The sequence below is a fragment of the Bos taurus genome, chromosome 17, assembly GCF_002263795.3.
Source record: "Bos taurus isolate L1 Dominette 01449 registration number 42190680 breed Hereford chromosome 17, ARS-UCD2.0, whole genome shotgun sequence".
Taxonomy (NCBI): domain Eukaryota; kingdom Metazoa; phylum Chordata; class Mammalia; order Artiodactyla; family Bovidae; genus Bos; species Bos taurus.
This window is the reverse complement of record NC_037344.1, coordinates 69,385,387-69,487,032: the sequence shown is the minus strand read 5'-3', so window position 1 is coordinate 69,487,032 and position 101,646 is coordinate 69,385,387. Positions and strand designations below refer to the sequence as shown.

The 101,646-nt window shown below is 53.9% G+C and overlaps 5 protein-coding genes across 19 annotated transcripts; 3 read left to right on the top strand and 2 right to left on the bottom strand.

Moving 5' to 3' along the window:
* Positions 1-10: 10 nt before the first annotated feature.
* On the top strand, positions 11-10,249 carry LOC112441539 (putative SEC14-like protein 6). 3 transcript variants are annotated; one of them, XM_024977829.2, is made up of 12 exons: positions 11-428; positions 2,647-2,722; positions 3,455-3,498; positions 4,474-4,533; positions 4,626-4,814; positions 5,130-5,225; positions 6,611-6,671; positions 6,789-6,871; positions 8,570-8,698; positions 8,773-8,912; positions 9,005-9,174; positions 9,369-10,249. In XM_024977829.2, the coding sequence occupies exons 1-12, from the start codon at positions 375-377 to the stop codon at positions 9,530-9,532; spliced, it is 1,266 nt and encodes a 421-aa protein (XP_024833597.1). In that variant the 5' UTR covers positions 11-374; the 3' UTR covers positions 9,533-10,249. The 3 variants fall into 3 exon arrangements, with proteins under 3 accessions (XP_024833597.1, XP_024833596.1, XP_024833595.1); XM_024977828.2 differs by lacking the exon at positions 6,789-6,871 and having other exon boundaries at positions 12-386; positions 8,592-8,698; XM_024977827.2 differs by lacking the exon at positions 6,789-6,871 and having other exon boundaries at positions 13-428; positions 8,592-8,698.
* A 9,208-nt stretch (positions 10,250-19,457) lies between these two features.
* SEC14L4 (SEC14 like lipid binding 4) lies at positions 19,458-35,453 on the top strand. 2 transcript variants are annotated; one of them, XM_024977257.2, is made up of 12 exons: positions 19,458-19,634; positions 22,541-22,616; positions 27,197-27,240; positions 27,528-27,587; positions 27,714-27,902; positions 29,459-29,554; positions 29,867-29,927; positions 30,763-30,846; positions 31,170-31,276; positions 31,351-31,490; positions 31,583-31,752; positions 33,496-35,453. In XM_024977257.2, the coding sequence occupies exons 1-12, from the start codon at positions 19,581-19,583 to the stop codon at positions 33,633-33,635; spliced, it is 1,221 nt and encodes a 406-aa protein (XP_024833025.1). In that variant the 5' UTR covers positions 19,458-19,580; the 3' UTR covers positions 33,636-35,453.
* A 5,415-nt stretch (positions 35,454-40,868) lies between these two features.
* Positions 40,869-55,659, top strand: SEC14L3 (SEC14 like lipid binding 3). Of its 5 annotated transcripts, none has more exons than XM_059876022.1 (13): positions 40,869-41,077; positions 45,690-45,936; positions 46,783-46,858; positions 47,125-47,168; positions 47,261-47,320; positions 48,553-48,741; positions 49,609-49,704; positions 50,595-50,655; positions 52,074-52,157; positions 52,983-53,089; positions 53,483-53,622; positions 53,725-53,894; positions 54,754-55,659. In XM_059876022.1, exons 2-13 carry the CDS (start codon positions 45,883-45,885, stop codon positions 54,873-54,875), a joined length of 1,203 nt encoding a protein of 400 aa, XP_059732005.1. In that variant the 5' UTR covers positions 40,869-41,077; positions 45,690-45,882; the 3' UTR covers positions 54,876-55,659. The 5 variants fall into 5 exon arrangements, with proteins under 5 accessions (XP_059732005.1, XP_059732007.1, XP_024833036.1 ...); XM_059876023.1 differs by lacking the exon at positions 40,869-41,077 and adding an exon at positions 42,788-42,935; XM_059876024.1 differs by lacking the exon at positions 48,553-48,741.
* On the bottom strand, positions 50,332-63,891 carry MTFP1 (mitochondrial fission process 1). Of its 4 annotated transcripts, none has more exons than XM_005218068.5 (4): positions 63,723-63,891; positions 62,560-62,687; positions 61,954-62,186; positions 50,332-50,789 (listed from the first exon to the last, which is right to left on the bottom strand). In XM_005218068.5, exons 1-4 carry the CDS (start codon positions 63,787-63,789, stop codon positions 50,777-50,779), a joined length of 441 nt encoding a protein of 146 aa, XP_005218125.1. In that variant the 5' UTR covers positions 63,790-63,891; the 3' UTR covers positions 50,332-50,776. The 4 variants fall into 4 exon arrangements, with proteins under 4 accessions (XP_005218125.1, XP_059732024.1, NP_001069331.1 ...); XM_059876041.1 differs by lacking the exon at positions 50,332-50,789 and adding an exon at positions 57,608-57,935; NM_001075863.2 differs by lacking the exon at positions 50,332-50,789 and adding an exon at positions 60,289-60,901.
* Positions 63,892-65,676: 1,785 nt separating this feature from the next.
* On the bottom strand, positions 65,677-88,465 carry SEC14L2 (SEC14 like lipid binding 2). 5 transcript variants are annotated; one of them, XM_024977031.2, is made up of 12 exons: positions 87,670-87,897; positions 86,084-86,159; positions 81,248-81,291; positions 80,853-80,912; positions 80,127-80,315; positions 78,205-78,300; positions 78,009-78,069; positions 77,517-77,600; positions 73,512-73,618; positions 73,285-73,424; positions 72,968-73,137; positions 65,677-67,288 (listed from the first exon to the last, which is right to left on the bottom strand). In XM_024977031.2, the coding sequence occupies exons 3-12, from the start codon at positions 81,257-81,259 to the stop codon at positions 67,158-67,160; spliced, it is 1,050 nt and encodes a 349-aa protein (XP_024832799.1). In that variant the 5' UTR covers positions 81,260-81,291; positions 86,084-86,159; positions 87,670-87,897; the 3' UTR covers positions 65,677-67,157. The 5 variants fall into 5 exon arrangements, with proteins under 5 accessions (XP_024832799.1, XP_024832798.1, XP_024832800.1 ...); XM_024977030.2 differs by lacking the exon at positions 87,670-87,897 and adding an exon at positions 87,542-87,647; NM_177943.2 differs by lacking the exon at positions 87,670-87,897 and adding an exon at positions 88,313-88,447 and having other exon boundaries at positions 66,981-67,288.
* Positions 88,466-101,646: the final 13,181 nt, after the last annotated feature.

The window sequence follows — 101,646 nt, the reverse complement described above, 5'->3', positions numbered from 1 at the left end:
CTGTCGGGGGTGAGTGGTGCCCTTCCTGGCTCAAGGAGGCTCCTGCTGGGAACACAGGAGCCGGGGGTGGGGGCCCGGAGGCAGGGTGGAGAGCAGCCCCTGGGTGTGTAACGACAGGCGGTGTCACCTTTCAACATGCTGTGGGGCAAGTTTCGCTGCTCTTGTTTCACAGAGGAGGATGTGAATCCAGGCCAGTCAAGGGTCAGTGCCCTAGGCACCTGGTAAGGAATGACCTCGGCCAGGAAGAGAGGACAGGCCTGGCAGGAAGGGGTGGGGCCAGCAGCTCAGTAGAAGACAGGAGAGCCTGCAGGGAGACACACAGTGGGGCCTGCACTCAGGACCAGGGAGCCGGACCCCACACCGCCGTGGGCAGCATGAGTGGGCAGGTGGGTGACCTGAGCCCCTCGCAGGAGAGGGCGCTGGCCCAGGTGAGTGTGGCAGGGGGTCGGGGAAGGGAGAGTCCTACACGGGCCTCAGTTTCTCCTAATGCCCCAGGGGCCCCTGATTCCCTCTGAGCTCTGTATCCCCAGGTCTCTTCCCAACTCTGAGGGTCTTGGAGGCCAGTGTCAGCATCAGCGCTATCCGATAGAAACATAACGTGAACCACAACTGCAGGCCATCTTTGTCACTTCAAAGTGTCTAACAGCCACATTACAAAAGGGAAAAGAAACAAGTGAAATCAATTTTGATAATATATTTTGCTCATTTACTTTTGGCCGGATCGTAGGGTCTTAGTTGCCGGACCAGGAACTGGGCCTCGGCGGTGAAAGCCATGTCCCAACCACTGCACTGCAGGGGAATTCCCTGTAATATATTTAACCCGATAGAGCCAAGTTGTTATCGTTGCAACAACGATATGTAATCAATATGTAATCAATTGCCACAACCTGTAATCAGTATAGAAAGGGTCGCGGGGATGTTTCTGGTACTGTCTTCAGAATCCTGCGTGTGTCTCAGACTCACGGCAGATCTCGATTTAGACTGGCCACGTCTCAGACTTAGTGGCCACTCCATTGGGCCCCACAGGGGAGCGCTGCTGGGGTGGCAGGTCCCAGCCTTAGCTCTGATCTGGGGGACGCAGGAGCGGGCACGCGTCCTTTCTAGCTCGTTGGGGTCTTTCCCTCGGGCTTGAACACGGCAAGTGAGGGCTCCAGGCACAGTCGCTCACCTCAGTAGCATGGAGGGAGGCCCTGAATCCTGCCGTTGAAGAATTCTACATCTGAAAGAGGGCAGATTCCAGCTAGGCTGGGAGAATAAGTCCTCTTACAAGACAACTGGGGTCAAGGATTAGGTCCAGGGGCCTCTCTGGCCGTCCTGTGGTTGGGACTCGGCGCTTTCACTGCCAAGGGCCCGGGTTAGATCCCTGGTCCAGGAACGAGGGTCCCACAAGCCCCGTGGCTCACCAAAACAAACAAACAGAATTAGGTGCAGATCTTGGCAGAGCAGGTCACGTGAGCCTCAGATTCCTCCCTTGGGCGGGGGATGGGTGTACTAGCGGTATGATTAGCTCAGGGCCAAAGACTCTCTTGTGCTTCTTTCCTTCTTTAAACATATGTTAAACAAAATTCTTTCTTTGTCTGCGCGGGTTCTTAGTTGTGGCATGCTCGGTCTTTGCTGCAGCCTGTGAGATCTCCTTCTCTGACCAGGGATCAAACCCAGGTCCCCTGCGCTGGGAGCTTGGAGTCTTATCCACTGGACCACGAGGGAAACCCCTTCCTTGTGTTTCTGAGGACAGAGGTTATCAGCTCATTTGGGCCTGGGGGGCCCAGAGCTAGTTCTTTGACCCTCCTATTTGGAGTCGAAGGAGACTGAAATGCAGGAAGAGGAGAATGACTCGGGCCAGATGGCACTGGGACTGCTGAGTCCTGGTCCAGGTCCATGAGCCCCCAGAGCTGGCTCTGTCTCAGAGTCGTGACATTCACACAGAAGTGGCACCCTCAGCCCCTGGAGAGGGCTGGGGCCCAGCTAAACTGCCCCATCGTCTCCGGGAGCCTGTCTGCAGAGGGTCTTCTCAGGTTGGGTGGAGTCACCCCTCATTCAGGCCTGGATGATGCGGTGTGGATCAAACACACCATTTGCCTCTTGCTGTGTGACGCTGGGCAAATTGCTCCACCTCTCTGAGCCTAGATTCCATGTCACCTACCCTCCCACCTGAATTGACCTGGGGGCTCCCTGAGGGTGGAGAGCTGGGCCCTTAGGAGGACCCACCCTGCCCCCATGGGTGTCAGGGAAGAGTCAGCCCTCTAAATCTCATTTATTCCACATTTCAGGGACTTCCCTGGCAGGTGCAGAGGTTGGGACTCTGCAATCTCACTACTGAGGGCCTGGGCTCAATCCCTGGTTGGGAACTACGATCTCACGAGCCTCATGGTGCAGCCAAAATAAAAAAGGAAAAGAAAACAAAAATCTGCATCTCATCCTCTCTTTGGGCAACTGGTTCATCATCACTGTCCCATTTCGCAAAGGGAGGAAGGGAACTGTCGTGACTTGGCCCAGGCCTCGGCTCCCCCAGCACAGGTGGGCCCCCTTTACTCAGACACCCCGTTGCCCGCGGGCTCTGCAGGCCTGTGGCACCGGCCTGTCCCCTGCGGCCGTGGGGTACCGTGCGGCCCTGCCCACCCGGGTCTCTCCCCGCTCTGCCCTCAGTTCCGGGAGAACGTGCAGGATATCCTGGCCGTCCTGCCCAGCACCGACGACTACTTCCTGCTCCGCTGGCTCCGAGGTGAGCACGGACCGTAACATGAGATGAAGGTCAAGGGCATACGAGGCCTCTCTTGTTGTGTCACAAGTTGCTGCAAATCACAGGCACTGGAAGCAACCGCAAATATGTATTATCTGTGTACACAGTTTCTGTGTACAATTTTAGTTTCTAACTGAGTAAGTATCAACAGATATAACCTAAAAGACAAAACTTCATTGGCATCCTCAATGATGTGTGAGTGGAAGAGGCTCTTGATTTACATAATTCCTGGCTCTGTGATTCCACCAGATACAGAGGGTCTGATCTCTTCAGGGTTTTAGAGCATTAGGAAAAGAACCCTGGGCACAGCATGGTCCCCAGGGCCCTGACGGTGGCCATGGATGTGGCAGGGACTCCACATGCTATTTCTCTGGACACCTTCTCTTCCTAGCTTCCTCTTGGGTAGTGCCTTCTTTCTCTACTGCCACCACCATGGCCCACCCAGGGGCACACCCACTGCTATCAGCCCAGGGAATCAGGGAGGCAGGAGATAAGGGGGCCGGGGGCCCCTCCCAGCCCCCGGGTAGCCACAGCCTGACCCTTCCAAGGCAGCCCCCAGCACTGGGCACCCAGAGCCTTCTTCCCTGAGCTCTTTGACGCTTCCAAGCACCTCTGAGTGGACAGTACCCCAGAGGCCAATAACCCACCGAGGGGCACAAGCTAGGATCACTGCCCCCAGGAGTCCACAACCACCACCCTATCTCCTCCTTGCAGCTCGGAGCTTTGACCTGAAGAAATCAGAGGCCATGCTGCAGAAGGTGAGGGCAACACCTGCCCGGCCCCGTTTCCTGCCCTTTGTGGCAGCTTAGCTCCCGGGCCAGGGATTGAACGCGGGCCTTCAGCCATGAAAGCCCGGACTCCTAACCACTGGACTGCCAGGAATTCCGTCTTTTCTTCTTTCCATCCTTCTTCCTTCCTTCTTTCTTTCCCTCTTCCCTTCCTTCCTTACTTTCTTGCAACGACCATTTATTGCACCTCAAAGTGGAGCCTCGCTGCTTCTCGCACTGGGGAGAGTGCAGTGGTGGAAAGAGAGAGAAAAGAAACCAGATCAATAAATAGACAAGGCAATTTCTGAGAGTGGAAATTGCAGCCAAGACAGTAAGGCAGAAAGAAGTGAGGGAGGGCAGGAAGGCCTTCCTTGCCGAAGGGCGATGTGTTGGCCCCAGCACGAATGCCCAAAAGGAGGCAGCCGTGTGATGACTGGAGACAGGGCAGAGCCGTGCAAAGGCCCTGAGGTGCGGGCGAGCTGGAGTAACCCAGGCGCACAGGAGGTTGTGCCCTAGAGAGAAAGGGGAGAGATACAGCTGAGTGGGTGGCCCAGGCCCATCCCCGGGGACCCAGCAGGCCACCTAGGGAGTCTAGGCTTTTGACTAAGGGTGACCGGCAGCTGGGGTTAGGGTTAGGGTTAGTCTGACCCTGCTTGTGGGGCTCCCTGGAAAGCCACGTGGGGACAGGAGCCTGGGGACCAGGAGGGATGACTCAGGGAGAGGCAGCTACGGATGCGGGCTTCACGTGGTCCCTTCTGAGTGTTTCTGTCCTCATCCGTGTCAGACCCCATCTCCTCCGTCCCCCTTGCATCCCCACCCTCAGTTCTGGGTCCATGGAGCCCGGGATGCCCTGGCGGGCCCTCAGTGGTTGCCGGCAGCGGGGCCTGGCCTGGCATCCCTGGGTCCCCGCAGACCCTTTGGCTCAGGAGGGGTCTTCAGCTGCGCCCCACCCTCCCTTGTCTCTAGCACATGAAGTTCCGGAAGCAACAAGATCTGGACAACATCCTCGCGTGGCAGCCCTCAGAGGTGAGCCCCCAGCGCCCTGCCCGCCCCAGACCCCGGCTCTCCATCAAACCCGCCCCCACCGCCCAGCCCTGCTCTCTTGTGCATCCATCCAGGTGGTCAGGCTGTACGAGCCCAGTGGCTTCTGCGGCCACGACAGGGAGGGTAGCCCCGTCTGGTACCACATCATCAGGGGCCTGGATCTCAAGGGCCTCCTCCTCTCCGTCTCCAAACAAGAGCTGCTCAGATTCAACTTCTGGAGCCTGGAGCTGCTCCTGCGAGACTGTGAGCAGCAGAGCCAGAAGGTGGGGGTCCCAGGGCCCCCCATCCCCCTGGGCCGCCGAAATCTGGCCCCCTCCAAGACAGCCCCCAGCACTGGGCACCTGCCTCCCTGAGCTCCTCGGCTCCTCCCAGCACCTCCGAGTAGACACGGTTCGGGTGACCTGCCTTCCCAGGGGCAGACGATGGGAGGGTGCCCCTCGGGACGGCCCTGTCTCCCTGCACTTGGCTTCCCGGCATGAAACCTCCACGCCAGGATGAGCCAGGCCCAGCCCTACTTCCTGTGGGCTGTGGGGGGCACAGACCCTCCTGGGGTCTCACCTCTCAGCATTCCTTTGCAGTTGGGGAAGAAAGTGGAGAAAATCTCGACTGTTTTTGATTTCGAGGGGCTGAGCCTGAGACATCTGTGGAAGCCAGGAGTGGAGCTTGTCCAGGAGGTGAGGGAGCCCTACCCAGGGGGCTGGGTGTCCCCTCGCCTGGGTCTCTGCCCCTCGCTTGCTGGTGTGGGCTGTGTGTGGGGAGGTTCTCTGACTCCACCCACAGTTTTGCGGCTCTTTTTTTTTCTTTTTTAAATATTTATGTATTTATTTATTTTGGCTGTCAGATCTTTGTGGAGCACAGACTTCTCTCTGGTTGAGGCTTGTGGGATCTTAGTTCCTTGACCAGGGATCCAACCCACGCTCCCTCCAGTGGAGGGTGGATTCCTGACCCACTGGACCATCACGGAAGACCCTGCAGGGATCCTTTCAAACCCGAAGTCTCTTAGGGCTGTGCCAAGCCACAGCCATCACCTCAGCATCACCACCGCACGTCCGGGAGGTCACAACAGCAGGGCTTGGTCCCCAGGCTGGTCAGGGTCCCTGTGGGTATCCCTTCCGCTCTTATACTCCCTCCCCGCTCACCCTCTCTTACCTGGGAGGGGGCTGGGAGCAAGTCATCTTCAGGGGTCCTGAGGAAGGAAGGGAGACCCTGATAAGGTCTGCCTCCGCCGGGGCAGCTAGCCTGCCTTTTCTTTCTGCTCAATCCAGGATAGCAGAGAACCTAAAAATTTTAACATTTCAAGAACCACCACGAGCGACTTCCCGGGCGGTCCAGTGGTTAAGGTTCCACGCTTCTAGTGCAAGGAGCACAGGTTCAATCCCTGGTTGGGAAACTAATCCCATAAACTGTGCGCCGAGGTCCAAAAAAAAAAGAAGCACCATGAAAACATAATAAATTGAGAGCACCAGACTCCAAAGGCCACGTATATTCCCTTGATGTGAAATACCCAGATTAGGTAAATCCATAAGAGACAGAAAGCACGCTGGTAGTCAACCAGGGCTGCAGGGAGTGGGGAAGGGTGACTGCTAGGGTTCGGGGTTCCTTCCGGCGTGGTGAGAATATTCTGCAACTAGACGGTGCTGATGGTTACACAGCCTGGTGAGTACACTGAGCCACTGAACTCTACACTGTGAAAGGGTGACATTTATGGGATGTAAATTACATTCCAATTACAAAAAAAAAGCCATGCCTTGCCACTTTGAATGTTTCTTATCCTGGAAGCATTTTGTTCCCAAAGCCACATAGAGGGGAACCTTCCAGGGACCTGACTGAGGGGGATTTTTTTGGTCTGCAGGAGGTGGGGTCATCCCCTGGAAATCTGTCAAGAATTTGCACTCATGGCTTCGGGGGGCGTGTCTGAGACGGGGACCCAACAAACCGGACAGGGGGAGTTCCTCTTGTCTGGGAGGCTTTTGGGGTGTCTGGAGAGGCCTCAGGGGCCTTAAGGGGGCGGCATTTAGGCACCTGCATCTTGTGCATTGACCTGAGTTTGACCCTACAGTTTTTCTCAGCACTTGAGGCAAACTACCCTGAGATTTTGAAGAATTTAATTGTTGTGAAAGGTGAGTGAAGCAGTTCCGCATATGCATAAGTGGGGCTGGGGGGCGGTGCACGGGACAGGGAGGCAACGAGGCAGGGAAAGGAGACCCCAGGAAACCCTGAAACGGTGCCTGTCTCAGCCCCCAAGCTCTTCCCGGTGGCCTTCAACCTGATCAAGCCGTACATCACTGAGGAGACGCGCAGGAAGGTGCTGATCCTTGGAGTTGAGTGGGCAGCTCCTTTGCAGCTCCAGAACCTGGTCTGAGGGTGGCTCCTCCGCAGACCTGAGGGTTCCCGAACGCAAGGGCACCAGGCTCGGGAACACAGCTGCTCTGGGGGACCCACTCCCTTAGGCAGCAACTGTTGAGGCCAATGTGTCCACCTGCCAGAGGGCTGAGGGGCCAGGAGGGCTCTGAGAGACCCCAGAGGCAGCCTATGTGAGGGCCCCCAATTCTGGATTGAGAGATGTGAATTTGAGGGATGACTTTGTCTGTTATGAGCTGCAGGTGGGCTGAGTCACCAGCTCTGTCTGGGTCTCAGGTTCCTCAGGCTTCCCTGTAAAATGGGGAGCATAAGAGGCAGGTTTTTCAAATCACACATGTGCTCAGCTGCTCAGTCGTGTCCAACTCTTTGCGACTCCCTGCGCTATAACCTGTCAGGCTCCTCTGTCCATGGGATTCCCCAGGCAAGAATACTGGAGTGGGGTGCCATTTCCTTCTCCAGGAGATGTTCTGGACCGAGGGATTGAACCCCCGTCTCCTGCATTGGCAGGCGGATTCTTTACAACTCACCTGTGAGTTGTTCTTTACAACACCACCTGTGAGCTGCAAGTGGGCTGAGTCACCGGCTCTGAGTCTCAGATTCCTCAGTTTCCCCCCATAAAATGGGGAGAAAAAGATGCAGGTTTTCCAAATTACATACCTGATAACATTTGGAAATTTAGAAAAATATAGAAATATATCAAGAAGAAAGAGTAAATCCTGTCTCTCAAGGAACTATTATTAACATGTACTATCTTTTCAAAGAAATTCATTTTTAAAAAAATGGGTTCATACCACGTTATACTCTTTTAGAACCTACCTTTTTCACATACCATGTGATAAACTTTATTTCATTTTGGTAAAGTCCAAAATTTAGGTTTTTTTGTTTTTTTTTTTTACCATTAGGAAGAGTGAGGTGTGAAGATGCTTATAGATGAATCTTTGTACACATCTTAATTTTTTTCCATAAAATAATAGCCTAGAAATGAAGAGTTCTTTTCCCTTAAAGAGAATGCACGGGAAGTCTGTTTCATTTCTGTGTCCACACTGCCCCAGGGCATGCTGGGAGTTCGCCTCTGCCTCCTCCCACTTTGCTCCCATAATGCTCTCACTCCTTTGTGGACCAACCTTGGCTTGTCAGAGCACTGTTGGGGGAGGAGGGCTGATACACCCTCCCCCCAGTTCTGAGAGTGCTGGAGCTGCAGGAGCTGAGGGCAGGGACTGACTGGAAGGCTGAGTTCAGTCTCCGAGGGAAAGGGAAGCCCAGGGTAGACAAGCCCCTGCTCAGCCTCACGCTCCAGGAGACACTGATCTGAGTCCCTGCAAAGATGGTGGTCCAGTGGTTAGACTCAGCGCTTTTATTGCCGAGGTCCCGGGTTCGATCCCTGGTCAGGGAACTAAGATCCCACAAACTACGTGGCATGGTCAAAAAAAAAAAAAAAAAAAGATGCCTCATGGTCCAACACCTGGACGGATAGGGGTGGGTACCAGGGCTGAAGGGGCAGGAACTGGTCACACAGACACTGTGGACCTAGATCTTCTTGGCTTCTGTCCTGGAGGCGCTGAGAGTATGTGGGAGGTAGGGGGAGGCTGTCATATGGACAGGACGGCCCTGGACTTGGCCCCACTTCCCTCTGTTGAACCCCCGACCCCCCCCACAGAGCCCCACTTTTGTCCCCACAGGCAACTGGAAGCAAGAGTTGCTGAAATTCATCAGCCCCGACCAGCTGCCCGTGGAGTTCGGGGGGACCATGACCGACCCCGATGGCAACCCCAAGTGCCTGACCAAGGTCCGGTGCCCAGAGGACGGGGAGGGAGGGGAGATGGCCGTGGTGCGGTGCCCGCTCACCACCCTCGCCTGCAGATCAACTACGGGGGTGACGTGCCCCAGCATTACTTCCTGCGCAACCACGTGAGGGTGCAGTACGACCACCAGGCGACCGTGGGCCGGGGCTCCTCCCTGCAGGTGGACAACGAGATCCTGTTCCCGGGCTGCGTGCTCAGGTGGGCACGGCGCCCCCCACACACACCTGGTGTGGTCGGGAGGGGCCCGGAGCCCAGGCAGGTGGCGGTCAGTGGGGCCCTGTCCCCTGCAGGTGGCAGTTTGGGTCGGACGGAGGGGACATAGGCTTCGGGGTTTTCCTGAAGACCAAGATGGGGGAGCGGCAGCGGGCCGCGGAGATGACGGAGGTGCTGGCCAGCCAGCGCTACAACGCCCACATGGTGCCCGAGGACGGGAGCCTCACCTGCACGGAAGCCGGCATCTGTGAGTGTTGGCAGGGATGGCTCCTCCTGGACCTGGGCGTGGGGGGCAGGTGCACTGCGTGCATCAGGTCCCACCAGGTAGGGGCCCTGGCTCCGGGCTCTCGGGTGTGGCAGTGGCACCCAGGTCTAGTACCTGCACAGGAGGGCGAGGTCCCAGGTGGGCGTCCTCTCTGAATGTCCGTCCCGCCGACGCAGACGTCCTGAGGTTTGACAACACCTACAGCCTGATCCACCCCAAGCACATCAGCTACACCGTGGAGGTGCTGCTCCCGGACCAAACCTCCCTGGAGAAGATAGAGAATTCTAGACAAGCCTCGCGGCTCCCACACCCTCCTCTGTGGCCTCTAGGTCCGCAGTGAGCTCACAGCCTTCCCTAGCCAGACTGCCCTCCAAGCTCCCCAGGAACGGGGATCCTACCGAGCTGGTCCCAGCCCATCTGTCACAGTGGGTCTGCATCTTTGGAACTGCGGGACTGTGGCAGCCAGCAGAGCAACAGAAACTCTCCAGCCCCTGTGATTCAAGCTCAGAGAAAACTCGAGGCCCCTTTTCTACCAACCGATACTGAGTTGGGAGTTCCCGTTCTGAAATACATCGTGTTAAAACAAAAAAATGTGCAGGGCTTCCCTGATGGCTCAGTGGTAAAGAATCTGCTTGCCAAAGAGGGAGACATAGGTTTGATCCCAGACCCGGGAAGCTCCCACATGCCGCAGAGCAGCTGAATCCGTGCACCGCAGCTACTGAGCCTGCGCTCTGGAGTTCAGGGGCCGCAACTACTGAAGCGTGAGCCCCCGAGAGCCCGTGCTCCGCAAGAGAGCCCACCACAACCGGAGGCTAAGCACCGCAACCAGGGAGTGGCCTTCCGCTCGCTGCGACTGGAGGATAGCCCACGCACAGCAGTGAAGACCCAGCACAGCCAAAAGTAAATAAATAAATACTTTAAAAAAGAAAGAAAATGTGAAATATAATATGACCGACAGAACTGGAAACAATTGCCATTTAAAAGATAATGCATTACTCATAGTTCCCAAGAGGAGAGGGCATGGATGCCACAGGGGATCACCCGGAGAAACGGTGGGTGGGCGTGGGTGGGAGGGGGGTGGTCATGAGGTGGAAGGAGGGGGAGGACCTGCAGGCAAAAGCCTTTGTTATGGTTTCCCCGGAAGGAATGGGTGAGGCGGGGTCAGCAGGCCTAGAATGGGCTATTTTGGGTGATTTCCTCAGGCTCTGGGGTCAAGGGGTTGTCCCATTTGTCTGGAACCTGGTTCTGGGTACCAGTTGCCCTGAGTTTGAGCCTGATGCAGGAGGAGGCTGGAGTGTGGGCTCCGTATTTGAAAAGCACACTCGTGGGCAAGACTCTCTCTTGTTGTTCAGTCGCTCAGTCGTGGCCAACTCTTTGCGACCCCACGGACTGCAGCTCGTCAGGCTTCCCTGTCCTTCACTATCCCTCGGAGCTTGCTCAGACTCACGTTCAACAAGTCAATGATGCCATCCAACTGTCTCATCCTCTATCGCCCCCTTCCCTTCCTGCCCTCAGTCTTTCCCAGCATCAAGGTCTTTGACTCTCTCTCTAGGAACTGGCTATCCCTGGGAGGGGTGGTCCCTCCAGGGTCAACAAAGCCCCAGGTGTCAAAGCATCAGAACACAGAAAATAGGAGACGTGATTAATACACTTGCCTAGCAAGCAGCTGTGCCGCTGCCCCTCTGAATGCACATTCCTTCCCCATGGAGAAAGAAGTCTTGGCTCACACGCTCCCCTTCCTACTGTGAGGGTATCTAAGAATTGGTTCACCTGCTCAGCCTCCATCCTCTCAGGGACTCCCCTGCTGGTCCAGTGGCTAAGACTCCAGCTCCGAATGCAGGGTGCCTGGGTTCGATCCCTGGTCAGGGAACTAGATCCCTCATGCTGCAGCTGACGTCCCTGCGTCACAACCAAGACCGGACGCAGTTAAAAATAAATAAATAAAAAGAAAGAAATTGCATTTTGTTTCAGCAGAGTTGAGTTCAGTTTATGCCAGTCTCTCTTCCCTATTTCGATAGCTAATGCTTAATAAAATCCATCTTTACGTCTTTAACTAGCGTTTGACTTTGTTCATCTTTGACACTACCCAGCCAGACACGGTTGGTACAGGAAGTGTCCACCCTTGTGGAAAGCTCTACTGAGCAGTGTGTACATCGTGGGGTGTACGAGGTGGCCTTCTGAGGAGAGGAACACCAGAGACAAACTGAGCCTTCATCTCAGAAGTCATCCTCCAGAGAGCCCCACCAGTGAGGCAGGGTAGAGAGAAATGGGACCAATGATCAATAAAAATGGGAAAGCATAGAAAGATATTTGAGAAGAAGGAAAGGGCCATTCTAAGTTGTAAACGAACAAACCATGAATAAAAAGTGTAAACTTTCAAAGTCTGATCGAGGTAACAAGTGAACTTGAGCTATTGATAGTAAATTCAGCCTGATACTATCAGTTCAGGCTTTAATCACCTTGGGAGAAACCCCCAGATATATGCCACCCAATCCAGAGTTAATTGGCCAATAACTCAAAGCTTTGATACCAAGAAATATCTAAAACATTTTACTTTTCCATTTGGATCTATGGAGATTTAAAGTTCCAACACAACAGTGGAAAACGAATATTGAAATTTAAAGATGTCAAAGAATACAGTTGTAACCCAAGGACTACACCAAAGGAAGGTACGGAGACAAATACATGGTTGCTGTTGCATCCTAAGTCGTGTCCAAGCCTTTTGCGACCCCATGAACTGTAGCCCGTCGGGCTCCCCTGTCCATGGGATTTCCCAGGCATGAATACTGGAGTGGATCGCCATTTCGTTTTCCAGGCGCTCGTCCCGACTCAGGGCCTGAACCTGCATCTGCTATATTGGCAGGTCTAATACCTGCCAAAGGTATTCTCTGGACACCAGAGAAGCCCAGGAAACAAGTATAAGAAAGAATCAATAAAGTAGTTTCAATGGGATGTCTCTAGAACAAGCTTAAATAAAACTGTAGTAACAATTTTTGGATTCACTGGGTTTCTGTATTTGCTCTTTGGGTATTTGAAGTGCTCAAAACCATCAGCTGTAATGAATTTGTAGTTTACAGGTAGGGTATAATTCCCATAGATCAGACACGGAGTAGCTCTTTGATGATTCCCCAAGTGAGGTTGTGACAGAGCTCTGGTTTGGTACAGAGTCCAGGCTCTGACCTGCCCCAGCTCACTGTTCGCTCCCCCACGCTCCCCGCCCACCTCCACCGTAAATTTGTGCAATAGCGTCCTGACCAGTGTTTCTTCTCTGAACATTTGCCCTGGCCAGGCCACCCTTCACACCAGGCCACCCTTCAACCCACGCCCAAGGTTATCTTCCTGCCGCAGGAGGAATCACATCCATGTTTTCTTTGAAAAGCTTCAAAGGCCACCGCCCACTCTGACAGCTCATAGGCATAGTCCCGAGCGTGGCCTGACCTCAGTCTTTTGAGCCCCCTGCCCTTGGAGTATCCCTCTTCCCTTTTGCCTCTGGAGGCTTCTTTATGCAAACCCCTCTATCCAGAACATCTTCCTCCTATTCCTGTCTTAGAGGCCCAACTCAAATACCACCTCCTCTGGGGGACATTCCAAGACCTCCAGAGCAGTGGTCTTGCTCAGACTTCTATTAGAACCCTCTATCTTCAGGCAGCCAGGACAGATATTGGTTAAGGATACAGGACTTGAGTGCAAATAAGGGTTCAAACCCTGGTTCTGGCTCTTACCAGCCTGTGAGGCTCAGTCTGGCACATGTGAAATGGGCACGTGGATCCAAAGATGAGCAGCAAATATGACCCATGCCTTCATGGGGCTGACAGTTAAGGGGCTGAATCAGATGTCAAACCAAGCCATGTCTACTGAGAGCAAGTCTCTGCAACAGAGGAGCAGGGGTCTGCCTGAGCATTTAGGAGATGGGAAGGAGACGGGGAGGCACGAATAGGCAGTATGGGAGGAGGAGGGAAGGGAAGTGAGCTCAAGTCAGAAGGAATGGCGTGTGCAAAGGCCCTGTAGCAGGAGGTAGCAGCAGGGGGAGACAGGTAGCTCCACACACACCCTATTTGGTCATTTGTGGTTTGGAAAGGCCAGGTCCCTCTTGTCTTTTGTAGGAGAAGAAAGACAGGCATCCAATTATGGCCCCTGATCCGCCTCTTTCCCTGGTCCCAGGTCTTTGGGGGTCGTGGGTCAGAATCCCCTTGGCCACCTCTCTCTCTCCCAGGCTCTTGTGGCCATCTCCGTGTCTAGGGTATAGATGATCCTGGGGGTATGGTCATGTAAGGTCCTGTCTTTCCTGGGGTCACCCTGAATTGGTTGGAGGAGTCAAGGAGACACTCCCCCAGCTGCCCTAGAGCCTAGTCTCCATTTCCCAGGCAGGCCCAGGTGTGAGGCTGCCCTAACCTGGGCATCTGAGTCAGGTGGACCTTCTCTCTCAATCCCTCCACCTAGGGTGACCCAAGCCAAGCCCTACATCCCTGGAGGAACATCCAGCGGCATTTGCCCAGCCTAGACATCCACAGAATGGGGTCAGTTTAGCCGTGATGGGGGAAGACTGGGCAGGAGCTCCTGGCAGAGCTGATCTCATGCCAACAAATGGAGATGGCCTTCACCGCACGGGCTTCCCTTCAGTTAGCAGGTTACAGGTGTGAATGAGGACTGCGAGCAGGGCCCCTGAGAGATGCCAGGAATTTTAGGAGCAGCTGGGAGGTGGGAGGGAGAGATTCCGCCGTGAGTGGGCAGGGAGGTCAGGGATCGGGGTCACATACCGTGACACTGCCGTCATCACAGCCCGGCTTCTGGGCCCATGGGTCAGGAGCACCAAGGAAATGAGCCAAGTTTCAGAAAGTGGGAGGAGACAGCACATTACATAAGAGGGGATCCGGCTGCCTGGTGCCCAGATGGGTAGAATGGAAGTCCTCTATGCCCAGTGATGGCTCAGGCTCAGGACAGGACACCTGTACTGCGTGGGAAAAACAGGGACTCAACGTTGACCTGGAACCATCCTCGGCAGACAGAGGCTTAGCAGCTGGCCCTGCACCAACTGTCTAGATTCCAATCCTGGCTTTGCTGCTTGCCGAGTGTGAGACCTGGCGGGGAGGGGTTTGGTTTCAGTTTTCTCACCCATAAGTGGGAACAGTCGTAGGACCAACCTTAGAATGTGTCTGGAGAATCAGATGAGACGATGCTGGACTGTCCATACGGCAACCACTGTCCACCTGTGTTAATTGGCTCGACTACCTCCACAGAGCACCCAAACCGAGAGGCTCCAGCAGGAGGTTTATTGTCTCATAGATCTGGAGGCTAGAAGGCCGGGATCAAGGGGCCGGGAGGCTTGGTTCCCTTTGAGGATGGGGGGGAAGAATCTATTCTCTGCTTCTCCCCTAGCTTCTGGCGGTTTGCTGGCTGTCTTTGGTGTTGTGCGGCTCATATATAGAAGCATTGCCCCAACCCCCCCCTTCATCTTCACGTGGCCTCCTCCCTGTCGGCATGGATGTACCCAAATTCCCCCTTTTCATAAGGACATTAGTCATGGTGGATTAGGGGCCCACCCCACTCCACTCTGACCTCATTTTAACTAATTACATCTGTAAGGACCCTGTTTCTTAGATGCTGGGAATTAGGATTTCAATGTATGAACTGGGGGGCGGACACAATGCAGTCCGTAACGCCACAAGTGGGGAGTTCCCTGGCAGTGCAGTGGTTAGGACTTCTCGCTTTCACTGCCATGGGCCCGGGTTCAATCTCTCACTAGGGGACTAAGACCCTGCAAGCTGTGAGACGTGACCAAGAAAACCAAACCAAAACAGGGGCTTCTCTGGTAGCTCAGTGGTAAAGATTCTGCCTGCCAATGCAGGAGACATGGGTTTGATCCCCCATCAGGGAAGATCCCTTATGCCTCGGAGCAACTGGGCCTGTGTTCTAGAGCCTGGGGGCAGCAATGACTGAGCCCACACGCCTGCCCCCTAGAGTCTGAGCTCAGCGTCAAGAGAAGCCCCCGCACTGCAATGAAGAGTAGCCCCGCTCGCCGCAACTAGAGCAAAGCCCACGCAGCAAGGAAGACCTAGCACAGCCAAAAAGAAATAAATACATGAATGAAAATGTAAAAACAAGCAAACAGAACACCGTATGTGGCGGGTCCAGCATTTGAAATGAGGCTGGTTGGAGCTGAAATGTGCCACCCAAAACGAAGGCTGGACTTCAAAGACTTGATCCAAAGAAAAAAAAAGAATGCACGATCAGCTCAGTTCAGGCACTCAGTAATGTATGACTCTTTGCAACCCCATGGTCTGCAGCACACCAGGCTTCCCTGTCCATCACCAACTCCCAGAGCTTGCTCAAACTCATGCCCATCATGCTGGTGATGCCATCCAACCACCTCATCCTCTGTCGTCCCCTTCTCCTCCCGCCTTCAATCTTTCCCAGCATCAGGGTCTTTTCCAATGAGTCAGTTCTGCACATCAGGTGGCCAAAGTATTGGAGTTTCAGCATCAGTCCTTCCAATGAATATTCAGGACTGATTTCCTTTAGGATGGACTGGCTGGATCTCCTTGCAGTCCAAGGGACTCTCAAGAGTCTTCTCCAACACGGCAGTTCAAAACATCAATTCTTCAGTGCTCAGCTTTCTTTATAGTCCAACTCTCACATCCGTACATGACTACTGGGAAAACCATAACTTTGACTAGATGGACCTTTGTTGGTAGAGTAATGTCTCTGCCTTTTAAAAGCTGTCTAGATTGGTCATAGTTTTTCTTCCAAGGAGCAAGCGTCTTTTAATTTCATGGCTGCAGTCACTATCCGCAGTGATTTTGGAGCCCCCCAAAATAAAGTCTGTCACTGTTTCCATTGTTTCCCCATCTATTTGCCATGAAGTACAGTGATGGGACCCAATGTCATGATCTTAGTTTTCTGAATGTTGAGCGTTAAGCCAACTTTTTCACTCTCGTCTTTCACTTTCATCAAGAAGCTCTTTAGTTCTTTGATTTCTCTCACTATTAACTTATTGATTAAATAATGATTTCATTTATTAAGCATATCGATTATACACCAAAATGATAATACTTCGGAGGCATTATCTTAAATAAACTGTATTATTACAATTAAAATTTTCATGTGTCTAAATTATAATTTAATGTGTTTAAACTTTAAGTCTTTACATTTTAAAGAACTTAAAATTACCAATGTGGCTCCCGTTACCTATTAAACAGCCTGAACTAATATTTACAAAGCCCTTAGGACAGGGCCTGGCCCATAGAAAACACTGGCAAAGTGTTAGTTAAATAAAGACTTCTCTTTAGAGGTGGCTTGTTACCTGTGGTATTTAAAAACTATGACTTCCCAAGGAGTGAGAAAAGTTGGGGACACGTCTCTTCTCTTGTCTGCCTTTTCTTTTATTTAGTGGAGTTTGTTTTACATTCTGGAAGCATAGGGCTCCCCACGTGGCGCAGTGGTAAAGAATCCGTTGCAATGGAGGAGATGCGGGGTTCGATTCCTGGGCTGGGAAGATCCCCTGGAGGAGGAGGTAGCAACCCACTGCAGTATTCTTGCCTGGAAAATCCCCTGGACCAGGAGTCTTGTGGGCTGCAGTCCATGGGGTGGCACAGAGTTGGTGACGACTGCGCACTGAGCTCACACACCACACGGCGTATGTCACGTGGTCCTGCCTTCTCCAACTTGTTTCACGGTATTTTTTCCATGTTGCTATAACGTCTTCATCATCATATTAAGCACAGTGGTTTTCTGAAAAATTGTTTCCAATATTCCTATTAACCACAAACAACTTTAAGCTGGAAATCTTTTGTTAGTTAGGATTATTATTGGGTAACGTGGTAAACGATTGAAGGATTCTAATAATAGGTATTGTCCGTAGTTTCTAGAAAAGCTGAAATGGATTTGCAGTCCTGCCAGCAACATATGAATGTCTCCGTTTCACCAACTTATAACGAAATTTATTTTCGTTTTTAAAGCGATTTTGTGTCTGTGTGTTTGTGTGTGTTTATTTTCTTTTGTTGCTGATTTGTTGGAGGAAAAAGCATGTCATTGCTTGTATACATACTCCTTTGGTGACCTGGAGGTTAAGCATTAACCACGTGATTATTGCCACTGTGCATGTTCTCTTCTGGTAATTGGTGCCTTGCGTCCTTTGGCCATTTTTATCAGTTTGCCTGCCTTCTTTATAATGGCGTTTCCCAACCTTTTTTGGAACCAGGGACCAGTTTCGTGGAAGCCGATTTTCCCACAGACCCCAAGGGGGTGGGGGTGGTTTCAGGGTGACTCAAGCACATGACAGTCACTGTGCACTTGATTTCTGCTCTCGTTACATCAGCTCCACTCAGAGCATCAGACGTCAGATCCCGGAGGCTGCGGACCCCACCTCAGAGCATCAGGCGTCAGATCCCGGAGGCTGCGGACCCCTGCTTTATGAGGATGTCAATTTCTGTCCCATTTTATTTTTTCCCAAATTCACATTAGCCAATAGTGACTAAATGCCTGAATTCCATTTCTTGTTTCACAGATTTTTGTATGTTTATGTAGGCAAACCAATTGATCGCCCTTTGTGATTTCTGTCATTGTTTTTAAGTGCAGACCATCCCCTTCTAGAAACGTGGTAAGCGTCGCTTCTACTTTCTTTTAGCCTTTGGTAATTTCTTTTTCTTTTTTCCTTAAGATTTAAAATCCTTCCAGGACAGTACTGCCCAAATGAAGTATAATGCAAGCCACAAATGTGAGCCACACATGTAATTTTAACTTTTCTGGTCCTCACATTCTTACAAAGTGAAAACAGAGAAGGCAGAGAGCACAGAGGATTTGTAGGGCAGTGAGCTTGTGAATTTACTCTCTATGGTACCACGACGGTGAATATGTCATTATACATTGACCAACCCATAGCATGTACAACACCAAGTCACTGATTGTAATCAATGTCCCTGCTGGTGGGGGGCGTCCACGGTGGGGGAGGCTGTGGGGTGAAGGGACGGGGGTATATGCGAGCTCTCTATACTTCTTTCTGCCCAGTTTTGCTGTGAATCCAAAACTGCCCTTAAAAATAAGTTTATTAATTAAAAAATTATAGATTATTAAAAAGTGAAAAAATGGTGCAATTAATGTTAACAATATATTAACCCAATGTATCAAAAAATATTACTTCAAGATGTAATCTGTATAACAATTAATGAGCTATTTCATTTCATTTCGGGGAGTGCTGTCTTCAAGGTCTGGTGTGCATTTCACAGTTACAGCTCATCTCCATTTGCACTAATGACAAGCCACGTTCCCAATGCCCAGCCACACGTGGCTGGCGACCACCAGCTTGGCCAGCGAAGTGCAGAACGTGGTTTGACTGCAAGTGACGACAGAGGGTAAAGGTTCCAGTGACCAGATTAACCACCCTCTTCCCCTTCACCTCCCGCCTGCTCCTCTCCCTCGAAAATTCCTGCCCAGGCAACCTGGGTTTTCTCACCGTCCCTGGTGACCTCTGCCTGGCTCTCGGATGCCGCCCTGGACACCTGTGGCAGCTGCCCAGCACCTTGGGCTTCCCAACCCTCCACCACCCGCCCGGGGCTGCCATCTGCTCACTGACACCTTCCAGTCCCAGCCTTTGGGCTGAGGAGCTCACCCTGGGGAGGGAGGGTGCATTTTTAGCTCTCTATCCCTGCAGGGTGAGTCTCGACAGTAATAACTATGATTAGGAGCCCATCCTGGGTTGCCTTATGCAATCCTCCGGATCTTTTTTTTTTGGCCAAACCTCAGGGCATGTGGGATCCTAGTTCCCCAACCAGGGATGGAACCAGCACCCCCTGCACTGGCAGAGCGGAGTCTTAACCACTGGACCACCAGGGAAGGCCCTCCTCCAGGCTGTCTTGAAGGCTGAAACCATTCTGCATTTACCGGAGCTCCTACCGGCTAGGGAGCACTGGCAAGCACCCAGCCTGTGGTCAAGACCAGGGGCAGGTTGGCAGAAAGGTACGCTACCACCCGGAGGGCTGAACCAAATTTATTAAGTTTGTTGGGAAGGAGATCTGCTGTGATCCCTGAAAGTTGCCCACGTGTCTCTGATGCCCCCCTGTCTTGCCTGTCCCTTGGGACCCTGTGGAAGCCCCTGGGATGAGGTCGCCGGGAGGTGGGAGGAGCCTGGTGGCCCTCCCCACCCCCCGACCCCCGCCTAGAGTCTGTGCTCTGGGATCCCTCTGGAGCAGGTCACCTCCCTGCCCCGGGTAGGGTGTGCCTTAGCGACTGCGGGAAAAGTCCCTGAGCGGAGGCGCAAAGCTGGCGGGAAGGGTCGGGGAAGGAGGGGTGCTCTCCAGGCCGTGGGGGCGGGACCAACATCCGACCCGCCCAGCAAAAACAGCCCAGGCAGCAGGGCGGGCAGACTCGTCCTGGACACCGGCGCTCAGGGCACCATGAGCGGCCGAGTTGGGGACCTGAGCCCCGAGCAGCAGGAGGCGCTGACCCGGGTGAGGAACTTGGGAGCGGGGAGGCTTGGGCAGGGGGCGAGCAGCCCCCGGGGCACAGCCGCGAAAGGAGACCCTGGAGAGTGGGCGTCCAGACCTTCGGCTCCAGCGCACAGGTTGTCCAGGGAGCTGGGCACCCACCTGGCCCAGGAGCCCCCCTCTCTGGGCCTCTCTGCGACTCAGTCCCGCTCTCCACCTCTGCCGGCGCCTGTCCCTTGAGGAAGGTGGACGAGGCGGCCCTGCCTTTTGCACTGAGGCAGCCTTGGGTAGACAGCCGCCCAGGTCTCCTGCCCAGATTGCAACCTTTATTTGTTTGGTTTCTCTCTGTGGCTTTCTGAATCCCCAGGCGGCAAGCCTTCTCCCTATTGTTAATGTTTTCATTAAAGGGAAATGGGCGGGGGGATTGGTGCTATCAAGACAGCCTTATGGGACTCACCTAAAGTGAAAGTAAAATCACTCAGTCGTGGCCAACTCTTCGGGACCCCACGGACTGTAGTTTACCAGGCTCCTCTGTCCATGGATTTTCCAGGCAAGAATACTGGAGTGGGTTGCCATTTCCTTCTCCAAGAGATCTTCCCAACCCAGGGATTGAACCCCGGTCTCCCGCATTGTAGGCAGACGCTTTACTGTCTGAGCCACCAGGGAAGTCTGAGCCTCACCTGGTAGTGTCATAACCATGAGGAGGTCTTAGGTGCTACAGCATTAATTCTGTTTGCCAGGAATTCCTTGGCAATCCAGCGATTAGGACTCACTGCTGTGGCCTGGGTTCAGTCCTTGGTCAGGGAACTAAGATCCCACAACCCTGTGGCATGGCTCCGTCCCCCCCGCCGTGGTCCAGCCCCGGCTGATCCAGGGTATTCGAAGGAGAGACTGCCTAGGCGACTATTTATATGCTAATTAGAGATACAAAGAGTAATAGAATGAGGATAGCTCAGTAGGAAAATTCAGTGGAGAAAAGAGGCTGAGTAGCTTGGTTTACTCGGGAGACCAATAAAACTTCAAGACAAGAAGTTTGCACCACTTATGTAGGCCGCATGCGCCCTCTCGAATAGCGGAAGGTGCCTCACCCTAGACACCTTCTCGAGTGGGTCTTAGAAGCCCAGGCATAATTAGTAAGCATGGTGGGTTCTGCGCTCCAGATGGAGACTTCAGCCAGAATGTGAAAAGAATGACATGGGGAGACCAAGCGTTGGTGAACAAGGCCCGTAGCTTTATTTTCAACAGGGGCTTATATACCCTAAGTTACACATAGAGGATAATAGGGGATGCAAAGTCAGCAGTCTTTGATTCTTATCAAAAACCAGGGTTTCTTTCCTGCAAATTTATCATATACAAATGGTTTAGGTGATTTACATCATCTTCTGGCCAGAAGGCCTATTAACATTTTATGACTCTTGACAAGAACTTATCAACAAAGACTTATTTTCTCTAAGAGTAATTATTTTAAGGTTTGGCGCCATCTTCCCAAGATAAAATTGCATTCCTATAGGGTGGATGTGTAATGGGTTTACAACAAAGGAAAGAATTTATTACCTTAAGGGTCTAAAGTTACTAACACCAAGGCCACTACTTATTTTTTCTACATACCAACTATTAATTAATACATATTCAAGGATACAATTCAGGGGATGTGAAAACTTGGCAACAAGCATTGGCTCATCAATGAAATCTTTTACTAGTTTATTCCGACAGTTTGTAACTCTCTGAGAGGCTCTAAGCTATTTGAATATCTTAAGCTTCCCGTGCCTCTGTAAACAATCGTATGCATAGCTGTAGGAGTCCGGGTAAACTTGTCAGGCGAGTTAGAGAGCCATCTGAGGGGTTTGGATTTAAACACTCCTAATTGCCCAGGAACTTTATTAATTGGAGCTCTAAGTTAACTCTTTGACAGAGAGAGCGAGATGGTGGTAGGGGACAGCCCCCAGTAAAATCAGAGGTGAGAGCACAAAGCAATAAAGTAGGCAGACTCTGGTTTTTTGGGGGCACATGCTCGAGAATATCCGGGGGGACTCCTGAGGCTCGATCCCGCCTTTGCGTATGCCGAGCCTCCTTCCTCATGACCTTTGTCACGAGTGGAATGCCTCACCGGCTCCCGGCAACACCCCCCCCCCGCAAAAAAAAATCAGTTTGCAGGTGGCCAGAGACTGGAAGCTGTGAATTCAGGGTGGCAACGTTGGGGACAGGAGGGTATCACAACTGTTGCTGTTCAGTCGATCAGTCACGCCTGACTCTCTGCGATGCTATGGACTGTAACCCACCAGGCTCCTCTGTCCATGGGATTCTCCAGGCAAGAATACTGGGGTGGGTTGCCATTTCCTTCTCCAATCACAACTGTGGCTCACACCTTAAGCCTGTGAAAGGGCAGTTTCAGACGCTGGAGAAGGGTTTCTTTTGAGGCTCCTGGTTTGTGAGCCTCACATCTGTCACCTGCTGCAAGCCAGGCCTGAATCTAAAGCCTTTACCTTCACAAACTCCTTTGACTGGCACAAATGTATCATTATCCCCACTTCACAGACAAGGACACTGAGGCTCAGAAAGGTTAAGCTACTTGCTTCCAAGTCCAGACCCTCATGACTCAATATCCAGGCAACGTCTCCAGAATGTTCTGGTGGGCCTGCATCAGATTCACCAGGGATGTTTATAAAAACAGAAACGGCACAACCCTCCCTCGAACCTACAGAACAAGGGTCTTGTGGGGCAAAGAACCCCTCAGGTTTGAGAAGGATCCAACTCTTCCTGCCATGGTGGGCTGAGGGCTGGCCCATTCCCAGGTCGCAACCTGGTCCGGGCATGTGCTGCTAACTCTGCAGGGTCCCTGGGCAGGACTGACCAGTGGACTGAGACTGGGAAGGTCTGGGACAGTGTTGGGATTGTGGGAGCACCTCTGACCATTGTATCCCCTCCCTCAGTTCCGGGACAACCTTCAGGACCTGCTCCCCATACTGCCCAAGGCTGATGACCACTTCCTCCTGCGCTGGCTCCGAGGTGAGGCCAGCTGGGGTTGGTGGAGGCTGACAGGGTGGCAGGGAATGGGGGTGGTGCTTCAGGAAAGCAGGTGGGAGACTTTGGGGGACAGCCCTGAAGAGTGGGCTGGAATCTCAGTTCCTGCCCAAATCAGCACAGCACAGAAATCTTAATGGCGCCTCAGTTTCTTCATCCATAAAGTGGGCATAAGGCCACCTCCCCAAGGGTTGTTATGAATTAAATGAGAGGGTGTAGTGCCTGGCATGGTGGGCAACAGGGTGAGGTGAGGTTAGAGGTAACGCCTAGGAAGTTCTCAGGATGACAGGCCTGGGCAGGTCTTGAGTAAATACCACTGAACCGTCTTCAGGACTTGCCCTTGGGTCTGTCTCCAGCTCCTTGAAGACAGGGCTTCAGGTGTCATTCTCTCAGGGATCTGACACCAGTGCCCAGTGAACGTTCAGAGACTGGGTGTATTTAAAGGCAGAGGAGGAATTTCCTCTAGGAACTGCCGCAGTAGTGCAGAATAGAGTGACAGAAACCACCCTAGAACTTAGGGAAAAAATTCATGTCATCTCAGCATATCCCATGGAATGGCTTTTGAGCTTGAGCCAGGAGAGAAGTCAGAAGCCAGGCTGGAATCAGACAGAACAGTGATTGCTAGCAGGGTGCCCATACAAGCTGCCTCGCTCTCCTGGCCTGTGTAATACTGGTCTCTACCTTCAAGATGCTGGGAGTCAGACCTGAGGTCATGGGCACACACAGAGCCTACACAGAGGAAGGCCTCCCTTCTGTTCTGTTTCATTTGATTGTTGGTTGTTTTTTTTTTTTTAATTATTGTTTTTTTACAAACTTTATTTTTTAGAACCATTCTAAAAAGATTTACAGAAAAGTTGTGAAGATAGTACAGAAAGTTCCCATAGATGCTTCACATTAACACTTGACTTTCATATGTATGTCTGTGACCTTTAATGAGCCATTATTGCTATGTGATTAGTAATTAAGATCTGTGTTTTATTTAGATTTGCTTAGTTTTTTTCCATTTCGGGATCCTATCCAGGACACCACATTCCATTTTCTTGTCCTGTCTCTTTAGGCGCTCTTGGCTGAGGCAGTTTCTATTTCATTTTTAATGTCATTTTAATGTCTTTTTCCCCACCCAAGCTAAAAAAGGAGTTGGAACAGTAGATTTCTTTTCTTTTTTTTTTTAATGTGGAGTATAATTGCTTTACAATGCGGTTAGTATCTGCTGTACAACAAAGTGATTTGGTTCTATGTGTATATATATATATATGCCCTGCTCTTGCACTTCCCTCCCGCCCCTCGAGGTGATCACAGGGCCCAGAGCACCCACCCCCATCCCGCCCCTCTGGGTGATCACAGGGCCCCAAGCACCCACCCCCATCCCACCCCTCTAGGTCATCACAGGGCCCTGAGCACCCACCCCCATCCCGCCCCTCTGGGTGATCACAGGGCCCCAAGCACCCACCCCCATCCCACCCCTCTAGGTCATCACAGGGCCCCAAGCACCCACCCCCATCCCGCCCCTCTGGGTGATCACAGGGCCCCAAGCACCCACCCCCATCCCACCCCTCTAGGTCATCACAGGGCCCCAAGCACCCACCCCCATCTCGCCCCTCTGGGTGGTCACAGGGCCCCAAGCACCCACCCCCATCCCGCCCCTCTAGGTCATCACAGGGCCCCGAGCACCCACCCGCATCCCGCCCCTCTAGGTCATCACAGGACCCCAAGCACCCACCCCCATCCCGCCCCTCTGGGTGATCACGGGCCCCGAGCACCCACCCCAGTCCCGCCCCTCTGGGTGGTCACGGCCCCGAGCTCCTGTCTGCTTTGCACAGCGTGTACATGTGTCAGGGCTGCTGTCTTGGTTTACCCCAGCCTCCCCTTCGTCCCCTGAGTCCACACATCCATTCTCCACATCTGCACCTTTATTCCTGCTCTGCCAATATGTTCATCTGGACCATTTTGGGGATGGCAGATTTCTTGAAGCCACTTGATACAGCCTCAGACCTCTCTCCTCCTCCTTTGAATCTTTTTGGGTTTAAAAATCAGCTTTTCAGGTACCGCATGGGTCTTAGATAAAAGAGTGAAATTGTATGCACTGTAGGTGGCTGGGTCGGGGGAAGGAAAAGGACCTAAGATAGGAAGAGGGTGCAGGCCTCAGAGCCCTCCCCTTCGCAATGCAGCTGCTCTGCTGATGCGGCCCCGCCCCCTTCAGCTCAGCTGTCCTCCCAGCATCGCAGGGTCAAAGGCCAGGGCTGAGCTCAGCTGGAAGCGGAGGAGCCTTCCCGACCCTCTGAGGCTGATTCCTTTGTTTTCCTTTGCCCGTATCCCTCGTCTGGGTCCATCGCTCCCTCTTGGATGCCAGTTCCAAGAGGACTGTGCCTGCCCGGTACTCCCAGTCTGACACATAGTAAAAAAGTTTAGAGGACCCGGGAGCAGTGTCCAAACCACTGTCTATAGGACCAGAAACCACACTCTGGTTCTCAATAGAAAAATCTCCTAGAGACATCTCACAGATTTTTTTAAAGTCAATAAAAGAATAGCAGGTATGATTATGCACTAACAAATTTGAAAATCTAAATGAAATGGATACATTCCTGGAAGAAGAAAAAGAAAACCCTCAATAGATCAGTAAATATGAAAGACATTTAAATGGTAATAAAAACATCCTCTCCCCTCCAAACTCAGACCACAAATGGCTTTGCAGGTGAATTTCTCCAGTTTTAAGACCAGCTAATTTCTTAGGTATACAAATTGTTTGAGTTGTTTTCAAATATATGAAAGAGTGAGATTTATTTTATGAGGCTTGGGTAGATTTGATTCCCAAGCTAGCCAAGGACGATAAAAGGAAATTATAGGCTCATTTCACTTACTAATGTAGATGTTCAGTTCAGTTCAGTTCAGTCACTCAGTCGTGTCCGACTCTTTGCAACCCCATGAATCGCAGCACGCCAGGCCTCCCTGTCCATCACCAACTCCCGGAGTTCACTCAGACTCACGTCCATCGAGTCAGTGATGCCATCCAGCCATCTCATCCTCTGTTGTCCCCTTCTCCTCCTGCCCCCAATCCCTCCGGCTTCAGACTCTTTTCCAATGAGTCAACTCTTCGCATGAGGTGGCCAAAGTACTGGAGTTTCAGCTTTAGCATCATTCCTTCCAAAGAAATCCCAGGACTGATCTCTTTCAGAATGGACTGGTTGGATCTCCTTGCAGTCCAAGGGACTCTCAAGAGTCTTCTCCAACACCGCAGTTCAAAAGCATCAATTCTTCGGCGCTCAGCCTTCTTCACAGTCCAACTCTCACATCCATACATGACCACAGGAAAAACCATAGCCTTGACTAGATGGACCTTTGTTGGCAAAGTAATGTCTCTGCTTTTCAAGAAGTCTAAGTAAAATATTATATAACAGAATCCAAGAAGGTATTAAAATCATGCAACAGTATCAAGGAGAGTTTATCTTGGGTATGCAAGAAGAGTTCAACATCAGAAAACCTAGGGAATTCCCTGGTGGTCCAGTGGTTAGACTTAGAGCTTCTACTTCAGGGGTCACTGGTTCGCTCCCTAATCGGGACGATCCCACAAGTCACGCAGCCAAAAAAAAGAAAAGAAAGGAGAACCTATCATTGTCATCAAACACATTAATGGAGTTAAAGATAAGAAATTATATGGCTATCTCAATGCAGAAAAGGGCATCAGAAAAGGTTCAAATTTTATTTATAAGACAAAAGTCCTTCATGACATCCTTTGAATAACTCTTAAAATGATAGTCCCAGATAAACTAAGGCTCAGAGAATGTAAGTGACTTACTCATGGTTGCGCAGCAAATAAAAGGACAAAACTAGAGTTTAAGCTCAAATCTGACCCCAAAGCCCATGCTCTTACCCCTCCTAACACCAGGGGCATCTCTGCTCCCTGGGGGATGTTAAATATTGCAGGCTAGCTCAGCTCTAGAGTGAACAAGTTTAAAAGGCCTGGAGGAATTTCTCTGGTGGTCCAGTGACTAAGTCTCTGAGCTCCTTCTTAATGCAGGGGGCCCTGGTTTGATCCCTGATCAGGGAACTAGATGCTAGATGCCGCAACTAAGAGTTCGCACACCACAACTAAATATCCCACGTGCTGCAATAAAGACTCAAAAGCCCGTGTGCTGCTACTAAGACCTGGCACAGCCAAATACATAAATATCTAAAAAATAAAGGCCTGGATACTGTAGAGCACAGGGAACTATATTCAGTATCCTATAGTAAACCATTATGAAAAAGAACATATATGTATGTATAACTGGATCACTTTGCTGTAAAGCAGAAATTAATACGACATTATAAATCAACTATACTTCAATAAAGTTTTTTTTTTTTTTTAAGGCCTGGAAAATGAAATCAGGGGCCTTCCACAGTCTTCGAGAGGATTAAAGATCCTTGCTTCTTTTTTTTAAAAAAATTCCAGACCCCCAGTGTATTCCTGGAGCATCAGGAAGGTGTACCCTCCTTGCCCCCGGAGCTTATCTCTTTATGAGCTGTTAGAGAATGGCTTAGGCTGCATTCTACCTCCAGCGTCCTCTTACCATGCCTTCTTCTTGCAGCCCGGAACTTTGACCTGCAGAAATCAGAGGACATGCTCCGTAAGGTGAGACCCTGTGCTCACAAGCATCCTGTCTCCTACACGTTGCACCCCAGGAATTATCCCCAGGGATTATCGACAGAGGCCAGGGACTCTTGCCCAGTCCTTCCCCCTCCATCCCTTTCTGCCTCAGACCCGGGTCCCCCACAGCCCTCATCCTGGCATTCCCACCCCCAGTCCTATGTTGGTGGCACCTGGGGTGGCTCTGGTAGGATCCTGGTGTCCGTGGGCAGAGGGGCATGGCCTGTGACCTCTGGGGCAGGCAGTCTGCAAGCCCAGCTGTGTCTCCGCAGCACGTGGAGTTCCGCAAGCAACAGGACCTGGACAACATCCTCGAGTGGAAGCCCTCAGAGGTGAGCCCACGTGGGGTCCCCCAGGCCACTGCCGCCCCCTCAACTCGCCCATCGCGTCCAGCCGCCCGAGGGAGCGGGGACCTGGCCTGGAGGCTGCTTCGAATTGAGACCGCACCCCGTGTCCAGGTGGTCCAGCGGTACGATGCCGGCGGCCTGTGCGGCTACGACTACGAGGGCTGCCCCGTGTGGTTCGACATCATCGGGACCATGGACCCCAGGGGCCTCCTCCTGTCAGCCTCCAAGCAGGAGCTGATCCGGAAGCGCATCAGGGTCTGCGAGTTGCTTTTGCACGAGTGTGAGCAGCAGAGTCAGAAGGTATGCGAGCGTGTAGACGGCACGTGGTGGGTCCCGTCTGTCTAAAGGTGGGTACCAGGACTGGCGAGGGAGGCACCCGCTCCTCCCTAGCCTTCAGCACACTGGGCTCTGCTTCACTTGCAGTCACCCTTGCACGAGCGTCTAACACGTGCATGCCATTCTCTGCTGGTGCACACCAAGTGTGGCCAAAGCCCTTCCCCTCTGACCTTGGGTGAGATGCTGGCCTTGGTGCTACGAATCCTCTAGCTGTAATCCCCTGGATCCCTGGGAACAGTGGGTGGTCAGCTTTGCTTACAGAAAAGATGTCCCTTGATTGTGTAACTATGAACCTTGATGGAGGAGCCATTGCTTTGGGCATCCCCAGAAGCTGGTGACCCTTCAATCTGGGCACATCCCTGGTGCCTCTAGGGAGTTACTACCAAAATATGTGGGGCACGGGGCTTCTAAGCCAAGAAGGACCACACCCTCCTTTGCAGGGCTTCTCCTGGCCCCTGACTCTGTGTTTCCTGGTCACTAGCCTTCAGAGGGAATCTAATGCCAAGTGTGGCCGGGTTGGTTTTGTGAGTCTAAGTGTCTAAAGCTGTTATGGCACTGTGGGATATTATGGTTAATATATATGTGTCCTCATGGGATTCCACACAAGGGCAAGGCCTGCATCCCCAGCGTCTGGCACAGAGCGGGGCACAAAATAGACCCTCCACCGAGATTTGTGGCCGGGCAGGAGAGAATTACCTAATGTTGTGTGTCGTGCCTGTGTGTTGTCATGTAAGATGGCTCACTTATAGGCTCAAAGCAGTGTCTCCAACTTCACAGACGTTCCCAATCGGAGCCAGCAGTTAAAGTGGCGGTGGCGCTAGTTAGTATCTGTTAAGATTTAATAGGCACTGGCCAAGCGCCGGACCCTGGGTTCGTTGAATCCTCACAGACCTCTCAGGGCCTGGAATTATCCCCATCTTACAGAGGGAAAAAGTAAGGGTCAAAGGGATTAAAAATCCAACCCAAGGCCTGGTGGTTCAGATGGTAAAGAATCTGCCTGCAATGCAGGGAGATCCAGGTTCGACCCCTAGGTTGGGAAGATCCCCTGGAGGAGAGAATGGCAACCCATTCCAGTATTCCTGCCTGGAGAAGTCCATGGCAGAGGAGCGTGGCGGGCTGCAGTCCCTGGGCTCAGAGTCAGACATGACTGAGCGACTAATACTTTCAAAGCCACACAGCCCCCCAGCAGCAGTTCTGGCTTGGATTCACCTGTGGGGCTGCATCGCTGGCTGACAAGTATACTACTGTACGTGAAGATGCCCAGTGAACAAATGATGTCTTTAATCACAGTTAACTCATTCCAGGCTACAGTATTGAGCAGAGTGTGAGGGCCACCACGCTAAGGCTCAGAGGTGGCACCTCCTTAGACCCTGGATGGGCTCTGTCTGTTTGGAAAATGCTGTGGGCAGCTGGCGGAGGGGGCAGGACGGTGGAGGGAGGGATCCTCAGGGGCGCTCTCTGGCCAGGATCTCCTGGCTGGAGCCATCATCTGACCCGAGTGCCTGCTCTGTCCTGTGCAGCTGGGCAGGAGGGTCGACACGGCCGTGATGGTCTTTGACATGGAAGGGCTGAGCCTGAGACACCTGTGGAAGCCAGCAGTGGAGGTTTACCAGCAGGTGAGGTTGGCCGTTGGCTCAAAGCCAACAGGGAGCCACACTGCCCACGCCAGCCTCCGGTCCATGGAGGAGGGGTCACTGCCCAGGGGCCCCAGACAGCAGCCAGTGAAGCTGACCTGGGGATCCACCCTCCAGGGAGAAAGAGTCTGAACAAGAGCTCCACTGAGGATGACAGCCATGCTCCCGGGGAGGACGGGATGGGCTCCTGGGGTGGGGGGGTGCTCTTGGGATCCAGCAGCATCAGGGCCGCAGAAATCTGGGGGCTGGAGGTGTTGGCAGCTGGCTTCGCTCAGACTCTTCTTGACCCCACAGTTTTTTGCCATTCTGGAAGCAAATTATCCAGAGACGATGAAGAATTTAATTGTTATTCGAGGTGAGCCCACTATGGGGATGACCTCCTGGGGTGGGAAGGGTGAGGAATAGGGGAGGGGGACAGCGGGGAAGCCACCCAGACCAGGGACTGTTAAACCCTCCTGGGTGGAGAATGGGTCTGTCTTTGTTCAGCTGATTCTCTTGGAATATACAAAATCACGCTCTCGTGTGCTGCAACAATGTCAAATACGCCATGTCTCTAAATGTTTACTGTAATTTTCTTTACTGATCTGGTTGGGGACTGGCATCAGAGAGTCCACGGACTGAGAATCCATGGAGTGCAGTCTGTGCCTGCAACAGCTATATGACAAAGGGCTCGCTGCATGTGTTCTAGGGTCAGATGATCTGGCTTCCCATTCTGTAAAATGGGGATACAGTGGCACCTTCCCTATAAGATAGCTGTGAGGTTACATGAGATAGTCTGTGGGGAAAGTGTAGCACAGAGCCTGGCCCATAGAAAGCACCCAGTAAGCTTGAGTCGTCCTGGTGGAACATGAGGTCGAATGCAGATGCCCCCTACTTGCACCCAAGAGGGTGCCAAGGCAACGTGGACACACCGTGAGTGTGGAAAGGAAGAGGCGCCCCTGGGGAATCACCATTGCTGATGCCCTACCACAGGGGAAGAGGAGGCAACCATTTATTGTTTCATTTGATCTCCACTTTTCAGTTAGGAGTGCTAAGCCTCAGAGAGGGTGAGTGAGTCCCTGAAGGTCTCACAGAAGGAAATGGCAGCATCTAGGCCTGTCCAACCTCTGTCCCACCCATGCCCTTGGCTGTGACCCTGTGTATTCAGGTCCTCTCCGTTCCAGCTTCTCAAGGGAGTTTGTGTGTTCCAGCCCCCAAGCTGTTCCCCGTGGCCTTCAACTTGGTCAAGTCGTTCATGGGTGAGGAGACCCGAAAGAAGATAGTGATTATGGGAGGTGAGTGACCCGGCCTCCCAGCTGTGACACCTCTGCATCCGCCTGGAAGCAGAGGCTGATGCCAGAGGTTCCATTTCCCTGTAGCTCCTCCTCTTTACTCAGGCCCTGACCTTGGCCCGACCCTCAGTGACCTTTGCACTCTCATTCGAGGCTTTGGGCCCTAGACAATGGCCTGGGTGGCCATGCGGAGCTCCTGGGTGTTCTCAGGAGTTGGTGCCCAGGAGCCAGTGTAGGACACATCAGGCCTCTCCCTGGACTTGGCCCCACTGCCCTCTGTTGAACCCCCGACCCCCCTCAAAAGAGCCCCACTTTTGTTCCCACAGGCAACTGGAAGCAAGAGCTGCCTAAGTTCATCAGCCCCGACCAGCTGCCCGTGGAGTTTGGGGGGACCATGACCGACCCCGATGGCAACCCCAAGTGCCTGACCAAGGTCCGGTGCCCAGAGGACGGGGAGGGAGGGGAGATGGCCGTGGTGCGGTGCCCGCTCACCACCCTCGCCTGCAGATCAACTACGGGGGCGACGTGCCCCAGCATTACTTCCTGCGCAACCACGTGAGGGTGCAGTACGACCACCAGGCGACCGTGGGCCGGGGCTCCTCCCTGCAGGTGGACAACGAGATCCTGTTCCCGGGCTGCGTGCTCAGGTGGGCACGGCGCCCCCCACACACACCTGGTGTGGTCGGGAGGGGCCCGGAGCCCAGGCAGGTGGCGGTCAGTGGGGCCCTGTCCCCTGCAGGTGGCAGTTTGCGTCGGACGGAGGGGACATAGGCTTCGGGGTTTTCCTGAAGACCAAGATGGGGGAGCGGCAGCGCGCCGCGGAGATGACGGAGGTGCTGGCCAGCCAGCGCTACAACACCCACGTGGTGCCCGAGGACGGGAGCCTCACCTGCACAGAAGCCGGCGTCTGTAAGAGCTACAGGGTTCACTGGGGTCGCTTTCCTCCTCATGGTGGAGAAATGATCTGACATCTCTTGCCGGTCTGGCCCCTCTGTTTGCTCCAATTTCCAGCTCTCAGGGTGGGTGTGGGGGGCTCTGTGCAAGCCCCTAGATACCCTGGACGCCGGGGCATCAGCTTCGGGTGTTGGATCTGAGGAGAGGCTCCCAGGTGTGGGTACAGGAGTGGAGAGGTGTGGTGGAGAGCAGGGCTCGCAGCCCCGTGGACTCAGCTCCTGGGAAGACCCTTCACCGCACTCAACAGGCTAAATGAGAGACAGCTGGAAGACAGCCGTGGGCTCAGCGTCAGGGCTCCCAGGCTGCCCACCTGCGTGGAGCACCCGAGGAGATGACCCTTCCAGGTGTCTGTCCCCCACTCCCAGGCCTCTCGGGCGGGTCGGTTTTGGCAGAAGCGGTGTTGCCCAGGGCCATCGCTGACCTCCTGCCTCTGCAGGGAATAGCACTAGAGGAGAGACCCAAGGTCGCTGTTCCCGGGAGAAGGAGAACGGGTTCAACCAGGGCTTCCCAGGTGGTGCTAGTGGTAAAGAATCCACCTGCCAACGTAGGAGGCATGAGATGGGTTTGATCCCTGGGTTGGGAAGATCCCATGGAGGAGGAAATGGCAACCCACTCCAGTATTCTTGCCTGGGAGATCCCATGGACAGAGGAGCCTGGTGGTCTACGGTCCGTGGGGTGACAAAGAGTCAGACACGACTGAGCATATGAGCCAGTCACGCACAGTTCACTTTTCTGTGCAAAGCAGGGATTAGAAGGGTGCAGACAGAAACCTGTATGGCTCATCAGATCCAGATCATGTTGGACCTTGGCAGCGAACAAAATTCCTCTAAAAGAGACATAAGAGGGGCTTCCTGGTGGTCCAGTGGTTAGGACTCTGCACTTCCGATGCAGGGGTCACAGCCCACCACCTGCCTGGGCTCTGGGCCCCTCCCAACGATGCCCAGGTATGGGAGGGCCGCCATGCCTATCTGAGCACACAGCCCGGAAATAGGATCTTGTTGTCCACCGGTTTGACAAACTAGGATCCCACACGCTGCACAAAACGACCCAGAAGTGTTTTTTTTTTTCTTAATAAACATTTTAGGGACCCCCTAGGTGGTCCAGTGGCTGAGACTCTGCGTTCCCAGTGCAGGAGACCTGGGTTCGATCTCTGATCGGGGAATTAGATCCTGCATGCCACAGAAAAGGCTTCCCATGCCACTGCTAAGACCTGGTGCGGCCAAATAAGTAAAATAAAAATATTTTTTAAAAATAATAAATTTTTTTAAAGACACGAGAAAGTGACTGGTGGGGAAAGTAGGGATCCCCTCTGGATTGGAACATCAGGATAAGGGAATCCCAGTCCCTCCCCTCACTTGCTCTGGAATCATCAGAAGGTCTCATCAACCTCCGTAAGCCCATTTCCTTGTCCATAACATGGCTATGATCGTACTTTGCGTGGGGCCACTTTGAGGATTCAGGGAGCTGTGAGCCCTGACGTGATGCCCATAGACGGGCTGATGCATGCTGGAGGTTACTGTGACGCCTGTGGTTAGCACAAGCATCAGCCAAGGAGAGAGTCGGGAGGGATGGGCTGGGAGCCAGGCCATGGCTGACCCGCCCGCCCCACCCACGGTCCTGGGCAGCCCCTTCCCAAGAGCACCCAGTTGTGCAGGTATGCTGGGCTTGCTTTGCCTGCTTCCTCCTCTGTCTCTGCAGACGTCCTGCGCTTCGACAACACCTACAGCCTGATACACGCCAAGAAGATCAGCTACACCGTAGAGGTGCTGCTCCCCGACAAGGCCTCCGAGGAGAAGATTCAGGGTCTCGAGGACTCGAGACAGTCCCCACTGCAGTGAAGACCCCGCCGCCCCTGTGCCCGAGCTCTCCGACCCCTCAGCACCCTGCCCTGTCCTTGCCCTTCCAGGCAGAGCGGTGCTGGAGGGGACCACGGAGAGCCTCCCACCTCACCTCACCTCGCTGTCTCAGCTCCTTGTGGGCCCACCTGGCTCGGTGGCCCAGCAGGAAGGGTACCCCCAGTGTGTGGATCACGGGAAGATCCTGGCAGACACCCCATCCCCTGTTCACAGAGAGCCAGTGTCCAGGAGGAAAGATCCTGCCTGCAGAACCTGCCCTTGTGTCCTTCCCGACAAGGTCCCCACATCCTAGGGCGCACCCACGCCTGGCCCTGGTTTGGTGGGGGTGTGCCTGAGCCCTGGCTGCAGGGAGCACTGCTCAGGCCTGAAGAGCAGAGAAGCCCCATTCTCCACATGTAGGGGCTCAGCAGGGATGCGCTGCAGGGCTGGCTGGAGGCGGCCAGGGAGAGGGATGGGCAAGCCTGCCGGGGGGCGGGCAGCGGGGGGGTGGGGGGGTGGCGGGTCTCTGTTCTGGCAGAGCGTCAGCTCTCCAGGTTGGCTCTACCGCCTTTGGAGGGAAGATCAGAAATAGAGAGTGAGCCATCAGTGAAGAGCCACACTCAGCCTTCCGCAAAGCCGAGTCTCCCGGGAATTCCCAGTTTGTCTCCCACCCCGTCCCCACCTGCTGTGATCCAGCCGACCTCCAGCCTGGTTTCTTTCTGGCTCTGAGTGGGGCCAGGACCCAAGCAGAGCTGGAGGGAGATGCAATGGGCGTGCTGGGGTGCAGAGTGGAGCTGCCATCCCAGGGCACCCAGCCTGGACTCAGACTTGCTCCTTAGGAGAACCATCAGGCTTTTCCTCCATCTTTGCGTCTCACCAGGGGGACAGCTGAAGGTCGGCTGCCAACCCTTCTCCTCCCGCGCCCCAAATGCGACTCAGCAGCAGGCCAGTGAAGGCTTTATTCCTCAATGGCTGGCTCTCCTGGGGCCCACAGCCCACAGTCAGGACCACTGCCGGCTCTGCTGGAAGGACCGCACCCAGCAGGAAGCTGCCAAGCTGACTGTGGCTCTGAGGTTGACTCTAGTTGTCAATGAAGCCATCCACCAGGGCCTGAGAGTGCTGCCCCACGACCCTGCCCCCTGCCCCCTGCCCTCTGGCTGGGCCAGGCCAGCGGCCCCCAGTACCTCTGAAGATCCGGCCCCCGGCTCTGGATTCCTGCTCCCGTACTGCTATCCCACAGGGTGGAATGCTGGCCACTCGGGTGACGTCCCCAGGAGTGAGTGGCCAGACATCCCTGTGAAAGGGTCCTTGCTGCCAAGCATTAGCATCCTGGCCACCCAGGCCCTTCCCAGGGACTGCAAGCCTCCTTGAGCCCCACTCTCCAGGTGCTTCGCCAGCAAGAAGCCTGCCTCTGGTCCCTTCCCCACTCTCAAACTCTGTGCTCTCATCTTCCCTGGTTAATAAGAGGTTTCTCGATTTCCCAGAGCCTGTTTTAGGCAAGGAAATAATGAGGCTTGGGAAGGTGGGGGTCTTCCGGTGAGCCAGGTGGGGCCCCAGCACTCCTTCTGTGGACCCAGCCCTCCATCCACCAAGAACGATGAAGCACAGAGTCTGAGCAGGGTCTCTGCCGCTATGCAAAGCAAACTAACTGAATGCCAGTACTTCCCTGGTGGTCCAGTGGTTAAGATTTCACCCTCCAGTGCAGGGGGTGTGAGTTTAATCCCTGATTGGGGAGTTAAGTCCCCACATGCCTCAGGGCTAGAAAACCAAAACATAAAGCAGAAGCAATGTTGTAACAAATTCAATAAACGCTAAAACATAGTCCACCTCAAAAAATCTTTAAAGAAGGAAAGAAAGAAACTGAATATCATAAGCCAATGCTGCAAGGCACTCTGGTCCAAAGGAGTGTTTAAATCATTTGGCAAGGAAAAAAAAAAAAAAAACTGCCCCACCATCACCAAGGGGACAGCCTGGGTCCATCAGGAAAAAAGTCACACAGCATCTCATGTCCAAGAGCATTCCCACATCCCGGATGTGGTAGGCTTTCCCATCACCCCACTTGCACAGGTCACCCTCTGTGCAGCCTCCCAGTTGAAGGGACATCTAGAGCCCTCAAGGTCCTGGCTTACCAAGGCCATCTTCCCACCGCCCGTGGCAGGGAAGGGAGGAGGGGGAGGGGGACCCTGTGCCAGGTTTCACTGGGCCCAACTGTCATGACGGCGACTCCCAGTGCCTTCCTGCCACCTTCACATCCCTCGCCTAAAAACAAGAGGTTTGTGGATATGAACGCTGACCCTGGCCTTTCTAACCACCACTTTAAAAGGAAGTAGCCCAGAAAGGGGCTGGTTTACCCGGAGCTTGTTTTCTTGTTTGTTCAACTCATTCATCAATGTTTACTGAGTGCCCGGTGCCAGGCACTGCAGGCCGTCGGTATCCTGGGGACACTGGACTGATCTGACTCCGCTAATGGGAAGGCTGCCTGCAGTGAGGGAGGCAGAAGTGACTCCTGTGATTATCAAGTGGGAGGGTGCCATCACGTGGGCTTAGAGGGGCAGGAGCCAAATTCTAGGGGCCCTTGAAGGCATAATTGAGAGACGTGGCAGGGGTGGGGGTGGGGGGTGAGCAGGTGCGACAGGCCTTCCAGACGGAGGAGTGGGGTGAGGGCGCCTATCGGGTGTTTGAAGCCGGAGGGAAGCCAGAAGGGCTCTTGAGCGGCGCTGCTAACGGCTCTCTGATGTTTGTCATTTCTGTGTGTACACATCTGGTGGTTATTAACAAAACAAAACCATTTTTTAAGGCAGGTTGCAAAACGGCCCTGTTGTTTGTCAGGAAAGAATGGCACAATCTCCCAGGCCTCACCTGCCCAGGGGAATGGAGGCAGGGCCTGCCGTCCTGCCCTCCTCCTGGCTGCAAAGCCACATGACCTTCCGGGAGGTCCAGGGGGAGGGACAGAGGCAAGGGGCCTACAGGGGTTTTTGAATGTAGTTGGAAAGGCTCTCGTGCCCCTCAGATCTCCACTGCTGTCCAGCTCACCTTCCAAAAGCCCAGGCTGAAGGGGACATCACCGTGAGACAGTCACAGCTTCACCAGCGCTCCGTGGCATGGCACTCCAGTTTGCACAGACCCTTTATATGCAACCCTGAAGCACCCAGGAGTTATAGCCCATTTTACAGGTCCAGGAACCAAGACTCGGTGAGGGGGAGAGCCTTGGTCAATAGCTCCATGTCCAGTGGCAGAGGTGGAGCCAGAAGTCCGGTCAGCTCCCAGCAGTGGCCCTGCCCTGCCTCTCAGGGGAAGGGAGGGCCCATGTGGGACGGTGGGCCCCTGCCAGTGAGCGCCAGCCTGGGGCAGGGGGCACATAGCGGGACTGGGCGAATGGCTGGGTTCCTGGGGGTGGGGTGGAGATGCCCAGGGTCTGGACAAAGCTGCCCGGGGATGTGTGCCTCGGTGGGACGTGACTCTACTCCAGCTCCGCCCCCACGACTGGGCACCAGGCCTGGGCCGAAGCTTCGCCTCCAGAAGCTGGGGACAGTGAGGATCAGGGCGGGAAGAGACTTTTCAGGTTGATGAACAACATGAAGAGGAGGAGGGGACTTCCCCTGGTGGCCCAGAGATTAAGAACCCTGCCTGCCGGTGCAGGGGACACGGGCTTGATTCCTGGCCCAGGACGATCCCACGTGCCGCGGAGCAAACCAAGCCTCTGCGCCACAACTACTGAGCCTGAGCTCCAGAGTCTGCAAGCTGCAGCTTCCGAAGCCCCGCGCCCTAGAGCCCTTGCTCTACAAGAGAAGCCGCCACTTGCTGCAACTAGAGAGAAAGCCTGCACGCAGCAATGCAGACCTGGGGCAGCCAAAAATAATTTTTTTTAATTTTTACATAAAATTTTTTTTTAAAGGGAGGAGATGAGATGTGAACCCAGGGCCATCTGTGCAGACAGCACGGAGCTTGCTGAGCACGCTCGGTGGGTGGGCTTTGCATCAGGAGGCTTCAGAGAGGAGGCGGCGGCAGGCCTGGGCTGCAGGAGTGCTGCGGCGACTGTGGCAACGTCGCCTTCGGCCATCAGAGGGCGGTGTTGGGCCAGCAGGGCCTCTGTCCCCGAGGAAGCAGGAACTGGGTCTCTCGGCACTCTGCTCAGGAATGCAGTGCCTTTGAGACCCAACAAGCCAAGCTCAGCAGGCCCTGGGCTGTTTGGGGCCATCTGCAGAGGCAGAAAGAGGGGGTCCGACCGGGGTTTGCGTCCTGGTTCTCAGCTTGCTGGCTTGCTCACTAAATACGTCTGGACTCCACCCCCAGCACCACGGCCACTGCCCTGGTCTGGGCTTCCGTCATCTCTTGCTTGGATGTTTAGAAAGGAGCCCATGAGTTTCTCTCTGCCGCTTCCTGCCCTCTTCTGTCCACACTCCACAGGGCAGCCAGAAAAAATCTCTGAAATGAAAATCTGATCACATGGTTCCCTGCATAAGCCCTCCACTGGCTACCCGTTTCCCCCCAAGAGGGGTCATTCTCAGTGGTGGCTGACCAGGTCCTCTGGGACTTGACCACACTGGGCCTTAACTGCATCTCCCCCGACCCCAACAACCTGAACTCACCAATCCGTCAAGCTCTGTCCTTCCTCCCTGCCTTTGCCCAGCCTGGACTTCCTCCCCAGTCTTTTTTTTTAATTTTTGGCCACACCATGCAGCGCACAGGGTCTTAGTTCTCTGACCAGGGGTCAAACCCACGCCGCCTACAGGGGCAGCGCAGTCCTAACCACCAGGGAAGTCCATCCCTCCCTGATATTGCTGCGTGCACCCTCAAGGCTCCCAGAGCCCTCATTCGGGAGGCCTTCCCTAGGCCCCTTCCCGCCCCCCAGCAGGGTTCAGGTGCCTTCTCCATGTTCTCGGAGCAATAGGACCAGCGCTCATCACACAGCGGAGTTGTCACCTGCCTCGTGCTGACTGCTGTTGACCCCCACCTACACTATCTTGTGTTGATTCTGAGAAATAAACATCGTCTTCCCTGCTTTTCAGGGAAGGAAAGTAAGGCTGAGAGACACGTTCATTTGCTCAGTGATGGTGCCAGGCCTGGAATTTGGGATGTCAGGCTCCAGAGCCCTGCGTCCTCCTCACCCATCTACCCCCAGAGGTTGGGTCATACCAGGAGTACGGCTGGAGGAGGGCAGAACCTGGCAGCGTGACTCAGCACTCTGGAGAGACCCAAGGAGAGGGTTGGGTGGGGCAGCCGCAGAGAGAGAAGGACCCAGAAAGGATGGGCTCGCCTAGCTATGTCGGTGTCCTGGAGTTGAGGGCAGGCGGGGTGAGCGGCCCAAACATAACCATAAAAACCAGGTCTACTGATCACTTGTCATGTGCCGGGAGGTGGTGAAATAACTTACTGGCCTCTTCTAACCATCCCAGTAAACTTATAAGAAGGGAGTATTATTAGCGCCAATTTACAGATGAGAAATCTGACACTCGAGCTCACCTAGCACATTAGAGGGGACGCCAAGGTTCAAACTCAGCTGTTTCAGCACCATATATTTTTGAACCATTTGAGGATGACTTGCTCAGTGTTGGGAGAGGAACTACAGCTGTTGGGTAGTTTGTTTGCAATCACCACCAGACTCGGCCTCCCCCACAGCAGTCTTGGGCACTCCAGGTTCCCAAGAATGGCCATAAAAGCAGAGACCAGTTTGGCATAATCTTGGAACACTCCATGCCCTTAGGGTGGCCCCTGGTATCACGAGCAGAGGTGTGCCAGCTCTGGCCCTGGACAGCGTACAAGCTCCTCTACTTTGCAGCCTCCTTAACAGCCCTACTCCATGCTCCTATCACCATAGCAACCCATTCCTATGGTAAGCAGCAAGGGCATGTTGGCCAAAAACACGGGGGACGGCTTCATGACACTGGATTTGGCAGCAATGACTTCTTGAAAATGACACTAAACACACAAGTAACAAAAGAAACAACAGATGAACTGGACTTCATTAAAATTTAAAACTTGTGTGCTTTAAAGGACCTATCAACAGAGTGAAAAGGCAACCCATGAAATGATAAAATATTTGCAAATCATGTAGCTGATGAGATTAAAACTCAGAATGTGTAAAGAACTCCTACAAGTCAATGACAACAACAACAAACTTCATTTAAAAGTGAACTAAAAAGTAGATGTTTCTCCAAAGAAGATGTACAAAGGGGCAACAGCTCATGAAAAGACGCTGAACATTACTGATTATTAGGGAAAGCAAAGCAAAACCACAGTGAAACATCACCTCGCACCCCTGAGGATGGCTATTATCAAACAACAGAGAGTGCGAAGTATTGGTGAGGACGTGGAGAAACTGGAACGCTTGTGCATGGCTGTGAATGTAAAATGGTGCAGCTCCTGTGCAGAACAGTATGACAGCTCCTCAAAAAATTAAACATAGAATTACGTTATGATCCAGAAATTCTACTTCTGGGTAGAACTGAAACCTGGGGCCTCGAACAGGTATTTATACACCAATGTTCATAACAGTTTTATTCATAATAACCAAAAGGTGGAGTCAACCCATGTGTCCATTAAGAAATGGATGGATAAACAAAATGTATTCCGTTCATACCATGGAATATTATTTAACCTTTAAAAAGGAATGAAATTCTGACACATGCTACAACATGAATGAACCTTCAATGACATTAAACTTAAAGCAAAAGAAGCCAGACGCAAAAGACAAATACTATATGATCCTACTCCCAAGAAGCACCTGGAGTAGTCAGATTTGTATAGACAGAAAGTACGATGGTGGTTGCCAGGGTTACTGACCTTTCCAGTCAGGCCCCAACACGGGTCCCCCTACCTGTTGTCATTCAAGTCAAAAGAATGCGACAGAGTTTAGTTTTGAAAGAAGTTTGCATGCATGCTCAGTCGAGTCCAGCTCTTTGCACATGAACTAAACCCCGCCAGGCTCCTCTTTCCATGAAATTTTCCAGGCAAGATTACTGGAGTGGGTTGTCATGTCCTACTCCAGGGTATTTTCCCGACCTAGGGATCAAACGCACGTCTTCTGCATCTCCTGCACTGGCAGGTGGATTATGTACCACTGCGCCACCTGGGAAAGCTTTATTTCTTTCATCAAAGAATGGAGAAGTGCAAGCTCAGGCTCTGGAGTCCAGGGTCTCCTGACAGGCCGCGGGCAGGGCTGCTTTATAGGGTCAGGGGGGAGTGGGCGGAGTTCTGCAGAGCGGCGCTGCTCCCGGCTTCAGATCGCAGTGCCGGGTGCAGCATCTCTGCACACGGCTCGCTGCCGCCATCTTGAATTGAGTGTCGTGTGCAGTACTTCTGCACACGGCCCACTGAGCTGAGGGCTTGGCGCAGCCATTTTGCACTAGGAACTCCGGTCTGAAGAGCCTATGCAAGGTCTCTGCATGCAGCCCCCCTGAGAGCAATTGGAACTAGACTAAGCACAGAGGAAAAAGGAAAAAAAGGTTAGCCTTTATTTCATTACCCACATTCTATTTTAATTTCCCGAGAATTGTTCATGAGCTTTGCCAATGACACCAGGGGCTTTAAGGAGAGGAAGCAATGGAAAGTTAATGTTTAATGGGTACAGAGTTTCAGTTCAGCTTTTTCAGATGAAAAAGCTCTGGAGATGAATGGTGGTGATGGCTGCCCAACGGTGTGAATGTACTTAATGCCACTCAACTGCATTCTTAAAAATGGAAAATTTTATGTTAGGCATATTTTACCACAATAGAAAAAAAAATTTTTTTAAACAGAGAGACTTAAATATAAGAGCTAAAACTAAATCTTGGGACTTCCCTGGGTGTCCAGTGGTTGGGAATTTGTCTTCCAATGTCAGCAATATGGGTGTGGTCAGGTAGCTGAGATTCCCACATGCTTTGCAGCCAAAAACCAAAACATAAAACAGAAGCAATATTGTTACAAGTTCAATAAAGACTTTAAAAAGGGTCCATATCAAAAAAAGAAAAGGTTGAACATAGAATTACTACCTGCAATTCCACTCCTAAAGATACACCCAAGAGAAGTGAAAACATGTTTTCACAAAAATTTGTACAAAAAATGTTCATAGCACCATTAATTCATAATACCCCAAAAGTGGAAATAACCCAGATGTCCATCAACTGATGAGTGGGTAAGCAAAATGTGGTGTATTCATGCAAAAAATGATTATTCAGCTATGAAAAGAAGTGACGTAGTGATGCCAGCTACAGTAAGGATGAGCCTTGTCTACATTATGCTACGTTAATGAAGCCAGTCAAAAGATCACATACTCTATGATTGGATTAATATAAAATTTCCAGAACAGGAAAGTCTATCACGATAGGAAGTAGATTAGTAGTTGCCAGAGGCAGGAGCAGGAGTACAGGAAATGGGGAATGACTAATAGAGGGTACAGTGGTTTTTGAGGTGGGGATAATGAAAATATTCTGCAATTAGGAACTTCCCTGATAGTCTAGTGGTTGAGAATCCAGCCTTCCGATGCAGGAGATGTGGGCCCCATCCCTGGTGTGAGAACTAAGATTCCATATGCCTCGGGGCGACTAAGCCCATGCGTCAAAAACTACAGAGCCCACATGCTATGGAAGCCATGTGCCACAACTAGAGAAAAGTCTGCCAGCTACAAGAAGATCCTGCCTGTGCCAAAGCTGAGAACCCGACCCAACCAAATATAAAATAAATATTTGTAAACAATATTCTGCAATTAGACAGTGATTGTATAAGATTATACAACCTTGTGAATATACTAATTTTACACTTTAAGAATGGTAAACTTGTATGTGAATTCACACTTTAATAAGAAGAAGGTGAAACTGCCCAGAGGGGAAACAGGGAAAGCAGACCGCCCCAGGGTTCTACCCAGACCACCACTGGGACTGGGGCAAGGCGCCCCCCCACCACCTCCCGCTCCCACAGTTCCCCTTTCACCTCTCCTTTTCAGGCCACCCCACCTCACCCCACTGTGTTCTGAACCCCACCCTGGCCTCTTCCCCAGCAACGTTCACCCCATGGTGAGGCTCCCTCACCCCCTGGGCCCCCTCTGTACTCACCCAACTGGTTCTGATACTATGGCATTTCGCATGTCATAGTAACTAGCGTCTGGAAGGAGGGGTCCAGGGTGTGGAGCGGGTGGCCCTGTCTACCCCCTGCGATTGTTTGCTTGTGGCCTGGTTGTTGCCATGGGCCCCTGAGAGCTTGGCAAACTAGGACTTGGAGAAGATGGGTACTGTGGGTGGGGGTTCGGGGTGGTTCTTTTTCACCGAGGTCTTTGTTTCAAGGTAGGGAAATCTATTCTACTGGGCTCGGAATACGCTGCAGCCCGAGGTGCGTGGATCCAGGTTTCCTAACACGCGATGATTATTCACTTTTATTGAGCGACCTCCTACATGCCGGGTACAACGTTGAGCCCTTTGGGGGAAGGTACACCTGGGTGGTAGCTCCATTATAGGTTTCAGAGTCAGACGGGCTTGAGTTCAAATCCTGGCTTCCCATTTCTGGGCTGTGAGTCTTCAGAAAAGTTTCTTAATCTCTCTGGCCTTTCATATCCTTAACTGTAAAATGACGATACGCCTACCTGTTTCCAAGCGGTTTGATAAGGACGTAACGTTCTCAGCACAGAAATGCAGACTGAGCTCCTTGCGGGCAGGGACCCGATCCATCATGTTACGTCCCCAGCTCTGCCCTCCCAAGACAGCCCAGGTGTGCTTTTCACCCGCCCCGCTCCACACCATGGCTCACGCCGTGCCCTCCGCGGGGTGTCGGGGGTTGCCCTTTCCTCTACCCCAGTCTCCACTGATTGACATCCTCCCTTTCTTCAAGGTCCGGCTCAATGCCACCTGCATCCCTGTGGGGTGATTTCCGTGCCTGGATCTTCTCCCTGTTTGGGGTGGAGCCTCCAGAGCTGAGGCTGAGGGGCGGCTTCCAGCATGACCGCAGAGTGATGAACTGCATGTGCTTCTCTCTGGATAGGCCACTGAGCTCTTCTCTACCTCAGTTTGCTTGTCTGCAAACTGGACTTAATGATAGTAGCTACCCAGAAGGGGGCTCTGACGTTTAAATGAGGCGATGCACTTAGTTTGGGGCCTGACATGTACAAAGCCTTCAATAAACCCTGTAGATCTGTGTTAATATGGTAGCCATGTGGGACAATCTACAATAAAATTAATCGAAATATAAGTTAATTAAAACTAACCACATGCCAGGAAAGATTGAGGGCAGGAGGAGGAGGAGGCGACAGAGGATGACATGGTTGGATGGCATCACCAACTCAATGGACATGAGTCTGGGCAAACTCCAGGAGATAGTGAAGGACAGGGAAGCCTGGCGTGCTGCAGTCCACGGGGTTGCGAAGAGTGGAACACGACTTAGTGATTGAACAATAACAACAACCACATTTCACATGTGACAACTGGCTACCAGTGATGTCCACTAGAAACCCCCCCAAATACAGAACATGTCCATTGCTAAAGAAAGTTCCAGTGCATAGTGCTGTCAGTCATGATGACGATAATGTGAATTTGTGGTCTGGGTCAGGAAAAGCTCTTAAGGATATGTCTCATACCCCTCAGCTCCTCATAGCTCCTGGGGGGACCCCCAACTCCTCCTCCTGGCCCTGCCTGCCCAGTCTCTGACGTCCCCAGGGGTAACCCGAGACCCTCCCATCAGGAGCATTAGGGCGAGAAAGGAGACTGGTGAGAACCAAGCAGGATTAGGGGCTAATGAGAGTGCAGTGGAGGAACCCAATCCCTGCCTGCTGCCCGCCTGGTGGGAAGTGGGTGTGGGTGGCGGCAGAAAGAGGCTGGAATGTGAAGAGGGGAGGGACCAGAGGGTGGAGAATTACCTAACTGCTTCAGAGTGTATGCAGCAGGCGCCCTGGACGGAGGGAGATGGCTCCCCTTCTCCCGCACCTGATTCTATCAGGGCCCAGAGCAGGGAGGTTTCAGCACTCACCTGCCTCAGCTAAATCGGTCCCAAGATAGCCCAGGCATGGGGACCTGTGGTGTTCTGAGGGTAGGAGAGACCTGGGAACAGGGCCTTGGGCTAGCCCAGCTGTTGGGTCCGAGGCTAGGCCAGGGGAGAGTTTCAGCCCACTTGGACCCGCCTCCCAAGGCCTGGAAGAGGTAGCCACGTATCTATACTGTGGTCTCCGGCAGATGCACTCCTGGTTTCCTTACAGACAGTCATGGACAATGTGGCCTCCGCCCTCGGAGCTTCCGATAGCTGGAGGATAAATCTCTTAGAGGTGCACAACCCTTGATAGTCTCCATGTCTCAGTCAAAGGACAGGGGAACCTTCTGGGTTTCCCTCATCACCTGGCAGAGTGGTGGGGCACCCATCACTGATCAGATGTTTAAAATCCTGAGGAACACCGATACCACCTCCCGGGCATCAGTATGCCCCTCCTCCCCCTCAGGACGCAGGGGATGGGGGATCTTGGACAAGGCCTCCTGTGTCCTCGTGACCTCTGCCATGACAAGGGAGGTCGGCAGGGCTGGGGGCCCTCAGCCCTTCCCTGTATTGAAGGCGCAGGACGGGCACCGCAGGAGAGAATTTGAAAGACAGGAAGAGCAGTAACCCGCCCCATAGAAAAACAAGCCTTTATCGAGGACACCTTTTGAGTTCCATTTTTTCTGCCCAGCCTGCCTCCTCTTGAATATGGACACTTGTTGCAAAAAGCCACGAGCCTCCCACCCCGAAAAAGTGACCAACATATTTACGAGACTAAGTCCCTGACTGCCGGCCAGCAGAGCTGGGTAAGGGTGATCTTAGCAGGACTGTAGGTGCAGGGTTTCATCAGTCAGAGAGGAAGACCGAGGGTCAGAGAGGATGGTGTCTGCAGGGAGCACACCCATTGTTTTGCTAGTATTTGCCGCCTGCGAAGCAGCACTCAGATTAGTACTCTTTCCCCCTGAAGTTCCCCTGCCCCTGGAGGCCTGGGAGCACTGAGGGGTTCGACAGGCACCCAGGCTGCACACTCACACCTTGGGAGGCCAGCCTCATTCCCTCCCAGCCTCCTCGCCCTGGCAGGGGACCTCTGACACACCCTGTTTTCCCCACCTGCTCCCCACCCACCCCCAGAATCGTCCAGAGCCAAGCATGGGACCTCAGTTAATCCCAATTATGTAACGTGCAATCCAACGGTTGGCCAAGGAGGAGGCGCCCTGGAGCCACGCCCAGGAGTGGGGCCAAAAGACCTGGCTTGGTCAGGGCCACAGAGCGGGCTCAGCCTCTGACTGGAGTGGCCCCCGCCCCTGCAGCCTCCCCCAGCGCCATGAGCGGCCGAGTGGGAGACCTGAGTCCCAAGCAGGCAGAGAGCCTGGCCAAGGTGAGCTGAGGCAAGGGGCAAGGGCTGAGGGGCTGCAGGAGCATGGGGGCCGGAACCCTCCCCCTCTGCTGGGCTCAGCACGTCCTCGACACTGTCTCTTGGCCGTCACCTCACCCGGGGTCAGAGCCTACGGTACCTGGTGATGTCTGCCCTGTCCAGGGCAGCGGCCGGGGGGACAGCACTGCTTGCAGACAGAAGGGCAGGTGCCAGACCTGGGAACTTTATCTGACCTGCCTCCTCCCCACCTCCCCGTAGGTAGGAGCCGAAGATGCTGAGGCTCTGCCCTCGGACTCTGTTCCGTTTCACTGCCCGGGACCCTGAAAGCTCTTACCTGTCTGTAAGAGCTAAGAGTCAGGGTAGAGTGTGTATGTCATCCCCACGGTCAATGGGGAAGAGGATGCATAATTACCAGCCATGTTTTCATGGAAAATGGGATGGAAAAAAAGAAGCTTTGGGGGGCTAACGAATGAAAAGAACAAAGAATATTCACCCCTCAACCCAGCTACCCACCAACCCGCCCATCTATCCTTTCCTTCATTCCTCCTCCCTCCCACCCCACCCAATGATCTCTCCTCCTCTGTCCACTCACGCCCCATCTCTCCTATCCATTCACTGGTTTCCTCTTCATTTTGTCCCATCCATCCACCCACCCATCCATTCTTCTATTTACTCACCCACCTCACCTTCCATTCACCTCCCCATCCCTCCACCCACCCATCTTCCATCACCGCAGGCCAGACTACACTGGAAGAGAAGGAAAGAAACTGGAAAAGAAAAAAAAATATCACTGAGTCTGAGCTCAAGGCTCAGTGTGAACACCTCTTCAACCAGCATCTCTCTTCCCAGTTCCGAGAAAATGTCCAGGATGTGTTGCCCGCCCTGCCCAACCCGGATGACTATTTCCTTCTGCGCTGGCTCCGAGGTGAGGGCGGACGTGGGGGAGGTCAGGGCAAGGGGCAGCAAGAGGGACCTGGTACCAACTGCTCCAGGAGGACCCATGGCTCGCAGGATCCGACCACATCATCTTGCTTCACCTTCAGGTCCTGAAGAGGGGAGGGGACAGGAAAGGAAGGTCCCCTCTAAGGCCCCCGGTGCCCTCCATAGTCCCGCCTCCTGCCCAGGACCAGGACAAGATGACTGCAAGGCAGCCTCTTTCACACCTCACCCCTTCCTTCCATCTTCCCACAGCTCGGAATTTCGACCTGCAGAAATCAGAGGCCATGCTCCGCAAGGTGAGACCTATCCCCCCCAGAAAATTTGGTAAGGGTGTTTGTTGGGGGCAATTCCCACCTCCAGCCTCTATCTCCACTCATTTCCCTTTCAGTACATGGAGTTCCGGAAGACCATGGACATTGACCACATCCTTGAATGGCAGCCCCCCGAGGTGAGACAGCAGCGCCCCCCACACCCCAAGTTTTTGATAGACATACCACCCAACAGCCTCGGCATCACTGGGGACCATGAGTAGAGGGCAGCAAACCTGAGAGGCCTGTGGAACCCCCGGGAAACTGCAGCCAACTCTCGTGTAATAATTATTAATATTTCCTATTAAGATCCAAGCTTGAGTTAAGACTTTACCTGCATGAACTCATTTAATCCTCACAAACGCCTGAGATGGATACAGCTGTACCCATTGTACGCATGAGGACACTGAGGCCCAGCAGTGGTTAAGCAGCCACCCAAAGTCCCAGAGCCTCTAGGTGGAGCTGGGATTTGACCTCAAGCCTCCAAATGCAGGCTCTTCAGCAGCACAGTTAGCTCGTGGCTCTGAGCCCTTACCCCCTGGTGCCTTGCTCAAAGCATCCTGTCTAGGTGGGAAAGAAACTTTGCCCACTGAGGAGTCGGGAAGAACAGACCCCACCGTGGTGCCTTAGCTAAATAACAGTCCTGGTTTCATTTGCAGAGCACAAGCTCTGAGCCAGGCAGGCTGCTAAGCCAGTGTGATCTTGGGGACTTTCCCCAGCAGAGGAGGGGGAATGGGGCTCAGAGGGGTGGTGTCACTTGTTCAAGGGTGCACAGCAGGGAAGCAGGCGCATCTGTTTTTTGAAGCAGGTCTGCTCACCTTCAGTATCCGTGTTTTTCATCACTAAGCCCAACCCCTCTCCATGGAAAAGGGGCACGGGAGACTCTGCGGGCAGGACTCAGGGAGGCCTCCGGCAGGCCTGGCTGAGTCCTGCCTTTGCCATGCATCTGCCATTAGCGAGCACCTCCCCTGCAAGCCCCTCAGCTTTCTCACCTGGACGTAGGGCCACCCTCCAGGGAAGGGAAGGTGCTTGTACCACGGTGTGTATAGGTTCAGACCACCCAGGGCAGCCTGGTTTGGCGAGGGGGCGGGGTGGGGCGGCAATCTCTGGGCTTGGTCGCTTAATCGGGTCCAACTCTTTGCGACCTCATGGACTGCAGCCCACCAGTCTCCTCCATCCATGGGATTCTCCGGGCAAGAATACTGGAGTGGTTTAGCCATGCCCTCCTCCAGGGGATCTTCCCAGTCCAGGGATCAAACCCGGGTCTCCTGCACTGCAGGCGGATTCTTTTCCATCTTTTCCACAAGGGAAGCCCACGGCGGTCTCTGGGAGGTTGCACACCGCCCAGTTCCATGTGTCTGGCCTCACGCAGGTGATCCAGAAGTACATGCCTGGAGGCCTGTGTGGCTATGACCGAGACGGCTGCCCCGTGTGGTACGACATCATCGGGCCGCTGGACCCCAAGGGCCTGCTCTTCTCGGTCACCAAGCAGGACCTGCTCAAGACCAAGATGAGGGACTGTGAGCGCATCCTGCACGAGTGTGACCTGCAGACCGAGCGGGTGAGGCCGCCCGGGCCCACAGTCCCAGGAACACACCTACGCCCTCAACATCCCGGTCAGAGGGCTCTGGGCTCACACACCAGCTCCAACATGTCCCAGCTGTGCCACGTTGGAAAGTCACCTCACCCCTCTCTGAGCCTGTCTCCTCACCTCCAAAACTGACAAATAATAATGGTTGCAGAGATGAAGTTATATAACAGAGCATGTGGCCGGCACCTGGGGCCTCTCAGCAATGCTAGCTCCTATGATTCCCTCTGAGTCTTTGCCCTTGCTGCTCCTTCTTTGGGATAATCCGACCCCCAGCACACACACGTTCCCCCCACACCTCCACTGGCTCTGCCCTATCCATCTTTCAAGGCTCAGACCGTCCCCTTCGCTGAGGCCCCCATCTGGGTTAACGTGCACCCTACACCTCTGTGCATCCAGTCGCGGCTCTCAGCTCAGGACCGTGGTGACCCAGTTGCTGGTCAGTCTCCCCAGCCAGACTGAACTCTAAGGATAAGAACTCTGGATTATTGAGCTATATGCCATACTCAACAGTGCCTGGCTCAACATAGGTTTTTAATAAATATTAGCTGGACAAATGGAGGGATGAGTGGATAAATGAACAGCCGTATGAAGGGAAGGATGGGTGAATTGATGAATAGGTGGGTCAATTAATGGATGGGTTGATAGGCAGGTGGAGGGTGGATGGATGATGAATGGGTGATGGACAGTGGATGGGCGGATGGTAAATGCAGTCACCGTTCTGTCTGCTCATTCCTCTGAGGACAGAGCAGGGAGCCGGGAGAAGCCCTGGGGTCACGTGCTGAGGCACCATCTCCCAGTTCTGAGCCTGCACCCCGATCCTTGCTCTTGTCCTTGCAGCTGGGGAGGAAGATTGAGACCATCGTGATGATATTCGACTGCGAGGGGCTGGGGCTGAAGCACTTCTGGAAACCCCTGGTGGAAGTGTACCAGGAGGTGAGCAAAGGCCCCGGGTGGCCCTGCTTGCTTTAACCACCAGCTTGCCCAGCAGTGACTGGCTGCTCACTCAGAGCCAGGATCTAGTGACAGGTGGTGGCCTTTCCACCACTGCAGCCCAGGCCCCATCACTGTGTTTCCCGAAGACTGCACAGAACAGGCCTTGGGAACAGCACGTACTGACGCCACAGGGGCAGCTTCCAACAAACCGTCCCCTGCCCTGTCACCTCTGCTCTGTGACATGGGCAAGTCACTCTGTCCCGCCATGCTCCATTGTCCTCACCTACACAGTGGGGGTACTGATTGTCTGCACTCCAAAGGGACATAGCCACACTTCTGTGAGTTGATACATAAACTGCACACACCGCGCTTGGCAAACAAGTGTGCTTTCTCACTCGCTCCATCGTGACCGACTCTCTGTGACCCCATGGACTGTAGCCCACTAGGCTCCTCAGTCCTTGGGATTCTCCAGATGAGAATACTGGAATGGGTTGTCATTTCCTACTCCAGGGGACCTCCCCGACCCAGGGACCGAGGCTGTGTCTCCTGCATCTGCTGCGTTGGCAGGTGGATTCTTTACCACTACCCGTGAAGCCCCAGTGGTGAACAAGCAATGAACAGTAGCCATTATTATCACTGTACTACTGTTGAATAGTAGTACAGAATAGAATAAATACAAGATTTATTCTAAAGATGGTTAATATTATGTAATTATTATGAGAGTGTGGTCACAATAGTCTGTGGAGAGGTTTCCTCCAGGGACCATGGAAGTGATGGAAAGAAGGGAATCCCTCCGCAGCCTTCTGAAACCTCCAAGGGGAGGTTGCAAAGGGACGGGGGTAGGCGAAGAGGAGGTATGGGCTCTGATGGGGTCTTTCTTGATTCCACAGTTCTTTGGCCTCCTTGAAGAGAATTACCCAGAGACCCTGAAGTTCATGCTCATTGTGAAAGGTGTGTGGCAGGTGACTGCACTCCTCTGTGCCTCCAGTCCCTTATCTGAACTCTGGGGACAGTAATAGTGCCTTCTTTCCCGGAAGCAGAGAGGCAGGTTGGTTGCTTGGCTGCATGCAAATCACTCAGAGTGCCTAGAACAGAGTAAGTTCTCCATAAACAGTAAATTCTATGGTTGGTTTTCCTGCAAGAAAAGGCAGCCCCAACCCTAGCTTGTCCAGGAATCCCCGCTCACCTCTCCTACCCACGTCTATCTCTCCCTCCTCAAACTGCCTCTCCCATTGGCAGCTGGCACAGCCCAGTCTGGCCTTTCCTGCCTACTGCCTTCTGAGCCTCCAGTTAGCTTTATGTATTCATCCTGCTTTCCTTGAGTTGTCTACTCCTTGAAGGCAAAGCCTTTGATTCTTCACTTCTATTGTATCCCTCACAGGCTTGGGGCCAGGTGGGAACTCAATAGTATTTGGGTAGTTGTTATCTGGGTGGGTGGATTGATGGAAAGATGGTTGTATGTTGGTGGTTGACTGGACTGGTTGACTCATTGCTTCATCTGTTGTCTGTTTAACTGGCCAGTTGGTTAGCTGACTAGTTGACTGCCTGGTGGTTGATTGCATATCTGATTGGCTAGTTGGATAGTTGTTAGTTTGGTAGACTGATTGAGTGACTAGTTAGCATTTTGGTTGGCTATGAGGGTGAGTGTCTAGTTGGCAGACTGGTTAGTTGGTTTGGTGGGATTGTGGAAGGTTGACTGCTGGTTGGTTGGCTGGTTGGATGGTTGGTTATTTGAATGATTGACTGACTGGAAAAGGCAGTTGGTTGGGCAGTTAGCTGGTTGTTTAACTGATTGGTTTTCTGATTGACTGACGTGTCAATTGGTTTGGTAGGGTTTGATTATTTGGTCGGGTGGCTAGTTGATTGGTAGGCTGGTTGATGGGTTGATGAGAATTGATTGGCTGCTTGTTGGCTGGTCTGCTGGCTGTGTGATATGTTGGATGGTTGGATGGTGGGTTGTTGGCTGCTTGTTGGCTGGTCTGCTGGCTGTTTGATATGTTGGATGGTTGGATGGTGGGTTGTTGGCTGCTTGTTGGCTGGTCTGCTGTGTGATACGTTGGATGGTTGGATGGTGGGTTGTTGGCTGCTTGTTGGCTGGTCTGCTGGCTGTTTGATACGTTGGATGGTTGGATGGTGGGTTGTTGGCTGCTTGTTGGCTGGTCTGCTGGCTGTGTGATACATTGGATGGTTGGATGGTGGGTTGTTGGCTGCTTGTTGGCTTAGTTGGTTGGATGGTTTGTCAGGTGCAGGGCATTGAAACTTGCCAACCTAATTCATGGTTCCTCCATGCTGTTGGCTCTGACTGTTATGGAGAGAATGGCCTGATGGAATCATTTTTTTCCCCATTATACTTGCTTATATCTCTCCAGCCACCAAACTGTTCCCTGTGGGATACAACCTCATGAAGCCCTTCTTGAGTGAGGACACTCGCAGGAAAATTGTAGTGTTGGGAAGTAAGTTGTTCCAGCTCCATCCCCTGAACTCTATTCATGAGCTTTGGAGTAAGGTGGCCCATCACCCCCATCCAGAGGTCCATGCATCACCTGGAGTCAGAGGCTCCTCCTTCTCAAAGGTGTAGTGGGTCTTACACTATGGAGTCTATCCAGTTACCTCTGTCTTACTCTCTGCCATACCTCTTTGGCAACTAAGGCGTCCACATCTTCCTCCTTACCAGTTTCAGTTTGGTTGCTGGTCAACCTCTGGGCTATGGGCTCAGTTTCTTTATATTAACCTTCTATGGCCATGTAGGGGGGATAACTTGGATTGGTTATAAGGGTGGGGCCGTGTGACACCCGAGAATCCAGAACGCAGAACTTTGCACAGGGCGTGAAGAACAGTAATGGGCTTTATGATTGTGATGATGAAGCAGCAAGAGGGGGAGGTCCTTTCAAAGATCCCAGGCTAACCGTCTTCCACCCAGAGGTCTGACTTGGGTGGGCCATTTGCACACTGCAAGGCCCCCAGCATGGTCCTTGACCTCGTTGGGATTTAAAGTCTCCTAAGGCACGTAGACAACACTAATCTTGACTGCTCATCACTGGGAGACCATCAAAAATGGGCAAACTGATCAGCCAGGGGAAACATGTTACCATAGCAACACAACGCCAGGAAGACACTTCTACAGCCCAAGGCCTGAAAGACTGGGAAATCAGCCCTGGCAGCCCAGCTCCTGTAGGGCTTCCTCCACCTGCCAAGCTTAGGCCCTCCTGGTAGGAATAGGGGGCACTGACGGGACCCCTCCATGCTCAACAGTCACCCTTCAACCTCTCTGCCCACAGGCAACTGGAAGGAAGGATTGCTAAAACTCATCAGTCCTGAGCAACTGCCTGCCCAGTTTGGGGGGACCCTGACCGACCCAGATGGGAACCCCAAATGTTTAACCAAGGTATGAAGAGCCCCAGAACAGGGGAGGGTAGAGGCGTCAAGCTAGGTTTCTTTCTCATCCACTCATTCATTCCACCAGTGTCTATGGAGAGACACCGGTGAGCCAGGTACTGAGTTAGTCCCAGCCCTGCCCTAACAGAGCTCTCAGCAGCTGTTCAGGCAAATGAGAAATGGGAGAATTTTGACCCAGAGGGATGAGCTGAGAGAGAAAGTTCCTGGAAGAGGCCCTGACCGAGGCTGGTGGGACACAGAAGGCTTCCCGCTGAGGGGTGGGGGAGGACAGGATGAGCAGAATACTTCCAGATGATGGGGAAACGTCTCCAACAGGAGACACAGCCTGAAAGATGCAATGGCTGGGAGCAGGGAGCAAGCCCGTCCTGCTCTGTGTCTGCAGATCAACTACGGTGGGGAGATCCCCAAGTCCATGTACGTGCGGGACCAGGTGAAGACTCAGTATGAGCACTCGGCGCAGATCAGCCGCGGCTCCTCGCACCAGGTGGAGTACGAGATCCTGTTCCCAGGCTGTGTCCTCAGGTAAGGCTCAGGCCACCGCCCACGCCCCAGCTGGACCCTCGCCCCTCGGGGGTCTCTCAGACTCAGCAGCAGCCCGTGCTCCTTCCCCTCCCCGCAACACAGGTGGCAGTTTGCGTCGGACGGAGGGGACATTGGCTTCGGGGTTTTCCTGAAGACCAAGATGGGGGAGCGGCAGCGGGCCGCGGAGATGACGGAGGTGCTGGCCAGCCAGCGCTACAACGCCCACATGGTGCCCGAGGACGGGAGCCTCACCTGCACGGAAGCCGGCGTCTGTGAGTCTGCCCTGGTTGGGCCCCAGCTCTGGAAGGATGGAGCCACCTGTCCCGTGGTTTAGAGAAAGCAATAGAGAGGCAGTGACCCCCCCCCGCCCCCAGGGACATACAGCCTGGGTCAGTGCCGCTCATCCACAGAGTCACTCATGCGGCCCACACTCCAGCGCACCTGCGGTGTGCGGGGAGCCAAACGGGCCTTGAAGGGGTTGAGAGCATCGCAGGTCACAGGCAAGGGACAGCAGGGAAGATGACTTTCCCCAGGAGGAAACCAGGGCTCTGAGAAGCAAGTCAACTTCAGAGCCACACAGCTGCATGTGGCGCCAGGGTTCTAGGTCAGCCTGGCGGTAGCAGCATAACCCTGGGCAAAAATCCTGAAAGTCTCACCAACCTGGAGGCTTGGTTTGCTCACCTGTGAAGCAGGGGTTACGACTCCTACCTCTAAGGGTGCTTGTACGGAGGTTTTTAAGTAGGGGAGGCAGGAGGTGTGTGCAGGCCTAGCCCAGCACCCCACTTCATCCCTGGGGGCTGGGAGGCCTCTGACATTCCCAACTGCCCCCCGAGGACACCCCGTCATGTGAGTGTCCAGGTGTGGAGACAACAGGGTGCAGTGGCCATTGTTTTCGTTGCCAGTTGGTGCGACTAAAGCCAGGCTGGGCATGTGCCGGGGGAGATCAGGGTCTGTTTACAGGCCCTGCTCAGGAGGGGTAGTTCCCATGGGGGAGAGAAGAAGAGTGGGAGGAGTTTGGCCCCGCTTGGCAAACACAACAGGTGGGAACACAACCTGTTCTCCCCCATGGCTGGGGCAGGGTGCAGGCATGGAGTCAGGCCCAACTACCCATTTTCCCATCTGTCTCCCCAGACGTCCTGCGCTTTGACAACACCTATAGCTTTGTCCATGCCAAGAAGGTCAGCTTCACAGTGGAGGTGCTGCTCCCAGACGAGGGCATGCAGAAATACGACAAGGAGCTCACCCCTGTCTAGGTGGCTCCCTCACTTCCCAGAGACCCTGGCCCTTTGCTTTCTGTCTCTATATTCTTCTCCCCACCTCCCTCCAAAAATTGCTCAGTAGTCCTCTTGACTCTGACACTAGTCAGAAGAGAAAGGGCTGCCTTGGGGAAAACTCAGGCGCTGTGATCAGATCAGGAAAAGTGGGGGAGGCACCACTTTGGAGGATGCTGAGGCTGCAGAAGAGGAAGAAGCAAGGGCAGGAACAAGAATGGATGTCCCTGCAACCTGAGAAATAGAAAAAGGAATCTCCCGGCCTTTGTCCTCACTTCTCCTGAGGCATTTGTGTGCTTGAATTTCTTCCCCATGAGTTATCAGCAACTTGGGTCAGAGATGTATCTAAATTCTTCTTACTTCTACCTCTTATATAAGCAAATGCTCAACTAATGTGAAGTTGAATGGAGGTAGGGAGCAAATGGGTGTGCAAGATAAAAAGAATTCTACAAGGGGAGATTTCAGCACCTCGGACAGGGGCTGTGGTGGGGATGGTCTCTCCTGAGACTCAGGTGACCCAGCCCCCAGATTTCTGGCAGTGGCTGCCCCCTGGGGTAGTTAGGAGCTGTCTATAGAAGGCTTTGTCTGACTCAAAACACACAGCTTTCCCAACCTCTCACTCCCACCCTTACCACCTCCCCTTGGAACTCACATCTTATGTTTCAAGCAATTAAAGGCACTTCCCTAAAAGCAAAGGAAGTCACATCTGGCTCTAGCTGCTGCCTGGCAATAAAAAAAAAAAAAAAATCACAGCTGTCATTCAGTGAGTTCTCTCCATGTACCATAGATGGTTCCAAGTGCTCTGTGAGTTTAGCTCATTTCACTCTCACGCCTGCCCTGGGGTTACATGTCACAGCCACACATGCATAAGGATACTAAGACTCAGAGAGGTGAAGTCGCTCTTCCGACACCACACAGCATCCAAGACCCAGGTGTGTGTTTGTTTGTTTTTAACTCCAAAGACATTGCTCTTAATTGCTCCATAATACCACCACCTGAGACTCTACTTTTACAGAGAAGAAGGAATATCTTAGATTGTCCAGTGGAAATGTCTTGAATGTCACCCTCTCCAATCCCAGTTTGTGGGCAGAAGAGGATTATGCCCATTGAGCAGTTGGAACAATGGAGACCCCCGAAGCTGATTAAGCAGGTCATCCAAGGAAACTCACAGCAGAGCAGGCAGGGCTTGTGCTTCAGAGCCCAGCATCCAGTCCACTGCTCACATGGCCGCTGAGAAGCATAGCCTCTTGCTACCCACCACGACCCTGGGTGACTCGGGGAGACACCACGGCCCCAGGAGCTTTCTGCTCCGGGGACATGGAGCTGCTGGCTTGAGCCCCAGGTCCTGATACATCTCTTGACAGGAGGAGAGGAGTTCCACAGAGAACATGGGTGGGTGGGTGGGGAACGAAGGACTTGACGTTCCTTGGGAATAAGCTGAGAGCCCAGCCTGCTGGGGTGAGCCCCGTCACGGGCAGAAGAGGCCTGAGTCCGAGACCATTCAAGCTAACATGCAGCAGCAGCTAGCACTTTCCATCTGCACTTAGGGATACATTTTATAGACCAAAAACAGCACTGGCCTCGTTTCCTTCAGCCCATGGGTGGCAGAAATAGGACTGGAGCCAAAGCCTCCCTCCTCCCACCTGCTGCCTCCCACCCTCCCACCAATTCCCGTTACTGCAGCAACTTGCCAGAACAGGACAAGACCGCCGACTCTCCGAGCAGGGGGCTGGGAGAGGGGTGGATAGGAAGGAGGAAGAGAAGAAAGGGTTGTCAGATTTAGAAGAAGAAAAAAAGCAATACTTGGGACATGCTATTTATCTGAAACTAAAATTTAACTGGGTGTCCTATATTTTATCTGGCCACCCTACAAATAAGGGATGGGGAGGTAGGCAGAGATGGATGGATCCATACTCTTGGAAGATGGTGGCAGTGTCTGCAGGTTGGGCAAGGATGTGGTGGGGGAGGATGGCTCAGCATCGGGTCTCACCCTTGCCCCCTGAGGGAAAGGTCCCACCCCTAGGCTGCAGCAGGGGTGCAGAGGAAGAAGGGGTGGACCCTTTCCACCCTTGGGGCCGAGGCTGCTGTGAGCTGTGTTGTCAGATTATCCACATCTGTCCCAGCTCCTCGACCACAGTTCACAGACCCCACTGTGGACAGAGGCGTGGACTTGCTACCAGGAGAGGGGTTGGGGTAGCACAGAGAGCCTAGCCTAGGGCTGCAGCCAAGAGTCAAAAGGTGCCCCTTGGCATCCACCGATGCCCAGCCACAGTCAATGGGCAGGAGCCCTCCAGCTCCCAGCTTCCGGGTGCCCAGTCTCACTCAGGGGCCAGGCGCTTTGTTCTGAGTGTCCAGGAGGTGAAATGGGGAGAGAAAGAGACCCTGCTTAGCCTTGGCCAACGGGCACCCCCATTTCAGCTGTGGTCAGCGAGCAGCATAGCAGCAGGAAGACGGAGGCCTGCAAGCTGCCCACTGTGTGTGAAGCGGGGGGACCCAGACTTTGTGGAGAAGCAAGACCTGAGCAACCCACAAAAGCCTCCTGGGGGCAGCCATAATGAGGAGACATTGCCCCCTCCCCAGCCTCCTTAAATTGGCCCAGAGGAGGCTGAGGAAGGAACGAGCCTCACCTGGAGCCCACACGGGAGCCCAGGGCCCGGCCGAGCTGGGCCAGGCTGAGCACGTGCACGTTCCCCCACCCCAGGCCCCCACATCCTCCTGCCTGCAATGCCTCCTTTTAGAAAATGCTCTGAAGCCTCCTCACTCACGTGAGATTTAGTGAGAGTTAACTGCTGACGGAAGGCTCATCGCACGTGGACTTCACTTTCTCATCTGTGGGATGATAACGGTTGCACCAGGTGCCGAAAAGGCCGTGACAGAGTTTCTGTAACACAGCGCCCGGCATGTAGGAAGCACTCCAGCTGTGTTCTCTGTGGGTGTCATTTGATGATTCTTGTCCAAGGAGAGGGGCTGCATGATGATGAGGTGGGGAAGGTGGCAGGGAGGGTTCAAGGAGCAGGTACCATTAGAGATGGATCTTGAAGGCTGAGAACAGAGGGAAGTGGGGGTGGGGAGGGCATTCCCAGCAGGCAGCATGACCTGAGCAAAGGCTCAGAGACTGGAGGGTTCAGGGGAAGGCAAGGACAGAGGTGCAGGGTGTGTCATGGTGAGAAATGAGACTGCCTCGGCGGGGAGGCTCTGAAATCTGGGATGTTCAGACTGGATCCCGGGGACTTCCAGGAGTCATAGAAGATACCAGGACACAGAAAGGACTCGGGGAGACTCAGTAACAAGCAGGATCAGATCGGAAGAATGTTCCTTTACGCACTGGGCCTTTAAGGAGTGCCCAAGACTTTCTCGTATAAAAATAAAACCATGACGATCATCCTCAGATGCACATCTTCAAATCACCATCCAATTATTTCCTCTGAATAAATCCTTAGGGCTGGAGTTCCTGAACCGTATAATTGGCATACTTGCTCTCTAAATTACTCATCTGATGGCACAGTCACCAATTGTGTGTTCTTGAAGTGTCTTGCCTATTATAGTAATAATACTGATTAAATAGCCCCCTCTGTGAGACCCACTCTGGCCGAATTTGCAAGCCATTTCTCCTGTAACCCTCTCAGCAGCTTCAGAGGGTCGTTATGGAGTATTGTACAGTGAAGGAACCAAGACTCAGAGAGGTTAGGTAACTTGCCCAAGGTCACACAGCCTGTGAGTCAGCTCTGCGTCTGAGTCTATAGAGAGCCATGGGCTGGAAGGCAGTAGGAAAGGGGGATGGGGGAGATGGGGGGTTCAAGGGACTCCCGCTCCAGGAAACAGAGACCCGACCACAACGTGCTTGTAAAGAGTAAATACGCCACATCACAGGAAACACTTAGCATGGATTCAGGCCGACTAGGGGCAATTCAATGACATGTATGCTTCTCAGTAATCTTGAAAGTGGTTTGAACCAGTCAAGGTGGGCGGATTGGGAGGTGCTGCCTCCTCGTGGTGGTCCTGAGCATTGCATGAAGCGGCCACTGGGGGACCTAACTCCCAGCGTGCCCCAGGTCAAAGGCCACCAGGCCCCCCGGGGTGGGAAAAGACATCTCCCCCAACCCCATCCGGGGTCTGCCTTATCCTCTTAGGCCCCAGGAAAGCAATTTCCTATTACACCCAGCATCTGCCACCTCCAGTCCGGTTGACCGACCTCTCTGTCTGTTTCCCATCAAATAGGATAACACAAGTTAGTCCAGTCACAAAGAACTGTCCCCTGCCCCGGAAAGAGGCAGCTGGAGACAGTGTTTCCTACCCCTAGAGGGCTGGGGTGCTTGGGGGAGGTGTTCCAGCTCCATGGATGCCCGCTACCCCAGAGAAGAGTTGCAGATAAATACAGGATGCCTCGTTAAATTTGAATTTCAGATAAACAAGGAAGAACTTTTCAGTGCATATACATTCCATGCCATATTAGGGACATACTTGTACTAAAGTCTTATTTGTTGTTTAAACCAAACAAATTTAATGGCGCATCCTGTTACTTTATTTGTTATATCCAGCAGCCCTCCCTGCAGCATTCAGAGCAGAACTGGGAGGGGCAACGGCCCATTCTGTGCCTGGTGCTCTGGGCCTCCCAGGTCAGCTCTCACAAACTGGTAGGAGTCTGCTGACCCTACCTCACCAAGGGGGGCTTCCCTGGTGGCTCAGCTGGTAAAGAACCCCATCTGCCAGTGCAGAAGACTCAAGAGACTCAGGTTCGATCTCTGAGTCGGGAAGATCCCCTGGAGAAGGAAGTGGCAACCTGCTCCAGTATTCTGGACTGGAAAATGCCATGGACAGAGGAGCCTGGTGGGCTACAGTCCATGGCGTGACAGAGTCAGACACAGCTGAGCACATACGCATGCGTACACACACTGGGGCCACTGAAAGCCCGCTGGCTCGGAGGCACAGAGCTGAGGTGTGCAGGGACCTAGGGAGCACTGGGGTTGCAGCTTCTAGGACAGATGGAGGCCCTGGCCCTAGGGACCCACATGGGGTGAGGCGGGGTATAAGCACAGCAGTGGAGGGAGTCCCGAGGAGGTTGTGGAGACAGAGGTTATCTTGAGGGGGTGAACCAAGGGAAGACTGGGCTGCAGTCAGGCTCAGATGGTATCTGCCCAACAGACTCCCCTCCTAGTGTGTATCTTAGGAGACTTGCAGAAAAAGGACAATGCCCATCCCAGAGGAGGCTGGCAGCACCAAGGTGGAATTCCAGGCACGTGCAGGGGACCACTGGTGGGCAGGGAGGTACCAGACAGGCCCACTGCTGGCCACTGTGAGCGGTGCATTCCCAGAGACACCAGCCTCCACCTCTGAGGCTCCCGCCCTGCTCCCCTTCACCACTTCTCTGCTCATCCCCAACAGAAACGGAGAAAACTCAACTTCTTGAGGATTTATTGGACTGAGAGCTGGCATGCCGTCCAGCCAGGCGCCAGCAGGCCTTGACCAGGAAGGGGCAGAGAATCTGTCCTCAGGGTCCCCGCGGGTGTATGCCTGTTTCTCTGAGTGACTTGCTGCTCCGCCATCAGGGTGACCTGGCTGAGCCTTTGGGAGTCCTGGGTCCCCAGCTTGCTAAGTGATCTTGGCCATGCTCCTCGCCTTGTCTGGGCCTCAGGTGCTTTACCCTCCATGGGAGGATGTTATTGTCCTGTCAAGGGACAGGGCTGGGCCCACTCAGTCCAATCCGGCTCAGTATCACAGATTCCATGGGAGCGGACGGGCTTCAAGTCCTGTCTGCGGGTCACTGCAGCTGCTGCTCTGAGGTCTTTGTCTTTCGGGTTCCAAGCAGCTTAAACCCACTCAGGTGCCAGGGCTTTGGACCCCAGAGAGCGAGGCATCCGCATCCCCTGGCAGGAGGAAGGAGTGGGAACAGAGCAGGGAATGGGCTGGCCCACAGGCCAGGGATGGCGGGGCAGGATCAGGAGGAGCTGGGCTTCTCCACTGAGGGGTAGAGCTTGCGCAGGCTGGAGTCCAGGAGGAAGTCCACCGACCTGTGGGGCAGTGTAGGGTCATGACCCAAGCTGACCAAGGGATGCTAATGGGGGAACGGGAGGCAGGAGACCAGGGCTAGGAAAGGAACTCCTGGACACAGGGAACAAGTGCCATCCAGGTGGTGGCCATCACCCTCTTCCTTACCCAGTTGGGAAAACTGAGGCCCAAAAACATAAAAGATTCATGCAGGGCCTCAGGGTCAGCTCTGTTCCCGTGGGGAAAGACTCTTCCTCCCACTCCATGTTGGTCTGGTTCGGTTGGTCCCCTTTCTGGTTCTAAGGGCAGGCACATGACCCAAGCCTGGCCAATCAGAAAATGGAAACTGGCTCAGGGGTGGGCACCCAGTCCGGGATGGACCAATGACAGCCTTCCCTGGGATTTTTGCTGTCACTATTAAGACGCCTCCTATGGGCTTGCTAAGCTGGTGGGAGGGGAGCTAGGAGTTGCTGGGAGCCATCTCTGCTCCTGCTGCTGCTACTGCTGCTAAGTCTCTTCAGTTGTGTCCGACCCTGTGTGACCCCATAGACGGCAGCCCACCAGGCTCCGCCATCCCTGAGGTTCTCCAGGCAAGAACACTGGAGTGGATATCTCTGCTCCTAGGAAGAGGGAAAGTGACTAAAGCCAAGACGGGATAGGGTGGGGAGAAGACCAGCAAAGAGACCTACACGCCTAAGAGCATCAGTTGGTTTCTTGGTCCCAAGCAGCATAACCTTGAACTTTTCAGTTACATGAAACAATCAATTCCTATTTTACTTAACCCAGTTTCAGATGGACTTCTGTCACCAAAACTTCTCAAAACCCATCCCTTCCAGGGTGCACCTGTTCCTGCCTACCTCTGGTTGTTTTCTGAGTTTTCTTTCTGGGAACTGACTTGTCCTGTGTCCCCTACTCTCACAGCACCTCCTACCTTTACTGCCGATGTACCTGCCAGATCATACGACAAGGGCCTAGACCGCCCTTTCCATCTCAGGAGCCGCAAGAGCAGCGCTGCCTCTGCCGCAGGCGTTACACTCCACCCCTCCCAAAGCTCAGCTCTGGGGGGCGCACCCACCTGTCGATGGGGTGGATGATGACGGGGATGGCGAGCAGCCCCAGTGTGGTGGTGGTCCACTTGCGGACAGCCAGAGGCCAGCGGGTGGCAGTGCTCAGGATGTAGAGGGAGGCCGCACACACGCGGTTGATAGTGAAGCCTGGGATGGCCACAGAGGCCAGAGCCTGCCACACAAAGGTGTCCACCACGGCCACGGTCACCCTGCTGCTGCGGCCTGCCTCAGGGCCCGGTACCTGGTGGGCATAAGAGACACTTAATCCAGCAGGGGCAGAGGCGGGAAACCCTGTGGACAAGGGGCATGAGACTGGACCAGGGAGAGGGAAGGGAAGTGGGGGTTGGGGACAGAGCCACATTAGCGTTGGGTTCTGGACTGTACCAATTCAGGGCTGAGTGTGGACTCACATCCACGACCAGGGTATAGACTATGTCACCCACAGGACTGGGGGCGGGGGTCACTACCCTACAAAGGAGAGGGTAAAGAGTGTGCCAGGCCAGGCTGTGGGAAGTGGACTGTCCTATAAGGGACTTAACCATGTGCAAGGCTGTGGACTGACCACAAGGGGGCGCGGGCCAGGGTGAGGGGTCGCGGGGCAGGTTAACACTCACATCTCTGGCTTTCTTGCCCTTGTCAATGGCATCGGCCAGCACGTAGGAGCTGGACACACCGTAGCTCAGCCACACGACAGCTGCCGGCACCAGGGAGCGGAAGGCCTCCCCCACCTCATTGGCGTAGCCTGGTGGGGAGAGGCTCGTCAGTTCCTGAGCCCTTGGGTTGCTCCACAAGGGGGCACTGGAGCCAGCTGGTTCTTACCTCAGCCTTCTGAGGAGCGGCTGGGTGACTGTGCTGATAGACAGCGATCTTACCCCTCTGAGCTTCCGTTTCCCAGCCTATAAAATGGTACCCATGATGCCCACCCCAGCTGTCCTCTTGTGGAAGAGCTGAGCACAGACACCTTTCTCATCACTCACCTGCCTTCACAGTGTGGGTTCGAGAAGCATTTGAGCTGGTGGGCACAGAGGCAGTGAGAGAGACGAAGGGCTGCCCCACTGACCAGGCACTCACCACATGCCCGGCCTTTCTGTACCTTATCTCATTCTACCCTTACAACTACCAGGCAATGAGAGAGACCCAGGGTTCACCCCTTTACCCTGAGGAGTAAACAGGCTCAGATGCAGCCAGTGAGGAGCCAAGATGGGAGTCCTAATGCCCTGACTCCACAGCCCCTGGGGGCATGCCAGAGAGGAGAGCTCGCTCACCCGTCCTCTGAGCTGGACTGCAGCTTTCACCTGGGAGCTGCTGCTGCTGCTGCTGCTGCTGCTAAGTCGCTTCAGTTGTGTCCGACTCTGTGCGACCCCATATACGGCAGACCACCAGGCTCCCCTGTCCCTGGGATTCTCCAGGCAAGAACACTGAAGTGGGTTGCCATTTCCTTCTCCAGTGCATGAAAGTGAAAAGTGAAAGTGAAGTCGCTCAGTCGTGTCCAACTCTGTGCGACCCCATGGACTGTAGCCCACCAGGCTCTTCCATGCATGGGATGGAAATCCACCTGGGAGACTGACCAGCAAAAACCCCAAGGGCAGGGCTGGGCAGCCCAGAGCTGTGTGACCCTGAGCAAGTTCAGAGCCCTCTCTGTGCCCAGTCTCTGCCCCTGGCTGAAAGAGAACTAAAGATCCTCCCACCATCTCCAGGTCCCTCACCGGCCTCTAGCAATTCCCGCTTCCCTAGCCACGTGGTGTGGGGGTCGCTGTGCCCCTTGCCCGGAGCTCACCCAGGTACCGCACCCACGTGTCCCGGAAAAGGTCGCGCTCGGCCCCCCGCGAGGGCGGCTCGGACATGGCGCTTCCGCCAGGGTCTCAGCCGCTGCTGCAGGTCCTACCGCCTCGGCTTCCACCAGCTCTCCCGTTCGCCGCGGCGGGACCGGCCGAAGGTCCCGGACTGAAGGACAGGTCGTGCTCTCCCCGCCAGCAGGGAGCGTCTGCAAATTCCTCCGCACACCGGAGCCCCTCTCCCTGGCTTGGGTTTTACAGATTAATTTTCTTCACGGCTTTCTCTGGAGTTGAGAGATCGGCACCATCCTCTTCCACCACTAACTGTGGTGTTGGAGCCAAAGAAAGGCGATTCAAATACGGGATGCTGCGCAGCACAGCTATGTGACCTTGGGCAAGAGCCTGTAACCTCTCTGAGCCTCGCTTTATTCATTTGTTAAGTGAGGAACAGGACAGGTTTACTTCTGGGACGATTTCCAGGATTAATTACACAGTCATCGCTGATTGAATTTACTACGGGCCAGACCATTGGCTAAAGAATTGCTTCTTTTAAACCTTCCCACCAGCCTCCCCCACCCCCATCCCACTCCATTTTACAGATGAGGAATAGAGACAGAAAAAATAGATCACTTCCCCAGGACAAAAAACTGCTGAGTAGTGAAACCGGCATTTGATTCCAGGCAGCGCAGCTCCAGTTCCCATGCTCCTAAGGCAGGGGTGGTGAACGGTGAGAGCCCCGCTGAGGAGGGTGTTTGAACTTTTTTTTTCCGGCTGTGCCGGGGAATGTGGGATGTTAGCTGCACAAGCAGGAATGGGGCCCACCCGCTACATTGAAGTGTGACAGAGTTTTAACCACTGGACCCCCAGCGAAGTCGCTGCTTGAACTCGTATTGGAGACCCTTCCCCGCAGGGCCCGTGCTCTCAAGCACTGGGGTCTCACTAGGCTGCCCTCCTTCCGGGCAGGACCTCGAATGAACAATAAAGGAATGAGGCCAGGGAAACAGAGTTGGGGTACAAAACTTCGGGGAAATGAGCGGAACAGAATCCCAGGACATGGGGTTATTGATCACTAAAGAGGAAACTCTTCGCCACCTGGACCCCAGTTTACCCACGTGAGGAATAAGTGCACTTCACTAAAGCTCTGTGACTCCCTTGGGGAGCGGGGTTGGGTATCAGCAAACAAAGGCATAACCTTTAAACACAGGCACTCCTGGGTTCAAATCCCAGTTGTGCCACCTATGAACTGTCAGCCAGGTCTGAAGAAATGAAAAGTAGCCAATATTTACTGAGCGTATCAGGCTTTCTAAGCGCTCTGCATCTATGATTGTTTCCTTGAATCCTTGCAGTAACTCTAAGAGGTAAGCACAGGGCTGTGGCCTGGTACCCAGGAAATGCTCATTAAAGAATTCGCTTTATTATTATCAAATAAAGAGCACAGCCTCCCATTGAGAGCCGTTTTCAGCCCTGGGAGGCTTTATCATTGTAGGATCGTGTAGGGCAGCCAGGTCAGCGGGATCTTGCAGGAAGCTGGGCTCGGGAACCAAAGGCGATCCCCGGCCCCGGAAACACTGGTAATGCCTGCGCGGAATTAGGAGACGGTCCCTAACGCCACGTGATCGTCGCTTCGCCACCACCCTCCCAATCCAGGCCCACCGCAAGCTCTGCGCGCGCTCGCCGGACCCACACTAGGTAGGGGCTTGGAGAAGCCGGAGCGGAGCGAGGCGGGGCCTCCTCCCTGACCGTGAAGGCAATCAGGACCATTAGTGCCCTTAGCAAAGATGGCGGAAGACAGCCCACCGGCCGGACCAATCTGGGGACGAGCTGGCCGTGGGGGGCGCGCACACGAGTGTAGCAGGTGGCTCTGCGCGTGCGCCCCGCTTATTGGCGGGTAGACGCTAGAGTCCTGAGGCGGAAGTTTGCCTGAGTGAGGAAGTGTGAGGAGCGAGACAGAGGGCGCAGACTTACGCGCTCTGCGCGCCGAACGTCCTTTATTCATTGGCTACTTTTCCTAACAGAGCGTTGTAAACAAAGGTCGGGATGTCCTCCTGAGGGGTCTGGCTGGGGCCTGTGCGGCCTCGGGCCTCCTGTCGGCGCCAGCCTCCCCGCTACTCCCGCTCCCTCAGCTAGGCCAGACCGTCTCCCCAGGCTGGGCCAGGGCCTGGGTTTCTGAGCGGAAGGAATGCCCCAGGCAGCGAGGGCCGGGCCCCGGCGCTGTGCAGCCCAGGACCTGGTGTCCGTTTGGAAGACCTGGGACTGGGTTAAGGGTCGTGATCGCCCGCAGGGCCTGTGACCTGCAGCCCCTGGTCGCCGAGCCGCCACTCCTAACCGCCCGCTACCCACCGTGGGCATCCCTGCCTGTCGCCGTGGGCGGAGGGGGTGGGGGCCCGCGAGGCTATCTGTGGCTGCCCTGAGCCCCTGCCGTGGAAGCCTCCCCAGCAGGCACCAAGAACCCGCGGCACCCACCATGTGCCTCCCAGAGACGGGACTGCTAAGGCCTCGCTCAGGTCAGTCAGGAAGTGGGCTGTCGTGCACCCTGGGAGATTCAGCGCCCTCACTGCCTTGATCCCAGCTGTCACTTTTGGGTGGGGTGCTCAAATGGAGAGTTAATTGATGAAAGCCTGGCGGCACTAAAAATAGGGGTGGAAGCCTCCGAACTCGCACCCACCACCAGCCTCTCTGGCCCTTCCCAGAGCTGGGATCTCGGGAGGTGACTTCCCTGCGCTCTGTTTGCATCTGAGGACAGTGGCTGGGTACCAAAGCTCACCGTCCCAGGAAGCTCTGAGTCACTGACAATCATTAGTAATCAAAGAGGCAGGCAGCGGGACCCAGGGATTGCTGAATTCCTCGAGGTGAGGGAGAGGCCTGCCTCTCACCATTAAAGGGGAACATCTGTGCTGATTCAGGCCACTTTCCAAGACCTGGGAAAAGCCAAAAGAGCCCAGCCTCGGAGACAAAGGGCAGAAGAGCCTCAGAACCCCCACCATAACTCTAGGAACTGGCTACCTTGCTATCCTCATTACGATCTAGATTTACATGTTCATTTGGGAGCAAGTTCCCACCCCCTGCAGCTGGCTTCCCTTAAGTGTTAAAGTCTCAATCTCTCCCCTTTTTCCTAATTTCTTCCCTGCCACCCCATGGCACCTGCCTTCCTGTCTCAGCTGACACTGGACAGGTGAAGTTGGCACAGTTTACTAGGCAGATACTATCTCGGTGCCCAACCCCTGGGACTCCTTAGTAATATGAGAGGCAAGGAGACCCACTCCAGCTACTCTCCCAGTCTTTCTTATTCTCAAATGAAGGCTCCCCAGATCCAGCCCCAAGGTCCTTCTTCTAGCCCAGTTTTTCTGGGTGTCTGAGTGCCGGGGAAATGACCATTACAAGGGGCAGAAACTGATGGGGAGACACTGAGGGAGCCAGGCCTGCTGTGGGGGTAGGCATTACTTTGGGGTGACTGCCCCCAACTGTTGCATCTTCTCTTCTGAGGCTTTGTCTGGAAGCAGGACCTCCACGGTGAAACTGACCTTCTTTGCGTGAATGAAACTGTAGGTGTTGTCAAACCGCAGGACATCTGAGGGGAGGCAAAAAGACAGACACTCAGGCAGCCCCACAGAGCTTAGAGACAGCGCTATTTGTTGACTGAGCAAGTCAGTGTGGTAGGTAATGAGGACGAAGGTGGCACAGCGATGGTCCTGAACCTTCTGAAACCCAGACTAGGTGGTTACAAGATGTTCATGAAGAGGGAAAAAGAACATGCCAAGTGCCAGATAAGTGGCAGAGACAGTCACATCTGTTAACAGCTTGGAAGGAGGGGGCCCTATAGACTGAAATCATGAGAAAAGCTTTTTAAAGGAGTTAGAGCTTGAACTGGGCCTTGCAAGGGGGGGAGCAGAGTTAGTAGCAGCAGTACTTGTTAAAATAATGATAGTAATGGCGACAACGGCTATTCCTGTGACTCAGGAAAGGGTTGGCAATCTATATTATTCATGGGAACTCTTGAGTTCAACGTTAGTCTTGTTTTATAGAAACAGGAAGTCACTATGTCACATGTGAGGAAGGGATGGAGCTGGAATTTCCCTCTGGTCTGCACTGCTGCCTGACTTGGGCCCTGGAAAGCCCAGTCCTGTTCATTTTCTGAAAAAAGTAAAATAGGCAACCCTTTTTTTAGGCAAACTTTTTGAACCAGAAATTTATCCCACAGAAAGATAAATGGACAAAGATGCTCAATGCACCCCTATTTGTAATCATAAAAGATGAGGAAAACTAAAATGTTCAAAGGAGAACTGCTTTAAAAGTTTTTATTGAAATACTATACTGGATAAAAAGGAGGTGAGCTTCATGAGAATTAACCAGGGAAACCGTTGACAATATATCCTTAGGCCAAAAAAGCAAACTGCAGAATAGTCTATAGACTGTTTACAACATTTTTGTTAGTATCGGTGAGTGCTTAGCTGCTTAGACATATCCAGCTCTGCGACCCTAAGGACTGTAGCCCACCAGGCTCCTCAGTCCATGGGATTCTCCAGGCAGGATTAATGGAGTGGGCTGCCATGCCCTCCTCCAGGGGATCTTCCCGACCCAGGGATTGAACCCACGTCTCCTGCACTGCAGGTGGATTTGTTACCGCTGAGCCACTGGGGAAGCCCTTTTTGTTAATATATGTAAAAAAAAAATTTTTTTGTCTTTGTTATTTGGCCCACCTACACTGACAGATTTTACAGTGTCAAAACTCCTTCAAATATACACTGAATGACAGATGTTAATTCCTATGAATGTGTATGTGTGGGCACATGTCCTATATATTATGGAGACATGTAATGCTCCTAAAGGGATGGAAAATATTTGGTAGGATAATTCACAAGACCTGTTAGTGATTTCTTTGGGAGAGAGAAAATGGGCATGCAGTTGGCAGAGAAGGCTTCCAAGCCTTGGCCAACAAACAGACTGCTTTTAATCTAACCCTTCTTTTTTTGAGTTGTTCCATTCCAGTCAAACACCCCTTCCAAAGAACAGGGTGGGAAAACAAAAACACTAGCTCTGCTCTTTCCGCATCCTTGTCTTCTCTCACTTTTCCCAGCCAAAAAATACCCTGTGTATTTAATCCTGAGATGTAATCTTCCCCTTTTCTGACCCTGGATAAAATGCATAGTTTAACCCAAGGGTAGACATACCACCCACCCTTTTCTCCATGGTATGGACTGAGTAATAACAGTCATCAGTTTTCTCTCTGTGCCAGAGTTCTTCAGGGCCAATGGTGCCTCTGGAAAGAAGGAGACTTCCTCTCTGCCCTGGATGACAGAGCCTTAGCAACCAGAGTCAGTCATGCTAGAGGAGAAGTCTTTGAGCTCCTTGGACCAAGCACCAGGGCTGAGATGACTCTGCCTAGCATGACATTCTGCCCTCAGAAACAAGGAAAGGGCTGTTCTTAGGCCCAGGCCTGAGGGAAGTGGGGGTCATGAATTGCAGTGGTTCATTTTGACACTAATTATGTACTCACAGACTCGTAGAGGCCCCAGAGATCCTCCAGGCTAGGGCTTCTTCACTTTTGTAGGGGAACTGATCCCTACAAAATCTGAGGGCACACAATGTCAGGGCTGAGAATCTGACAGCATACAATTTCAGATCCCACGGAGCCCATCATGGACCCTCTGGGGCAGTGGTTCCCAGTAGGAAGGTTACCATTCTGAAGACAGGTGCTGGGGGTAACCGTGCCCTCTCATTCGTGAAAGAGTCTCAATTAGTGTCCTTTAATTTCTCTTTTATATTCCAGATTAAAATGACAGTGTTAGTTGCTCTGCTGCTGCTGCTGTTAAGTCGCTTCAGTCGTGTCCGACCCTGTGCGACCCCATAGATGGCAGCCCACCAGGCTCCCCCGTCCCTGGGATTCTCCAGGCAAGAACACTGGAGTGGGTTGCCATTTCCTTCTCCAATGCATGACAGTGAAAAGTGAATGTGAAGTCGCTCAGTCATGTCCGACTCTTAGCGACTCCATGGACTGTAGCCTACCAGGGTCCTCTGTCCATGGGATTTTCCAGGCGAGAATACCAGAGTGGGTTGCCATTGCCTTCTCCAGTTAGTTTCTCAGTCATGTCCAATTCTATGCAACCCCATAGACTGTAGCCCACTAGGCTCCTCTGCCCATAGAATTCTCCAGGCAAGAATACTGGAGTGAGTAGCCATTCCCTTCTCCAGGGGATCTTTCCAACCCAGGGATCGAACCCAGGTCTACTGCATTGCAGACAGTCTGTTTTTAATGTCTGAGCCACCAGGGAAGCCCTATATTCCAGATAGGAGAGTGTATTAAATTTTTAGTTATGTTGTGTAGGTGGGTTATAATATGTATGAATTTCATTTCAGGATAGTAGAGGAGACATTAGATACTATTATAAAAGGGAGATGGTTTGTCTTTAAGATTTAAAAGCACTGCTCTGGGGAGCCACAGACCCCAGATTAAGGTCTCCTGCTCTAGCCTACTCCCCTCATTTTAAGGAAAAAAAGAGCAAAATCTAATTACTTAGAGGCAGTTGCTCAAAACACCTGGAGGGTTACTTGCAAAGCTGGACTCAGAACCAGGTCTCCTGGTGCCCAGCTGAGCTGTTTAATCTCCCTACATGTTTCAGCTCTCTGACCACACTGCACACTCCCAGCAGACAGAGTTCAGATCTTTTTTTTTTTCTGAATCTTATTCTTTCCTAGACAAGTACTCTACACTCAGGGCCTCAGGATATATTAGTTGGGAGGAAAACAAAGTGGAATTAGTTCAAACTCTGAATATACTTGGGAAATGACCGGCACAGCCCAGGGAGGGTTAGTGGGCTCCCACCATTGGACTCAGAGCTGTAATTTCTCCACTGGGTGGTTATGCTCTACTTTACAGAGGGTTGCCTGGTTCCCCCAAGGCATCACCTCCCACAGGTCAGCTTGTAACCTAATATCGGGTTCTCAGAGGCTCAGCTCTAACCTCGGCCATGGCCCGGGCAACAGCTGACCCCACCACGCTGTCTTTAAACCTGGGCAGGGGGCGTGGATGCTAGGGCTCTGTGCCTCCTGAGAACGGACGATACGAAGCTCCCAGTCAAGGCCCCGCAGGCAGGTAAACACTCCATCTGACAACATATCCACGAGGAACTAAAATCTGGGATTTGCAAATCTAAGCCTGATTATGTTAAAGAGTTCATGGTCCTACGTGATACTACAGAGAGGCAGTGGGCAGTGATGGAAAATGGGCTGGGCTCTGCTCCTGGGCTCGGGCCAATCACTTCCTGGGTCTGGGACCGTGCTCTCTCCTCTGTCACGTGACCATCTCTAGGGTAGTCTGTGGTCACGAGATCCTGCCCCATTTCTTGCCTGTATCTGACTCTTGGTGTCTACGCACACCACACTGTGGGACAGTATACCTCTATACCCCAGCTTCCCTGTCCTTTAAAATAAAGAAGCTCGGGCTTGCATGGACGAAGTGCTTTACGCCCCGAGGACGACAGTGTCTGGGCTGGCGCTCACCTGATGCCTGATGCAAGGTATACCGCCTTCTCCCTCAGGACCCAGCAGCTCGCTAACAAGCACAGCTCTCCTCCCCGGGGAGCCAGACCACAGAGCATCTGTGAGGAGGGGGCGGTAGAGACTGAGGTTGCCTGGGCTGCGGGGGAGGACACGGATCTGAGGTTTGGGCGGTGGTGTGGACAAGTACAGAGACAGAGACATCTGTGGGACTAGTTCAGAACTGGTGGTGTTGCCATGGAAACAGGGCGCAGGGCTTCTCCCCTCTCCGGCACTATCTCCTCCGGGTCTTGCCCTAATAAATAATAATGGCGGCCAGGGTGTGCTGAGTGCCATACAGCAGGTATGATGCTAAGTGCTGCACAGACCTGATCACATTTCATCATCAGGTATCCCCATGAGGTAGAGAATCTGATCCCCATTGTAGCAATTGGGGGACTGAAGTTCAGGGAGGCCAAGTCACTGGCCTAAGGACTAGTCAGTGGTCAAGTCTATTGCAGCTTGATGACAAAGCCCTTACTGTTACTGATTTTCCATGCCTGGCTCCTCGGCTCAGACAGAGGAAACTGGAGATTTGAGGGGGGTTTTCTGTGTGTGTATGTGTGATTTTTCTGCCTAGAAATATAGTACATGTTCTTTGTAACATAAACTGTATTTACAGAACCAGTATAGAAAAAACATAAGCCCTCTATGTTTTCTTAAGTTCCCAGAGATAACCACCACTAGCGTTAGCATAGAATCCGCAGACTTCTTTTGACTTTTTATTTTAGTCAAAGTGAGAATATACCATATATGGTATGTCTCATGCCTTATTTTTTTTTTTTTTTAACATGTTAAGAGTCTGCCTGCAATGCAGGAGACCTGGGTTCGATCCCTGGGTCGGGAAGATCCCCTGGAGAAGGAAATGGCAACCCACTCTTGCCTGGAAAGTCCCATGGACAGAGGAGCCTGGTGGGCTACAGGCTCCCATGGGGTTGCAAAGAGTCAGACACGACTGAGTGACTTCACTTTCAGTTTCAGATATCTTATCCATCACTTTATTCTCTTTAATGTGATATTATATTCTACTGTATAGACGGACCATAATTTATTTAATAAAGCCATTTAACTTATCGTCAGTATCCCAAACTGCTAGGAACATCTGTGTACCTATATCTTTGTGTCCTTGTATAAATATTTCTGTAGGATAAATTTTCAGATGTAGAATTGCTGAGTCAAAGGGAATTTGACCAATATTGCAAAGCTAAGGGAGGTTAAGCACCTTTCCCATGCCGATTTACCATTTTTATTCCTCTTGAGTAAACTTCCTGTTCATGTTCTGTGGTCACTTTTTGATCAAGCTGGATGAGTGAAGCTCAGCAGAGTCAAGGCTGGGTTCTGCTCACCCTGTGATCCCTGCACCTGCCCAGCCTGTTCTGCCTCTCTGATGTCTGGGGAAGGGGCATCCCCCGGAAATGTCTGATAGCGGCAGTCACAGCCCAGGGAGACCTGGAACCAGAGAGCAGGTGTTCTCAACCCTTGCAAGCACCCAGCACTGTGACTCACCTTTACCTGGGAGCATCAGGTCAGAGTCCTACCCTGCTGTTAACCAGCTGGGTCACCTTGAGCCTGCCCTCTCACCCCTCCATCCTAGCAAGAGAGGGTGGAACTGATGGCATTCTGCTTCTAGAGCTAACCATCTGTGAGCTGAAATCCAGGGAGAAAGAGGGACCTCACAGGCAGACAGCTAGAGCAGGGGCTTTGAGGGACTCACAGATGCCAGGATCGCTGCAGGTGAGGCTCCCGTCCTCGGGCACAAGGTGGGCGTTGTACCTCTGGCTGGGCAGCACCTCCCTCATCTCCCCGGCCCGCTGCCGCTCCCCCACCTTAGTCTTCAGGAAAATCCCAAAACCGATGTCCGAACCGTCCGACATGAACTGCCACCTGCAGGGGACAACCACCCACTCAGACATGACTCCATCTGCACGTGCCCTCTCTAGGGTCCTGTCACCAAAGCTTCTCCCACCCCAGCCCTCCGACCGCCACCTAGGGCGGCAAGCTCCGGTCTCCTGGGAGGCTCCAGGACCTTACCTGAGGACACAGCCCGGGAAGAGGATCTCATACTCCACTTGGTGGGAGGAGCCCCGGGAAATCTGCACACTGTGCTCATACTGCTGCTTCACCTGGTCCCGCACGTAATACTTCTTGGGGATGTCACCCCCGTAGTTGATCTAGAAGTGGGGCACGGAATGAGCTGGAACAAGCACTGGAGCCAGGGATTCCCTGGTCACCTCCAGTCCCCCTGGGGAAGCCCATACCTTGGATTTACATTTGGGGTTTCCATCAGGGTCAGTCATGGTGCCCCCATACTCCACAGGCAACTGGTCAGGGCTGATATATTTCAGCAAAACCTCCTTCCAGTTTGCTGGCAGGAGAGGGAAGGAAGGAGAAAAAAAAAAAGGATCAGCACTAGGCAGGATTTCATCACAGCCCAGGCAGTCTACACACAAGAGGCAGAACAGAACCCGTCCACCCCCGCACACCAAACACGGGCCCTGGGAGCACAGGACGTGCACACAGCTCTTCAGGGGGTTCGAGATGGGCCATCACCCAGAGGACTGCCCTATGCTGTACCAGGAAACAAGAGCAGAGTCATGTCCCCATGGCCTCTGGCCAGCTGGTCAACCTGAGGCAAGCCACTTTGCTCTGAGCCTAGGTCCCCCTGCTGCCTTGCAAGATCATGGTGGGAGGGAAGTGAACTAAGCACTTGAGGAGGTGTTTGTCCTAAACTGTAAAGTGCCCTATCCTTAGGAGAGTGTATCATCACTCCCAGGAAAGGGATACAAACGTCTGAAGTGCAAGCAGGAAGGAACAAAGGGAAGGGCATTCCATGCAGAGGGCACGGCACGTGCGTCAGGCAGGAGGGCCTGAGTCAACGCGCTCTGCCCTGGTTAGACCGACGTGAGGGCCCGACCGGGGGTCTCGTCCCCCATCACCCTCTGTGCTCAATCATGACTGAATGAATGCGTCACTGTAGACTAACCTCTTAATCGAGGTCCCTTGGCTTTACCCCCAGGCACACTTTCACTTCTGCTCTTGTTTAGGCTGTCTGGCAACCGGTGATTTGGGGTGTTTTTTTTTTTCTCTTATTTTAGTAATCAAACCCTTTCCTGGTAGGAGACGTGGCCTCAGGTGCAACTAAGGCTGAGATCCACTTCTCTGCCATTTCAGATTCCTAAACGAGTGTCAGCCAGAGGACAGTGTCTTGATCCTGGGAACCTCTCCGTGCTGACTACAGACACCAGACACAGGCAGCAGCTCCGAGTCACAGGGTACCTGCAGCATCCTGTGTGGCCGGTGCGGCCTGGAAACTCACGAGCACAGTCCGGGGGCTCCCAGCCGCAGGGATCTAAAGACCTGCGACTAAGCGACTCCAGGGCCCTGTGCCCGGCCTCGGGGTGCCCGGTCTCGGGGTGCTTCCATCTGTGCTAAGCTGCAGCCCGGGGCGAATTTCTGCCTCCTCTCTCTTGAAGATCTGTGCCTTCCCAGCCCAAGGCGGGTTCGGCTGAAAGGGTTTCAGGTGTGGGTGGTAACATACTGAACCTCCTCCACAGCCGCTGCCAGGAACCAGAGCTGGGCTCACGCACGTGGTGGGCGGCAGCCACAGAAGAGCCAAAACTCATCAAGAGCCTTTCGCTCAGACTTTTTCTTCCCCCAGCTCAGCTGGAGGGTTGGAATCCGGCCAGGAGCATTCTTCCCATCTTACAGACAGGAACTGAGGCAATAAGGACAGCACTCGTTGCGCCAGAGCCAGCACCAACAGCCAGAGGTCCTGTGCCCTCCAGACTGCTCCGCGCCACACCCAGGCCTCAGCACGTGTTTGCAAAACCTCTGCGTTCAATGTGGTGCCTGAAGGTGAGCATTCAGAAGCCTTCACAATTAATTCCCTTTCCTCCCCCTCAAGTTCAACTCCGGAGAAGGCAATGGTAACCCACTCCAGTACACTTGTCTGGAAAAATCCCATGGACGGAGGAGCCTGGTAGGCTGCAGTCCATGGGGTCGCCAAGCGTCGGACATGACTGAGCGACTTTCACTTTTCACTTTCTTGCACTGGAGAAGGAAATGGCAACCCACTCCAATGTTCTTGCCTGGAGAATCCCAGGGACAGCGGAGCCTGGTGGGCTGCCATCTATGGGGTCGCACAGAGTTGGACACAACTGATGCGCCTTAGCAGCAGCAGCAGCAAATTCAACTCCACAGGTGGCCTTAAGCCACCCATGAAGCCGATCTACTTTTCTAGGCTTTTCTCCCACCCCTCCACGTCATGCTCCAGCCAGACTCGCCCCCTGCTTGTCCCTGGCTGCCTTGATTCCCAAGCATCTTCCCTCTTGGCTTTCCCTTGGCCCGACGTCCACCGGCTTCCCCGCCAACCACTTCTCCATCTCCCTGGCGGGCTCCTCTTTCTCTGCCTGCCCTCGAGCCTGGATATCCCCGACGCGTCAGCCTCTGTTCTGTGGGCGACTAGTCTCATCTCCTTCTCAAGGTCTCATCTGCCTTGGTCTTTGTTGTTCTTCCATCGCTATGTCGTGTCCAACTCTTTGCAACCCCGTGGACTGCCGCACACCCGGCTTCCCTGTCCTCCACCATCTCCCAGAGTTTGCTCAGATTCATGTCCATTGAGTCAGTGATGCTATTTAACCATCTCATCATCTGTCACCCCCTTCTTTTGACTTCAATCTTTCCCAGCATCAGGGTCTTTTCCAATGAGTCAGCTCTTCGGATCAGATGGCCAGAGTACTAGAGCTTCAGCATCAGTCTTTCCAGTGAATATTCAGGGTTGATTTCCTTCAGGGTTGACCCTCTTTCTGAAAAGTCCCAGAACTCCTAACTGGAGTCTGTCCCTAAGCTGTAGGCCCAGGCCTCCCCAACATCTGTACATCTCACAGTCTCCTTAATTCAACCTGGAGCTTTTTCTTCTGGTTGTGTTATTCCCCAGTGGAAGTGACTGCAATGCTCGGTCACTCGTGCCAGACCCCAGGGAGCCATTCTAGATTTATCTTTCTCCCTTCCTACCTCCAGCCAATTGAGTTCCACCTCCTACAGAAGTCTGAAATCCATCCTCTCCTCTCTGTCCCTACCGTCCCCAGCCCTGCTCAGCCTTTCAACTCCACGCGTGTGGACTTTGGCTGTGGTGTGCAAAAATGGTATCTTGTTCCTCACAATCAACAGAGAATCAGATCTTGGCACCTACCCTGCCCCCCGATTAGAACTCCTCTCCAGTGCCCAGGAGCCTGCCAGAGTCAGTGCCAGTGCCCTGGGTTCTCTGCCATCCAGCTCCTGGCACCCGGCTCCCTTCCCATATCATCTCTTGCCACACCCTGCAGTGCACGCTACAGCCACCTTTGCCACAGTGTGCAAAGTCTTTGCTAAGCGCCCTTCTCTCTGCCCAACGGCTTGCTGCCTCGCTTTATCCAGCCGCCCGACTCACTCTATAGCTCGTAGCTGAGGGAGGCATCGCCCCTACCCAGGCTGGGCAGGCTGAGTGCCCCATTCAGTATTCCCATGGGCTCTTCCCTTTTACATGTAACGTCACACACTGCTGTGGTTTTACCCAGGTGGCTCAGTGGTAAAGAATCCACCTGCCAATGCCGGAAACGCAGAAGATGTGGGTTCGATCCCTGGGTTGGGAAGATCCCCTGGACAAGGAAGTGGCAACCCACTCCAGTATTCTTGCCTGGAGAATACCATGGACAGAGGAGCCTGGTGGGCTGCGGTTCATGGGGTCTCACAGAGTCGGACGCGATTGAGCACACACGCATGCTCACGCTTGATACAGCTGTTTGTGTCTCCCTTTCCCGAGAGGCCACCAGCTCTTTAAGGGACTCTGTCTTCCCTCTGTGGCCTTGACACCTATTGAGTTCAGGGCCGGGCGCACAGCAGGAGCCTGTGCAACGAGGCTGGCTCTGCTCCTGGGACCCCCTGCTCTGCTCCTGGGACCCCCTGCTCGGCCGCGTCCAGGGCCTCTTCTGGCTTGTGTCCCAGCTTTCTCTTAAAGGGCCCTGTCCTGCTTTATTGCAAGCTCACTGAGAATGAGGGCTGCCATTTCATTCACCTTTGATTTTCCCCAGAGTGTTACAGGAAGAGTTCTCACGAAAACAAAGAGGAAGAAGCCCCTTGCTGGGGCCCAGCCTGCTTCCGGGGTGCCACTGCGCCCCAACCAGAAGAGGGAGCCTTGGCCCTGGCGGCTCGGGCCTTCCCTATGACGCCATTCCCCGTGGGAGTGCTGCCACGCAGCCATGGTTCAGAGAGAATGGGCTACTCACCTCCCAAGACCTGGATCTTCTTACGAGTGTCCTCACTCAGGAAGGGTTTGACGAGGTTGTAGGCCACAGGGAACAGCTTGGGGGCTACAATAGAGACCAGGGCATGTGAGCCCCAGAGCATCCCTAACCATTGCCACATAAGGATCCCCTGCATCCCTAACCATGTCCATCACGGCCTCCAGCATCGGGCCACACGCTCCCGGGACCATGGAGCCCACGTAGGCAGCCTGTGTGAAGTTCAGCTGGCCTATCTGTACGGGTGGAATGCTCCAACTTCCTCACCAGGCTGGGAGGCTCCAAGGAGGTAAACGCTAAAAGCCATGCGAATTATGAAGCCGTCTGTGTAGTCACAGGTCAGTCTTTGGAACGTGTCCCAAGACCGCCACCCTGACCTTTGGCTCATTCTATGTTTATTCTCCCCCGAATTTGTCCCAGGAACATTTTCGGCCCCTCCTTCCCATTTGGCTTCATCACAGGTAGTTCCCAACTTACCTTTAACGATAAAAAGACGCTTCAGCGTTTCGGGATAATTTTCCTCAAACATGCAAAGAAACTGTGGAAAGAATTCAGCGGGCTCAGAACTGCGCCAAGGAGAGAGGCTCTGCTTCCTCCCGCCTCCCCCACCCCACAGGGCCTCCGAGCACTCCCATCTCTCACCCTCCCACCCCACCCCAGCCCTGGCCCTCACCTCCCCGTAGGCCTCCACGGCCGGCTTCCAGAGATGCTTGAGACCCAGGCCCTCGCAGTCATAGATCAGGGTGGTGGCCTCTATCTTCTTCCCCATCTGCAGGGGGACAAGAGCAGAAAGTCACATCACACGGCCCCGCCCCCAGAAACACACACCGAAGGCCACCCCGGTTCAGGGGAAACACTGATTGTGCCTTGTGCCCACACTGCAACCAGATCTGGGCAGGGCCAGACCTAGAGTTTTCCAAATCAGGATAATTACCCCCAGGCCGGAACTGTGGCCTAGACAAGGTCCCTTCCCGTCTAGATCGCCCTGCTGTCATCCAGGAAATGACTGGGTAGACCGAGATGACATCTGAAGCCCCTTCCATTCTGCAGCTTGACCTGGTTCTGCAGCTCCCTTTCTTCTGCACTCCACATGGCCACGTAGCTCGCAGGCACGGATGCTCTCCGGCCAACAGGAGCCCTAAAGGGGCATCCCCATCTAACGCTCCTCTCGATGCCTCGGCACACACTAGGTGCTCAGTGACCATGGAAGACACTGCTGAAATGTCCCCAAACCTATCACATCGTTTGACTGCATGTTTACAACGACTGAGGAAGAGGGAGAGAGAGAAGACCGTGGCGGCTCCAGCTTGCTCTTCAGTCTTTTTCCTGTAAGAGAGTCAGCTGTCCTTCTCTCTGTCTGAATTGAGTTAGACAAGCACAGAATCTGAGCTCACTGACACCAGCGGCACCCAAATAATCGTCCAAGGATAGGGTGGTCCCGACAAAGACTCCACTGATGCCCAGGCAGCAGGAGAAAAGCAACGACAACATAGTATATTTTTACTTCACTCAGTTTAAAGGATTGCCTCTTCTTTCAACGGCTGAGTCAAAGATCTCTCGTGATGAATGTCACACTGCACTTGAAAATATGTGGGTTGTTTTCAAATCTTTTTTGATATTGATTTCTAACACAGATTCCACAGTGTTAAGAGACCAGACTCTGTATGATTTCAATACCTTTATACCATGAAATTTTTGCACCTTGTTTTATGTCCCTTTGTATGTTCCAGTGTCTCCTGGTTTATAGTCTATGGGAACTTGAATAGAATTCATATCCTGCTGTTGTGTGAAAACTGTATAAATCTTAATTATGTTGAATTGGTTCATAGTGCTTTTTCGTCTACTGTATCCTTCTACTGGAGAAGGAAATGGCAACCCACTCCAGTATTCTTGCCTGGAGAATCCCATGGGCAGAGGAGCCTGGCAGGCTACAGTCCGTGGGATCGCAAGAGTCGAACATGACTTAGCGACTAAACCATCCATCCATCCATATCCTTCTACTTTTCCATTAGTTTCTGAAGAGTCTGATATTGAAATTCTAACTAAAAATCTTAATTTATCAACTTAAAACAGTAATTGCAATATACAGTGAAACTGTAGTTAACTTTGTTCTGTACTTTCTAAGTCTCCTGTAAATGTATCATCATACTTCCATAAATTAAAAAATGACAAAGAAAGAAAAATAAATCAAAGGACTGTCTCTTTTTTTTTTTCCTGACTGCACCATGCTGAACTTCCCCAACCAGGGATTGAACCCCCACCCCCTGAAGTGGAAACAGGGAGTCTTAACCACTGGACTGCCAGGCAAGTCCTGAAGTTCTACCCCTTGTTCTGAGACGACACCCTCCCTATAGTTTGGGGCTTAATTATGGCAATAATAGCTGGTAAGTGTTTCCTCAGTCCTTACTTGGAAAAAAAAAATGAAATCTGGAAACACAGGTCAGTCCCTAAAACTCTGTAATTTCACTGGTCAATGAAATCCACACATCAGGGCCTGAGCCCTGAGGCTGCACTTCAAGCCATGTGTGACATCCAGGCTCCGGCGTGACCGACTCCACTGGGCAAACCCCTCTTCGGCCATGCTGGCCCCCTCACCTTCTCGGTCTGGCGGACACATTCCTGCAGCAGCAGCTCACAGTCCCGCATCTTGGTCTTGAACAAGTCCTGCTTGCTGGCCGAGAGGAGCAGACCCTTGGCGTCCAGGGGACCAATGATGTCGTACCAGATGGGGGAGCCTTCCAAGTCGTAACCGCACATGCCCCCTGACAGGTACTGCTGCACCACCTGGGCCAAGACGGAGGGGCGCCTGGTCAGCAGACCCAGGGCAGCCACCCCTTCCCCGTGTCCAGGGCCTTCCTCTGGGTTTATCCTCCCCTGGGTGCCAAGGATACTCATTCAGTGACTCGGCATCGTCAGACCTTTCCTCTGAAGGCCCCAGGCCCACAGTTCCAGGACTCTGGCCCTGACAGCCCTCACATGGGGTACCGTACTGTCCTACAGCAGTCCCTTGGGCGTGTCTGACTCTTTGTGACCCTATGGACTGTAGCCCACCGGGTTCCTGTGTCCATGGCATTCTCCATGCAAGAATACTGGAGTGGGTTGCCATTTCCTCCTCCAGGGGATCTTCCCCACTCAGGGACAGAACCTGAGTCTCCTTTGTCACCTGCATTGCAGGCGGATTCTTTACATGCTGAGCCATCGGTCAACTTTCGGCCTTGTCAGACCTTTCGTCTGAGGGTCCCAGTCCTGTGGATGCAGGATACAGGCTATGGCTGTAACCGACCTCCTCACGTGGGGTGGGGCGGCATAATCTGTCCTCACCTCTGGAGGCTGCCAGCTCATGATGTTGTCAATGTCCTTTTGCTTCCGGAACTCCACGTGCTGCAAACACATAATCGGGACTTTAATAAAGCGGGGCAGGGGAGGGGGCTGCCCTTAACAGGCATCTAGCAACGGGTGGCAGCACGGACCACAGGTAAGTCACGAGAAAGCCACTGGCAGGAAGAGAAGGCAGTGCCTGTTTCCAAGGTCTCAGCAGCACAGATTGTAATTCCTGGTTGGCCCAGAACTATGAAAGCTCTGCTTCCCGGGAAGGGACTGAACTTTGTCCCCCAGGATAAGGCAGTACAGGCTGTGATCAGGGTGGGAGGGCTGGACAGAAGTCCGGGCACGGTGTGATTCTGATGGGCAGGAAGAGAAGCAACCAAGGGTCTCACCTTCCGGAGCATGGCCTCGGATTTCTGCAGGTTGAAGTTTCTTGCTGTAACAGGGAAACACGGACAACAATTAGGCCAGTAGCTTGGGCACTGAGGACTAAGAGACTGTCCTGCTCCTGTGCTGGGGTCCTGGGGGCTCTTAGATCACCCTGCGTGCGGAGGTGGGGTGAGGACACTCACTGAGGGTTTGGGGAGCACCTCGACCCCTGGGCTTGCAGGAAGAACAGGTCAAGGCTCAGGGCAGGTGGGAGCAGCCCTGCAAGTTCAGGGTCAAAAGAGCTCTCTCCTAGTGGATGCAATCAAGTGAAGGATCTTATCTCCTCTCAGGAAAAGCAAACCCTGGACTCCCTTATCATTTAGCCTTCTCCTTCCAAAAAGCTAATCTCCTGCAGGGCCTAACACTCAGTGCTGAGAACTTGACCTTGGGTTCAAAGATGAACACAGCTGCCTGTAATCTGGGGCAGGACTGGCAGTACATTCCAGTAGGATGGGGGTGGCGGTGATGAGCCTCCACTCATCAAAGGGCCCACGCATACCCCAGGGGGACAGAGGACCCTCCTCCTCCCAGGATTCCCAGAAAGTTTCAGAATCAGAGTTCCCCTGGCTCAACGGTTCAGCGCTGAAGAACTGATGCCTTTGAACTGTGGTGTTGGAGAAGACTCTTGAGAGTCCCTTGGACAGCAAGGAGATCCAACCAGTCCATCCTAAAGGTGATCAGTCCTGAATATTCATTGGAAGGACTGCTGCTGAAGCTGAAACTCCAATGCTTTGGCCATCTGATGAGAAGAACTGACTCACTGGAAAAGACCCTGATGCTGGGAAAGACTGAGAGCAGGAGGAGAAGGAGATGACAGAGGATGAGATGGTTGGATGGCATCATTGACTCAATGGGCATGAGCTTGAGCAAGCTCGGGGAGTTGGTGATGGACAGGGAAGCCTGGTGTGCTGCAGTCCATGGGGTCACAAAGAGTTGGACACAACTGAGCGACTGAACTGAACTGAACTGGGTCAACTCTATCTCATGCACAAACCTCGACACGCTGTCCTGCTCACGGTTCAACACAAAGGCTCACCAAGGCCACCTGCTCCCAGACAATCCAGGCAGCCACATGCACTTGCCCCTCACTGTTGTTCTGAGCAGAGACCCTTCTGCAGAGACCCTCAGAGAGGAGGGGGTGCTTCCTCAGCCACGTGACAACCCTTCCAAGAAAATTCTGTGCTGCCACCCTGAGTCCCCGCCTGCCAACATGCTGCCCATCCGTGGATCCTTTAACCATCCGGCATAGCTTGGTGTCAAGTCCATCCACTTCCCTTTGGAGGTTTTCCAGTTTCCCAGCGCCTCTCCTAATGTGTGTGAGCCAGAGCACAGGTGTTATCTACCCTTCTCCAATTAAGCCTAAGAACTTTCTCAGCAAGAGGCCAGGTCCTTAACTCAAGTGCAGCTTCCCGTCAACTGAAACCCCCAAATCCTTTTCACCTGGGCTACTGAGAAGCCTCTATCCCACAGGCTGAGAGGCGGTTTTCTGGATCTCTCCCTATCAGATTTCATCTTGTTATGGTCAGCCACATTGCATTTCTTAAAGAGCTTCTGAGATCCACATTGTGGGCAATTTTGCCATGCGGCCTATGAACTGCCCCTCCCAGCTCGATGTCCTCTGTGGGTCACATCGACATTCAGATCTGCTGACAGCCCCGGGACCTGGGCCAGACAGGCTGCCCTCTGGACTGCCACCGGCCCCTTAATCACTGCTCTCTGGGAGCGGCCGGGCACATTCCCTGACTCTGCTGCCCTGAAACACAGTCCACTCTCCTGCACCCAAAGGATGCAACAAGAGATATGCCCAAAGCCACGCCCATCACTTGGGCCAGACTTGCGCCTGCAGAAACGAGCAGCCTTGGCTCTGGGGAAGTTCCTTCTCATGGTCCCCTTACAGGTGCCGTCATGGCAGTGGGGGGTGGGCAGCTATCAGAGGAATATGATCTGGGTTTGCATCTCAGCCCTTCCGCCTTCTTCCTGTTTGACCTTGGACAAGATATTGCAGCATCTCTGGCTGAATCACCCAATGAGCTAAAAACACTTGGAAGACACAAGGCACCACGCTGTCATGATGGGGGGATGCAGTCGGACCTGAAAGTGGGGATCCTCCAGGCAAGGGAGGGAACCCCCAACTGTGAAGTCATCTTCCTGGGAAACAGGAGTGGTGGTGAATTGTGAGCCCCTTATCTCAGTGAAGCTCTCTAGTTAACCCTTAGTGGCTCAGGCCCAATATTCAGGGTCTTCAAGGGCCCTCCCCAAGCTGCCACTGCCTCTGGCAGTATGGGCCTGAGGCCTCCCCGGGGCTTCTGCTCCTTGGTCAGGGGGCAGCTCAGGGCACGGCTTAGGGCATGGCCAGAGAGATGGGCCTGGGAGCCAGAGTCCTGGGTTCTTATTTCATCCCTTCCTAGTCCTAGGAAATAAGGAGGCTCAGCCCTGCCCTGGCAGGCTCACAGGTTTCCTCCACCTCCTGGTTTTATCTTGCCATCTGACCCTCCTCCTCACTAGCGTGCCCAGAACTGGGGAGGGGAGGGTGGGTGGTCAGAGAGTGATGTGTGAGGGCCCGAGGGCCAGCAGAAAGCTGAGCCCGGGTCAGGGAAGCCCTCTCACACCTAAGGCTAGAGAAAGACATCTGGCTGGCAGGTGCCTTGCAAATGTTTTCTTTAGAATGAAAAGGAGACAGAAAAAAGGTTTCTTTTAAAAAGGTGGCGGGCGGGGGGGGGGCAGGGCGGAATTCCCTGGCAGTCCAGTGATTAGGACTCTGAGCTTTCACTGCCAAGGGCTTGGGTTCGATTCCTGGTCAGGGAACTAAGACCCTTGCATGCTGCACAGCACAGCAAAAAAGGAAAAGAAAAGTAAGGGGACAAAAAAACCCTAGTTGAAATTTACAGTAGAGTCTGACCAGGCCTGAGCTCCTGCCCAGGAAAATGTGGGGCACGAATGACGTGCAGAGGAGATGCGTCCTGTGTTTGAAGAGGCGGAGCTTGGCCAGGCGGAGAGGCGGGTGGACAGCTGTGGCTGCCCGAGAGGGTGCTGGTCTGAGGACCAGGGGTCCGGGGTTGCTGCCCTGATTCTCTTTCACGTTTGCTGTGTGCCCTCAGGTAAGTGCCCTCCCCTCTCTGAGCCCCAGTTTTCTCATCTGGCAGATGAGGATGACTGCACTCCTCTTCCTGCAAAGAGAGGGACAGGAGCTATCCCAGGGTGGGGGGTTGGGGTGCCCGGGAAACCAGCTGCCGGCTTCTCTTAGATAAAAGAGAGCTGCGATGCTGTTCACCTCAACGGCTCTCTGAAACCACTATCTCCCAGCCTCAAGGTAGCTGGGAGGTGTGTCTGATCCTCACGCAGCTGGCCCTTCAGTAAAGACTGGGCCAGAATATCCTCCCACTCTGGACTGACTCCACCGCCACCCCCCCTCGCTGCCCCCCACCCTCTCTGAGTGGGCACAGGTAGGAGGGGTTCACAGCTTTTTTGGGGGTGGGGGAAATGGCAAGTGGCACTTTCTGAGGTGCACAGAGCCCCAGGGGGCTCTCCTGATGGCACTTGTCCGGGGCGGGGAGGCCTGCCAGCAGCGTCTCCAGAGTGCCCCAGCTATTCAGTTCCTGGACTAAAACAGAAAATCATGTCTCTCCGCCTGTCCCAAGACTCGTAGGGGACGCACGTGTCTGTGTCTATAAACAACTAATCGGCCGGGACTTAAACTTTAATACTGGGGGCTACAACTCTGTATCCCCACTCCAGTATTCTTGCCCGGAGAATCCCATGGACAGAGGAGCCTGGCGGGCTGCAGTCCGTGGGGTCACAAGAGTCAGACACGACTTAGCAACTAAACCACCACGATTCTGGGTCCTGATTTAATCTCTGCTAAAATAACACAGAGAAATGTTCTCTATTATTTCTATGTCTGGCAATAAAGTTTCTACAAAGGAAGAAAAAGAAAAATATGTCACAAGAATTGAGAGAGAGAGAGTGGCACCTGACTTGAATCACAGAAGAGGAGAAGAAAGAAAAGCTTTCAGGAGTTGCAGCGTGAGGTTGAGCTGGACCCGACGCTAGCAGAAACGTGTACATTTCACCAGCACCTGCACAGCGCTGTTACGGCCCACCCTGCAGCAGGCAGGACACCCGATCTCGTCCTGCCCTCCCACACAGGAGCCGAGGACAGAGGTTCACCCCTGACCCAGGTACAGGCCAGGCAGAGCTGGGAGAGATCTCGGGGCTCTGGAACCAGACGCTGGCTTGAGGGGAGTTTTGTAAACCTAGATCGGGCTGAATGCCACCCATGGTATTTCCCCACGCTCTCTGCCCCTCCGACATACATGAACCTCTGGCAGCAGGCAGCCTGCCGTTCCCACGGCAGGGGCCAGCCTCTCCCACGGCTAAGACTCTGGTTCCGAACTTAGCTCTGCCTCCAACTTCCCACCAGCGTGGGGCCTTTCTCGGGTTTCCTCAACCTGCTTCCTCACATCCATCGGCAGAGTGTGTTCATCCAGTGGATGGACAGGGCACAGGGCTGAGAGCCAGCCGATCTGGGCTCCGGTCCTCTGCCTGCAGCTCAACACTGTGCGACCTGGGGCAAGTGACCTCACCTCTCTGAGCCTCAGTGTCATTATCTATCCAATAATATCCAACACTATCCAACAGGAGGGTTGAAATTATCTAATAATCAAGAACCCTTTTGGTTCTAAAGGTTGAATCCTCCAGATTCTGAGAGCGCCAGGGGCAGGGTTCCCAGAGGGTGCCATTTCTGTGACCCAGAGCAAGCGTCTGGCCCAGCCTCCCTCCTGCAGCCCCTCTCCCCTCACCTCGGAGCCAGCGCAGGAGAAAATAGTCGTCTGGATTCGGCAGGGCAGGCAGCACATCCTGGACATTCTCTCGAAACTGCAGCGAGAGGCGGCTAGGTGAGCGGCAGGTCCCACCCTGACCACCCTCTGCCCAGGGCTCTCCATAGAGGCTTTCGCTGGGCTCCTGCTAAATACGGGGCAACTCTGCAGACACAGGCTAAGCACCTGGGCGGCTCGGGACCCTGTGTGGGTTGTGCTGGTGGGAGCTGGATAGCAAGAGGAGGTGGGCAGGAAGTATGACACCACCCCGGCCTGGCTGTGGGCACTTACACACTCCTTTGTGGCCGATGGGCAGACATGTCCCTAGATAACTGTCACAGTAGACAACCTGGGGTGTGCCACCGTAAGGGCATCTGTTTACCAAGCATTTCTGGTGTGCCCAGCATTGAACTTGGCACTGATTCACTCTTCACTCAGAGTCCCTAGAGGTATGACTGCTCCCATTTTACAGACGAAGGAATCAGAGCTCAGAGAGGTTAAGTGACGGCCCCAAGGTCAACAGCTAGAAATCAGCAGAGCTGGTAAGCAAACCCCCCGGTCTGTCCCAGGCCAGTGCAGGCACTCTGTCCACCATGGTCTCCCCCTTTAGTGATGGGATGCTGAGCAACGTGCTGGGAGGCAGAGGGAAGAGTTAGATTCTGACTGGGGCCAGGAAGAGGGGGGGTCTCCTATGTCTTCATATAATAATGGCATTTGAGCTTGAAGGACTCCAGAGGCAGCAATCCGGGTGGAGGGAGCAGTTCCAGGCAGAAGCCACAAAGAGGGAAAGGGCGGCGAGCGCCAAACAAGAGCTGGACAGTGACCCCAGGATGGCCACACCCACTCTGACCCTGGCCGTGAGCACGCCCCCACGTGCTGTGCTGTCCCCAAGCCTCCTGCTCCCAGTCACTGACCTACAGGGCAGCCACAGAGGGACCAATGAGGACCCACCACCTCTGCCCCTTGCTGGGGTCAGCCAGGGACTGGAACCATCCAAGCCCGCAGACAGCTCCCAGAACCCCAGGGACTCTGGCGTGCCGCCACCCCTTACCAAGGACCCTCCCCAGCCCCCGGTTCCTAGCTTAATCACCACCTAATCCCTTCTCTGCCTGGTTTCCCCTGCAGGTCAGCAGTAATATCTGAAACCTCCCTACCCCCCAGCCTCCTGGGATGGGGAGGCCCCGCCCGGGGACACCTTCATGGGGCTGATGCCACAGCCCCACTATTACTGGCAGGAGGCGTCTGCCAACCCTCCTCCCCCAGTTTCTCAGCAGTGGAAAAGTGCCCAGCTGTGGAGCCTCCAGCCCTTAAGGCTGGACCCAGTCGATTCCAAGAATGGCCACTCTCTCCTCTCCCCAAGGGCAGCTGGTGGGAGAGGGTGGGGCTCCGAAACTGCTGTTCCCTTCCTCTGCCCAGGCACCAAGGCAAAGCTAGGCTTACCTCCTTGCCTCCTGAAAAGCATCAGCCGGAGTCCCCAGCCAGGGAGGTTGGGGGTCGGGGGGCGGCTGGGTGGGCAGGACAGGGGAGTTGGGGTTGGGGGTGAGGGGCTGGTCTCAGCTCAAACTAACCCCAACTCAGTCTGGCCCCGGTAGGATCCCAGGCTTTGCACCAGCAGGTGCTCCCCCTCCACCATCTCGTCCAAACTCCTCAATATCTTCCCTCAAGGAGCGAGCAGAGAAGGACCGCTTGTGCCCAAGGTCGCAGACAGCCTGGGGGCCAGAGCAGAAGCCATCCAAGTCTCCCAAGGAGCCCTCGGGAGGAGGCCCCTTCCATGTACCACTCACTGCGCCTCTGCCAGAGGAAAGCCTCCCGGAAATGGGAGGGAACCTGGGGCCCTGCCCCTGCCCCTGCCCCCGGGCCCGGCTGCCAGTGCCTGCGAATCAACGTTGCCTTTGTGCCCACCCCCACCCCCCCAGCTGGCTCCGTGGGCTCCCAAGCAACCACTTCTTTCCCAGGTGGCAGCGCCGAGGACTCGCCCGGGGATGGGGATGGGGCCGGGGCGGCCAAACTTCCCCGGGGTCCCCTCGGCCGGCGGAGGGAGCCAGGGAGTGTGGGGGTCGGCGGCCGCGGGCAGCTCAGTGCGGCGGTGGCCGCTCCCTCCGCCGGCCGCCCGCGGACCCGCGCTCGCCCCCCGCCCAGCCCCTTCCCCGGCCCCCCGCCGCCGCCGGAGGAGCAGCCGGCCATCGTCGCCCGAGCGGGGGCGAGGCTCACCTTGGCCAGCGCCTCCTTCTGCTTGGGGCTCAGGTCGCCGACCCTGCCGCTCATCGTGGCTCAGGCTCGGGGCGCGGCGGTTGTCGCAGCAGATGGAGCACCGACGCGTTCTCCGCCGCCGCCGGAGTCGAGTCCCAGCCTTTTGCCCGGGCCGCGTGTGGCGGCCAAGCCCCGCCTCTTAAAGAATCCCAAGGGGCGGAGTAGGGAGCGATGCGCTGGGCACGGGAGCATCCGAGGCGGGTCCCCTCCGCCCTCCTGAAGCGGAGACCTGGGCGGGAGGGGCGCGCGCCAGTGCCCACCGGGGCCAAGGCCGGTGGACCGCAGTGGGGCAGGAAGTCTGGGTTGCAGCCCCAAATTTACCTTTAGCTCACGGTGTGACCTTGGAGGAGACACCTGAGCTCTCTGGGCCGTGTGACCCCATCTGAGAACTATCTAATGATTTCTTGTAAGATCAGGTCCCCAGGGTGCCAGACTTCTCCTGCCAACCCAGGAGGGAGCTTGCCTGATGCCCTTGTCGCGGGGGTCCAGGTCCCCTAAGACTAGCCATCACCTCCAGGACAGTGGCTTTTTCTCTCTGGGGTCCTTGCCTGCCTCCTGTCCTGCCATGGATTTGGGGCCGCTGCTGCCAACCCAACTGGGGCCCTTGCAGGAGTTAACAGCCTTTCGGCTTCCTGCTGTGGGGCAGGCAGTCTGAGGGGTAGGGAAGCCCAGACCTCATCTTCCCACCCAGGGCCCTGTCCTCTGCTCCTGACCTTCTCAGCTCTCCGAGAGGGTCGCAAGGTGCTGGCACCCTCCGCTGGCATGGAGGAGTGCTTCCTCTCTGGGAATCAGAAGATCTTGGGTTTGAATCCTAAATCTTCCCCTTCTTTTTATGAGACTTCGGGGAGCAAGTTCAACTCTGAATCCAAGCCTCTTCGTTCACTAAATGGATTTAGATGATCTGGACCTTGGGTCAGCAGGAGAGGATAAAGCCAGCTAACATACATAATGCCCTGGGTGCAGTGCTTAGCCCAAGGGTCCCCTCTGTGACCACTGCCCTCATCCTCTCTGCTCAGCCTGCCTTTGATGCCTGCCTGGCCTCGGGGTGGGGATGCAGGGTGGACATGGAGGAAGCCTCAGTGAAAGCCGATGGCCCAGTGAAAGCTTATCTGCTTCCCCCGCCCACACCCAGGGGCCAGAGCTGTGTGTTCCCCGGGCAGTTGCAAGCCTGACTTGTGGGACAGAAGCCATCTGACGGTCCTGCAGTGTCCCCTCCCCATACACTGAAGCCATTTCCTACTTGCCAAGCTCACCAGACCTCCCTCTCTGCCCGGGTTCCCCCTCCCCCACGCTAACCCTACCGCCAGGATAGCAGCGGGTCACATGCCGTGGCCATTCTTTCCTCCTACTGCATGCCAGGCCCTGGGTGCTGTTCTGGGGATCCTGAAATGAGTAGGGTGCCATCCTGCACTCCCAGAAGTGAGACACAGGCAACAGAGGTGGTAGTGGCAGAGAACCTGCATGCCAGTGCAGAAGAGACCAGAGACCCAGGTTCCATCCTTGGGTCAGGAAGATTCCCTGGAGGAGGGCATGGTGACCCACTCCAGTATTCTTGCCTGGAGAATCCCATAGACAGAAGAGCCTGGCGGGCTATGGTCCATAGGGTCACACACAGTCTGACAAGATTGAAATGACTTAGCACGCACGCACGCATGCCCTGATGTCTAGCACTTGGGCCTGTTTTCTGGGCCACGGATCAGTAATACTCAGGCATCCTTAAGGAACTAGAATACAAGGGCGAGATAAATGCCCGAAAGAGAGCCAGAAAGTGCCTGACTTCAGGTTGGAAGCATCCTCAAAGTCTTCATGGAGGGAGCAACATTGGACTGGGCCCTAAAAACCTGGGGTGGGGGACTTCCCTGTCAGTCCCGTGGTTGAGAATCTGCCTTGCAATGCAGGGGACTTGGGTTCGATCCCTGGTAGGGAAACGAAGATCCCACACGCCGTGCGAGCAGCTAAGCTCGTGAGGGCCAGAGCCTGTGCACCAGGACTAGAGAGCCCACGTGCTGCAGCCGAGACCTGACACAGCCGAATAATTAAACTTTTAAGTTAAAAGAAGATCCGGGGCGGAAGGAAATGGAAAGGAGGTCCATTCCATGCTGGCATCACAGCACGAACGAAGTCTTGGCGGTAGGCGGGAAGCATGGCTAGAACCAGACAGGAGAGGAGAGAAGGGGCAAACTGGGAAGCCCAGTGGGCCCTCGACGCGGCCTTGCTTAGGGGTGTCTGTGCTGTTGCACCGTGAGTTCTCGGGAACAGGACCCTGTTTTATCACCCCTGAATCCCCACACGGGAACAGGACCCTGTCTTATCACCCCTGAATCCCCACAAGCGCCTTCCCCCGCACAGCATACTGCGCACGGGAGCTGCTCCATAAGTGAATACTGAGTGAATGAATGAACGAGGGAATGCAGGAAACATTCTCATGGGCACCGAGCTGGGAGCCCCGGGGTGGAGAGTTAAACATAGATCGTTCAAGGATCAAGCAAGTAACTCACCTTACGTAACAGCTGTGGAAACAGGCCCGCAAAGGCCGTAGCCTGCCCCCAAAGGCATCAGTGGTGTGACTGAGGAGGAGAGCTTTGCCCGCTGCCTGGCGAGTTGCGTCCTCCCTTTGCTGGCTGGAATTCACGCAGAGAGGGGCCCAGAGCCAGGCCCTGCCACCTCTGCGCTGTCTCAGGAAGAGTGGGAAGCAAACAGCCCCCAGCTCTCTGGGATAGAAGGCAGAGGCAGGCTGCGGAAGGCTTCTGAAAGATGCGTGGGAGGACTGCGCTCTGCGCCTGGCATGGTCTCCGCTGAGAAGGTGTGCAGCTGGGCACAAGGTGAAGGTCTTGGGTCCAGCCTGGTGGCCGAGTGGCCCCCATCGCCACCCCTGCAAGGCGTTTTCAGGCAGTCTTAGTGGGGCAGGAGGTCAATGGGCCTCCCCTCCCCCAGGGTAAAGAAGTTGGAGATTCATTCCCTATTGACTGAAACTCCAAGACCAGAATAGTGGGACAATTAAAGCGAGGGGGCTGGACCCTGCCCAGACCACATATTTCTCGTTCTTGAAGTCAGGAGACCTCCCCGACTACACGTGCGCAGAAAGGCTCCCTGGAGGCCACAGGGGAGTTATGTCAAAGGATGTTCTACCCAGACCGCTTTTCAGTAGAATCCATCTTGGCTAAGAGATGTGTGCGCACACGTGGGTGGATCCTGAGATATACCAATACGAACTGTGAACCAGGCAAACCAAAACAACTGGTCAAAGGAAACCCGGAAGAAGTGCCCCCATAAAAGTAATTCAAAGTGCCACGAGGGTATAACTCAGGGACTCTCTCTGAGTCTGCCCATATGTCTATCTATCTAAATGTAATGTACTTTTTTTCCCCCTCTTAATACTTCACTGTTTCACTACTTCCTGTCTTTGTGAGAATTCTTTTCTGCAAAGCTAAAGGGCCAGGGCTCTTGTCACTGACCACTGGCTTAGCGCCTAGGATCTGGTACTTTCACCGCAGAGACCCAGCTAGGAACTCAAGCCCCGCTCCATGTCATCACAGGCTGAGGCCACCCGAGATCCCTGCAGTCCTGCCCTGCCTACAGACTCATCAGCTTTGGCTCCAGGCAGGGCACAGCCACCTGCCTTGCTGCGTGCCTGGCTGAGATCTTTCTTTAAGACCCTTTCAGGTGCAAGGTGAACTTTTCAGTGAAGGGCCTACTCAAAGGAACCTGGAACAACCGCTCGTGTGGGTTCAACACTCCACAGACAACAGGCTCTCTCAGAGCTGGCTTGTCATTTAAGCCCATGATGACCCTCTAAGGCGGGTGGATCAGGTGACTTCGTGAGGAACCCGAGGGAGAGATCTGGCCACGTGAGAGTGTCTACAGCTGTGACTTGAACCCAAGACCTCGGCTTCTGGGCCAAATGCTCCCAGGTGCCCATGAATGTGGACTACCCCGGGAGCTTCCTGGAAAGACTGCCCAGGAAAGCACAGGAAAACGTTTACCCCAGCAGCAAACATGACTCAGGTGCTAAAGAATCTACCCACAGTGTGGGAGCCCCGGGTTCGATCCCTGGGTGGGGAAGATCTCCTGGAGGAGGAAATGGCAAACTATTCCAGTGGTCTTGCCTCAAAAATTCAGTGACAGAGGAGCCTGGTGGGCTACAGTCCATGGAGTTGCAAAGAGTTGGACACGACTGAGTGACTAACATTTTTCACTTTTCAGCAGCAGTCTCCAGCCCCAACCAACACCCCTTTCCCAGAGTATCTGGAGTTACCTACTATGAAGGCCTAGATGAAGTATCCTTCCCAAGCCTTGGGGCTGCCTGTTTCTCCTTTGTCCACTGAAACTTACCTATCTCCAGCCCAATGGAATGGCCAATCTGACCATACAAGTCCTGGAATCAAAATCTAGATTATATATTTATTTGTTATATATTTTGTTGCTGTTCAGTCTCTCAGTCATGTCTGACTCTTTGTGATTCCATGGACTGCATCACGCCAGGCCTCCCTGTCCTTCACCAACTCCCAGAGCTTGCTCAAGCTCATGTCCATCGAGTCAATGATACCATCCAACCATCTCATATTCTGCCGCCCCCTCCTCCTCCTGCCCTCAGTCTTTCCCAGCATCAGGGTGTTTTCCAATGAGTCATTTCTTCGCATCCAGTGGCCAAGGTATTGGAGCTTCAGCTTCAGCATCATTCCTTCCAAAGAAATCCCAGGACTGATCTACTTTAGAATGGACTGGTTGGATCTCCTTGCCGTCCAAGGGACTCTCAAGAGTCTCCTCCAGCACCACAGTTCGAAGGCATCAATTCTTCGGCGCTCAGCCTTCTTAACAGTCCTACTCTCACATCCATACATGACTGCTGGACAAACCATAGGTTTGACTAGATGGACCTTTGTCAGCAAAGTGATGTCTCTGCTTTTATTATCTACAAAAATGAAACTCCTCCAGGCTGGTTACTTAAGTGAGACTCGCTCCTCCACATCCCCACATTTTCTCCATCCCCCAAGCCCCATCTGAGTATGTGGCTCCCCTGCTCAAGAATCTGCAATGGCTCCCTAGTGCCTTCTGCAGGGGTCAGCCCAGCCTCACTGACTTGCAGTCAAGGCCTTACCTGCAGCTTGCTCAGCATCCCGGGGCCTCGATGGCCGCTCCTCCCTGCTGCGCACTCTTGTCTCCGTCAGAGAAGCCCCAGGCTGCTTCTCAGATTTGCCCTCCCACCTCTTCAGAGTTGCTTCCCTCTCCCGTTTCCTTCTGCCAGGCCCTCCCTGGCCTTCAAAGCCTGATCCAATCCTGTTTCCAGCAACCTCGCCCAGATCCTCCCAGCCCAGCATGACCTCTGCCAACCAGTAGCCCCCTCTCTGCCGGCCTTGACACTGACCGCTTTGTATTGTAGTGGTGACGGTGAGGCACAGCCCAGCCCGACAGAAAGAGCCCAGCCTCGCGGGGCAGGCAGGCCCGAGGCACGATCCAGGCCCTGCCTCTTGCCAGCTCTGTGATGGGTGCGCTGTTCCCACGGCACCCTGCCGGCATGGGCGTGCAGACAGCTGAAAAGTAGGCTGCTAGAACCCAGAGCCTGAGGAGGTGTGGGGTAACAGTTTTAGTCTCGAGAGGTAATACCCGGAGCTGGAGATTCCTCTGGGAGGCGGTTCTGAACCCAGACACGAGCCCTGGACTGGGAGTCCAGAGCCTGGGCTTTAGACAACTTTTTTTTTTTATGTTTTGTTAGTTTTGTTTTGGTTTTTATTTACTTATTTTTGGCCCTGCCGGGTCTTCATTGCTGCATGCGGGCTTTCTCTAGGTGCCGTGAGTGGGGGCTACTCTTCGCTGTGGAGCGCAGGCTCTATGCACGCAGGCTTCGGCGGTCCACACTTCAGAGCTCACGCTTGAGCGAGTGGTCTTGGCCATTGTGGCTCGGGGGCTCTAGAGCACAGGCTCAGTAGCTGTCCCTCAGCGTGTGGGATCTTACCGGACCCGGGATTGAACCCGAGTCTCCGGCACTGACAGGCCGATTCTTAACCACAGGACCACCAGGGAAGTCATGTTTCCTTGTTTTTTGTTGTTGTTGTTGTTGTTTTTTTATAATGAAGTATAGTTGATTGACAATGTTGTGCCAATCTCCACTGTACAGCAAAGTGACTCAGTTATACACTTATGTATATTCTTTGCTTATATTCTTTTTCATTTAGAATTGTGGAGTGAATGTGCTGCAGTGACCATTCAGCAGGGGGCCTCCTCGGGGCCGTCTGCCCTTGACCTCTGGGCTTCTCTGAAACAAGGGCCTTGACCAGGAGGTCAGAGGCCCCAGGGTGCCCTGCCCTCTGGTTCTGTGGTGCCAACGGGCAAGGGGTGGTGCGGAGATTGGCATGGTGATTCGAGAGTCAGAGAGAACTGTCCTTTAAACCCTTCAACAAATATTTGTGGAACGCTCTACTTGCAGGGGGCTGGGGCAGCTGGAACTCTCCGGAAAGCCCTTGTGCTTGTGGGAGGCTGTGCAGAAAGGCCCAGACTCTGAGCCTCTGCCAGCCCTGCCACGTGCTGCCTAAAGTCTTCTTCTGACACAAGTGGGGGAAGAATAAACAGATCTGCACCGCCCAAGACAGTGGAGGGGACAGCAGCAGGCGGAGGCCCCTGCGGTGAGGGACTCGCTCCACTACCCGCCCGCCCGCCCCATCCAGGCGGCCCAGGCTCCCAAGTGGAGCGCAGAGCCTGAGCACCTGTCACACCTCAGCTCCACAAGCACATAGGCAGCAGGAGTGGGGCCAGGAGGGGGGGACGCGTCAGGTCCTGCCCCCCGCGGAGTTCCTGGTCCACAGGGAGATGGCCAAGGCAACAGGCCACTCAGTACAGAGTGGTCGGTGCCGCCTTAGCAGGTACAGACAGGAGGGTCCCTGCCCTGTCAGGGGGTAGGGCCATCCTAGATTCCCCAGAGCTCCCGTGGCTGAGCAGGAGTCGGCCAGACAGGAGGGAACAGAGGAGGTCTGGAGGCCATTCTTTCATTCATTCATACACTCACTCACGTGTGTGTGCTCAGTCGCGTCCGACTCTTTTGTGACCCCATGAACTGTAGCCCACCAGGCTCCTCTGTCCATGGGAGTATCTTGGGAAGAATATGGAGTGGGTCACCACTTCCTTCTCCAGGGGATCTTCCGGACCCAGGGATCAAACCTGCGTCTCCTGCTTTGGCAGGTGGATTCTCTACCACTGTGCCACCTGGGAAGCCCCGTTCATTCACGCATCTGGTACCTGTTTAACTGAGCACGGTGCTAATCGTGCAGTAAAAAGATGCCTTCGGGCAACTTACAGTGTTGGAGAGGGGCACACCCAGACTGAGATCAGGCTGTGGAGAAGTGTGTAGGGCATGGGGGCCACATAAAGAGTCGGGGCTTGGGGGGCGTGGCGGTTGGAGGGCTGGCTGCTGGCTGTTAGGAAGGACCCTTGAGCGGTGTTGTTGTTCAGTCTCCAAGTTGTATCCGACTCTTTGCAACCCCATGGACTACAGCATGCCAGGCTTCCCTGTCCCTCACCATCTCCCTGTCCCTCACCATCTCCCAGAGTTTGCCCAAGTTCATGTCCATCGCATCAGTGATGCCATCCAACCATCTCATCCTGTGTTGCCCATCTCTGAGTTGGGGGGAAGGGGCTATTCTGAAATCCTTGAGCTGGGGGGGGGTGGTGGCTGGTCTTTCTCCATCTCAGACCTGGGGTATCCTGGAGGTTGGACGACAGTGGAATATCTGACAGGGTGAGTTCAGACTGTGGACAAGAGTGCCTTCGAAGGTCAGAGGGCCACACAGGATTTCCCTTGGGGGGAGGGGTACATATCAGGGAGGTGGGAGGGGGCTAAGGAGCCCCCAGGGTCCAGCCCAGAGTACAGGATGGCAACGTCAATTCCCTCACGGTTTGCTCTCCACCCCCCTGCTTTCCCCCTGGACATGCCTCGCTGCCTCCCACCCTGCACTGATGCTGCGAGAGCAGAGGCAGCAGACCGGGAGCAGCAGCGAGGAGTCCGGTGGCCAAACCCAGCTCCCCTGGTGGCAAGGTCACCGGCCCTCTCTGGGTGCCAGTTACCTGGGGAGAAAGCTAATCCTCGCCTCACTCCCAGGGCTGCTGAGAGAATTCCGAGTGAAATAATGGCTGGAACAGTGGTGGGTGCATGCAGGGGAGGGCTTCTCAGTGCTCTGATCTCTCCTGTATTATTCCTGAAGGCACACAGAACCGGAGAAACCTGGCCCGTCCTTCCCAGGAACCCCCTTCCTCCTCACTTCCGCAGTCCACCCGGGCTTTGCGAAGACACAAATCCTCTCCCTGCCCCACTTCCCACACCCGAGCCCCCAATTAAGTCCCTTACCTTCCTGGGTATCGCTGTCTAATCCCTAAACCCGTTCTCACCAGTCTCCTGTTTTCTCAGGAGTCAAATCCCTTTAGAAGGAGGTGGCCCAGTTAGCTGTGAACCGAGAGGCTGGGGGCAGGGAGCAGGCATTCCAGGGCTCCCAGAGGGGAGGCGTGAGGAGGGGAGGGCAGAAGGGGGTCCTGGAGACCCTGGCCCGGCTCTGGCACCGGCTGGCGTGGGCCTGGAGGCTTCCCTTGGGAGGAGCGGCCTGCCATTTCTGCCCACACCCCTGCACCCAGGTTCCACCACAAGGCTCGTTCACTCCCTGCCAATGCTTTTGAGAAGCGGAGCAGCCTGTTCTGCAGCCAGACTACCTGGGTTCTGGTAGGGTCCATCACCGACTGGGGTTACTTGACCTTGGTGCCTCAGTTTCCCTCTGTCAGATGGCAGTGACAATTTTCCTACCCATGTGGTGCCGATGAGATTAGAGCGAGTTCATGCAATTCTCTTGAACAGTGCCTGGAACATAGGAAATGTATTGGTTGTTTTACTTGAACTTCCTGCTGCTTCTCCCAGATATTTTTTGCCATTCGGGCCTTTAAAAAGTTTTTTACACGTTTATTTAGCTGCACCAGGCCTCAGTTGCGGCATGTGGGAGCCTTGATCTTCCCTGTGGCATGCGAGACTTTTAGTTGCGGCGTGTGGGACCTAGTTTCTTGACCAGGGACTGAACCCCAGGCCCCTTGCATTGGGAAAGGGGAGTCTTAGCCACCGATCAGCAGGGAAGCCCCTGCCATTCAGGTCTTAACCCTCACCACCTGTCTCTTGGAGAGGCCTCTTTCCCTGGCACTGAAGCTGAAGTGGCCCCCAGCCCCAGGCACTCTCTAATGCCATTTTCTCTCCTTCTGTGGCACTTACCATGGTCTGAAATAAATGGTTATGTTTGATCATCTCTTCTTGAGGGCAGGAGCCATGGCTGGTCATGGTCACAGCTACACGCCCAGTGCCTCGAACCCCACTGGGGTGGCCATCCATTTGTGGGCATGACCCAACACTCTGTCCCCTGAGGGCTGGACCCTGACCATGCTGAACACTGCCCCCCACGCTATCTGTCCCCTGAGGGCTGGACCCTGACCATGCTGACCCCCCCATGCTGCAGCCCCTCCCCTCGCCACCTCACGCTTACACAGCCACTCTTCACCCGCCTGGTGTGACCTCAGGTGAGGCATCACCCCTCACTAGGCATCTGGATGAGTGGAGGGAGGTGGCAAGGACACTAGGCAACTGAGGGACAGCCTAAGATTTTGCTGAGACGATTTGGTGTGTGTTCTGGGGCTCGTGCCTATAATGTGGAGACCTCAAGGACCTCTGAGTTCTGAAAATACAGCCCTCCCTGCCACCGTCTAGCCTTCTCTTGTTGCAACTGGCTTTAAAGCCCCTGTCAACTAGGGGAGGGGGAAAAAAAAGCATAACCTAAAAGTTATGTTTAATTTGGTGGTCAAATCTAAGGACTTAAGCCCAGAACACAGCATCTCAGATAATTCTGAGAAACTGTTCGAAGAAGAAGCAGTGGGGAGCCAAGAGGGATAGGAGCTTTTGTGACAAAGCCCAGGTAGTCGGAACATCAGAAGATTACTGTTAATAAAAGAAACTGGATACCTCGAGTTAAGGGACTTAGCACTTTTCTGTGTCTGGGAAGATGCAAGAGTCTGGGCTCGCTGGAATCATTCCTTTGATCTGGAATCATTCCTTTGATCTGCGCCTCAACGATCTGGGGCCAGCAGCCTGTGGGTCCTCATCCGCGGGTGATGAGTTCCTGTGAGCAAGGCTTTGCCCTCCTGGAGGGCTCAGTCACTAGGTCGTGTCCAACTCGTTTGCCATCCCCTAAACTGTAGCCCGCCAGGCTCCTCTGTCCACGGGATTTCCCAGGCAAGAATACTGGAGTAGGTTGCCATTTCCTCCTCCAGGGCATCGTCCCGACCCAGGGATCCAACCCGCGTCTCCTGCATTGGCAGGTGGAGTCTTTACACTGTGCCGCCCGCGGAAGCCCTTCTGAAGGCCCCCTTTCTAAACACAGCAGAGACCAACACCTGGCCCAGTGTGCCCCACCCCCCACCCCCAGAAGCGCTCTGTGGGGACGAGCCTGCCACCTAGTGGTAGCTTCGGCACATTGCCGCGTCTCCATCACAGGGGCCAAGGTTCCCGATCACTGGGGCCAGCTTGTATTCTGAATATGGATTTGCCCTCTCCATATCCTGCCAGCACTACCATCCCTGGACTCGTGGGATGCTTGCCCATTATATTCACAGCCTGGAATCACACTGAAGAATTCATTTCACAGCAGAGGAAGAGCAGCCCGTGCCAGCCACCGCCCCCCCACATACCCTATTCCTGGTACCAAGTCTAAATCGTTTCCCGGCCCCCACCCCATTAGTGCATGGGGCAAAACACCCTACGCGCCTCACAGTTTCATTAACAGCTTCATTTCTTCCTCTGTCCCCTTGCAACTTTAGCAGGGGTGAGGAAAGAGGAGGGACACGGGGGCTTCTTCCACACAGTTCAGTCCAGCCCAGGGCCAGGAAACCTTGTACAGCAAGACACAAGCCGTTTGGGATCACAGTACACCTGGTGAAAGGAACTCCCCTACCGGCCAACAACTGTTTAGTCCAACTTCCATTTGGGGACCCAGGGCAAGAAAGCTGATCTCGACTGCTCCCCGCCGACAGCCCCCAGCTCCACCCCCCCCAGCAGCAGAAGGACCTCGACTGGGCTGGCCTGGGCTACACTCTCCCACATTAAGACTGTATCCTCAAGCCTCTGTCTCTTCCAGGATCGCCAGGGTCGCCCGCGGGAGGACAGACCGCAGGCAGTGACGGCTCGCCATGCTTACAGCAGCCCTAAGGCTCCCTCAGATGGAAGGCTAGGATGTGGACACTGGTAGGGAAGCAGAGGTGTGTTCCAGGTGGGGGACGGGTGTGAGCTAAGATCTGCATCTGGGAGCTGTGTGTGTGTTGGAGGGCCGCGAGGACCTCCCGCCTTGGGAAGAAGTGTGGGAACAGGGAGTCAGTGGTGGGAACAGGGAGGCATTGGAGCCAACAGCCTGGCTGACTGCAGGCTCTGTCCTTGCAACCTTGTCACTGGGGCTGACAGACAGGCTGCGACATTCACAGAATTAGAGAAGCAAGACTCTCCATGGACCCCACAGGGCCTCCCCAGGGCATGGCGCAACTTAGGAAGAATGATACCTTACAAAAGAAGGTTAGTAACCCATGCAAAGCAGGATGATATAACAATCAGGTGACTTAAAAGCACAGCACTGAGACTGCGGGGGCCCAGGGTGCCCCTTCACGATAAAACCCCACACTGCTGACCCGAACTTCGTGTTTCCCATTTGCTTGATTTTTAGAGTTTTGTTACTATACAGCCAGGCCTGCGTTATTTTTTTTTTCATTGAACTGAAATTCACACAACCTTAAATTAACCTAAATTCACTTTAAAGTGAAAAAAGAAATTCAGGGATTTCCCCAGTGATCCAGTGGCTCAGACTTCGCATTCCCAATGCAGGGGGCCTGGGCTCGATCCTGGTCAAGGAACTAAGATCCTGCATGCCCCACGGTGAGGCCAAAAATTAAAGGAAGTAAATAAATAATATTGAAAAAAAGATTAATGGCATAATAACTGACATCTTTAAAAAAATCAAAAAAGTAAAAACTTCAGTGGTATTGAGTATATTCACCATGGTGGGCAACCAGCTTCTCTGTTCAGTTTCAAAACCTTTCTGTCACCCCAGAGGGAAGCCCTGAACCATGAAGCAGTCACATGTCATTTCCGCCCCCCCACCCCCGCAGCCATTCATCTGCTTCCCATGTGATTTCCCTATTCTGGACACATCATACAATAATATTAACACATGGCCTCTCGTGTCCGGCTTCTCTCCCTTAGCATAACGTTGTCACAAGTCATTCATGTTGTCACGGATGTGAGCACCTCATTCCTATTCGTGCTGTGCTCACTGGCTCATGACTGAGAGTTGTGTACAACTCTTTTTGACCCCGCAGACTGTAGCCCACCAGGCTCCTGTGTCCATGAGGTTTTCCAAGCAAGAATACTGGAGCAAGCTGTCATTTCCTACTTTAGGGGATTTTCCCATCCCAGGGATTGAACCCGAGCCTCTTGCATCTCCTGCACTGGCAGGTGGATTCTTTATCACTGCGCCACCCAGGAAGCCCCATTCCTATTTGTGACTAAATAGACTTTATTTTTTTGGGCTCAAAAATCACTGCAGATGGTGACTGCAGCCATGAAATTAAAAGACGCTTACTCCTTGGAAGGAAAGTTATGACCAACCTAGATAGCATATTGAAAAGCAGAGATATTACTTTGCCAACGAAGGTCCTTCTAGTCAAGGCTATGGTTTTTCCAGTGGTCATGTATGGATGTGAGAGTTGGACTGTGAAGAAAGCTGAGTGCCGAAGAATTGATGCTTTTGAACTGTGGTGTTGGAGAAGACTCTTAAGAGTCCCTTGGACTGCAAGGAGATCCAACCAGTCCATTCTGAAGGAGATCAGCCCTGGGATTTCTTTGGAAGGAATGATGCTAAAGCTGAAACTCCAGTACTTTGGCCACCTCATGCGAAGAGTTGACTCATGATGCTGGGAGGGATTGAGGGCAGGAGGAGAAGGGGGCGACAGAGGATGAGATGGCTGGATGGCATCACTGACTCGATGGATGTGAGTCTGAGTGAACTCCGGGAGTTGGTGATGGACAGGGAGGCCTGGCGTGCTGTGATTCATGGGGTCACAAAGAGTCGGACACGACTGAGCGACTGAACTGAACTGAATATTCCATGATACGGCTGTATCAAAACTCAGTTCAGTTCAGTCGCTCAGCTGTGTCTGACTCTTTGTGACTCCATGGACTGCAGCACACCAGGCCTCCCTGTCCATCACCAACTCCCAGAGTTTACTAAAACTCATGT

Excerpts from the sequence above, each read along its gene's own strand:
- SEC14L4 (XM_024977257.2), top strand. The coding sequence starts at position 19,581 with ATGAGCGGCCGAGTTGGGGACCTGAGCCCCGAGCAGCAGGAGGCGCTG. Across the intron at positions 27,241-27,527 it reads CAGAGGACATGCTCCGTAAG|CACGTGGAGTTCCGCAAGCA; the intron begins GTGAGACCCTGT and ends GTGTCTCCGCAG. Across the intron at positions 31,753-33,495 it reads CTGCACAGAAGCCGGCGTCT|ACGTCCTGCGCTTCGACAAC; the intron begins GTAAGAGCTACA and ends CTGTCTCTGCAG.
- MTFP1 (NM_001075863.2), bottom strand. The coding sequence starts at position 63,789 with ATGTCCGAGCCGCCCTCGCGGGGGGCCGAGCGCGACCTTTTCCGGGAC. Across the intron at positions 62,187-62,559 it reads AGGGCAAGAAAGCCAGAGAT|GTACCGGGCCCTGAGGCAGG; the intron begins GTGAGTGTTAAC and ends TATGCCCACCAG. Across the intron at positions 60,902-61,953 it reads ATCATCCACCCCATCGACAG|GTCGGTGGACTTCCTCCTGG; the intron begins GTGGGTGCGCCC and ends ACTGCCCCACAG.
- SEC14L2 (NM_177943.2), bottom strand. The coding sequence starts at position 88,366 with ATGAGCGGCAGGGTCGGCGACCTGAGCCCCAAGCAGAAGGAGGCGCTG. Across the intron at positions 81,292-86,083 it reads TCTCCTGCGCTGGCTCCGAG|CAAGAAACTTCAACCTGCAG; the intron begins GTGAGGGGAGAG and ends TCCCTGTTACAG. Across the intron at positions 73,138-73,284 it reads TTCCCGGGCTGTGTCCTCAG|GTGGCAGTTCATGTCGGACG; the intron begins GTAAGGTCCTGG and ends TGTCCCCTGCAG.
- LOC112441539 (XM_024977829.2), top strand. The coding sequence starts at position 375 with ATGAGTGGGCAGGTGGGTGACCTGAGCCCCTCGCAGGAGAGGGCGCTG. Across the intron at positions 4,534-4,625 it reads TCGCGTGGCAGCCCTCAGAG|GTGGTCAGGCTGTACGAGCC; the intron begins GTGAGCCCCCAG and ends GCATCCATCCAG. Across the intron at positions 9,175-9,368 it reads CTGCACGGAAGCCGGCATCT|ACGTCCTGAGGTTTGACAAC; the intron begins GTGAGTGTTGGC and ends CCGCCGACGCAG.
- SEC14L3 (XM_059876022.1), top strand. The coding sequence starts at position 45,883 with ATGAGCGGCCGAGTGGGAGACCTGAGTCCCAAGCAGGCAGAGAGCCTG. Across the intron at positions 50,656-52,073 it reads GTTCATGCTCATTGTGAAAG|CCACCAAACTGTTCCCTGTG; the intron begins GTGTGTGGCAGG and ends ATATCTCTCCAG. Across the intron at positions 53,090-53,482 it reads ACCCCAAATGTTTAACCAAG|ATCAACTACGGTGGGGAGAT; the intron begins GTATGAAGAGCC and ends CTGTGTCTGCAG.